The sequence below is a fragment of the Lichenostomus cassidix genome, chromosome 17 (assembly GCF_008360975.1).
Source record: "Lichenostomus cassidix isolate B80296 chromosome 17, HeHo_3.0, whole genome shotgun sequence".
Lineage (NCBI taxonomy): Eukaryota > Metazoa > Chordata > Aves > Passeriformes > Meliphagidae > Lichenostomus > Lichenostomus cassidix.
The window spans coordinates 6,173,228-6,317,406 of NC_139497.1; the positions used below are offsets into that span (position 1 = coordinate 6,173,228).

General features: G+C 43.8%; 1 protein-coding gene across 2 annotated transcripts; it reads left to right on the forward strand.

The window, feature by feature from the left end:
• The first annotated feature begins 2,160 nt into the window (after positions 1-2,160).
• Positions 2,161-70,493, forward strand: CDK5RAP2 (CDK5 regulatory subunit associated protein 2). 2 transcript variants are annotated; one of them, XM_085077202.1, is made up of 39 exons: positions 2,245-2,312; positions 2,446-2,504; positions 3,112-3,179; positions 6,509-6,619; positions 7,432-7,508; positions 8,273-8,393; positions 9,840-9,991; positions 10,874-11,036; positions 12,354-12,407; positions 12,807-12,926; positions 13,519-13,611; positions 14,928-15,146; positions 20,463-20,633; positions 21,360-21,533; positions 26,350-26,447; positions 29,316-29,446; positions 31,017-31,132; positions 32,591-32,719; positions 36,738-36,833; positions 37,439-37,486; positions 38,094-38,281; positions 39,830-40,292; positions 42,992-43,250; positions 43,965-44,081; positions 46,235-46,823; positions 48,764-48,996; positions 51,122-51,170; positions 51,897-52,081; positions 53,218-53,343; positions 57,947-58,063; positions 58,338-58,527; positions 58,735-58,856; positions 60,190-60,423; positions 61,402-61,508; positions 61,591-61,824; positions 64,031-64,177; positions 65,902-66,040; positions 68,984-69,030; positions 69,844-70,493. In XM_085077202.1, exons 1-39 carry the CDS (start codon positions 2,260-2,262, stop codon positions 69,901-69,903), a joined length of 5,859 nt encoding a protein of 1,952 aa, XP_084933328.1. In that variant the 5' UTR covers positions 2,245-2,259; the 3' UTR covers positions 69,904-70,493. The 2 variants fall into 2 exon arrangements, with proteins under 2 accessions (XP_084933327.1, XP_084933328.1); XM_085077201.1 differs by lacking the exon at positions 61,402-61,508 and having other exon boundaries at positions 2,161-2,312; positions 60,190-60,438; positions 61,580-61,824.
• The last annotated feature ends 73,686 nt before the right edge of the window (positions 70,494-144,179 follow it).

Sequence of the window (144,179 nt, forward strand, 5' to 3'; positions counted from 1 at the left end):
ACTCTGTTCAGCTGATGGTGACATCTGCCCTCCTTGTGCCAGCACAGCACAGCACAGCACAGCGAGCTGCTGCCTCCTGTCCTGCTCAGCTCAGCCCTACCCCTGCACTCACCAGAAGTCCTTCTTTCCCTGACCCCCTGGAGGACTCTCTTCCTGAGGTGGGAAGGACCTCAGGCTGCCTTGTGAAGTAGGAAATTTCCAACTTCTGGCTTCCTGGCATGAGGATTTAGTGTAATCACCCCAAATGTGCTACTAATGAACTTAAGGTTAAACAACTTTAAGCAGATTATCTGAAGGCAAGTTGTTAACTGCTGCTAAACAACACATTTCCCAGCCCTTTCTGCCCCTTGCAGCTTCTTGGTGCTACTGCAGGTTTCAAAACATTGGGCAGTGCAGTAAAATTTCCCAGGGGAATTTTCCATCCTGGCTGTGTGTGTATACACAGAATCATAGGATCACAGAATGGTTTGGGTTGGAAAGGACCTTAAAGATCATCTCATTTCACCTCCTACCATGGGCAGGGGCACCTTCCACTAGACCAGGTTGCTCCAAGCCCTGTCCAACCTGGCCTTGGACACTTCTAGGGAAGATAGACATTTATATATATCTATATATCCATATCTTTGGCCATCAGACCAGTTAATCAAGCAATAGACTTCACAAGGAGGGCCCTGCTGATTTCCTTTTGAATACAGTATGTTGGACATGGGCTGTGGCTCTGCAGAGAGGTGCTGTGTGTGCACAGTGATTTACTCTGAACTTGTAAATCCATCTGATTGATGGATGCTGATTTAAAGACCTGCATCACATATGTAACACCTCACTGAAACCTTAAGAGAAAATTGGTGTTATCCTTTCAGTGAGTGGACTGACTCAGTTTATGAAGATCTGCTCTGTAAACGAGGAAAAGCCACATTTCAGCCTGGCTGATCAGATCCCGATGCCATATGGCAGACCTGATTTTGTGAACTTAATTTCAGCTTGGCAGAGGCCACTGCAAAAAGGTTCCAGTCACATAAGGTGACCAGTGTCTCCCGAGGTCTCTCATGGGGAAGCTGAAGGGACTAAACATCCCTTGGGGTCATCAGACCCCCAGTGCAAAGCATGATGCATGTCCAGTTGGACAGGAGATGGGATTAAGAGCTTAGTTGTGCTAAATAGTGCATGGCATCTCCTGTCAGTTTGGGGCTCTGACAGCAGCTCCATCCTGCACTTGTACCCATAAAGCTGATAAATAAAGCAGATAAAATGAAGCAGGGATGAGAAGCCCACCATGACCATACACATACAGGGCTGCAGTGGCTGCTCCCACCAGTCTGGGGCATTTGACAGATGACAGCATCAGTCTGAACAATGATTGGAGTTCACAGAGCTCCAGGACAGCTGGGAATAATACATTCACAGAATTCATAGCCTGCGGTCAGCCCTTATCCATGGCCTAATTCCTGGCCAGGTAAGAGTCCCCTGGAGACAGCCCAGAGGAAAGTAAGTGAAACCTGACCTGGCTTGGTACCGAAGAGGAAACCGAATCCAGAAGAGGAAAGCAAATCTAATGCCCAGGGGGACTCTGGAGCTCCAGCTGTGCCCGGCACTGTCACCCTGGCCGTGCCCCGTGTAGGAGAAGCCACAACAACAGCTTTTAGTGCTGGTCAGCGTTTCCCGCTGTTGATGCCCGTTATCATAAGCAGTGACCACAATGTGCAACTAACGCGTGTTTATTTCCTCCGCCGAGTCCAATGACGGCTTGGCGCTTCGGGGAACATGGTAAATAAACATCAGCTCCGGCGGCTCTGCCAGGCTCGGCAGGAGCCCGGGGGCCTGGCGCATCACGGCAAAAGCCTCTTTCAAAGGGGAATACTTGTGGAGCAGGGCCCGTGGAGCTGCGGGGATCACCCCGTCCCGCTCCACGCCGTCCCCTCAGGCGCCCCGTCCCTCCGGCGCTCCGCCGCGGGCAACTTCCCTCACTCAACATGGCGCCCGCCCGCTCTGTCCCGCTGTGCCCGGCCGGCCCCAGCCCCGCTCTGCCCTCAGCCAACATGGCGCCCAGTCGCCCATCTCAACCAGTTGCCCTCATCAAACATGGCAGCTCCCATTCAGGTTCCATTGTGCCCGCCCTCCGCGCCCGCCCGCGGCGGCTTCAGCGGCTTCAGCTCTCTCTACGCAAAGATGGCGGAAGCGGTTGCGGGCGTTTGAATTCCAGGGAAGCCGCCAAAGCCGCGCACAAAGGCGGCGGGAGCCGCGGCACCGCGGGGCCGAGCCATGGATTCGCTGCCAGGGGAGGACCCGACGCTGCCGCTGGCCTTGGAGGGCAGGTACGGGGCGAGCTGCGGGGCGGGGATGCTCTCGGGCGGAGCGGGGCGTGTGGCGGGGCCGGGCCCGCGGGCGGGGGTCAGCGGGACGATTCCCCCGCGCGTTCGCCTCAGCGCTCTGCTCCTCCTTCCCCAGCCTCCCGCTGCCGGACACCTCCCGCGGGGACTGCCAGCCCGGCCCGCCCGCCGCACCAGGTAAGGCTGTATAACCTGCCGGCTCGGTGCTCCGCGCGGCTCCCAAACCTGCGCGAAAAACCTGCCGGAAAAAGGCAAAAAACGGGCTTTTAAGTGATGGGGGTTTTTTTTCTGTCATTTAAGAGTTTTTAGGAGCACGAAGCGCTGTCCCTGCTGTGCGCTCGCTGCCTGCGGGCATTAGGGCTCTCAGCCTTACATAAGATGATCAGCGGTTTTGTGCAGCGTGTACTTAAAATACTTGGGATATCCAGCGAGGCCGTGCTGTTAGTTCACGTTCTGCTCAGGGCTAGGGAAGTTGCACGCTGTGCATCATCCAGCTCTTGCTCTGAGGATTTATTCTGGACAGTGCACCTTACATAGCCTAATTTCAGTGTACATCGTAATTTAAGTGGATGGTGGAATTTGGGAGCTTCAGTGACAGCCAGCTTACTGTGACCAGAAAAAAACGTAGATATTAACATGTAATATAAACAGGGGGCCGGGCAATGCCTCCCTCGCTTCCCAAAAGGTTCTGTTGTGTTTACACCAATGTAGACCTTTGCCAAATTGAAGCCCTACTTAGGGAGATTCTGCTGTCTGAACTTGTTCTCTCTACTTCAATGTCCAGTGTCACCAGATGTGGCAGAAGACACAGTCTCACCAGCTCGAGCTCGGACCATGAAGGACTATGAAAATGTAAGCAGAATTTTAACATAAGACTCAGTGACAGATTTATGGCCAAGATACTTCCAACATGCTGGCTGTAGTGTTGACCCTGAGTTTGTCTGAGTTGACACACATCTGTTGGAGGTGTGACCAGTGGATGTCCCTGTCCATGCTTTGAACCTCTGTTTCTCTAGTGTTGCTTTCAAAATCCGAGGCAGGAATTTGTTGTTGAGAGCAGCCAACTGCTGTGCTGAAGTTGTGAAACAAAATTGGCACCCTCTGCTCAAAAGTTCCTGCAGCTCACGAGAAACATCAGAACTTGGTTTGCACATCTGCTGCTGATTTATTTCAGGGAAGCATCAAGTTTGTTTTCATTTAGGTTAGAGCAGGGTTTGGCTATCTAATTCATTGACTGCAGTATAATGCCTTTTAACTTTATAATTATGTATGAGTGTGCTTGGAATGCTTGTGTTGTAGAAGTCTAGTATCACTGTGAGAATTCTGTAGATAAAAGTATTTTGGTACTTACTAGAATGTTAAGGAAAACATTAGATTTTAAAAATGTACTAAGCGTATTAGTTTTGTTAATTGAATAAGCCAGTTGTTTTTATCTGCTATGTGATGGTTTGGTTGGGATATAGCTGTGTTGCAGGACAACTTCCCCATTGAGAGCTAGACTGAAAAACTTATTTAAAACATTTCCTGTTGTGTGAAGAAGCTGTAGAGAGAAAAGCAATCTAAAATCTTTGAGATGATTGCTACAGATAAAGACTGTGGCTTCTGCCTTTGGGCTGTGCCAAGTGTCTGCAGTTGCTGCTGTTACCTCTTGTGGCATTGCTGTGTTTGAAATGAGTGTTTCTTATAAACTCTTTCAGTTTCTCATGGCCTTATTCCCCCCTGAGGAGAAAGCTCAGCTCTTTGCTCAGAATTTAAAGCTTGGTTTGGAAAGCCTTGGTGAAGGATGTTTTTTACAGTCTATCTATTTCCCTTTCTCTTTTCTTTCTCTGTGTGTTGGCTGGGGAAGACAGACACTGCCTTGGCATTAGTTTGTGCTTAAAATCTCTTACTGTGATATATGCCAAAAACTTCACTCCAGAATATACATTCTGTAAGTGGTTTATTATCTGCAGGGTTCCTGGGCACAGGAAAAAATGTTGCAGAAGGGAGGAAAAATCTGTTGCTGTTTGTCCCGTGTGATGTATAGCAGGGGCCTCTGACATCCTCACGTTAAACTGAGCTGTAAAACTTCCCATGGGATGAGAGCTTTTATGGATGCCAGCAGAGTAATGAAGCTCAAAGATCCATTGAAGTGAAGGGAGAAGAATATACATAAAACACCACTAACTACAGGGATATTTCTGTAACTCTGTTATTCATACAGGATGTAATGAAAAGAGTGCACTCCTGGCCTGGTAGCACAGAAAGCTCAGGATGGATGTAATGACCCTTGAGTGGACTAAAAGGTGGATCCATGTAGGAAAGGTCCTTTAATGTTTACATCTGGAGAAGGCGCTGAGCTGGATAATGTTGGAGGTGCAGGTTTTTGAATTATTTATGATATGTCCCACTTTGCAATATGGAGGTAACCATCCTATGATAGAAAACATGATTACATGGGCAAAGTGAAAAGCATCTTTAAGGAGGACCTTGTTAGGGGTTATTAGGTGTTCATGAACAGAAAGGGTGATGAGTATCAAGTTAGGGAACTGAGTAATGGTGGGTTTCTTTCTTGTCTCTCCAAACCCACTTAGAGTTTTGCTGTAAATGTGAAACAGACTTTGCTGTTGAAAACTGTTGTGCTGTGAAACCACAGCCACTGCTGGCAGATCCCTTTTGCACAAAACTGGCTCCGTGCAGGCTTGGAAAGGAGGTAATCTGAGCTAGAATTCACTGCCATGCTGTTCATGCTGTGGAATACTCCGTGCAGTGTGCATATCATTGTCTTGGTTTTCATTCCTTTTGTTTAAATACAGAAATCAAAATGCATAAGTTCAGAGGGTTGCCATTAAAATCTTGCTGCAGTGTGAACTTGCTCACATATTACACATTTTCTTTTATTAGGCAATAACTTTTAAATTGTCTGCCTGAATGAACTTCCATCCAAGAAACTGAACATCAAAGACAGCATTTGTTTCACTCCTTGGTTTATGATTGCATCATCTGTTTCATTTACCTTTTGAAAACACTACCCTTAAGCACTTTGGTTTATCTCTGTTGCTACTGAAATACATGTGACAAGAGTTGTGAAATGCTGAGATCTCTTGAAGTTATTTTTTCCTTTGGACTCTGAAATATATTGAATGTGTGGAGACTAATTAGAAATTTAGCTGGTACAACTTCAGAGTATTTTTGCCACTTAAACTTCTTCTGAATGAGCAGAGACTGCTGGGAGAAATGATCTACTGACAGGTTGCTTCAGGGTGTGGGAATGAGCCACAAAGTTTATGTAGGATTTTCAGTTGCTTGGGTGATTTTCACTTGTGTGAATAATGACGAGGCAGCTTGCTGGGCAGAGATTATTAAACTGAAGAATTGTTTGCAGATGCAGGTTCTGAGTGCAGTTACAGAAAGTAATCTTGAGTTTCACAAGCCAAATATTTTAGAAATCGTATCGCTAATAATTTTTACAAATGGCAGTGTACTGTTCTGGAAAAGCCTACATCAATATTTTATTAGTAGCTCTGTAACATATTAGATTTCCATTTGCTGAAAGCATCTGGCAGGGGACACGAGTCTGATTTGAATGAATGTTTTATGCTAAGTCTCTTAAAAAAATTTAGGGGGAGACTCCTTTCTTTAATGAAACCATCAACCATATTACTGCTTCTACAAGGAAGGTTCAAAGTGATAAGCAATTTTTTCCCCAAAGAATTGCCTTATGAATTATGAGATGGGATAAAGATTTTATTGGTGTTCAATTGGGCTCACTTGTGTGCTTGTGGCTTTTCTTCCTATGAATAAAGTTACCTGGGTCTCATTAATGAGGCTGCCTTCCCAGGCTTTTGCTTAGCAAATATTTCTCTTTCAACATGATGTCTTGTATTTTGTTCAAGTTCTGTCTTTTGGAAGAATTTCTTAATATTTGTAGATTTAAAAATCTCTCTCGGATTCTTACTGTGTCAAGTCAGTCAATATTTTGATACTTCAGGAATATTCTAAAGGGCACAAGAGTATGTAATGCATATTTAATTAACACTTTCACAACTGATCATGTATGTGTGTGTTTAACTTTGTCCAGTGGGTGAAATTCCAGTCTTGTACTGTTGAAAGCAAAACCAAAGGAGAGTAGTTTTAACTCTTTATTTCGCTTGATTTGAAACACATGGAGTAATTTTCTCATTTTCTTTCTTCTTTCACAGCAAATCACTGATCTGAAAAAAGAGAACTTCAACCTGAAGCTTCGTATTTATTTTCTGGAGGAGCGAATGCAGCAGAAGTTCGATGGTCCCACTGAAGAAATCTATAAAATTGTAAGCATTTAGAATAATTTCATAGAACTGTGTCTCTTTTTGAAGGGTCTGTTTTGTAGGGAGGTTGCCTATTTACTTAACTTCTAAGTCTGTTTGAATTATTGGAATTTTGGTGTGGTTATTTTATTCTGGCCTAATGATTTTCAGTAATAACTAAATGAAAATGACCATTTTAAGATGCACTTGCCTCAGGACTCTTTTCCATAATGGGATGGAAACTTGAGTCTCTCCTGTTGCATGTTTCAGTAGGTAAGAACATAAATTGATGTTTAGGTAGATCAAGGTTTCAGCTGAATATTGCTGCCTTCTCTCCTCCACTGGTCATTTTTTTGTGATTGCTGACTTGTTGAAATGGTGTTTGTCAGCTTCCAGGCCAAGGAGTTCTTTGAACAATTACATCATGAGAGGTTTCCTCAGGCTATAACAAAATAATTCTGAAATTATTAAAAACCTCAAGAGTTGATAAAATCAGATTTTGAAAAGAAAATAAAATATCTCATAGCTTAGAGATAAAAACATGCTTGGAAGCACTAGAAATTGTCAAGCTGACAATTTAGTACTCCCCATTAGAGCAGTTAAGTGTGTGTGGAGGGGATTTGTATTGCTTGAGTGCAATGGTCCTTAATGCTTTTGATATTTCTGGAAGGCTTGAACCTTGCAAAATATGTCTTTTAACAGCTAAATGTCTATTCTTAGCCCAATAATACTTTATATTTGCTGGTCCAAGCAAAAAGCAATCTACACATTGCCAATAACTTTTGGGTTGGGTGATCTTCCAGTTCTCTCCAGACATTTTCATTCTTTTGTCACAGAACATTGAGCTGAAAGTTGAGTTAGAAAGTCTGAAGCGTGAACTGCAGGAGAGGGAGAAGCTCCTCATCAAGGCCTAGTAAGTACCAGTCTATTCCTTGAGCTCCATTAATTAGGATTTGTTTCTATGTGGTTTTTTTCTAATGCTATAGGAGTAGAAGGTTTTAAAGTATTATTTTAAGGGCATTTATCTAGAAATGTGTGGTTCAAAACTAATCCAGGCTGGCAGCTGTTCATTGCCCCATGGGCCCCAGTTGTGATGGAATTTTCTTTGTTTTCCTCAGGCCCATATGAATTTTGTTTGATTCCTCCAGGTTGCTCGAAGGGTATTGCTGTGCTTTGAAGGAAACCTTGCACAAGATCATACTAGAAAGCAAAATTTAGGTGGCAGTCATGAAAAAGTGGTCATCTGGTGTTTAGTAAGGAAACACTGCCTGTTCTTTTCCCACAAGGTATTAACAAATACTGAAAAGGCAAATGGAGAAATCTCAGCAGCTCCATGTCTTCGGTTTATTCCAGTATTATTCCAGTTTGTTTCCTGTAGAAAACTGCTCTAGTGAAAGCTTGATGGTATATTTGGAAGCTTTAGAAATATAAAGGAAATATTTCAATTTTTCATTATACATGTTAAATGCTTCTTCATCCACTGTGCCAAGGCTGGTATGTGGAGCTCTCAGACAGTGCCCAAATAGCTGGAAATGTTTGTATTTAACCTTGAAGTGACAAACAGGTACAGATAAAGTGGAAGACACTTGATTGAGCATAATCCATCAGCTACTGGTGCCTGGAATGTTTTGTACTTTGATCTGCACTGGGATCTATGTCAGTATTATTCTCTCCCAGTAAGGCAGTTGAAAGCTTGGCCCAGGGTGGTGATGCTGAAGTGCAGCGTGGGAAGGAGGCACAGAAGAAGATGCAGGAGATGGAGGAAATGCTGACTGGCAGAATAAACCTTCTGGAAGAGGTGAGTGACCACAGCTGAAGGAATAAGGAATCACTGTTGCCTTTGTGCTGTTATCTGAGATCTGATACTGTGCTCTGCCTATATTTTCATAATGTCTTTTTTCATATCTTGCTGCCTGTGCTTGAAACAGTTTATTCCTGTATTTATTGCTGAACCATTTCTGGTTACTTTACAGGGGAGTTGTAGTGTAAAGGGAAGGGACCCACAAGGATGATTTAAGTCCATTTAAAGTGAGCTCCTTCAGGGAGAAGGAAGGGGGAATCTCCATGACCTTTTCTTCAGCTGAGTGGAACTGGGATTTCTGAAAGCATTCTTTGTGCTGTTGGATTGGTAGAGAAGTTCTTAAATTGCTTCCTCTGTCCCAAATGAGCCAGTTAGGCTGGTGTTCCCCAGATCTGATAGGCTGAAGAGCAGATGTTCTAATCTTGTGGAGATGAGTGTTTTCTGTAGCCCAAAGATAGTGTTGGCCTCTGACATTAATTTTATTCTGCTTATGAATGCAAACACTGCAGTGTGGTTTCAGTCACAGGTTTACACAGCACTGTGTAATTATATAGATGCAGGGAATGCTAACAAAGATTAATTTCCTTCAAGGTTCTTGACTGACACATGAATGTTGGCAAAACAGCTTTTCAGGAGAGGGGTTGAGTGGGGAAGTTCAATGGTGAAGGAGCTTTTCCTCTCCCTCCCCCGAAGAGATGATTTTTAGTTTGGATGCAAAGGCAAGAGGGGAATGACTTGTTAGGCTACAAGGAGGCTTTTATTTCATAGGAAGCTAAATTGGGTGAGCACAGCAGGGAAGCACACTAGAGAAAAATGAAGATCTGAATTAAATTTGATGTAGTATGAGCCAAGTGTCTTTTTTTTTGTGTACTCCATCTCTATGAGTTGGGTCACCCAGAGGAAGTTGACTGAAATCTCTGCCTGTTATCTCCATTTCCTTTGCTGTTCAAGAGAAAAATGTCTGGTTCATACTTTATCAATCCCTGCACAATATTATAAATGATGTTGGAAAGAGTTCCAATTAGCTACAGTGAGCCTGGGAATATTAATTTTATTGAATAAAAAAGCCCTTCTTTAACCTCTTTCATTTAAGTGTAGCTATTTATTATGATAGTGGGAGGACAGTGGGACAAAACCATATTATAATTGCTAAATCTTAAACCATAGCATAGGGGCACTTTTGTTTCCAGTTCTGCTATCAGTTAGGGTATTTCTTTTATTTCTTTGAAACAAATTTCCCTTCTTTCTGTACCACAGAAAATGGATTAATCTTGAAAATGCAGACACAGAGTTCAGAAGCATTTGCAAAGCTCTTGAAATACTTGGTAAAAGTTCCTAAATTAAACATCCTGACATATGTTGGGTAGAAGAAACTTCAGTATGTGAAAAATTTCATGACCATTTAGCTCTTTTAGGCATCAGGATTGTGTGTTTTAATTACAGAATCTTAAAGCTGCTCAAGGAGAGGTGGAAAAAGCCCTTGCAATGACAGAGAAGGAGAAAGCTCTGAGGATTGCTGCTGAGCAGAAACTTGCTTCAATTATGAATGGCCCTGCCAAGGATGTGGATAAGGTTACAGAAGCTGAGAAAGACAGGTCAGAACTGTTGCCAGTGATGTTTCTAACTGCTGGAATTCTTTGTTGTTCAAATGTGAAGAGTCAGCAGGGGGTTAGGTTTGTTTAGTTTGGTCCTACCCTGGGGTACAGCAGAGTTACTGGCCATGTATGGAATGAATGGCAACACAGCAATCAGTTTAATGCTTTGTGTAGCCAAATCATCTTTAAAAGTCGTCTGAAAGCCTAAAAGGGTCAGGATGTGTGAGACATAAGCTCACAGATCAGGTTGCTAAATTTAATGGGAAGAGAAACACTGTAAGAAATACAGATGGCATCTTGTGCTGCAGTATTTTCATGTGTAGCACTCAGGTTTGTCAAAAAACATCATTTTTGCTGTTGGAATACTGGAAGTGTGAAGATGTGTATTGACAAAAGACAGCAGCATTGACCTGACTTCTTGTTTTTAGTGTGTTGTTTTTTTTGTTTTTGTTTTCTTTTTTGTTTATGTGAAATGAGAATCAGCTTAGATACAAATTTAGATGAAACTAAGCACTTGAGGGACACTTGGTGAAGGCACATGAGGATGTGGTGTGTGGGCTAAGAAAGGAAATAGATTAATAAGGTTTTTGTGTGTGCTGTAAAGGGCAATGTAACTAAACTATTGAAACTTAACTGTTGACATTTGAAGAGGTATTGGAGGAAAAGAAGATTGAGCACTTTGCAGATAGCTCAGCCCTGTTTGCTTGTGTTCAACTTACAGCACTTTTTCAGGTTCTCCAGGGTTATGAAGGTCCTTCCTTAAGTTTTACAAGTATTGTCTTCAGTCTCCACTTAGGAGAGTTGTCTGCAGGATTTACTGCAATGACTGGAGAATTGGTGGTGGATGGTGCAAGATTAATATTTAAATTCTTATCATTTTAGACTTATAGAGCAACTGAATCTGTCACTGAAAAGTAAAGAAGCTCTAATTCAACACCTTGAAAAGGAAAAGTCTCAGAGTGGACCTTGTGATGGGAACTTGCCAGAAGGAAAAATCAGAGAATTTACCATTGCTTTGAGGCGTGAAAAGGATAGTGAGATGGAGGTGAGGAAGCTGCCTGGACTGATTTATGTTATCAATCTCATGGGATGAAGGATTTTAAAGGTTTTGTGCATGACACTATGTAAGTGACTAGAGCCAGTTTTAAAAAAATATTCTCTTCCTTGTTCTCCATTTTCTTACCATTCATGGGTTATACTCTTAATTTGGTGGGCAGTATTCATCCTTGTTATCCATTGATTTGGTGAGAGGTTGTGTTTCCCACTGACTTTATGCCTGTGTAATAGATACTGTGCAATTGCTTTACAGAAGTATATATTAAAGAAATCCTAGATGTTAATAGATCCCTCACTGGATGATGTAACTGCTGTAAAAGTTAAGAACATGACTTGAGAGTTTGTTCTTGGGGAAATGTCTCTGCTCCTATGGTCTGGAAAAAAGCTGTGGTAAGGGGGGTAGGCATTAAAAAACCTCTTTAAATAAAGTGCAAGTTTACCCTTTAGCTTACAAAAGGTGCAAGAGTCACTCTTCTCTTTCAATTGGCTCCTAACAGGAAGACAGAGATCCTGAAAGCTGGAATGTAGAAGGTATAGGTCCTGAGGCTTGTTTTTGTTTTTTTTTTTTTTTTTCCCTATTGGTTATTCAAAGAAGAAATTAAAGCTGGCAGAATTAAGAAGGTTAATTATGGAGGCTGTCAGGGTTCTGAGAATTTTTCTTCCCTTTTGTTTTGAAACTTTAATATTGCTCAGCTCAGTACCTACACACTTTTTTTGTCTGTGTGAAGAACAGACAAGAGAACCTTTTATGATTGGATTGATGAGAGGCATTAAAAGTTCTCAGTTCTGGGTGGTCTTGCAATTAAATTAATCTGTGCCAGGAAAAACCACCCTTGTTTCACAAGAGTGTTTGTGTGTCAAGGTGAAAACTGTGTCATCTTTATTCATTTCACAGGAGGTGGACAGAGGGCATGTGATCATTTGGGGTGCAGTATAGGAGAAAAAAATCTGCTGAATACCTTTGCACAACTCTGGTTTTATGTATGATTGCTTTTTAAAAACAAATAATTCTGTAACCTCCCCAGGGAAAAGTGCTAATTAAAATCTCCCTCGATAAAAGCATCTTGCTGGCAAAGATAAATGTCACATAAAAATGCACCTTTATTAACTCAGCAAGTGCAGTTGTTCTGTCTCATGGAAGAACATGTCGTGTGGATTTTTGTTTTCTATTTTTTCCTTCCTTATTTGGACGGGCTCATATCATGCCCAGGGTTTTTAAGCTCATTTTGCTTCACTTTAATGCTTAATGAATTGTATTTATGTTGAGAATGAATTAAAGTGACCATAACTGTTTTCTTCTTAATAGGCTCTTAAAATGGAGCTTAAAAATGAGAGAAATTCCTTTGAAAAAAAAATTCAGGTAAGTTCCAGTTTTGCTCCTGTTTCCTTGACCCCTTAGAGTGTGTGTTGGGCTCCCTCTGTTATCTTTTCATAGGCACAGGAGGCCTTGACTATTAAATTCTGTTAAATTCTCTATTATATGGGATGACAGGAAAGCCCCTCCTGTTTTTGAGGCATTTCTCAGTAAAGCTGATAAACACACTCATCAAATATTGAGGCTGATGCTCATAGCCAGTCCTCTTCTTATACAATATTCCAGGCACATCTTTAAGATGCTGCCTCTCATTTTGGGGACTGTATTTTATGTTGATAATCTGAGTAATAAGCTCCAAGAACTCTGAGGGAATGTACTTATTAATGTGCAGTTACAGTATCTCTTAGTGGGAAGTTAATGCAACTTTCACATAATCTAATTTAGTCACTCCAAGAAGAGCTGCAAGAGAGAGAAAATGAGCTTGCTGTTGAAAAGAAGAATGGTTTGAAAAGGGATAAAACTATCCAAGGGCTAACTGTTGCCTTAAAAGCAAAGGAAAGAGAGGTAGGGTGATTGTGATCTTGCTGGTTTGTTGGAGTGCCACTGGGAGGGAGGTGTGTGTGGTGTGTGGCAGGGTCTGATCTCACTGGAGCCACCAGGAGGCTTCAAGTGTGTCTCTTGTCACTGCTGTCACCTCTCTAAGCAGTTCTGTTTGTCTGCAGTCTGCACTGGAGGAGAGAGGAAAAAGTATCAGTGAAGTATCTTTCTCCCTAAAGAACTTTAAAGAAAAATGTTTTCAGTCGCACACTGATTTTTATCAGCTCTGAGCACCACTTAGCAGATACAAGGGGTATTTTATGTTGTTGAGTAAGTGGAGCTGTCAAAGGCAGCTAAAATAAGAGAGGTCAAAGTCAGCTGAAATTCAGATTGTGCGGAAGAGTGGGAAATACTTCACTTGAGTGATAGGCAGTCTAGTGAGTGTATAAGAGCAAGAATTTCTTGATACAAGATTTGCTATGATGTATTTGGGGTTTTTGTTCTTGAAAGTGTTTTGTGTAGTTGGATGAATGGATAATGAGATGGGGTAGCAATTACTGCATCGCCATCCCTTGGAAATAACTCTTCCCCCATAGCATTCATTTTACTTTATTTAAAGAATGAGGAACTGGGTTCTGAAATTGAAGAGTTAAATGCTTCACTGGCTAAGGCAAGAGAGGCAACTCACAAGGCACATGTCCAAAAATTCAAGGTAAGAACAAGCAATTTGTTGTGATTTCCCCCATTCTTTCTCCTTTCTCTCTGTGATTCCACACAGTGGGTTGTGCTTTGTATCTTTGAAAGCAGAGGAATGAAAATTAGTCTAAATGATTAAAATGATCAATTTTTCTTACTTTGAAAAATATTTATCAAATCCAAATATTTGAACAATGAAATTTTAAAATGTTGGATAACTTCACTTGTTTCTCCTTTTGTTTTTTTTTTTTTAATCTGAACCAACTGACAATCTTTAAGGGAGAAACGTGTAATATCAAAATAAGTTAAAAATAAAGACACATATTACTGGGGAGCTGAGATGATCTTGAGCTTTTTTTTTTATGGACTGTTGGGTTTTTTTCCTAAAAGTATGGTGCCAGCACAGACTTCCTAGTAGCAGAGCTGAACTGGGTATGAGACACCTGTTTGGATTTATTTATATAATAAATGGGAAACCACCAATTTTAAAATATTGGAATGTTATTTGTGAAAATGTGATTTAGTAATGCTTTTTGTGTGTGTGTGGAGGAGAAAAGGGGCTTTATTATTTTTGAGACCTTGATGGTTTTTTTTAAACTTTTAAGTTTAAAAGTGTACGACTGATCCCTCCTGTCCACAGAATCCACATTGCAGAGCAAGTCCTTCTGCTCCTTAGCTACACCTTGAGTTGAAGGCAGTTTCTCTGTGAGTAGATTGTGCTCACTGCTCCTGTCAGCTCTGCTGGGAGCTCAGGGCTGCTTGTAACAGTGTGAGTGGGGAAGAACACAAATCAGACTTGCTGTTTATTGAAAAATAAGAATCACCATCCCTGGAAGTATTCAAAAACGGTGTGGCTGTGGCACTTGAGGACATGGGTTGGTGGTGAACACGGTGCTGGTGCTGGGTTGGAAGCTGGACTTGATTTTCAAGGTCTTCTCCAACATTAATTTTGTGTTTCTATGAAAGCCTCATAACTTCCTGCCCTAGTCCATACTGAAACTGCCCCAAAGTAGGGCTTTACGTAATTAAAGCTTTGGGAGCCAATAATACTGCCATGCTCTTGTTGCACTGTGGGCTCCTTAGCACATCAACCTTTCATTCTTTGTTGCTTCAGACTTCCTTATCCTGCACTGGATGTATGTGTGACATTAGTGGGGAAGATTTCCTGTGTTACTTTCCTTGTTTTATCATTTCACCGGTGTTTTTTCATGCCAGTTTTGAAGCACTTGGAAGAGGGGCAGGGTGGTGGGTTTGGATGCAAGAGGAGTAAAAAAGTTCAAGAAAAGGAGTGTACAAACCCCCCTTGTGAGCCTGAGCTGCTGTGTGTTTCAGGGTGCTGCAGATTACCAGGCTCTGCTGATGGAAAAGGAGACCCTGCTGGCAGAGCTGCGCTCCGAGAACCTCACCAAGGACGCTGAGAATCGCAGGCTGCAGAGGATAATTAAAGTCACTGGGCAAGAGCTGAGCGATCTGAATTTGGAAAGAGAGAAAATGGAGAAGGAGCTGGATGAAGCACAACTGCAGAAGAGCAGAAGTGACAAAACCATTAATGTTATTATCACTTTTTTTTTGCTTTGTTTCATAAAGTCTAGAAATAATTCAGCGCTTTAACAGGTCTTTTTCTAACAAAATTAGGTTTTTAATTTAAATAACTTCTGGGAAGGTAAATACCTAACACTGCCTAATGCTGTGTTCAGGAGATTGAGGAAAATTCTGGCACATAATCTACATAGGAGAATATTTTAAAATAAATACAATTTTGATAGTTAGGTCCTAAAAAATGAATAATTAACCTTTAGAAGTGATAAATGGTTACTGTTGATTCCAGTTTTTCTAATGAGAGAATCTGAACATGCATGATGAAGTATGTTTATGTTTCTGCCATATTTGTCTCGTTGCATGTCTGTAGATTGTCTTAAATTTCACTACTTAAACTTTCCTGCTTGTGACCTGGAGCCAAACCTCAGCCTGCTCTCTGCCTCCCCAGCAGGGTCACTGTAAAGGCTGGATATTTAATAACATCTGCTTGTGAAAGACCCAAAGCACAGGATTAATTGATCTCAGTTTAACATAAAAAATGAGGTGCTGCTCATTAATTTTGCTGCTTCATATTCAGCTGAGGGTTTTTACCTTGCTGTGGGCATTCAAATAAGCTCTCCTGCTCCCAGCACTCGCAGCTGATGAAACAAAGTGAATGATCAGGTTTCTCCTTTTCTTCCTTTGAAAAAAGGATGCACCTTCTGCTCAGGCTTTGATACAAAACTCTTCTCACCTGCATGTTTTGTAAGGTGGATTTTGCTAAAGTGTTCCCACCATTGCTTCCACCAGGGCAGCATTTGCATAATGAGCAGAGTCCTGCCAGTTAAGGATTAGTCTCCTGCTATATTAAATTACAGGAAAGATTAAATGAGCCTGTCTTTATTCACTGGATGTTTTGGTTCCATTATTAAATAAGGACCTTACTAAAGCAGAGAGATGTGAAAATTGCAGTTGCTGCACTATCCCTTAAAACCAGCAGAGGGGTCTCTTTACCTACAAACAAATTAAGTTCCTCTCCCCCTCCTACCCCCAATTTAACGCATTTTTGTTTGATTGTCAACTGTGGTTTGGCTGCCGTCACAAAATCTCTATCTTTGGTGTGCTTTGAGATTTCTTCGGGGTGTTGAGGTTAAGGAGAGCGAGAACAGATCGCTCCTGTCAGTAAAACAGCCACAAAGAACATCTATTGATTTGAAGTATTTTATATTTAACTGTCTTCTCTATTCAGATTCTTTTTAGCTAGAATATAACTGTACAGGAAGGAGAGGAAAAACAGGACTGAGTAGGGAGTTGCCAGGGGATTCGAAGTTACTTGTATTACAGAAGCCCTATTTGACTCCATTATGTCCAAGTTTTTCATGTAAATGATGAGCTCCTTGGGGAAAAGCATTCCTGCCAAAAGATGAGCAGTCTTATAAAAATTATATCCCTAACCTATTTCCTACTCTTTGCAGAACAGCTGCTTCAATTTCAGAGCTGCAAGTACATTGGATAGAACCACATTGCCTGTGAAGTGTTGCCCATTAAGTAGTAGATATGTGGGAGTTAAAAAATATGCTGTGAGATTTTGCTCTTTGACAAATAGGAAACTGCTTCGGTGATCTGGTGCAAACTTTTTATGAGACAGCCTTAAAAACTCAGTTCTATTTATGCTCTGAGATACCTATTTATCAGTGTTTCTATTTTGTTAGAATAAAGCTAGCGAAAAAGTGTATAAACTGCAGAAAATGTCCTCAATGTCTGTAATGAACTGCTGCCCTAGCTCTTCACTCACTCACAGGGAAATTTGCAGTGACTTTCCATGCACTGTATTTGGGGTAATGCTAATTTTTGCATATATCTATTAAAACAACTCCAAACACTACAACAAACCAACCCCCAAAATGTATTTCTGGCCTGCTCTACACCTAGTTTATCTGGACATGAATTGGGCATTGCTGTCCTGGAGTGGAAGAGGATGAAACAAAATCAAATCAGACTGTTACATATCAGCTGATCATCCAGATCTCAGACTTTGTCCATTATTAGGAGTCTCCTGGATTAATGAGCTTAGATGTTCTGGAATCATGTTCCTGCTTCAGGGTAGGCAGCTTTAAAAGATTTCTGAAAGAGCTTTTAAAAGCTCTTCCAATTCTATGCTTTCCAGAAGCTGCCATTAGACATCACTTGAAGCATCACTGTCAAGGTGCTGTTAAACATCACTTAAAGCTCTTTGAGACAAGAAACTTTGGACACATATTTTTACAGACTGTTGGTGAGAAGCAAACATATCCTTAATGTTGTTCATGGCTACCACATTGCTGTGCCTGTAACAGGGATTGAGTGCTTCTTCCTCAAGAAGTTTGTTCAAATTTACATGATTAAACACTCCACATATCCATTCTCTCTCCAGGCCTAAATGTAGACAATTAGAGTGTATTTACTAGATGTTCATATTTGATCAGTTGGTTGGGGAAATGCAGACTAACTCATTAGGCAGAATTTATTATTTAGTCTTCCTACCTGTAGTTTAGCCTGAGAGGGAGGTTTTGGAGCTTCACAACTTAATTATTCACCAACCTGGTTTTCATCTGACAAGGAGGGGGAGGCATCTGCTCCAGTCTTCTATATTATAGTGTTTCACATTCATTTTTCTTAGTTCAGCTATCATTAATCATAGGAAGGTCTCTTGGGAAAAAGGTTGGCAGAGGGAATTGCAAAGTTTATGCTCTGAGAGCTGTAGGTACTATATTATCCTTGCAAGTCAATGTATAGAAACCAATAGATTTTCTCCCAGACAATTTGAGTGGTCAATGAGTTCAAGCAACCTGCTACAGTGATGGATAGTTTGGTGTGTTACAGAATTCCAGCTCATGCAAAGAAGGTAATTTTCAGTCTCACCTCTAGCTTGCTTTGGGAAGGATTTAGGGAGCTCTGGAAGCAGATGTAGTAGAGGCAAAGTTATGTGCAAATTGCAAATCTCACTCAGGCTTTTTTACTTTTTCCACAATTGCTTCCCTTGTCAGTCCAGCCTTTTCCATAAACTTGGCCATTACAGTTTTGCTGCTTTAAAAGCAGAACCCTGGTTTTTGTACCTGACAAGTGTTGTGCACCAGGAGGACTGAGATTAGGTGAGAGGGGTGGAGTGCTGTTGTTGCAGCAGCATCTTTGTAACTGCATGTCTGTCATCTCCTTCAAGCTGCTTGTGGTTTTCAGTCAGAGAAGTCACAATGTTGGTCACTTGAATTTGCAGGACAGATGAGAAGAGTTCCTCTGAAGTTTAGTAGCAGGTAATGTGTCAGTTAAAGCCTCTCAGTGATCCTGCAGTATAAAAATAACATTTAAAGAAGCCAGGGAGTGACCTTTGCAGTGCAGGGGATGTCACAACACTGCTGTTGATCCTTTGCTTCCACTTGCAGTGCTGTGTGGGAACAACCATGGTGTGACCCACTTGAAGAGCTCCACAACTTGGAGCCAAAAGCCTTTGCAATTACCAGACCTTGCACTGCTTCCCACTGCAGTTTGTATTTATAGGCAGCAGTTAGGGAAAAACAGGAACATATTGGAGAGTTTGGGTATCTAGACAAAACTTGGACCTGATTCTGAGTTCTTCAAGTAGTTCTTTTGCACCAGAAAAAAATTAGCTTGCAGAACTGAAGGTCTGAGCTTAATCATTCTTTGAATAACATTTAAGGGGGTTTGGGAGCTGTTAGGGGTTTCTTAGCTGAATCCTGGGGATGAAGCTAAAATGAAGAAAGCAAACCAAAAGGCATTGTGAATGACAATTTGCATTTAATGTGCAAAATAAACAGAAATAAAACACTGAAGTAATAAAGTGATGTTAAGGATTTGATGTGAACCTGCATGAGGCAAGGTAATTAAGTCAAGAAAAGGACATAAAACAGTTTGTAAAGAGATTGCAATTAAAGTGTCACTAGTGCTGTTTCTTTGAACTTAGAATAAGAAACAACTATTAAATTTTAAATCCCAGTGGAGGTAAAAGTAAATTTTATAGGTGACTGCCATATGTGCAAACTATTTAAAGGGCTTATGCTACTTCACAAATGGGCCCTTTTGGGGAATAAATAGAAAACATTTATTTGAAGACCTAGGCAGTGTTACCTGGTTCTTTGGGTCTGAACAGAAGTTGAGATAGTATAAAGTCTCCTGGAAGTTTTAATTGTTTAATTTTAGGCAATAGCTCCTTTGTTACAAGTTTCTACCTCGATTTTTCCGCACAATCTGTGCAGTAGATGCAGTGGAGAAGTTTATAAAATGAGGCTCTGCCTCCCAGAACCAACAGTGCTGAAACTTCCAACAAACCAGCAGAAATGTTGCAAGTGACACAGACAGTGGTGTTGGGAGGGACGGTGGAAGGACAGAGAAACCACTATTAATTCCAAGCTAATGATCTCATAATTACATAGATGTAGTGATTGTCCCAGTTTGTAGCAAAATGTAAGGAATAGGAATTGTTTGATGTTGTTTCTTTGAACCCAAGGCTTTATCAGGTGATCAGACTCTGAAATGCCATGGAGAGCTGTGTTTGCAGAGGGTGGATTTTCAGATGGAGTGGGACAGAAGGGCTGCAGAGGAGAGAGCTGTGATTGTGGTGTAACCCAGGAGATGCTGCTCTTCCATTGCAGCATCCCAGGTTGGTCCTAACAGAGCTCAGAGTCCTTTGGACTTGCTGCTGCACAGAAGCATTGAAGGAGATTATTTCTGTGGTTTAGGAGCAGAATGGACAAGGAGCACATATTTCTTTGGTGGAGAGCTAAGATGTGGAGGTAATGCAGCTAATCCTGGAGCTGCAGGAAGTAATTAACAGAGCCAGAGTCAAGATCAAGTTCTGTTGATCCCTTCTGATCATGAGGCTGGCCTGATTGGTCATTTGAAGTTTTTGTTCTTGTCACAAGAAAAAAAGTTTTAACATTTCTGACCTTTTGTTTGATGCCAAAGTAACCAGTGATACAGTGTTAGTGCAGCAATTTTCATGGTGTGATGAGAAAAAGAGCAAATGACAAACTGAATCACCCGTAAGCAATTTTCTCCTATTTCTAGCCAGGGAGTAAATTGACTCAGAAGTGAATGTTCATTTTGACAGCATCTATGTGCATAATATTCCCAACAGCCTTGGAGTCCAGCCATTCTGTGTGAAAAGCATTTAAACAACAACCTAGATTTTTAGAAGAAAATACTGACATCTTATCTAAAAGTTGGTCTTTAATTGTATTCATTGATGACAAGAGAAAGTGGCTCCAGTACATTCTCCAGTGATAGTGTGGGTTGTTAGTCTTAAACTTTCTTTAAAGTTGATTTGCTGCATATTCAGTTTCATTTTTTTTGTAGGACCTTAGAAATCAACTAGAGAAATTACACGGTGAAATGACTGAGAAAGAAAAAGCAGTTGAACACCATTACAATATTCTTTTGAGTGAAAGCAATCAGAAGCTGCAGAGCCAAGAACTTGTTATCAGGCAGCTGACAGACAGTGTCAATCACAAGGATCTGCTGCTTGAGGTAGGTAGACTTACTTGGAAATGAAAAATGGAAAGTTATCATTTGATTTTGTATGGGGAATTATTACAAAATCACGTTTGTATTTGGAGTTATTGTTGATTTGGATGATAATCCTTCACTTCTCATAATAGTGTATTTGCAGAACAGACCTATAATTATAGAGTGTGTGGCATTCAACAGGATTTCTTGTTAGGGTTTTGTGAAGCGTGTGGACAGAGAGGGAAGAAAGCTTTACTAATACTTACGTGGGATTGTCATTGTTGCAAAAGCTCTGAAGTGCTCCTGATTTTCAGTTTATTGTGCAGAAAGTAGAATAGATATAGACAGTGAAATATTTTATCTTCTTTTCTGGGAGCCCCAAGTGACCTGTGTGAGAAGATTCCTGAATGGTACCAGACCCCTGCTCAGGTTTTTGACAGAGTTAAAAAAGTACTGATGGTGCTCAGCCAGCAATGCAGAGCCAGAGTTGAGGTTGCTCTGTACCTGGAGACAAAGGTGCATGACTTGACTTTATTTTTTAATAGTGAAAAGATTGGATAACTGGGGAAAGCTTCTGTGTATCTTTTGGTTTTGCTTCTGGTATCTTAAATTGAGCTCTTTCTGAAAGATGTGCAAATAACATGTTCCTGGTCATCCTTGGATATTCTCCTGAATTTTGTTAGGTTTTGTGTTTCGCAGTTTAACATTAGAGTACATTTTGTAAAACAGTCTGTTTTCTTTTGTTAGAGACTTGATGTAACGGTTAAAGAAAAAGATGCAGAGCTGCAGGAGCTCCAGAATAAGTACAAGAACCTTCTAAGAGCTAATGAAGAGCTTGAACTGAAAAATGAGGGCTTAGTAAAGGAGAAATGTGCTGCACAGTCTCAACAGTCAATTATCAAGATAGTCAGAGAGCTGGAGGTGAGTTTTGCCTAACTGATCATTTGCAGATAAGTACCTTGGCTTCAAATTGAAGAGAATTTTGACTTTGGCATCAAAACTGTGGACTCAGATGTTGTAATTCACTGTGTATTGTGCTCTGATGAGTTTATATGGCATCACTACACTCCCTGCTTTCAGAAGCATGTAAGATGTTTTGCCTGCCATAAAGAAGGAGAGTTTTTTGGTTGTTAGGGCAGACATAACTCACTGAGTGGGTGGATATCTGCATTTCTGGAGAGAGGTGCAGAGGAGAGTTTGTGTACTTTGGATGGATAAGGGGAAAGATTGCACAGAGCTGGTGACCACGAGAGATAAATGGAGTGAGAGGACAAATACAGGTAGGAGTGAAAATATGCCCAGGGCAAGAAGAAAACTGCTTTACAGCAAAGAAGAAATTGCACAGAAATATATATGTATACTAAAAAAGAGTGGGCAATATATGCCCATTCTTTTATTTCATGCCATAAATTGAAAAGACTTGCACCTGAAGTCAGAGGTCAAATTTCAGAGTCTTAAAATGTAGAGTTAGTTCCTTGTCCCTTCACCCCCCACTTCTGTTCTAGCAAAAAATAGTCAGGTACTGTTAAATTTTTGAATCACTTACTGACTCCATCAGTGATCCATCAGTGCATCGTGGTGTTCAGATTATTGGACAAATAGGCTGCTTTTGAAGGTACATTTCTTGTCTCATTTTCTGTTGTTTGCAGCCTGGTGTGTGAAGGTTTCTAAAAGCATCAGGCAAAGTAAAAATAATTAGACTGGTACACAGTAATGGTGGAGAAAGCTTTTTCATTTCTTTAATAATATATCTGTCATTAACGAGACTTTCTCAAGGCAGTTCAACATAAAGGGAGCCAATGGCACAGGAAATAGAAGTGCAGTGTCTTGGGTGACATTCTGAGCACTCTGGGGGTGAGATGAGGAGTGGGATGGGCACTGTAATTAACCATGGTGCAGACAAGGACACCTGGAGCCATGGTTGTGTGACAAGCTCAGAGTGAAGGAGCTGCAGCCCTGGGTACCAGTGAGGGAATATCCCACGATATGGGAATGTGCAGGCAGGGAAAACAGTCTGGGAAAGGCTGGGGAGAAATTCCAGCTCTGCACAACAAATGCAGTGCATGCATGTAACTTCTGTCACCTGAGGGATGGAAAATCATGGGGAATTAATGGGAATCAAACAGTGCCTTCCCTGTGCAGCCCTCAGTGGGTTCAGGTGGGTAACCAGGAGCAGTGGCAGTGCATGGCAATCACCCAGAGCCTCCTCCTAATCACAGCCATTCTCTGCTGCTGTGCACTCAGCGCCTGAACAATAGCTAATCACAGCCCATTGTCCCCTCAGCTCAATCTCTGTGTCACGTATCTCCTGTAAGGACCCACTTTGGCATATTAATCACCAGGGTTTGGAGAGGGACTATCCAGAGCTCTGCTCTCATTGGCTGCCTGGCACTCTTGGATGGCTTTGTGGTGCTGCACCAACTCTCAGCAAACCCACAGCTGGGTCCTCTCACCAGAGGGGACAGAAACCAGCCTCTTCAGCCTCACTGGTCTTTAAAGTTGAAGAAATGGATTTGAGAGATGCAGAACTTTTCTCTCTTTCATCATATCTTCGTTCTTATTTTAATGTAATGATAATTTTTAAAGCAACCAACACCCGAAGCTCTGCTGGGTGCCTTGGCCAGGCCAGGGAAGATAAATGACAAGTTCTAATTTTGGAGTTTGGATTCTTTAGCCACTGTTATAGGCTAGAGAGAGTGAATGAGAGCATTGATAATGAGGGGAGTCAGGCAGCTTCTGACTGGTATCTCCAAAGTCTTGGAGTTAAATGTGTTTTACAGCCAAGAAATTCAGAAGTTAGAAGAAGTGACCCAATTCTAGAGATGGGTGAATGGATGGATCAGTGAAGAGATGGAGGTTACATCCTTGTCTCAGTCATTTGTCGTTTAACCTTCAGAGATTTTGAAATGATCCTGAGGTTTGTTGGCAGCACGAGACCATTCAGTGAGGCAACCAGATATTCCTGTGACTTTGCCAATAAGTTATTTATTGGGGAGGTATAAACCTTTTACTTTCATTGCTTACAATCTAAGGAACCTTTAATGAAAATAAGTTATGTTTTCCACCAGTGCTGCTTAGCAATAGTATTTCAGACTTAAATATAGACTTTAATGTATTAGATTGCCTCCTTTCATGGGAATATAAATCTTTCACTGCAATATGGTCCTGGATGTCTTGCAGCTATCTCCTCTAACACATTTTCCCTCACACCATGTGTCAAGAGGTTTAATGTTTCATTAACTCCCACAGCATTACAGTCTATTTAAGTTACAGAGCTGCCTTATGTTTTGTGTACCGTCGGGGAGTTGATTGAAATAATTCACTCCTACGCGTTATTTAGAAATGACAGTAATAATGTACAGGAAAAAAAAAAGGGATGTTCATGCTGCATCTTCTCATCCTTATTATTCATGAAAGATTCTGAAAAAATCAGGAACGCTTCCTCGTGATTTTGCTAACCTTTACCTAGCTAGTTGAATTTAGAGTTTAATAATTTGTGTGTAGTCTGTGGCATTTGGAATTAGGAAACAGCTCATGTCTCCTGTTACGCAGAAAAAGAGTTGGGAGGATTTCATGAGCTTACTGAGATTCTGGTACAAATGGAGAACTCAATTAACACGGGAATGCTGAAAGGAGCAGGGAAGTGGAGAGGGTTGGTGTGTGTGGCACTGCTTTGTTCATGCAGCACCGAGCCATGGGTGACATCCCTTCCCTCATTTGTGCTCTGGAACTGCACAGTGACACTGCTCTGCCAGGGCTTCACAAAGAGCTTTAATTAGGATAGACTTCTGTAGTGTCTGCAGTAATAATTGCAAGGCTTGCATCAGACATATGGAGGAGTTCACTAGAACTTTTAGCAGACTGTGAAACAACTAAATTAAGTCAAAAGATTTATTTTTTCCTGTTGCTTTCTACGTCATTGGTCAGTGTTTGTGATCAAACTTTTCCAACTTAAATTACAGCCCATGCATTTTATGTTTAGTGACTGTTCTTGAAAGGCTGCGATTCCAGCACATTGATAAGACTCCCTAATTTAGGCTGCAAGATGTACTTTTTAACATTTTTTTCCCTGAGATTATTTTATTAATGGCCTCTGGATCACCCACCTCCATCTGTCTGCCTTTGTGTTTCTTTGTGCTCAGTCAGCAGCTTTGCTGGGAGCTCCTCTGCTCATCTACGCTGGATGTGAAGCTCAGGATTTTGCACTTTGATACAGAGCAGTATTTAATGTAGAAATTGCACTAGAACCTGGAAATGTCTCTAGAACACAGCAGCCTTGAGATGGCAGCTCAGGCACATGTCCAAAAGCAAGGTCACTCCTTCAGAGGCACTGGAGCATCAGTGTAGAAGCTGCAGCAGCACCTGCCAGGCAGGTTACCTTAACTGGAGTCATTTGATCACAGCTTGATTACACTTGCAAAATATTATTTAACATATTTGCTGGCATACGGTGAAGTAAGAGTGTAAATAATTAAAAGTAAACACCGGTTGTCCTTGCTTTTGTGCTGTTTACTTTGCAGAACACTGAATTTTTCAAATTAACAGTCTTTGCATCTTTAGTGTGAATTAACGAGATTCTGTTGTAGCTGATTTTTTTTTTTTTTTTTTGGTCGCAATTTCCTCCTTAGGAATTGCAGTTGGAGTAATAACAGCTGCTTAAAACTCCTGGGTGTAGATTTCTTCCTTGTTAATGATCTGTTCACTAATGATTTAGTATCTCTTAAGAGTTCCCTTAGCTGAGATTCCCCCTTAGCTGTGGTACCTTTTTTGTGTCTCCTTTCAGTTTTCAGTCAAAAAAGAAATCTGAGAGAATCAATAATTCTTCAACAGAGGCAGTATTTGTGCTTGATATTAATACATCTAAATTTGCTATAATATTCCAGTTATTTTCTCTTTGGAGATGACTGATATCTTAGATACTTTTGTGTAGTAAGTGCAAGAAAATACTCCTTTAAATAGCTGCATTTTTTGCTTCCTGCTGAAAAAGTGACTGTGTGGTTGTTTTGGAATGAAAAAAGTCTGGGGAAATTAGTGGATCCTTACTGAGAATGCACTATAAGAGTTTGTGTTTATTCTTATAATAATAATAATATCCTTTCTGTGAGCAAGACTGCAGATAAACTATTTTCTTTTCTTCACACAAGCAAAGCAGCAGCTTGTAGTGACCCAGCTGAGTGTGCAGAAAGCTGACTCATGGAGTGTCTGATATGTTTATCCTTTATTTGGGGCTCAACGTGATTCTTTTTGGTCAGAAATGGAACAGAATTTGCTGGAACTCCTCACCCCAAAAAAGCCAATTTTATGCAGAACACAGAGAGGACTTGTTCTAAGATGTGTGCTTGGGGCTTGGGCTTGTCTGCTCTCCCTTCCCTCCCTTCTTCCCCTCTGGAATAACTCCCTGCCAGGTTGTTCCTGGGTTGTTGGAGCTTTGGAAGTGAGGATGATTGGGTTGGGGTTGGGGAAACTTCTGAGAGAAACGCTGAGAAATGAGAAATGCAATGAAATGTTCAGATGTGTGAGCAGCTCATGGTGGATGAAGAGTGAGACAGCCTTTGCCTCCTTCACTAACAGCTGGATTTAAGGATGGTTTTCATGGTTTTCAGATCCATGTTGGGCACTGGTGATCCTGTTCAGAAAATTGGGACTGCAGCCTCTCTTAAATACTGCAATACACACATGGGTGTAGACTTGAAACTTAAAAATTATGCTATAAGCTCATTATGTTCTTTTACTTTAGGAAAATAAAGAAGCTGAATATGAAAAGCTGATTCTTGCTTTAAGGAAAGAACAGAATATTTATTCTACACTAGTGAAGACCTTCAAGGAGTCAGATAGGTAAGTGCTTCTGGTTTGGGGGATAATCTGAACTCAAAGGACAGAAGTCAGAAGTTGTGAAAAAAATGTGCAGCTGTACTGGAGATTAGTTTGTTCTGGCCAGTTGTTTATAAACTCCCTCTGGTAGTCTCTGTAAAGGGAAGTATTTATGTAAGTGAGTTTCTATTATCTAAATTACTTAAATGTTTCTGAAAATATTTCTTTTTAGATTGGAATCTCAAATGAGCCCAATTTCCATTTAGGTACCAAAGGAAGCAGCTGGATTTTCCATACTTAGGTCTTGTGTTTTGGCATATAGGAGTAAAATCAAATTGCAGTGAACTCTTGGGCACTGGACAATTTGCCATGGTTTACTCCTAAAAGACTGATAATGCTTATCTTAAAAGTGGCACTGTGAGAATTTTGATGAGAATATAAACATGCAGGATTTTGGAGAAGGTTAAATAAAACAGAATAATTGAAGTTTGCATAGTACACTCTCAGTGTAAAGCATTGAAAAGGGTGGCAGGAGCAAGTGGTTTTTAACCTTTTAAAATCAAAGAACACACCAATTTAGAAAGAAATCTGCAGCCTACTTTGTATCCTGTTATTGCTTGGCAGTTGAGGAAGAGACGTGATAAAATAAAGAAAATTCTTAGCCTGTAGGCAAATGAAATTTAAATGTTTTATAAAAAATTTACTGTTATAATTGCAAATCTCTTAATTAAGTATTTACGGCATTTGAGAGCCAGCTCCTGAAAGCAATGGCTTATACCTGCCAGTTTGGAGAGAATGTTTATTTCTATTTTGCAGTTGGTTTATAGCCACTATAGTTTGGAAACCATGAAGAGAAGTAGCACTAGAGTAGATGAGATCTGTGTGTGAGTGAAGCACTTAGCAGCAATGCCAGCTCGTGCTTGGCCACAGCTCAGAACCTGCTTTAGGTCCTAGAAAAAATACTCATTAAAAGTAGTGATAGCAGTCAGATTATGGAGATTATTTCTGATTTCATATAAAGAATGTGACCTGCCACTGCCACCTGCTCTGTGGGCAAGGAGAGTGTCACAGCAGTGACAGCACAGCAATGTGGCTCTGAAACTGATTCTTCTTAGAATGCCTTTCAAATCAGGAAACTTAGGACTACAGGGATAATCATTGGGGTTCTGCAGTGAACTTCTGTAGGATCAGGATCAGTCCTGCTTCCCTGGGTGGAATTGTGGACAGCATGGAGCAGTCAGTGCCTGTTGTGCCCCACTGCCCCCAAGCTGGGGCTTGGAGCTGCTCTTATTCCTCCATCTCACACTTTTGGGGGCTGAAATGTGCTGTAAACTTCATCAAGACTTGAATCCCAAACTTCTGGGGAATGACTGGGTAAACAAGCCCTGCAGATACACAGATGAGGAAGCTGGATTTAATTGCCATCAGCAGTGACATGGATTTTGGGCAAACATCTGTTTTCCTGCTGACATATCTTCTTTTAGGCATTATTTATTTTAAGCAACCTGGGTGGTTATTTTTCAAAATGACTTACTGGATGTCAGGACCAAGACATTCTTTGTCTCTCCAAGTGGGGAGTCAGTGCTTGTTCTTAGGAAACCTTTAACTCATGAAAAGGAGAAAATGTGCTTACCTGGCTTCCAGTCATGTGTTGGTTTGGTTTTACTCTTAATTTTTTTTTGCTTAGCATTTAAGAGAGCTCTCTCTTCAAAGAAGCTCCTGTATGAGGGAGAATTGGTTAAAGCAGGAATTTCTTGTGCAGGAACCCCTGACAACAGCACACTTGTCAGGAGACTGACTGAGAGGCTTTTCATACATGCAGCCTTTTAATTAATGTGCATCTGCAATACTCTGTTATTCTCCTGCAAGTATGATGTGTTCCTGTACAGTTCCTGTACAATAAGATGGATTGGAGTTTTTTTAAAGATCCCTGAATTCTCTGGCATTCAGTGCAGTGGATTGGAAATGCTGCAGCAGCTTAATTTATCTTAAAACACTGAGTGAAGTAAATGTGGAAATAAATAATACAAAGAGTTGAGTAACACCCTGGTATTTATTTTTTATTAAATCAAATTTATTTCATTTTATTACAATTTCAGGTTGGTTTATTTTCAGCACTTAAATCTTTTTACAGATTGATCTGAACTGCTTTGGTGATGGAGTTGGAGGGTGTGGGGAAGATGTAGCAAGGGGCAGCTGACACTGGGGCCTGGGGAGTGCTGATGCTGAAGAGCTTCAGTGGCAAAGCTGCTCAAAGAATTAATTCACCTTGACAAATTATAAATTTTCAGTTTGGACACTTATGCCCCATTGTGGTAATTGAGACAATCAAGACAATTTAGAACTCAAAAAGTCTTTTTAGAAACTGTGGAGAAATGAAGAAATAAAACAGTTAGTTGTGTCTGGGCCCTGTTTGCAATGAAACAGGATTTTTGGACATTTTTCCTAAGTGCAGCATTAGATTATGTGGTGTAGCTGTGTGGCAAGGGAACGAAGTTTCCATGGTCACCACATAATGGAATACACAAAGCCATCAGCATTATGTGATAATGGTATTTTTCTGGCATACTTTTTAGAAGTTAGTAATTTCGATTTTCCTTAAAAAGAACTGCCCAGAAGGGAGCTGGTAGAACAGCTCTGTCATGGGGAAGCTGATTTAGGCAGCACAGCCCAAAAGAGCAGGAAAAGGCTGTGTATGTAAACATTTAATCTCCTCTTTCTATGCAGGGATTTGTTTGTGTTGATGCATTCAAATGAGGGAAGTGTGGGATGAAATCAGTGTGGGGAATGGGAAATGGGTCTTGGTGCAAGCCTGGATGGAGAAAACACCAGTGCACACCAAAATGTTTTGAACTGTGTCTCAAAGATTTCTTTTTCCCCTTCTTTTTTCAGTATAAATAGCTTGCAAGTGGAACTGAACAATATTTTCATGTTGAGAAAACAACTGGAGGAAGATGTTTTGGGTAACAGGAATCTCCAGAAGATCTTACAAGATCAGATTAAGGACATGAAAAACCACCAAGGTTTGTATCCATGCCCAGCCCAACCCTCCTCTTGCACTAAAGTGGTTTTATTACAGTCAGTTTGCTGGGATGGAAAAGAAATATTTGAGAGTAAAAAAGGTGTGAAAAGCTTTCTTTTTGGCTTTTTATACAGAAGACGATTTGGAGGATTTGTAACAGAGTGTCTTGGAGCAATCAGGGCACATACAGAGGGACAGCTTCTCTATTTCCATGCAGCAAATGTTAGAAATTCTATGGCAATTCTGCTGCAGGGATCATTTCCTGCTGCCTGCAGCTTTGTACCCACAGAATTTACTGTTTTCCACACAAGTCAGAGATTCCTGGCTTGGAATCAGTCAGTGGCCTTGCGATCACTTGTGACCATGGGATGAAATTATTTCCCAAAGAGCTTGTGGCTCAGGCACTGGTAACCTCCTCCTAACAGAAGTATTTCCAGAGAAAGAAAAAATAGCCACAGGTTTTGTTACTTGGTAATTCAGAAAAAGTAGAGCTGTTAAATATAGCCTTATCTTCAGGCTTTTTTACTGTATGTCTTGGGACATGTTTTTAGTATATTCTTAGATATAGAAAAGAATAATGTAAGTGGGTATCATTAAATAGTTTACTGCATACGTACAAGATGCTTCTGTTTTATTCCATAGGGGATATATAAATAACAGTAAAGCCTGTTCACTTCCCCTTTCAACTTAGACTTTCAATTTTAGCATCACTTGACAGCTCTGATAAGTGGCAAAAGGTAAACTTCAGCTGTTTCAGAGTTTCCAACCTCAAAAGCCCAGAGATGATCAACAACCAGGGAGGGCCAGAGGGTGCTGTGGATACCCCAGGGCTGTCAGGAGCAGTTGTGTTGGGGGTGAGACTGGTAGGGATAAAGACTGAAAAATTAGTAATGATTTATGAGTTTTGGGTCCTCCCAGCAGCCACAGGATCAGTGTCAGAGCTGGGAGTAGGATTTGGATGTCTCTTCTCTGTCCTAATTTAGTTATGCTTTCTCCCTATCTAATGAGATTTATTTCTAGAATTGACTGTCATTTATATTGTAAATAAACAGGTATTTATTGAGACATAAATAATTCCTGCAGTTATAGAGGCAATGAATAAGTAACTATTTTCAATCCAATTACTGCATTCTTTTGACCCAAAAGCAAAATAAATTCATTAACTTTGTCTAACCTGGCTTTTTGCCTTGAGATCTTGGGTTCATGTTCATAAGACTATAGTTAAAATAGAATAACTATTCATGCCCAACTTATCCTCCCCAAAAATTATTTCTAATTGTAATGCTAAATATGCAAATTGTAATTCAGAATTACATTCACAACTCGTGCTGATAACCACAGAAAATACAGCCACAGAAAATGCAGCATGTCTGTGTGTCAGAAGCACAAAGAAATATGAGGACAAATTTTTTTCAATTAAACAGAAAGCTTATTTTGGGAATGAAACATTTTAACTGGCTTCCCACAGACTTACTGGAAGGTTCTTATTCGAAAAGTCCTGTGCATTTTGTGCTGTGTTTTCCTGCAAATGGAGTTTCTGAAATAATGTCTGTCCTTGGCTATTTTGGCAGATGAAACACTATCTTTCTGTGGAGATCAAACATCCTATATGAGTATCTGTTTAGGAGAACAAGACCATTTAAGCCTTCAGGTAGACCATCTGTCTCTGGAAGAACTCAAAAAAAAGGTATTGATCTTTTTTATTATTTACTGCTCCTAATGGCTTAATTCTGCTTTGTTTATAGTTTCTGTATCTCTGACAGGAACATATATTTAGGGTACAGTTGGGTAGTTCTGAAAGGATTTGAAGTTCCCCTCTCTGTGGTTTGTGACCCACCTTTTATGAACTATTTATGAGCTATGTAGTCTTTTTTACACCACTTGGGCTGCAGAATCAGCTGAAAGGTGAGTGATTTGCTGCCAGGGTTTTGTGGTGTTGGACACCTGGACTCCAGTTCTTGACTCAGTGCCATATTTCAGACATCATCGCCATCAGCTCCAGAGAAAGGTTTTTGCATTAATTATGCCCCAATGTGTAACCTTTATTAATCATGGAGGTGGTGGTGTCTATATTTCTGTATAACACACTCCATCCCAGGATTTGCAAAACTTGTGGTAAATAGGGCACATTATAAAATAACTCTGAGGTGAGTTCTCTATTCTACTTAAGGAGAGCTGAAATTCACAGGGATGAAATGTGCAGACCAAACAATAAATCATTCTTGGAGTTCAGAAACTTATCTCTTTCTCCTTATCCTGTGCAGTGACATCTGATCCATGCACCAGTTTATGACAATAATTTTGAATATGGTTGGTTGGGAGTGAACATAAGTGAAGTTTTCTGTTTCTCAGGGCCAGCTGAATGGTAGGCAGGTGCTCACACTCTGGAGGTGGCTAATCTAAAGGAAGGAAGTTTGTCTTGCTCTGAACAGGTGTCCCTAAAAATCCCCAGATTGTGTCCCAGTGCCATTCTGGGGTTTCTCCACTTTTATCTCTGAACATGTTCCCTTCAGTAGGCTTAGGGACACTCATTAGCAAAAGGTATTTATAAATCATTTCTTCCTGGAAAAAGGGTTTGTGTGACTGAAAGCTGACCTGGTTTTCCAAGTAGATTAATTGGTTTGCTAAAAAGATTTGGATTCTTCTCCAAACGTTGCTTTCTTGATGCAATTCATGGCTTTGTGGCTGTGAGAGTTTTGAATCTGACTGTCCATTCAGATGCTGTGTCTGTGAAACTGCTCAGAGTGACAGTGGCTTGTAAAGGGGGTTGGAGTCAGAAGAACAGCTTGTTCTGTTCTATGCTGCTATTTCCCAGTAATGCTGTTTTTTCTTTCATTGAATGTTTCCTCTCAAATCAGCTGTTGGTGTGAGGTGCCCTCAGGTTTGTTCTGCCTCTGAGTTGTGAAGCTTGTTACCTGAACTTAATAACTGTGTGTGAACCACAGTGTTACAAATTAAGGTTCCTTGAACACTAACTCACAAACACAGACCCATGTTTCCATAGCCAGGGAGATAACTCAGGAGCAAATACAATCCCAGGCTTTCTAACTCTGCAGTTTGCATTCAGCTGGAGATTTATCTATCATTTGTTTTCCTCCAGCTTTGGATGTTACCAGTTCTGCTTGTTCTTCCTTTGGTTATTTAGGTTGCTGACCTGCTCCTGATGGTCAAGGAACTGCAGTCAATTAATCAAGAACTCAAGGCAAGGCAGTCTGGATGTTGTACAAAGAATTCTCAAGGGAAGGAAGCACTGAAAATACTAAACCACAGAGAGGTAGGTTTTCTGTTCTAGACTTTCATATCTCATCTGCCTTGTAGAGTCATTTACATCAGTGCAGAACGAGTGTAAAGCCCTCGGGGCTGAGGTTGCTAATTCCTTATAATAACTTTTTAAATTAATGCTGTAAACAACTCTAACGTGTTAGCACGACAACTAACCAACTCAATGCAAGTGTTCAGTGATGTGTCAAGTTGATTTTAAGGAGGCAACATACTCATTTAAATATTAATTGGGTCTCTGATCTATTTGTTTTGTCAGTTGAAAGGGAAGGAAATAGTTAATTTTACAAAGAAAGCAATAGCTTAGAAAACATTTTAGTTATTCCTGAAAGTCTCTTTGCTATTGCAGAGTCATTCTCAGGCTGTGTCTAATTATTTCAGAGTTTAGTTCATATCTCTGACACATCTTCAAAATGCAAACATTCAGTGTAGCCAAAAAAGAGGGAACAGCACTTCAGGTCACCTACACACACAGCTGTTTTTTCATATGAAGTAGGGAAATCCATGAAGAAGGGTTCAGCACTATGGTGGGCTGCTGAGAGCAATCCCTGCTGGGTGTTTCATTCATTTCCCCAAAGCTGGGGCTGTGTACAGCTGTGGGCAAGGAGTGGCCTTGGCAAAATACTTCCACTGAGCAGCATGTTGGGTGTGACTTTGTGTGAGAGGTGAAGGTTGTTCAGGAGGCTCTGGGTGATCCTTCCAGCTTGTAGAAAAGTGTCACTTGGAATGTGGCTGGCAGTGCTTGTCTTTATGTTCCTTTGTGGCTTTTGCTTTCAGTTCCATTGTTGGTGCAGAATGTATTGAATAGGAGGAAAAAAATAGAAAAGGAGTGATGAGGGTGCTGGTATTTTGTGTCTTGAATTCCTGAGTTAAACTCTAAAGAACAAGATTAGGAATAGTTTGAATCAGTTACGTGCAGGACTGTTTGATTCAAGAGCTGGGACTGTGGAGTTGATGATTTTTCTGCAGAACTCAGGAAAAAAGCTCCTGTCTTTTCCTGGATGTGCTGCACAGGTGCACTGGGACAGTCATGAAATATTCCTGCTTTTTCAATTTTAACACAGTATTCATACCACCTCTAATTGAAGTATGTTTTAAATTAAAACCAGACCTTTAGGGTGCCGTGGTTTTATTGAAATGGTGAATTTATGTGTCACTGATTTGGGAGAAGAGCTGGTGGACAATCCCTTTTGGAACGCCTGTGCTCTCCATCGTGAACATTTTCAGCAATTTGTCTCGAGTTCCTGCAGAGGGCTCTGCATCCCCATGGATGCCACAGCGAATTCCAAAGGAATTCCTGTCCTGTGCTGTGATTATCGTGACAGGATGCTCTGTGCTCCCGCTTGCCTCGACATGACAAGTACATACAGGGCTGCTCACTGAAGAAACCACAAAATTAGATGTGAAATGACAAAGAGTGAAGCTTGTAAAATATAAATAAACCTCAACATACTGGGAAAGCAAATAGGGAAGTTAAATATGGATTTTAACCAGTGCCAGAATGACTGTAATACTATGGAGCTCAGAAGTGAAAGGATCTTTAGTTGAAAGTTTTTGCTTTCAAAGGTATCTTTTTATCAGGCTTGGCCAGAAATGGCAACCTGGATTTCGGGTTACAGGTGTGACAGCAGTGTGTTTTGCATATTAATAACCACTGTCCAAAACCCCCTACATTCTCTTTTTCATGTTTTTTGAGTTAGAATTTGTTGGCAGGCAGTGCTGGGATGACACTGACATCTGTGTTAGAAGAGGAATTTGGACAGCCATGGGAAGATGGCTCTTCCTCAGGTTCTTAAAATGCTCCCATCCTGCTTTTCCCTCCCAAAGCCAGAGCACAAATCAGATGAATCTGCCTCTGCAAGGTCTGACAGCCCCTTGTCCTCTGCTCCTTGCCTTCATGTTCGTGCTGGGAGGGAGAAGGAGGAGAGGAAAAGGTTGTTTTTCTGCTGTCCTCTGAACATCTGCTTTCTCAGAGAGAAGCAGCCTCAGTGATTTCAGCCTGCAGGGCTCTGGGGATCTTTGCAAACCAAGCATATCAGTGCTTCATTTAGCAAAAACATTCTCCTGCTTTTCAGTCTCCAAGGAAATACTTTAAAACAGGCAGCTTATTCTTGGTAGACTTATTTTTCTGGCCTTGAGACACTTATTTTCTTTTAATACTTTGCTGCACATTAGGTTATATTCCTTGGAGCACAGGACATTTCAGCCTCTCAAGACACAGGACTTCAGGACCAGGCTCAGCCTGCAGTGATTTGTTGTCACACTGTATTTATAACCTGTTGGTCTTATGGAGTAATTTCATTAGAGAATCCTCACTTATTAAACCAAATAGTAGCCTGGGAAAAGCAGATATTAAAAAATATTGACCCATAAAAGGTAGCTGCATTGGATGGATAAGTTACATGTGCAAATAAGTTTATTTTTATTACACAAATGCTGGGTTTGTCCTGAACCTACACATGGAAGATTCAAGCTAAATAGTTTTTTTAATAATATTTAACTTTATTGGGCTTTTGGCATCCCATGATTACAACAAAAAGATTTTCATATAATGCATGCCCTTGTTATATACCACAATCCCTCTGTGTCTTTCTCCAGTTTCCAGATTGTCTTTAGTCTGTGTTATTCTAGAAAACCAAGTCTGAGTGAAAATATCAGGAGAACCCAAACATGACTTGGAAGTCAGTTTTCCAAATAGAATTCTAATGGTAAAAGGCAAATATATTAATACTCTGCACCATGCAGTTTCTGCCTTTTAAAATTCATACCTAAAACCATTGGAGTTGCTTATACTGCAAGGGGTTGGGAGATAAAAGGGCTTTTCTCATTAATTTCATATATATATATATATGCATACATTCAGTGCATACTCAATTAAAAAATCAAACCCCACACATCCATCTGACTCCCAGTGTTCTGAGGAAGCAGAAATAACTCTGTCCTGTGCAGGTTGGAATCCTCAGTGTCAGGGCTGTATCTGCCTATGGCTTAGGAATATTTAGCCTTTCCAGATGAGGTCATGGAGATGTTCCAAGGGCTGGAGCTGCTCTGGAGCGAGGCTGGGAGAGCTGGGAATGTTCACCTGGAGAAGGGAAGGATCCAGGGAGAGCTCAGAGCTCCTGCCAGGGCCTAAAGGAGCTCCAGGGGAGCTGGAGAGGGACTGGGGACAAGGCATGGAGGGACAGGACACAGGGAATGGCTTCCCAGTGCCAGAGGGCAGGGAGAGATGGGGTATTGGGAGGAAATTGTTCCCTGTGAGGATGGAGAGGCCCTTGCACAGGCTGCCCAGAGAAGCTGTGGCTGCCCCTGGATCCCTGGAAATGCTCAACAACTCCCAGCAAACCAAAGGGATTCTGCTCCTGATGTCAGGGGTTTGGGTGCTGCTCCCCAAAAAGGATGAGTCTTCCTCCTCCTCTTTGCTCAGGCAGTATCAGTGATGAGATGGGTTGGGTTCTGTGGGAAACAGGGAGTAAAAGATGATTTGGCACCGTTTGCTACAAATGGGCAAATTTAGGCACAGGCACAGCAGATTGGAACCTTCAGTGGCACAGTAAATCTTTCCAGGGTACAGCAAGCCACATGTGCTTAGTTTTAAAAGCATCTATTTCTTGAATGCTGGAGAAGAGCCTAAACTGTGTAGCAAATGAAAATAAATTCTGGAAATTGGGAAATAAAACAGGCAGAATGAGGACATGGCTGAGGATACAGAGCTCCTTTGCCACAAGAGGTTAATTGGGTTTTATGTGTTCTATAAATCTTGAGGAGAAAGGGTTAAATAAAAATGAGGGAATGTATAAGATAAATTTTCACTTTATTTGATACGAGTCATTCCTGGGGTTTATATTAATTTTCTTTGATCTTGTTGAAGAAATCTAATTCAGTGTTTGTTACTTTGTATTACAGGCTTTTTTTTATTTTTCTTTTAAGACATGTCACTGACTTATTTATGCACGTTTCATATCACAGTATTTTTTTTTGTGCTACATTTTCACATCATTCCATACTTTGTGTAGTGTCTTGAAACAACAGAGGAGCCTGTGCTGCAGCCTGAAGATGGTGACAATGACAGGAAGATGCAGAACAGTCAGTTTTGTGAGAGGGTCAGTCAGGTAGGATCTGCTCAGGGTAAATTATATTACAGTGCTCTCCTCTCTGCATGTCTGTAAAATCTCTTTTCTTAGAACAGAAAGTCCTTTGCAAAGAAAACATGCTTTTCTTGTTACCTCACTTTGCTTTCAACTCATTGTTAGCCTAAGAGCCTCTGGAAGCTTTTTCCTGTATTTTTCTGCTGGTTTTGCATTCAAGATTGCTTTCATTGTGGACCTTGTTTTCTCTTGTTGGAGTACTTATGGTCACCCTGAATGGGGACGACAAAGAGTCCCTTGAAATTGGGTTTCTTTATATCCACACAGGTTGATCTCCTGCCTCCATTGCAGTCAGGCCTGGAGTACAAATTGTATGAGATTTACCTGCAGTGTGATTGTGGAAGAATTCCTGTAGATCCTTCTTTAGGGTTGAAATGCTGATACTTTGGTAAATTGTAAACTGGGTTTTCATACACACAGGAATCTGCTGTCCTCTTACTCTAATCAATGTGAGATAAAGGGTCATGGAGTCATAAAATAATTCAGGTTGCAAATTGGTTTGTAATGTTGAAGAATGATGATATTAAGCTCTATGAAATCTGTAATTTCTGTGTTTCTCTGTTAACCAGGTATGCCTTCAAGTATCTTTGGATTTTCCTTGTGAGGTGGATAAACAGGTAAGTGATGCATTGTAGAGACTCTCTTGGCTCTCATTGCTAATGGGAATTGTACCCAAATGGGCCCAGAACTGAATTCCCATGTGATTGATGCAGATTTTGATTGTTTTAATGGGAGTTGAATAACTAGAGAGATCCCAGGTACAAATTCCTGAGGACACATCCATGAGGTTTTATACAGAAAGTTGGCAGCTTGTAAATACTTCCAAGTTTCATCCTGTTCCAGCTATCAGGGCTTGAGTCTGGAGATCCCAGGACAGAAGCTGTACTGTAAATACAGATGATTCAAAGCTGAGCTAATAAATATGTTAGCTGCAGTCTGCAGGCAACATTCCAGAAGTTTCATACCTCTTCTTAGATAAAGACCTTCAGGGAAATCTTCTTATTCCTTACTAAACAACTGATGGCTATGAATTAATCATATGAAATAGATGTTAATTAGTTTTTGCTATTAATAAATAGTCAGCGAAATGTCTGTGGATGCTTCTTAGCACAGATAAAGAGCATCAGGAATTACAGAACCTGATTACAGAAAGATTACAGCCCTGAATTTAATAGAACATTACCTACCTGTTGTAATAAGACAATGTTTGCAATTTTTTAACAGATAACTCCATCAGGCTATTCAGAGAGTTTCTGCAAAGACAGACATTATAGGAGTCCAATTAAGCCTCAATTTGAGCACGATACAGCTGACAAACACTTGGGCAGAATAGGAATGAGTGAACATGAAACAGAAGAGAACTTGCTCACATCTCTTCTAGGAGAAAATAGAACATCTGTGTTGGAATCTACGTAAGTATGAGGGATATGCAGTTCTTTTGACAGTATTTCTATCTGAGAAGAGAATAAAGTAATTTTGCTAAAGTGAATTTAGATAATGGCACTGTCTAATTTACCTGAGAGATTGGCAAGGCACCTTCAGAGCCATTTTAGTCTATCATGCAATTAAGTAATTAGGAAACATACTATCAGTAGAAATCCTTAAGAAAAACCTATTGCAAGTGAGAAATTCTCCGAAGTTACTGATCCACTGAGCTTTCATCCAGGGACTGATTGGTTCCAGAATGGGATCTAGCAGAGTTAAAGGGCTCAGTTGATAATAGCTGATATTTTTCATTAAAAAAACCAAAATATCTGAGAACACAGGCCAGTGAAAGGTGGTGTGGTGAAAGGGACAGCTGTAAAAATAGTGTGTGAAAGGATCTAAGGATGTAGGAATTGGAATTACAGAGACTTTTTACAGGGATAATTTTGAGTGGATGGTACTGCACATTGAGTGCCCTTTGCCATTTTAATGTATTCTGTATTTTCACATCACTATTTAAAACTCTCCCAACAGGCATAAATGGCCTTAGTTGTCACAGCAGTAGTTAGTGGTGAATGAGGAGATACTACTCCCTTAGAAAGGAGGAGGGAACATTGTTTATTTGTTATCTTTACTTAAAAGTTGGCTAATGAGTGATTCTAGCACCATCATCTTTACCACTCTAGTGTGTAATATTTCCTGTGTTCAAGTGGAAATGACCAGGCTGATGGGTGATGAGCCTGTGCTTTGCAGAACTGAATTCTCACTAATGCCATTAGATGCCAGAGGAAGCCATAAAAAGCCTAGTTAGCTTCTACCACTTCAAATGCTAAGCTATACAAATGTAGTTGTTTAAAACTCTGGTTTATATGTTTAATGGCACAGACAGCTCTCCATTGGACACATGAAATTGCCTGTAGAGCTTCAGAGCTTGCTTATGCTTTAAATGCCTCTTATTTGGCTTCAGTTTCTCTTAAAACATTGCTTTCCAAGCTGCTGTCCGTGAACCATTAGTTATCCACGGGGCAGTTTGGTGCTCTGTAATGAGCTTTTTTGCCAGGCTTTTTGGCTGATTTCTCAGTTTCCATCTTCCCTGTTCCATTAGAAATACATGGAGGGATTGATTTTCACAAAAACCTCAACATCAGGGCCAGGAGTTGCACTTTGATGGTTCCTGTTGGTCCCTTTCAATTTGGGATAATCTATGATTATATGGTCTAGAGTCTGGTGTGGTTATGGTGTAAATTAATTTTTAAGTTAGAGAGCAAACTTTTTCGAGAATCCATTAGTATTTCTTACATTTCTGGGTTAAATAGGAGAAAAACCGTGGTGAGGTAATTTATGATATAATTCATGTTGTGAAAAGCTTCCAAAAACTCTGTCTGTTAGTGAGCAATTCATTAGTGAGTAAAACAGAACCTCCTGGGAATTTCAAATATGTCACAACACAGCAGAAGGGTTTCTTGGAAGGTATTTTTGTTTGCTTAAACAAAAAACTAAATTCATGCCTTTTCTCTCCTCTTTCCTGAGTGTAGCAGACAAGAACAAATGAAAATTGTAAATGAACTGTTAGATCATCTGAACACGACAGAGGAAGAATGTTCAAGCGAAGATATAGAGAAAAAGGATGAAAAAGATCTTAGGCAAATGATTATTCAACTAAGAGCTGAGCTCAAACATTTCAAGCAGGTCACTAAATTCTTAAAGCAGCGAGTAGAATTGAAATCAGCTTTTGATGGGGAAGAGAAGCTTTATCCAGATGCAGTGCCACAGATTAATAAGGAGATTCAGTTGTTGAAAGTCGAATTGAAAGATGCAGCTACACAAACAATGACTTTAGAGAGTAATGTCATGAGACTCAAACATGAAGGCAAAAAAGGAGCCTCAGAAGACAAGTCAAAATATTCAAGATTAAATGCAGAAGCAGAACATCAGCAAGAAAATGTGTATAAGAAGGGTGAACAGCATGAAAGACTTTCTTTTACTAGAACAAATGAAGTAAGTTTATTCTCTTTTTTGTACTTAGGGGATAGATGTATAAAAGGGAAAAATATGTTTCATTTCTAATATTAAATCTTGCTTTGGTGTGATTTTTAATATTAGGAAAAGAGATGTAGGCCAAATATATTTTAGATAATTGTTCTTAATGTTCAGAGCTTTTCATCTGCTACTTCAGCGTGCTTTAGAACGTTAATTAATTGAATTTCAATCCTCCCTGGGACCATGTACTCGTAAATACTACAGCTTTTGGAAAAAGAGAGTCTGTGTTTCTTGTTCCTAATGTACAGAGCCAGAGCATTTGGAACTGATGGAATCTAAATGGCAAAAGTGTTCTAGGAATAGAACAACAGAAAATCCATCTGGAAAATTCCACATCTGCATCACGTCTGGGAGCAGGCTGGGGAAGGGTCAGTGGGAGACTTCCACGAACCCAAATCTTAATTTTAGGCTTCTATTAACATCTTCTTATAGTGCTTTGCTTCCTGAGCAGTGTGGCCAGGAGTGCCCTGTGAACCTGGGGCAGTTTGTTGGGTCTGTTTGGGATCTGGGTGCACAGGATCTGTTCCAGCAGTGCAGACAGGCTGTGCTCGTGCCAGCTGAGGTTTGAAGCCTTCTGTCTGCAGGCAGCCTGTGATCCCAAACAAAGAGGTGGGAAAACAGTGTCTGCTAAAGAGTTCCTGTGTATTGTTTCAGCAGCAGTGATAGAAGTGAAGTTGAAAACTCTTTGAAGATCTTGGCTCCTGCAGAGCAGACAAAGGGGAGCTCTGCTTTTGATTTTGTGCTCTCTTAATAGGGGATGTTGTAGCACCTTCTGCAAAGTGTGCTTTCCTCAAGTTTGGTGATCAAGAGATTGCTGAGAGGTAGCAATTAGGAACAGTTCATTTTTATTCGGGCTTGTTCCTCGTGGATTCGTTTTGCTGAGGGAAGGGCTTGCAAAGCAAGGGCTGTTGATAAGGCTTTGCTGTGGGCATGAAGTGACAGGGCAAGGGGAATGGCCTGAAGATGGAGGAGGGCAAATTCAGGAGGGATAATAAATAAAAATTCTTCCCTGGCCGGGTGGGGAGGCCTTGGCACAGGGTGCCCAGAGAAGCTGTGGCTGCCCCTGGATCCCTGGCAGTGTCCAAGGCCAGGCCGGACAGGGCTTGGAGCAGCCTGGGACAGTGGAAGGTGTCCCTGCCTATGAACTAATTGAACCTCAAGGTCCCTTCCAACCCACACCATTCTGTGATTCTTTCTGCAATTTTCTTTTGTTTTTCCAAGTTCCTGTTTTCCCTGAGTTCCAGTTCACTCTTCTTATTCACCATTTTCCAGATTCCTCTCTGGTTTAATCAGTGGCAACCTCAATGCAGCCCTTGAATCAGTTGCTTTGAAAGCTTTCTTGTTTGAACTAATGCACTGTATCTTTAGCTTTGGAATGGCTTTTATAAATAATTTGATGTAGCCAGCTGAAGTGGCCTTTGGGTAATCCGGGTGACAAATGTGTCTGTGCCACAGCCCTGAGACAGCTGGAAATGGTTTGATGTTATTAATGCAGTTTAGTTAGCAGGAAGTTCTGGATTTATTTTGCAGCCTGTGAAGGATACTGTACTCCTGTGTGTACAAAAGGAATTGAGGATGGCATTAGGAAAATGGAACTTGCTTTTTATGAGTTTAAATTGGGTAAAGACTGTAATTGCTGAGAAGTGAATGTGGAAAGGTATTTCAGAATACATTGGGTGGTGAAAGAAATTAGGGGACTTAACAGCACTGGTGGAGCAAATGAACAGCAAAATTATAAACTAAATCTATCTGAACATGCCATTATTGGTTTTTATTATTATTACACACAATTCCATAACTCTCATCAACACATGCTTTTATCCTTTTGGAGACAGCACTGTTTTATGCTGTGTGGTTTAAATAAGGAACATTTATTTTATGCAGAGTCTTCCAAAGGTGAGAGGCTAAAATGTAGTGACTTAAGAAATGTAACTTCCCTCAGCTCCATTGAGGAAATGTCCATTACAGCAGGAAATGGGAATCTTCCAGAAGCAATTTATAGAGTTCATGGGTGAAGAAGCTGCTTTTGTTTATAAAGAATTTCTCTGTGGCAGAATAAATGTCCTCTGTGGCTGATGCCAAGTTATGTTGATTTTCTCAAAGCTATGGAAATAGGTCCTGTTGGGTGAAGAGAAAAGGAAGAAAGGAAAATAAGCTTTGGAGTTGTTAAAAATTGAGGAGGATCATCAACTTTAAAAAAAAAATGTTTTAAGGGAAACCATTGCTGGGCTGGCAGACATTTATGATGAAAATGACAGTGGGAAGTAACAGTTAGAGAGGTCAGTATGGGTGAGAAACTCTTTCCCTAAAACATACACAAATCCACAAGTGCAGAGCTAATTAATACACCTGCTGGTTAAAAGCCTTTGGTAGCCAGACAGGATTTGCTGTCCTGCTTCAGGAGCTGCAAGGTTGTGGATCCACGAGCATCTGGGACTTACAGAAAATGGTACCAGTGGAATGGGCTTTTTGCCTCTCTGAATGTTTATTTCTCATGTAGCCAAGGGTATTGCAAATTTTATTTTCAAAACTGAGCTGACAGCTGACTGATTTTGCAGGAAAATTTTAATTTTTCAGGGAATGGTTGTTTATACTTCCTACACTTGACTGTTACACACGAGCCACTAACTCCCCATTTTTTCCCATCCCTTTTTCAGGCTGGCTCTGCTTCCCTGCCCAGGAAGTCACGTCTGCCTGTCCCCTTAAGATCCTGCAGACCATTAGGAAATGTGCCTTTGAACTCCTGGGTGCAGAAATCAGAACCACAGCCTCCTTCCAGGGCACCTTGTGAGGGTCTGAGAGCCTGTCAAGTACAAACCAAACCATTTCAGGCACAACCTAATGGAGAGTTTATGGATGAGTCTGGAGCTGAAAACCTTCCAGAGGAGCCTGCAGAGGGAAGCACAGCAGGGAGAGGTAAATAAAGAGAAATCTGGTGACTGGAGTAGTGACAGCTTCTCTTGCACAGCAGAAAGTAAACCCAGATCATCTTTATATATCTACAGTGCCGCTTAATCTTGCGAGTTGCTTGAGTAGACAAATATGTGTAGATCTTGAAAAAACACCTCTTCTTTTTCTGTTTGCCACTAAAATATAAACCAGCTTTTTGTGGAACAGAAAGTGCTGTGTACACATGGTGTAAAGTCTGTAATAAATGGCAGATCACACATATATATCAATGTTTAGGTAAATGAAAAATTTCCTTAATAAGATGCCAAGTTTAATGAAAACTGTCTGTAATGTAGACAAGAGAATATAAAAATCCTGTTTTTGTTTATGCTGGATAATTAAGCTTTTCCAATATTTCACTGATCAGTCAAGTCATCCGTGTCTGTTTCCACTGTGCCTGGGTTAATTTAAACTCAGTTGTTGATGGAATATTGGGATCAGCAAAGTATGACAAATTGTAAGACAGAGAGCAATGGGTATTAAATAAAGATTTGGGGTGCCAAAAAAATAAAAATGCACTTAGTGGTTAGGTTAAAAACTGAGTAAAGGTGTGAAGGGTAGGTGAGGGAGAGTAAATATAAAACTAAGACTCAATCAATTTGGTTTTTTTTAACTATCCCCACTTATTTTTTTTTCAGTCTCTTACTGACTTCTGTTTTACTTTTCCCCACTGTTCTCCAGTTGACTCATTGCTCAAACTGGATAATGCTAAGACCCAGGTGGAGTTGCAAGGTGTTGATCCAGGTACAGGGGACAGGAATGAACATGTGATGGACAAAAATCAGCAAAACTGTCAAGGTAGAGCATTTATATGGTACAGTATTTGAAAAGAAAGGAAATGTTAAAATTTTAGTTTCTTCTGAGTTGTGCAAAATTGTAAATTGCTGCAGGTAATCATCTCCCTTGCTGTTATTTGTGGGTTTTAAATCTCATTTTCTTAGCTAGTATGGATTAATTGCTCCAAGAATCCAAGTTGGTCTTTCAAGGTTGTGCTTTCAGAAGGGCCACAGGGATTTATGAGTCTGGTTTCCAGTAAAAATAATGAGTTGGATGCCTGACTCTGATCTCTGTTGCTAATGTCCTCACTTCTGAACTCCTCTCTGAATTAAATGTTTCTTACTTACTGCTTGTGCATCTAGTTCTGAACTATTGGAATGAAGCAACTGAATGATAGAATTTTGCTTATCTGAATTATTTGAAGGCATTCAACTAGGCTGAAACCTAATGGAATCCTTTAATGAAAATGTAAATAGGCTTAGTGCTGTGTGTTCCATGTTTCTGCCTCATCCATTAGTCTTTTTTGGGAGGGCTTGAATAACCTGAATAACACTGTGGAGTACAGAAGTTATGGCTAATTCTGTAATCCTTTGGTGTGCAGGGTCCTGCTCCATGTGCCCTTTGGGGGTGTGGACATGTGAGCACAGAGAGCTCATTAGTTCTCCTTTAATTAAAGGGCACTGATTCATTAAAAATTGTAGCCAGTGCTCTGCTCTGAAATATTTCTTCTTCAATATCTGTTTTTATTTTCTGTTTGTTATCTGGAGTGATGCATGGAATCAGGATTTCAGGGTTTGGGAGTTCACCTGGTGTTTGGGATTTTTGCAACGTGTTTCTGCATTCCCTTGGTGTTCCCTCTGGAATTCTTACCTGGGCATTTTCTTGGAAGTATTTCCTTCCCGTGGTTCTGTCACCTTTGGAATGCCACACAACATGAGTGGAGTGCAGTGAACATCCTCTTGATTTCAAATCAGAAAACAGTTTGGGTTTGAAAGGACCTTAAAATTCATCCCTTTCTACCCCTGCCATGGCCAGGGACACCTCCGCTGTCCCAGGCTGCTCCAAGTCCAGCCTGGCCTTGAACATCCCAGGGGTGGAGCAGCCACAGCTTCTCTGGGCAGTGCTGATATCCCAGAATCACAGCTTCATTTTATCCCAGCTTTTAGGTAATATTTATTTTTATTCTCTTGTTCTTAGTCTTGACTTGGCCTTTCATACAGAGCTGCTGCCCCTGAGATTTTGAGCTGATTTACAGCTTGGACCTGGGCATTCAAATTCTCCATGGAAACCAATCTGAAAGTATTGCAACCTCTGAAAGATCAATGAATTGGCTCCCAAAAGGGAAGTTCTAATTCGTAGTGATCTTTTGCAGAACTAATAGAAGGGGAAAATTTAATTTACTGGTAACTAGAAAATAATCATTTTGCTAGCTACTTACACATACAGCCCCCAACACACAGAGAACTATAAACATGGATTATATGTAGGACTATATGGCTTTTATTGGGCTGAATCTGAGGTGATTGCATTACTTAGGGATGGCAAAGTCACCTGAGAGATGTGATGTGCATGTCAAATGAGTGCCAGTAAAACCTTTTACACCAAACACTTTCATGGGGTTTGTTTGGAACACCTTTTAAAAAGAAGTTATTATAGCCTCCTTTTCAAATTTGACTATACTGTTGATAATCTTTTTAAAATTCCACTGGCTTTATGCTCCAATTGGTTTTGTATAGATTTTTTGAAGTGAGGAGGAGAAGAAGAATATTTAATTAGGAGCTTTAGGAAGTACCATGTAAACTCAGAGTCTCCTTTGCCTCATGTTTGAGGTTATCATCTTTGTGGCTGGAAAGGTCTGGGGTTGATCAGTGTCTGATTCAGGACAGCATATGGCAAAAGGAATTTTTAGTCATTTGGGAAGAGAAAGTGGGTGTATTTTGAGTATTGTTTATTTGAAAAGTAATGAAGGGTTTGAAATACTTGATGTGCAAATTGAATTAATGGGTAAATCATAGAAAGAGGTCAAAAGTCCCAAACTAATAATGTATAGCTTGTAATTACCCACAATTTTATTCTGCTATTATAGAATTAAATGAATTCATTCTAGTGCTGTTAAGAACAGAATGTCAGATAAAGAAATATTAATATTCACACACAAGCCTCTTGTTTTTCAGAAATGCAAAATCATCATGGCATTAGCAATGGGAATATCCCGATTTCACTAACAGAGGTGGATGAAGAGCTTTATCCCATGGAACACGAGGACATTGACTCAGCCCCTGCTCATTCAGGCTCCAAGTGCCTGTGTGCTCAGCAAGGGAGTGCAGCAAGGACAGATGCACTTGATGGCTGTGAAGCCACAGAGGATATAGAAGAATTGAGACAGAGAGTGAAGAATATGCAATCTGAGCTTGAAAAGTACAAACTGTTCCTATTGCAGCTGCACAGCTCTGAGTTCAGTGGTGTTTCCAGTGGAGTTGTGAGTGATGCAGCTCTGCCTGTGGAAGGATTTGTCACACAAGTGCAAAATGCAGCCATGGAGGGAGTCCAAACATCCTCTGGTGTCCATCAGCTGGATGATGAGATCCACACCAAAAATTGGGATTCTGAGTCTTTGAAAGCCCCTGAGACATGGGCAGCACAGCACCTTAAGGAACTGCTGTTGGCAAATGAGGCAGAACTCGACAAAGAGCAAGGTGTGAATATGCATCTTGATGAGGTGTATCCCCTTCAGAACAGTCTGAGAGCAACATCACCATCCAAGTGAGTAAAACTGCTGCTGTTTGAGGTTCCCTTTTGTAAACAGAAACACCAAATAGCACCGCAAGGTGATATGAAGATAATTATATTCACAAAGAGAGTGTTGTTACAGTAAAGACTAAATTTCACTAACTGACATAAAGTAACTGAGACATTTTGTTAAAAGACCCTGTAAGTACAGCACTGATAAATTCATGTCATCATCTGGAGCTACCCTGTGCCAGACACCTCTGTCTCTCCCCACACCTCTCTTCTCTGTAGGACATCTTCTCTCAAGCCAAGTCACATCTCAGTCACATCTTACCTGTGGGACAGGATCACCTCTGTCCCCAAAGCACCACATCACTCAGGGTGTTTGCAGGGTGTAGGAAAATGGAACACCCCATTTAAGACAGAAATGTTTCCATGGGCAGTGGGCTGGCAGATTCCTGCTGGCCCTTCTGTCTGTGTGCCCAGACTTGATGGGTAAAATAAGATGTTCACGCTCTAGTTCCGATTTATTTTGCAGTTAAGTGCTGTAATGCCTTCCTGTGAAGGATGTGAGAGGAGATAAATATAGAAATTAATGAATGAAATTTTATAGCATAAGCTCATAAGCTGGAAAATCATTTAGGGGAGGCTGGAAAGTATTAGTCTTGTTTTCTGTACGAGACTTGGGGCAGCATTTTGGCTACATAGACACAAATTGCAAACATAGGGTGAGGGAAAGGGATCATGAGAGTGAACCTTTTTTAACATCCACCCCCATTTCGCTCTTTGTAATACTGTTTTTTTCCTGAGGGCCTGTGGAGCACCAGAAATTGTAGCAAAGCAAGGGATATTCAGCCTTGTGCCTTTCTTCTAAATGCTTGAGTAGAAATATTTGGAGACCCTGAGCAGCCTCAGCATGGACTGTTGTGTATCTCTGTTGTAAAATACAACTGTGTTACAGAGTCCATGTAAATTTACACGCCTTGAAAATACACCTCATCCGCTTTACAAAGGAAGATCTAACTGTAAATTAAGGAATGAGGCTCTGTGGATCACTGTGAGGTTTTTATGGCCACTGTCTAGGACACTGTCATGAGTCACAAGTGACAGACCCCAAAATGAGTTATGCATCTCCTCCTATACAAATGACAGTAAAAATGCTGTAACAACCCACACCACCATAGATTTCTTTTGATTCCCTGCTTCTTTTAACATCCTCTTTCTTTTTCTTCCCACTAATGGATGATTCTGGAAAAGGAGCTCTACCTGTGGTACAGACAGTGGCAGTATAAAGAAGATATCTACATTTGCAAGTGTAAATTCAGTAAATAAATTCAATTGATCCAAGCTGGAATTTATATCCTGGCTTGTGGAACACAGAAGTTTGGGCATTACTGTGGCTGTCATTGTCTCTGGTTATAAATATGCAGAGATGTGCAGAATTTTCAGAGTGGGTGAAACCATCAGTTCAGAAACTCCAATATTGTGGCTTTGGCAGGAAATACATAAAGTTTCAGAGAAGAGACAGCTCTCTGTTTCCATATGGAGTTAACAAAAATCCCCACAAAGCATCAAAAACCCACTCCAAACAAAAGACCACCATAAACCAGTCAGGAAAAATATATGTATTCTTAAAAATTCTTTACATGTATTCACTTTTTAGTTTAATTTGGCACCCTTGCTGCCACCCATGTTCTTTCCAAGTAGACCATCAAGTCATTCCATTAGTTTTGGGCCATTTTATAAATGAAGCAGTTAAGTGAAGGAGAATAACCATAAATACCAAACTCAGCAGTCAGAGACAATACATCTCTCATTGAGGCTGTTAAAAGCATTTAAAAAGCAAATCGAGCCACATAAAACTATAGTTTAGGAATATAAGCCTAATTCCCTTTTTTTTTTTTTTTTTTTTTAAATATTTAAATACCATTTATTGCCAGAAAATCTCTTTACAGCTAATTTCATTTTCTCAGATATGATTCATTAGTTCATTCCCAAGCTCGGGAGCTGTCCTTCCAGTGCCAGCAAATCAAGGAGATCCGCTGTGGCTGTGTCACCTACCAGGAGCACCTCAGCAGCCTGGTGAAAGCCTTTGAGGAGCTGCTGCAGGCCAGTGATGTGGATTATTACATTGCTGAAAGCTTCCGGGAGCAGCTGAACCAAAGTGTGCTGCTGTTTGAGAAGCTGGAGATGAAGTTCCTCTATGGTGAGCAGCAATGTTTTGTGCTTGTTGTCAGAGAGATTCATGCTTTGAAATGGGAAGGGTTTTGTTTGCTCCTTGGTGAAAGGGAAGCTTTACTTGCTGCTGGTTGCTTTGAGATGGTTTGTTGGGAGGACTGTCGTGGAAGGTAAAGCTTTTGTGCTCCAGCAAGATCACAGAATTGGAAGGAACCTCTGGAGATCATCCAGCCCAACCCCCAGCCAAGGCAGGGTCACCTTGACAGGTGACACAGGAATGTGTCCAGGTGGGTGTGGAATGTCTCCACAGCCTCCTGGGCACCTGTCCCACCCTCAATATAAAGAAATTCTTCCTGTGCTGAGGTGGAACTTCTTGTGTTTTAATTTATCGCCATTGCTCCTTGATTGGATTTTACTTTTGTAGCTGCGCTCTTTATTGACACTTGCTATTTGGAGTTACCTCAACACAAGCCTATTTTAACTGTCCAAAACAGTAGTTACATAAAACTTTTGTTACAAGTAGCTTCAGGGTTTCCTGTTTCAGGAAACAGCCCAGCTGACTCTGTTGAGGACACTTTGGGACATGAGCTAGAGCTGGGCTTGGCAGCTGTGGGGTAACACTTGGACTCAATGATTCAAGAGGTCTTTTCCAACCTAAATTATTCTACAGTTTTCTGAAGGGACCTGCATCATGCTGCTTCTGGTGTGGCTGGTGAAGAAATATACACTGACTTTGGTAAAGGAGCTAAAATGCTATCATATTTTGGAAAATGAGCATCACAATTGACATTTGTCACTCAAAGGAAGAGTATAACTTCATACTGCCTTCAGTGTGTAGATTGAAGAAAGTTAGCAGGAAAGCGATGGAAAAGGGAGGCTGTTGTGAGTAACTCAGCAAGAAAGACCTTTTCCTGGCATCACAAGTGTTGCTCTTGCTGAGCCAAACAACCAGCAATCCTTCACAGGGGTCAGCTGCAGGAATAACATCTCCAGCAAAACACTTGACGTGCCTGAAACAGAGCCCTGACCTCCACATCCTCCTGGAACTGCCTCTGGAGCTGCCTTTGTTCAGCCCCATTTGGGACCCAGCCATAGCATGATCTGGGCTCTGCCTTTCATTACAGATCGTGGCAGGATGTTGCAGTTTTGATTGCTCACATAAAGCAGCTGTATATGAGAAAAAGGTATTACAGCCTTGTGTCATAGCAGGGTAATAAAAGATTGAGTGTATTCAACGATTTCGGTGGCTACAGAGATTCCTTGCATTGCAAATGAGAAGACTGGAGTGAATAAACATTAAATGCCTTTAAACCAACAGATGGTATCCTATATACTATGAAAAGTCACTGACAACCCAGACAATTCAATATATCTAACACAATGGTGTTGCACTGAATCACACATTAAAGTAAAATGATGTTTGTGGGGCTGTAAAGAACATCCAGTGTACTAAGAATTGACTGTAAAGAAGAAGCATAAACAGCCGTCTGTCTCTGCATTTCCATCCTGACCTTCAGTTCATTCCCCTGAAATTTCTGCTGTGCAACTCTTCCCTGCCACTTTTGCTTAATTGCACAAAAATTTTAAAATATGGGGAGCCAAGGTGACACCAGGAAACTCTTTATTTCCCTATTCAAATTGGTGTCTGAGTCCAGGTCTCTTGCACTGCATTGTGCCTGTGCTCACACACAGTTCTACAGAGAATGTTGCAGGCAAAATCCTGTGTGTGTCCTTTCATTAAGGATGACTGCTTAGCCTGATTCCAAAACAAGCACAAAAAAAATCCAAGTGCAACGGAATTGTTTTTATATAAATGTTATTGAAGAGCTAACAACATGTGCCCTTAATCCTTTTGCCATATAGCACAATTATTTCAAATTTGTATGCTAATTAAAACACCAAGGCTGTAAAATCTGGCACCTGTGGTCCCTAATAATTTTTTGTGAGTTCCAAAGCAAGCTATTGCTTTGTTGCTGGGCTATAAATAGTTCTGCTCCTGTACAGCATTCGACACTAATACACAGTGTGTTAGTATCTGTTGACTTCTCTAATTTCTCACTAATTTACCATTCTGTATTTAAGCAGAGTAAGATAGAGGGGAAAAAATTGTAATTCTCAGTATGTGCTTGTAATCAGCTCTTTCTGCTTTGCAGGAGAATCAATAGGTACAGAAGTCACCATACTTTATGAATTAGCTCAAAGGTAAGAGTGCAACTGAATGTTTAGCAGAAATATGGTTGTTTCTTAAGTTGATAAGGATACTCCATGTTTTTTAGCATGTTTTGCTGCTTGGCAGGCCTTTGCTTATTAATATCCATTTCATTAATAAAAGACCCACTGGAAGCAAAGCAGACTAAGGCTTTTTTCCCCAATTCTCACCAAGCAGCTGAGATACTGAAAGAGAAACACTGTGCTACCAGGATTGTTCTTTTCATGAACAAGCACAGCATGTCCACAATCCACTGTGGTGCATGGTCGCTATGATCCTGGTGCAGCTGCCAGGGGGACAGTCCCTCCCTGTGTGTCCCCATACCCCTGGGGTTGCCTCAGGGTCACTGAAGTGCAACTCTGCTGAAGGTCATTCTCAGAGCAGCCTGATGCTGAAGGTGAAGAGAGCAGGTGGTGTTGTGCTGCATGTGTTGGTTTTATGCCAGCCTGGGACTCTTCAGTGCTACAGAAATCCTCAGCTGCCCCTGAACACAAAGGTGACTGGAAAATACAAAGTAGGGTGGAGGTCGATTGATTATTCCTGCTGACTTCAGTGGGCTCAGAATTCCAGTCTTGATACAGCCTCTGGTGTGTAGTGGTTTGCCATGCTCTGTCACAGAAATTTACCTGTAAATTGGTGTGAATTGGGCACCCTCTGCTTGTGCTTTCCAAAGTCATAAAATAACTTTCCTATTCAAACCATTTTGTTTGGCACAAAAGGGACAATGAGAAGAATGCCACCTTGTACCAGCATCTGCAGGAGGAATCTCCTGTGCCATCTGCTCTTCATAGCTTGTCTGACTTTGATTTGTCAGAGAAATCTCCTCTTGGCTCACCTGAGCACAGACGTGACCTGCAAGGCCAGCACAGCACACAGCCACTGCTGCCAAGCAAGTTTCCTCCAGGTAAGTTTTTTCCCACTGAAGATTCACTGGATATTGGGAAAAGCTGATAAATAACACACAGGGGAACTAATTAAGAAATAATGAAGAATGTTTGTCTGCCTCAGCTTTCCAACTCCTTGCATAATCATTGCAATTTCAGTGGTAAGGCACACAGAGATGGCAGTGATCTGAACTGCCCCTGTTTGAGGCAATATTAAGTGTGATAGTTTGTTCCTTGTTGTTTTAGGCTCCCAGCTTTTACAGTGCTCCAGACACTCTTTAAATAGACAAGTTAGAAGGGGAAAATAGACAATTGTCAAGAGATTATTATGTGGAAAAGGAGAGATTTTTCCAATTTTATAGAAGCCGGTGTTGTGTTTCCTTGAGAATTGTTAAGTGCTGCATAATTAATAAGTGGTGTCATGTTTGACCTGGATAGTTCCACTAAACACAAGTGATGCTTGCAGTACTTTATCGGCAGCAATGAAAATTTAATAGCTGAGCTGGCACATCCTGTTCAGGGAGAAATATTGCAGAGTAAACCAGGAGTGTGTGACATGGATAAACTGACACATCACACAGTGACAGGTAGAACAGATCAGCTCCTGAGTAGAGATGAAACTTGCAGCCAATGGAAGAAAAATTGTAGAATGGCAAAGCAAGAAGGAAAAGGTACAGTAATGAAACTTGATACAACAGATTTATTTATTGTGGAGTGCGCTGTGTAAGTCAAAGTCAAATTTCTCTCTGAGTTACTCTGGGAGCTTCCTATTGTTGTAAGGAAAAATGAGTGCTGGTGGTGTGTGGAGCTGGAATGTGGAGCTGCATTGCAGAGCTTTGGATTCATTCCTCAGTACAGGGAATGTTTAAGGAGATAAAATTGTTATCTATTCCACTTTTGTAGGAAGGAGAAATTTGAAGAGCCTTAAGACTCTGGACCATTGTTTCAGTTAGAATGTAAGGAGTTGCCACTGAATGCTTGGTTTGAGCACTGTACAGGAAAAGAGTGTTGTGGAGCCAGATATTAAATAGCTGCCATTTTTAACAGCTCTGTGTCATCTTTTAGGATTAACACCCATTAGATTTGACAGCAGTACAGAGTGTAAAAGAATACAATCATCTGCTCTAAATAAGAAGTGGTCTCTTGCTTTATTTAGAGTTATTAATGGAGCATCTGCAAGAAATTAGAATCCTGAGACAACGCTTAGAATACTCCATAAAAACTAATGAGAGACTGAGGAAGCAGCTTGAGAGACAAGTAACAGACAAGGAACTAGATCAAGGTAAGAATTCATTTAATGAGAAACTGAATCCATCTTGCCTGCTGTGAGCCTGAGGGATCAAACGCCACTGGAAAGGTTTTGTGTGCTTTCTTGAATTACCTCACCCCTTCCAGTTGGGGAGTGATGTGCCTTTCTCTGAGTCCTGCTGCATCTTGAGCTCTGCCAGCAGAACCAGCTTTCCCACAGGGCTGTGGAGTGGCATAAGTGCAGATCTGATGTGCCTTTTCCTCGAGTGCATTGCTGGAAGTGTACCCAGTGCTGAGCACAAATCTTTCATGGGATACTGTGAACCACAGAGCCTCAAAGCTGCACTTGCTGCACAGTGTTCAGAGAGCAGTTGTATGGCATTTGATGGTGCTGGGGTTGAATATTGAAATTTCTAATTATTGAAAGACCCTTCTAGTTCTCTTACCAGCAAACAGCCTGGGGTTTTGTCCTATTTTTTTTTTTCTTGTGCCTTTGGGGTATCATCATTATTGCAATGTTGTTGTATTTTAGGATGTCACCCTTTTTGAATTCTCTGCCATGTCCAAGCAGGTGCAGTTGCAGGAGAGGAAATCTATTTTATCAACATAATTTCAGTAGGGCCCAGTATGACTAGAGGAGGAGGTGCTTTGCTCTAAATGGTGCTGCTGTTGATCCAAAGCAGGAATTGGGTGGGATTAGCTTCCCTGCACATGCCCTGCTTATCCCTGGGCTGGTCAGCACAGCAGCACTGCTAACAGGGCTGCTGGAGGTTCCTTCTCTGGAATTCTGTGACTCCTTTAAAGCCAGGGACAAAATACCTGTGAGGCAGAGCTGAGGCCATGGTGTCCAACCTGCCTTTGGGATTGATTTCTGGAATAAATGTGTCCCAGACAAAATGTCTTTGTGAGGTTATAAGGAGAAATACCCAACAGCAACTGATGGGAATGTTAACTTAGAGTTGATTTTCATTCCAAACTCTGATAAAGCAGAGGATGAAAACCACTACAGACAGTTCTGCAGATTTGGAGTCACTGCTCTCTTTTGCTGGTGTTCAGCATCTCTGAAATCAGTCTTTGAGGTGTGTTTAGAACTTTTCACCAGTAGCCAGCTTTCAACTAAGGATGCTTTTGGAGCACCTTTTGAAGCCATCCCATCCCATCCCATCCCATCCCATCCCATCCCATCCCATCCCATCCCATCCCATCCCATCCCATCCCATCCCATCCCTGTATTTTCCTACCCTTTGCTTCACTCTCTTTCCCACCTTTTCCCCCACAGGACAATTGATTAATATGCAATATTACTCAGCCTAGAAGCAGGTAATAAATACAGACATACTTTCCTTTTCCTCAGTTTCACTGGTATTGACATTAGATTCATTATGTTTTACATCATCCCCATGATCCATTTCTGTTGTTGTATAAATGGAGGCAACCTGCACATGGCAGTTTGCTTTCAGGGATAATTTACAGTGATGGAAAGGTGGATAAAAAGCATCCATTTCATTCATGAAGTATTTACTCTGCTGGAAAGGCATTCTGTGCTCGTGAAATAACCACACTGAAACACTTCCAACTCTTTTACAGCTTCATAAAGATTCTGGCAAGGGCATCCATTAATGCAGTGAAAGTATATTTTCTTTATAAACTGTCTTATGCCTTCCATCTGTCTTCTTGTTGCCTTAGCACATCTACCAATGCGTGGAGGAGAAATTTGGAAAAGTAAAGGAAAAAAAGCAACTACCTGTTAGAACAGCTTCTGTTTGACACTGTGTTCTTTCAGTTCTTGTTTCTCTCTGTGTCAAAGATCTCTTTCATGCTATCAGATGTGCACATGCTCTTCTGCTGATGGTGCTCCTTTTTCCTGATAGAGGAGCTTTCTTTGACTTTCAGTGTAAAAGGGAGTTCCTAAGTGAGCTGAGGGGATTCACAAGGGCTTGTGGGAATGGTCTTCAGCTGAAGGAGGGCAGGTGAAGAGTGGATGTTGGGGAGAAATCCTTCCCTGGGAGGGTGAGGTGCCCAGAGAAGCTGTGGCTGTCCCTGGCTCCCTGGCAGTGCCCAAGGCCAGGCTGGACAGGGCTTGGAGCAGCCTGGGATGGTGGAAGGTGTCCCTGTCATGGCAGGGGGTTGGAGCTAACTGAACCTTAAAGTCCCTTCCAACCCAAACCATTCTGTGACTTGAATTCAAATTTTTGCATTTAACTGAACGTCCTTAGTTTGTTTTGCTTTAAAACGCAAGGCCAAGTTGTAACATAGTTAATTGTTGGTGGCAGCCTGCTAAATTCATGATGTTGAATTGTTTGTTCAACAGAAGTTATTGCACAGATTTGTTCTTGTCTGATAAATATTGTATGGATGTATATACACACATCTGCCCACTGTTTTTGCTGTGTTATTTTTAATATTTAGATTCTTTAAGTATTTAAATGCCTCTGGGCTTCCAGTATCCTATAAATGACTCAAGTGCTGGTAATGACTACATCATTCCTGTAGAGCTGAGGCTTGCAGTGCAAGTAGAACTAAAATAATTGCTTCAATCATTTCAAATGGTAGGCTTCAAAATAAAATCAAAGGTTTAATTTTGAGTGTCTTAGGTTTCAAATGTTATTAACAGCAGTTAACATTAAAAGGGGTTTTGTTTTAACCCATAAGCAGCTGATGTTTCTGCTCAGACTTCTCTTCAGCTTTTGAATGCCTTTATTTTGCTTTACCTGGGAGTGAATATTTCCTTCCTCTTTGCTGTGATTTTCAATAGTGCCTTTCTTTCAGCCATTGTTTCCTTTGAAACCTTCAAGGTACTCTTCCTTAGCACTCACTTTTTCAGCACAAAACAGAATGAAAACTCAAGTGTATTGCAATTGTGGGCCCTGATGCTCCACTTTCCTCTGGTTAGGTGGACCTTTGCCTCTGTGGAGAGAGTAATTGATGTCAGCAGGGCTCTGCACAGAAGTAGTAGTCTGAATAGTGGGTCAAATTGCAGGATTGTGGCCCTATTAGCACTGGCTCCACATTATCCCTTATTATGTAAGATAACTAATAGTTATATTCTAAAGCCTTTCAGTAGAACTGCGATAGCACAACTTTTCAAATGGGATAAAGCTGGGTGATGGGCAATAAATTAAATTAGAATCAAGATGAGACCATCGAGCCTTGCCACTTCAACTTGGATTGCTTTGTTGCAGTCTGAAAGGAAAAAGCCTTTTGAGTTCACATAGCTGCCTCAACTCTTTAACATATAGATAGTAAAATGCCATTAGTGCCAGGCTTCCAGAGCCTTTGAGTCTTTCAGCAGTGACAAGAGGTTCGTATCATGGCACACTACATCCCAGTTAGGTAGTGGGTAAAAGCTTCAATTGGGATTACAATAAAATGAGATTACTCAGAGGAAGTGCAGCACATCAAATTGAATTGAACTGCCAGAGCTGAAAGGCATCCTCCTCATACATTCAGCTAATTTTTTTGCCAGCTGGTTATTTCTCTATTAGCCAAATAGTTGACACTCATGTACTTATCTCAGGCTTTAAAGTGGGGGAGATACTGGGATAACCAATCAACTGAAAAATACGTTTAATTCCGGTGGGTCCTGAAGTGTTTTACTGACTATGAGAAGGTTACAAAGGGCAATAACAATTACTTGACTTGCATTTCAGAGGCAGCACCTTGAGAGTGGGATGTGCAGGCTGTGCTGTACCAGTGCACATCACTGGGGGATGAGCAGCACGAGTGCAGCGCATTGAGGATTTCCTGGGCTGGGATTTGTCTGGCTGGGTACAGGATTTAACACTTAGATTCACTTGACTAGAGCAGGAAGCTCCTCAGAGCAGCATTCATCACCCTTGTGTTTGTCACAGGCAGACATTTAATCCGTGCCAGTTGCCCAGAGCTTCTCGAGGAGGCACTGGAGGGAATTTCAGCTCTTGGAGTGCAGGGAATCTCATCCTCAGAGGTGTGAGGAGAGGAGACACAGGGTGAGCTGAGCTCTGCAGGGCCTCTTCCTCCCCATGGCTGTTGATGGCGGATCAAGACTGGCTCAGTTAGCTAAATTTTAGAAGCACGGATTTAAGAGGGATAAATCTTCATCCCTGTGATCATAAATGGGCTCTCAGGTTGTCATCAGAGGCAAAGGCAGTGACTCCAGCCTTCTGCTCTTGCCTGTGTGGTACCAAATCTATCCCCAGACTGTTTACAGTACTCCCTGCATTAACCCCTGTGGATTAGCTGGTGGAATCTTGTTGTTCTCTCACTAAATACAATGGGCTGTGAGCAGAGAAAGACTAAAATACATTGTAAACCCTCCTACAATTTTCTTTTCAAATCATGGCAATGTCACAAAATACTCCTGCATTTTGTCTTGTTGGGGTTTTAGCTGATAGGTAAAGACTGCCAGGGATAATTCTGCAATTTTAGTAATGGGTGCCCAGCAATGAGAGGTACTTGTGCTGCACAGGGTTTTGGATTACTTGGCATTAACCTGAGCTGCCTTTTAGCCTGTAGTGATAACCTTCAAAATATATAGGGGAGAAATAGCTTTCATAACCTGTTTTTCTGCAATTTTTTAAATTGTTCTTGTCTGGAAAGTTTAATCTTTAATGACCTAGAGATGACTCATAAATCATCTTTTATGTATATATTTATAGGTTCTGCAAACATTTTTATCCATGGCTCAGAGCAGCATAATTCCCTGACTTCTGAAATACATTTCCTGAGGAAGCAAAATCAAGTTCTGAATGCAATGCTAGCAAAAGGATCTAGAGGTAAAAATGCAAACTGTTCTTTACAGGAATAGCCTGCAACTCATCCCAGCTCAGAAAACAATAAAATATTCACAGTCCACTCATTAAATTAACTTAACCATTCTTCCCACCCCTGAAATTCCATGCTCAACCATAAGCATTCAAGCTGGGATTAACAGTAATAGAATAGCAGCTGTTATTTTCTGGTAGTCTCTGAAAAAGCTGGTTTGGTTAAAAATCAGAGCTTTAGTGGGTTGTGGGCATTGCAGATACCTCATGTTTCTTCTTGTTTCAGATAAACAAAAGGAAAACGAAAAGTTAAGAGAATCTCTTTCTAAGAAGAATGCAATCATTGAGCATCTTCATGAGGATCATGAATGCATCAAGAAAGAAAACGAAAAGTTGCAAAAACAAATTGGCCAAAAGGAAGATGAAATCAGATACCTGACATGTCAAATTTACAGCAGTCGTAATGAATTAAACAGGTATTGATTCTGTCCCCATTTAAACAGCCATTTAGAGGAGGAGATTGTCAGTGTGACAGGCACGTGTTCAGCCATAGCCATTAACATTAATGAGGGCCATGGATATATTCAAAAGGCAAGGGAAGAGTTATGGAGGGGAAGAGGAATGGATTTCAGATTTTGAAAAGAAATCAGAATTTAACTCAGCTGTTTATTGGGACGTAACAGGTTGCAGACAGAAATTAATGTAAAGCAACATCAGATCTCCGAGAACGAGAAGCTGCTGCAGTCGCTGCGCACTGAGATCAAGGTTTATGAGAAGCTGGAGGAAGCCAGAAGGAAGGGCACAGGTACAAATACCCAGCTGGCTCTGCACCCTTGGCCCTACACCTCCTCCCTCTGAATGCTCCTGTCAAAGGCCACTAGGGCTGGGTCACTGCCTGACTTCTGCTCTGCAAAGAGAGCTGTAACTCCCTGCTGCTCCAGTGCTGCTTTTTGCATGGGGTAACTGCAAGTCTGAGATGTGTCAGATGTTGACTAGACACCCCCAAGTTTCTTTTATCTTTTTAGCTAAGCTAAAAGCCAGAATTGGAGACTTAGAGGCTCAGGCTGGGTAAGTTTCCTGGGGATCTTAGATATTTACTTGTCATCTAAAACCCTGCTGCTGCATCCTCCCAGGTGCTGCTTACTCAGGTAGCTTGTGCTTTCTCTTGGCTGAAGGTGAGGGGAGAGGCTTCTCCCTGGGGCTGGCAGAAGTGCTGGCACTGCTTTCTCAATGAGGTGTTTAATAATTTCCTGTCCACTTTGCTGTCAGTAAAGGTGAGAGGAGGATGGAGCTCACCTGAATTCTTCCTACCCCTTGGTGTGCTGAGGTGAAAGAGTGCAATGCTGTTCATTGCTGCATATCCATCACCACATCCAGCAAATTTCCCACTGGAAGTTCTTAGAAAGTTGATTTTTTTTTTCCTCCCTGCTGCCCCTGGATTTCCTGCTTGGCTGCAGCAGAAGAGCCCTGTTGGCACAAGGCTTTAAGGCAGAGTTGGCTCAGTGGTGGAAGGGATTCTCCTTGCAGAGCTCCTGTTGTTGTTAGGGAGTAGCAACACCCTCCTCATGCTGCTGAGCCACTTCCCACTGTCTGGAGAACAGCCTGAGCAGTTGGATTTCAGCAGGGAAGAATATATGGAATTGTTTGTGTACTGATATTTTCTGTGAGAAGGCAAACACAGCCCTTGCTTTTCTCAGGTTCAGATTTGTTTCTCTGGTTGCCAGGTGATCACTGTTTTCTTTTTTTCTTCAGTGAATAAAATTAAACTCCCAGTTCTACTCCATCCCTCCTCTGCACTCCAACGTTCACCATTCCTTTTCCTTTCCCCAGACTGTGCATTACTCCACTTCATTTTGTAAATCCTCTTCATTCTCTTTTTATCACGCTTTTTAGCTTTTGGCATGAGACATAGTAGCTTTTATGGACAAAATAAAAAACAATTTTCAGCTCTTTAAATCTTTCAAGGGTAGAAGCAATTAAGACATGCTTTTTTGTCAAACCACTATCTTAATGCTGTTTGTAGTTAATTCTTAATATTGAGGATAACACTGGCTATAACTTATTTTCTGAGCATCCTAGCAGCTAATATTATTTTAATTGTTAAAGATGTTTGAGTGTTTCTTTTGAAATTGTCTCAGATCCCAGATGTGATGCCTCGGAAGAATTCCAGAAAGATCAGAATAATCCACTCGATTTACATGAACTGTTGACTGAAATCCAGAGCCTGCGAGTGCAGCTGGAGAGGAGCATCGACACCAACAAGTCTTTGCATGAAAAATTAGAGGAGCAGCTTTCCAAAGGGAAGAGAGAGGAAGTGGGAGCAGTGTCAGCTGTGAATATCAACTGTCTCTTGAAGGCAGGCTCTCAGCACCGTGCAGGAGTGGATGGTACTGTGCTCTGGGTGCCCCTGGGGTACTGGAGAAGCTGGGCCTTGTTCTTTAAAGATGCTCTTACAGCCTAAAACAGCAGCAAATCCTCAAATCCCTCTGCTGTTAGAGCTGGGGTGTGAAGTGCACACTGCCTTTGCATCCAAGGAAAGATTGCAGGGTCTCTGGGATGGGAGGATACCTGCAATAAATAGCCATCAATTTTGCTTACCTGGGGGGTTCTTTTTTCACTGCTGAGCTCTACAGTGTTTGCTAAGGGTGAGTGTGTATTACTCAAGAATGATCAATAAGTGCACTAAATGGGCTCTGGATAAATCAGTTGTCCCCTCTTTGCCCTTGAGGAATATTTTACCTTTATTTCAATCACTGTTAAGTGAGGCTGTTCTAGCAAATGAAGGAAAGTGTAATGTTTACACCCGGGGTTAGGTTATTGTTCCAATATTGATGTACATGGGGTGCAGAGGGCATGAAAATCTTCTTCCTTCCTGCTTAAAGTGCCCTGCACAGTAACAGCTTTCAGATAAAGCCACATGGACCAGAAAGACTCCTTGGAATGTCAACAGCTGAATTTTTCAGATGTGCTTTCCTCATAGGTGTTTAGGGAATTTGGAAGGTCTGAAGAGGAGGAATGTAGAGACAGTCTTCATTCTGGTGTCATACTTCTTGTGGCATTAGTTAAAGCTTACATTTGTTAATTAAAATATGTTTATCAGGATGTATTTTAGATTTTTTAACTATGGCTTGATTTTGGGAGACACCTAGAAGTTGGGATAGATTTTAAAGTATAAAAGCAGGTAAATACTGGAAGATCCATGGCATGGTACTAAACATTAGCTGGTTTTCTCTGCTTCCCGAGTCCACGTGTAGCATCAGCAACAAAAGGAACAGGAGAGCTGGGAGGGTTTTTATTAATGCATGTAAATATCTAATAATACAGCTTTCCTTCTCCCTTTTTATATGTAGAAAATCTCTACAGCTGCCCTGCTGCCAGCAGGAACATGTGTGAGCTGCAGAAGCAGCAGAATGGATGCTGCATGTCATTGGGGAAACCAGGCACACCCAGACCTGCTGTATAACACAAGTCATGTGTAAATAAATTCTCTGTGTGAGGATGAAAAAATGACCCAATTTTCTGTCCCAGGTGCTCAGGAGGAGGTGGACAGGGCCTCCCTGTGCAGCAGCTCAGGCTCCAGCAGGACGTGCACCCCTCGGCTGGTGCCCGGCCATCGGATGTGGGCAGACAGGAACGGCCGGCACGTCCTGGGGCTCATCGAGGACTATGATGCCCTGAGGAAGCAGATCTCAGAGGGGCAGCAGGTGCTGGCAGGCATGGAGCTTTCTCTCAGGGAGCTCGCTGGGACCAAGCTGCAGGAGCCTGGAGTGAAGGTGAGCACTGAAATCCTCGATGCATAAAACCTTGGTGGGTTTTATGCAGAGGCGCGAAATATTGCAAAGGGAAGAACTGAAGGAATAACTTAAGACACCTCATGGTTATCATCTAGATGCTCTCAGTGTGGTTCTGAGTTAGTTAATTCCTTCACTTTCAACCTGAAATGAGCTAAACCTGCTTGCTTTTGCTATGGAAATTTGTGTTTGTTGCACTGGAAATGATAAAAAAAGCCAAACAAAAGCAGCAGCGGAAAACCCTGAGTGAAAATCTAGAATGCTTTAGAGAGGGCTTGAACTGAGGGTATATAACCTAAGGATAAAAATAATTGAGATTTTCATGTAATGAAGGCTTGAGATAAACCCAGGAAATATGAGACAATTAAAAGAAATGAGATACAGAGCTGATAAAGTTCTTCACTTAGTCAAATTCAGCCTTTTAGTATCACCAGGTTATAACTACAGTAAAGATTGATGTATGCTAATGAGGCTTGTTTCATATTACATTCATATATCAGGGAAGATTTTTAATATTTTTCGACTTCCTGGTATTAGTTGAACATTTTAGCAATATCACAAGCTAGTCCAGAAACTTGAATATCTCATTAATGATCAAATAGTGTCTTCTAGGACACAGTGTGTCATCTTTTCCTCATTCTCTGATAGTGTTAGCAAGTCATGGTGCTCTTGCTGCAGTCTTACAGGTGCTTAAACCAATAAAACATTTATTTTATCTTGAATAATGTCAGTCCTTTTTGTGTAGAATAAGGAGAACTAGTTAGTGTTTACTTCTGCTCATTTTCTCTTATGTAATATTAATTTTTGGACACATTAATGATGGCATATTTGGGCTGGTTTGAAAAGACAAATTTGCCTACAAGCTTCAATTAAAGGGAAGTTACAATCTGTGGCACCTAATAAGGAACTAAGAAACCTAAACCCCAACAGGAAGGGCTTGGCTCAGGCATGGAAAATAACAGGCAGTGGTAAAAATAATGAACCACTGGCATGGAGGGTGCTCAGAGACACTGACTGGAGGCAATTTTAAGAACAGATGATGCCAGTGTTTGAAAAATTCCATGTAATACTTTCCTGCCTTGGAGAGGGAAAGGAAACTAAGTGTCTAATGAAGGTCCTTTTCACCCTTATGATTTTATGATAATATAAATGTTGTAAAAACCTTGCTTGCTGCTCTTCAGAAAACAGAAGGTCTTCACTGCAGGGATAAATTTGTGCTACTTATTTTTGCAGTTATAATTAGTGAAGCTGTTGAAGGTGCAGTCTGCAACAATTCTGAAATTCTTTTTGTGCTATCACATGTGTGCTCACACAGTCAAATGATGCCTGAATGACACTTAAGACTCTCTGAAGTATCATATATTTCCCAATGACCTAGTTAACATACTGATAATGACTGAAAAAGTAATCTCTCTAAGTTTTTAACTTGTTTTGTTGGTGTAAAGATAAAAGCAGTAAGTTTCACAATTTGCCGTTTCCTATCAAGCTTTACATCACTGAAGTTTCAGACTACTTAGCAAATGGGATATTTTATGTGACAGGAGGATTCTGCTTAGATAACAATGCTAAATAAATATTCAAATTGTATCCTGCATGGGGCAGGAACTGCAAATGCTTTTCTTTCATTACCCTTCCCCCTTCTGGTGCACCATTGCTTTGGTAATTCATTTGCTCCCCTCACATTCTTTCTCTCCTTTATTTCGCATTTATGCAATTCCCTCAATTTGGTTTTCTCATCTGTCAGCAGAGGAAAACATTTTATGTGTGTCCTGATAGTTATTTTAGCATTAAATGGAACAGTTTAAAGGGTCTGCTAAGGAAGAAACATCTATATTGCTTAAATTGATGTCTGTAATCATTGACTTTCAAATAACATGACACGAAATGCAAATGAAGAAAGAAGAGAGTTGCCAACTGTTACCATGTGGCATAGCGAATCTAGTAAATATAATCTATTGTTAATCATGGTTATTGATTAGGATAAATCCCCTCCCTCCCTGAAATTCTCAGATAATACATAATTCAGCAGCCTTTGTTAACTAACAAATTAGTTTTTATGGCACACAATGGCTGTGTACATTATCTTCAATATGAAATCACACCAGCTGGATTAAACCCATTAATTAAGATTACATTTTCATAATGGTTGGAGTATAAAATATAAAATATCTCTAATCCTGTGATACAGGTACCAGACCAGGCATCCCTGCATGGCTTTTCCACCAACACCCACACAGTACAGCAGATTTTAGAGGAGGCTGCACGTTCCCTGAAGCTGCTCTGGAGAGTTTCTCTTCCCCTGAAAGCTGCTCATGGTACTGCTCAGGGCACTCAGGTACTGCTGGGCTTCAGCTGGGCTTTGGTTGGGCTTTGGGGTGGTTTTTTGGACTCTGGGAATGTCTCAAGGAGGGTGCACAACTTACAGATCTTTGGAAAATCATGACTCCACTCTTTGGACATGCACCTCAACAAGGAAAGATTTGGGCTCCCTGTTATTTGAACCATATGCAGTTTGATTATGTGTGTATTGGTAAGAAAAGAAACATCAGCAGCTTTGATGTAATCTCAGCTACATTTTCTTTTACGTTGTTGATGCCAAAGGTGTAAAAGAGGAGGCTTTTGTGAAAGTGTGACAAAACCCCAAGACAAGTTTTATAACACTTTAACTAAAAAGGATTGCACTATGCAAATGAATGAGAGTAAACTAAATGAGGAATGAATTATCTCTGCTGTCGGAATACCAACACTCAGCAATGAAACTGTTTCAAACTCTGGCTTTAAAATAAATCTTAAGTGTTTTCACGGAGGTTTTTGTATGTGTTCATTAAAGGAAGCAGGATATTCCTGAAAAAAACCCTCAAACTTTAGGAAAACAAACATTTTATATATAATTTCATAATATTTTTGGTGATATTTTTTAGCATCTTCGAATAGATAAAGTCACAAAAGCAGTAGGAGTGAAGTTTGCTGTCTGATACATTCAGTGATGTTTCAGCTTCAGATTTGGGATGTCTTGACAAGAGTGTGTAGTTCCATTTTTACCCTCATGTGTGTAATCCATGCAGACAGCTCCATGCTGGCCTGGATTGCAGTGACTGAACATATCTCACACTCTCAGGGAATGCATCTCCTGCTTTCCTGTCACTGCTCTGAGCCTTGATTTGGATCAGTCACTTCTGAAAGTCTGATCTCAGTGTGTGTGGGGAGCTGAGTTCCCAGGATGCTCCTAATTAGAGCCTAATGGAATCTTTTCTAGAGTTTCTTATCCAACATCCCCAGATCTTAAGGACATTAGATTGCTTCTGATGTCTTAAATGCAGAATATGAAAGAATGTCTCTCTCTCTTGAAGTTTGATTCTAAATGATTCTGAGCTTTCAGTGCCTTCTCAGCAGCCCCACAGGAGCTGTGAGTAATCAGTTCTGCAGAGATGAATTCTGGGGGCAAATTGCAGAAGATTTAGTACTTAACAAGTGGCACAACAAGGCAAAAGTGTCCAAGCTGAGGTCTGCACAAAGACCCAAATCAGTGACACTGGCAGGTGTGCCAGGGCTGCTCAGTCCTGTTTCACAAGTCACTGACCAGAACTTGGTTGGAACTGCTAGTGAAAAGTGAGCATTAATAATGATGCTGTTAAATAACTTTGCAATTAAACTGTCCCAGTGCCTCTTAGGGCTTTGGTAAAGGCAGCATCAACCATGACCAGAACACAAGGAGAAAGCTGGAAATCTGAGCTAGGCAGGCAGGACACTGATCCCATGGCACTGGCCTTGTCTTCTCTAGTTTAGAAACAAAAATGGGCTCCAGTCTAATAGACTTTACTCAGTCTAATAGAAAAAATACTTGAATTAAACTCCAGTTAAGAATTGTAGTTGTGTCATAAATCTCCCATCACGGGGGATGTCAATGTGGAAGGACAGGACTTGGTGGTCATTCACCCCTTTAAGTTGTTGGTACTCCAAGGAAGCTTGAGGGTACTTGTGCAGAAACAATGAGTAATTCCCAATGTGGAAAGTACATTTAGCTAATAGTTTAATATCATATTTTTTCTCTCAATTTAGGAGGAAGGCATGAAAGCAGAAATATTTCGGTTACGTAAGAAACTGTCTGAGCAAGAGAAGAAGTTGCACAGCACTGTGAAATGCCTGCACTCCACAAACCAGCTGAAGGAAAACATGGAGAAAGTCATCATTGACCAGTGTGAGTTTGTGCTTTAATGATGATTCTGATTTTGGTTTTGTAGGCAGTGGCTACCTTTAAAATTGGTGTTCCCTTGTGTGCTCCCAGCTGTGACAAACAGCTTGTGAGGCTCAGGCTGTCCTGGTCTGATGGAGCCTCATTCCAGTGGAAAGAAGTTGCCCAAAGTACAAAAGGCTGCAGGGAATATCAAGGAATATCATGGGAATACTCCTGGTTCTACACAAAACACTGATATTTTATCAGTTCATGCAGCTGCCACTAATTCCTACTTGGGTTATTCCATTTTGGACACTATTTTTTCTCTCTTACAACAGTTCTGGACAGAGGCAAAGTTACTGTTGCCACAGCCCTTTTCAGTCAGAGTTTTTGACATTGTCTTTGTCAAAATTGTGATTTTTCCCTCAGTCCTAATAAAAGTGGAGTTAGGCTTTTACATTTTCTGAGGTGCCCTGTGAGGAGCTCTGCCAGTGCTCTGCACCAGACTGGGAAGTGCAGGAGCACAAGGCTCAGAATAAGGGAAACAAAGGCTTGCTATGAGTAATTTTTTTAAAGAAAAACTAGAGCATGCTGTGAAATTAAATTTTACCCTTAGCAGCCCATGTCTAGAAAATGATCTGGAAACATGAGAACAAATGGGCTGTGGGCAATACTGTGTCTATGTTAAGCCAGGTGTGTGTTTGAAGAGATCCATCTCTGCTGCTTTAATCACTCAGCAGGAGAGATCTGAATGGATCTCTCTACTTTCATGCTGCAGCAATATGTGTATTGTAAGAGGAGCAGTTAATTCTTCTCTTTAAAAAAAATAAAATTCAAAATATCCATTCTTACCTTCTCTGAAGTGGTGGGACTGAATGGCTCATTAGTCTGTGCTGGAGTGGCACTTGTGTTATCAGTAATTAATCTAGACTGGAAAATTTTCCACACCATACAAAGTTATAAAAATATCCATAATATTATATGTTGCTCAAGTAATTTAAATGCAGTGTAGAGTGATAAGTGTTATTTTGCTCCATGGCCTGTAATTTTTATATCTAAGGCCCATATATTTTCTGCCTGGAGATTTTTGTTGTTTCCAGCATTTATAAGCTGGTGTTTGGTCACTTCTTTCAGAATTACTATATGAAATGTGTACAAATTAACATGTATTAAATCATAAATTATGCTTTGTTCACGTTTTTAAGCCAAATAGCTCAGTTTGGGGTTGTCATGTAAAAATCAAAGCTATTCTGTCTTTCCAAATAATATCCCTGGGGTAGATCCACTGGTCTAGTTTGTCCAGTTCCAGTGTAATCTCAGACACACTGGGTAATTTCAGAGCTGTCAGGGTATAAATCAACAGAGCTTTTGTCCTTAGAGCCAAAATGTTATCCCTGAGCCACCCACACTTCCCAAAACCAAGCAGTGCCTGCTCCCCTAAATCTGCTCACTCTTTCCAGGGCATTCAGCCTCCTCTGAATGCTGAGAAACTGAAACCTGCATTTTCTGAAATCTCTGTAATGCAAATCTCTGCCTGGAGAGCAGCAGCTGTGCCAGCAGTGGCACAGCTTCCAAATTCTCTTCATGGGCTGAATTTAATATTTTTGATTTAGAAAAATCTAGTTTGCCAGGTGAAATGAATTTACTAGCAGAGCTCTTATGAGCAGAGAGCACTCTGCCACACAAAAAGACCTGGAGATGATTTCCTCTAAGTTGCATTGATTATGGGAATTATGGATGTCGAGTTGCCTTTGCCTGAAAAGAGCAATTTCAGGAATGTTTCTAATTTGCATCTCTACACAAATTCCTGAGCAAGCATACAGCAAAACTGGGGATCACCTGAAGCTGCTGGATTTTATCAGGATGCTTTCACTGGGTTTGGAGATTTCTTCCCTTCTCCTTTTGCTAGCAGGAAGGGAAAAGCACTGCAGTGGGTGACCTTGCCTGCCTTCATTCTGCACACATCCTGCTACCTGCCTGCTCCACTGAGGATATTCAGCTTCTCTCTGTTATTTAGCTGAACACTCCTAAATATATTTAGAGGCAGAGATTGGAACATTCTTGTGGCTCAGAGTCTTCTGTGTGCTTTCTCTGGCAAAAGACCTCATTGCTTATAAACCTCATCTGAACCTCTGAACGTGGAACAATGCAGTGCCAAATTGCAGTAATCTGCCAGGGGTGTAATTATCTCGTGACAGCTCTTCCCTTGGAGTTGTTGGCTTCTTATTGTCGTAATGAAAAATCTTTATTATGGCTAAATTGTTTATTTTTGAGCCCGGAATATCAAATTGGTGCTGGTGAGTGGTGCATTTCAGCAGTCAGGGAGCTGACAGAGATTAGAGACTCACATATTGAACCTGACATTTCTAAATACCACTTTTGTTTGGGAACACCCCCTCCTCCATTCACAGCTCTCCTGCTGGCCCCACACAGGCAGACTGGGCTGGATGAATGGAGAAAACCTGCAACTCTTGAGGTTTTTGATTCCCCCACAGCACAGAGAGGTTGCTTTGTGCTCAGATTGCTGGGGGATCTGGCTGACTTCTTTGGCCATCTGTCCTCTTCCTCCTCTCCTATCTGCCCTCCCCAGCCCAAGCAAGATACAGGATCAAGCTGGAGTTAGACCATGCACCTTCTCCCCTTAAAATGAACAGAAAATCCTCCTGGATGGCTTGGGGGGAGGGAAGCAGCACTGAGGGCTGTGCATAGCCAAGGTGGTACATGCAGTGCTGAGCTTTGCCTGTTGCACGTGGCAGAAAAGCTTTAAAAACACTTCCAGGATGTTTAGGTTTGAAAAGCAGATTGTGGAACACAGGCCAGGAGCAGGACATGCCATTCCAGAGGTGCCACATCTGCAGTCCTGAGGGAATCCTCCTGCTCAGACATTATTTCATATTTGCTCATAAGAGAAATACAGGAATGTCAAAACACTTGGGTTATTCTTTTTAATCTCCTCTTCCTTTCCAGTGGTTTTAACTCATGATGTTTTGAAGAAGGCTAGAGGAAACCTGGAAGTAAGTAAAATTTTTGCTTGTATTGAATTCCTTGTCTATGCCAGTCAGAACCACACGGTGCTGTGTCAGGAGGATTTTGCAGAATTAGTCTGATTTGCTTTAGCTTTGCTACCTAATCAGGTCTGGGTGACAGCAGTTTAGTGTGATAAATAGCCTGCTGGGTTTGATGGCTGAATTAAGAGTTTTATGACTGACCACATAAACAGCTAAACCCTCTCCTTCCTGATGCTTTCCCTAGATTAATATTCATGTCTGTCATCATCTTGCAGCAGTTCATTTCCAGGGGATCACAGCCTGCCTGCTGCTCAGACACCCTCAGCTAAAGCCTGTGTTAGTCACTGGTGTGCTTTTATTTTTTAACCTTAGCCCCAGAGGGGAAGCTTTGGGAGCCAACTGTGTGCTGGGGCAGTGTTCAGTCCCTGGGAGTGCTGAGGTGATCACTGCTCAGATTTGATTGCTCCCAGAAAGTTCACACTTTACTCCAGAAGGATGCAATGCCTTCCTCGACTCCTAAATCCCATCCTCCACTCAGAATAACTAATAATAATTCCCAGCCCCTCCTGAAATTTCCCTCTAACCTTTTCCATGCATCCTTTCTCCCTCATCCCCCTCAGCACCAACACTTCCCTCTGCAGCTGCTGTGTGTTCTCAGCCCTACCTGAGCTGCACAGTGATGACATAAAACAACCTTCCTGCTTACAGGAGCCTTGGCACTTTTATTTGAAGATCCTATTTGCAGATCCTGGTGCAGTAGGACAAACTGTGGGCATTGAAGGACTGTGCAGTATTAATAATTACTGCTTTTCAAACCAGGTTCCACCAGCTGAGAATCAAAAATCACCTTCCTACACCAGCAAAAAGAGGATTCTCTGAAGGAGAAAGTTCTGCTAACAGAGACTGGTCCTGTGAGTGTTGTTTGCTTCGTGCTGCCTTACTATTTATTGATGTAAAAAATGTTTGTTCAGCTCTTTTAATGGAATCAGCCTTTGACCAAAAAAAAAAAAAGGACAAAAAAAGACACCTTTTGGTAAATAACTTATTTAACATTTTCTGTAATGTAAAGATGGTTTTTAATATTTATTACAGAAGCAAGGTACTGCAGGAATTGAAAAAATCCAGATTTTTTTAAAGTTGGCACATTAGAAATTTTATATTTGTACCTGTCATGTTATAAAACTATTTGTTGTTGTAGTCAAACAGGTCCTGAAAGAATCAAGAATGTGATCCACCTTCCACTGTTTCTCTCCTGCTAAAAGAATGTAGGTTAAAAAAAAAATACTGCCAGTTGTCATTGTTTTGTAGCAATGTGAAAAATGTTCAATATTTTAAAGCATTTTAACCATCTTCTGGAAGGTTCTTCTGGAAGCTGCCTGATGCTGGGCTCTGTGTTAGGTACTTAGATTGATGCTGTGTCTGAAAATGTTACTTAGAATCAGACAATTAAAATGAAAAATATTCACAAATGTGTTTGTGTTATTTTGTTTAAAACCTCAGACTGACCAAAGCAGCTACATCAGATCATTTGTTTCCTGAGTGACACAAAGTGAACTGGGAAAATAGTTCAGTTTAACACTAACAAGACCATCATTTGAAGTGATTTTTGGTTACAAAAGCAGAGTTGGTGGTGCAAGCATGGCTTTATTGAACTGATTTCATACACAACGTGATGTTCTGTCCTCCTCAAGCTGATGATGTCCCTGTTGTACAAGAAAATTTGGCTTTTGGCATCCAAGGACCAGGGCTGGGAGATCTTCACACAGGATTGGGGTTATGTTGGTCCTTGGATTGTGCCCTTTTGGGGCTTCCACAAAAATTGGAGTTTTGCACTGAGGTGGGGCTGTGGGGAGAGCTGGAAATCCCACTGCACTGGCGCTGCAGGTGACCTTAAACCAAACTCATCCCATCCCATCATCCCAGGCTGCTCCAAGCCCTGTCCAGCCTGGCCTTGAACACTCCAGGGATCCAGGGGCAGCCACAGCTTCTCTGGGCACCCTGTGCCAGGGCCTCACTGCCCTCAGAGGGAAAAAAAAAAAAATCCAAATATCCCACGTAAACCTCCTCCCTCTGAGTTTAAAGCCATTCCTCCTTGTCCTGTCACTCCAGTCTCTCTCCATCTTTCCTGTAGCTCCCTTCAGGTTCTCAAAGGTTCTCAGGGTGACAGTGAGGTCACCCTGGAGCCTTCCTGGCCTTTCCTCATAGGAGATATCTCAGGTTATCTGGTCCTCAGCACTGGGGATTGTCTCTGCCATTCCTTACTTCCACCCAGCCTCAGTGCATGTGGGTTTTTATTGGAAAAAGCCAACCTAAAGCCCTTCCAGGGTGTCCTTCCCATGGTGTGTCCTGCCTTTGGATTCCCCAACACGGAGCTTGTCTGAAGCGCACAGATGGATTTTCGGGGATCCCGCAGCCCCGCTGGCGATGCCGCGCTGTAGGAAATGTTCTGTGCCTCGGAAATCCCAACCTGCAGCTCATCCCGGAATTTTCCTGCAATTCCCGAAATTCAGCCCGGAGCGGCGCTGCCCTCGGCTGCCAGCAGGGGGAGCCAGACCCTTTCCTCTGGATTGGGAAAAACGGGAAAAGTTAAAAATAAACTTGGCGGATTGGAGAAAAGGGGGAAGGTAAGGGAAGAGCGTGCAGTCAAACTTGTTCCTCAGTCTCTTCACACGTTATTGTCCTCACAGCTCACTAAAAACGTCAAGTTAATTTTACTAAGTAGCTAAATTATAGACACTCAGATGTAATCAGAATCCGCTATACATTTCAACTTTCAGAATTAATCATCCTACGTTGCTGAGCTATAACACCTGAAGGAAACAGCTGTACAGCTATATATAGCATTCCCATGCCTCTTGGTCTTCTTGCAGCCTTTTTCTTTCCCCCCCCTACCATCTGCACTTAAAAATAAATAAATAACCAGGTTAAATGTTTCCCTTTCCTGAGATGATTTGCCACTTACTTCTTAATGGTCCCTGCTGTGCCCTCTCCAAAATCTCCTCCTGACCCCTTTTTTTGATTCTGATGGGCTCTGATTGCTGCACCCAGTTCACACCTGGGCAGGTCTCACCACTGAGATTGGGTTAACCGGGAGAGAAAAAATGTAGGATATCATTACCTCTTAAAAACCAGATGATCCTATGAGATCAAAGTATTTCATCTTAATGAGAAGTGCCTCTTAACCACACACAATTTACTGGGCTGGTTTAAAAATAATTAGGGAAAAAAAAAAATCCAGGAAAAAAAAGCTCACCAGATGGAGGCTGCGGAAGACAAAGCTTACGGAGTGTTAAACTTTGTTCCCATTAAGCAAAATTAAATTTTCCTTTAAAAATAATTATGCAGGAGAAAAATAAGCAGCATAAGCAAATGGAATTAAAGGAGGGGCTCATTTGCTTAGTGAGTTGCTGCCTGTACCTTCATTATGTGGGCAAGGTGAGTGGAAACATTGCTGAGAGAGTGGTTCAGGGAGGAGCTCTCGGGGGGAGAGGGGACACTGCTGTCATCACTTGTGACCTTGAACCTCCTGCTCATTCCCCAGGCACTGCACAGGCTGAGGTCTCTCTCAGAGAGGATGCTGAAGGCCAGGAAAAAGAAAACCAAAACAACAAAAGGGAAAAAGAAAAAAAAAGAAAATATAGAAAAAAAAATACAAGGCTTTTCCCAGCTCTTCATGCCCCCTGCAATATGTTCAGCAGCACAGGAGACTCAGGAAAGGCAATATTTACTGCCCTGGGGGCAGAGCCCACCACTGAAAACCCTCCTCTGTCAAAGGGAACAAACAGAAATAATACCCAAAGCTCACAGGTGGCTGCTTGTATTGAAAATAAATCAATGCTAATGCATTCAGGCGTTTTTAAAAACAAAAACGCAGCAGATCTTGTGGTATTTTAATCCCCACAAAAGCTGCCAGTTCTGTTTTTGGGAGGCTTTGCAGGGTGCTGTCTGCTGGGGTGGGAGGGATTGGCTGTGGGATAACAGGGAGGTTTGGGGAGGGGCAGAGCCATCCCCACCATCCATAGGGAATCAGCAATTTGGGTTCATTTCTCCCATTCCAGCCTGGCCCGGAGAGCTGAGCAGAGGGGAGCATGCCCTCTTCACATTTTGGGTTTATTTTAGACACTCCTGAACTAAACAGAAAGCAAATCCTGTCATCACTCCTGAATTCCACAGAAATGACAATGTGGGGAGAGAAATATAAAAAGGAAGTGGCAACACTCTGCAGTTCTATGGGAACTAAATTCCCGAGGTGCAAACAGCCCCAACCTGACCCCTGGGCTCTTGGGGACACTGAGAGCTTTCCCAGCACAGGCAGGATGGGGACTGGGGGAGTAAAACCTGGAGGGACTTTGCTGTGGGTGACATCAAACCACACCAGTGCCACCGAGCCTGAGCTGCTGTGAAACCCCAGCAGTGCCCTTAGGGTGGCTGTGCAGGGGATTTGCACCTCCAGCCCTGAGTGCTGCTGCTGGCAGAGGGCGTTTGGCACAGCCAGGTCACACTGGGGATGTCACCAGCAGTCTGAGCCCTGTGGCTCCAACCCCACTGAGCAGAGCATCCTCATGGCTCTGACAGCTGGGAGAAAAGCTGCTTGAGTAGCACAAACCCTCACCCTTTCCTTCCTGACCTCATCCTGAGCTCCCCAGCCCAGTTCTGAGCCCTCCAGGGGTGGTTTTGCTGCTCGATGGCAAGAGCAGGTTGTGCTGGCAGGGCAGAGTGGCCTTTGGGCTCCTGCCCAGCTCCAGCCTGCAGGGAGCTGAAAAAACCCAAACCCAAACCCAAACACTCCCTGCCTGGGCTCATTAGTGGGAATGACATGAATAAGTTGCATTTTGAAGCCTGAGTTATTACTCAAGTGAGAAAAATAAAGCAAATTCCCCAACCAATGCTAGTCTCCAAATATGCCCTGCGTGGATCAGAGTGATCCAGGAGCTGTGGGCATTATTGGCAGGTGAAATGATCAGCAAGTTTAGTCCTTAACAGAGTTTTAGGGCTGCCTCTCTACAGCACTGGAGGCAAATTCCCTTCTCTGGCCCTTCTCAACAGGTTTGGCTTCCAGACTCAGCAGGTTTGGGTTCCAGAGGAGCAGAGTCACAAGGAGCCCCATGCACCAAACCCTCTGTGCTGCCTGCACAGCCCTGGGCAGGAGCCTCTCGCTGTCCAGCATGAAGGGAAAGCAAACCAAACCCCATCTGCTCCTCAAATGCCATTTTTCTCCATCACAGGGTTTGCCCCTGAGCCCACAGCTCAGCTCTGGAGGGAATGCTCTGGGAAGGGGCAGTGGCTGCTGCCTGTCCTGCAGGGAATGACCCAGGCTCAGCAGAGGCTCAGGGCAGGAATGTGGACACTTACTTGGGCACCTGGTAGCAGAAAATTCTCCTTGCAGGGAGCAGAGGCTTCATCTTGGCTTCTCCAGGCCACAAAGCAGCATCTGGCCCCAGTGGGGGAAGCCAGGGTGCTCCAGGGCTGGTGACACCAGAGAAACAAGAAAGGTTTAGTGACCCATTCCCACCTCTCTGTCCCCCTCCTTGCCATCCTCCACCCAAAAATGACCTCCCACACGTGAAATCTGTATTTTCATGGCTTCTGTTTCCAGAAAAATGGCACAAAATCCAGTGTCACACAGCAGCACAGAGCTGTAACACATCCCTGCAAAGCCAGCACACCGAAAGCGATAAATAAACCAAATAATCCCTTTTCCTGCCTCTCTCCATGGGAAGTCACTCCTCTAAATAAGTTCCCAACACCAAATCAAGCCCTGGGACACCTCCACAGGCAGCTGCTGTGATCCAGGAGCTCCAGGAGCTGCAGCTGCCCCTGCCCCATCCCCAGCCTGCTGCTCCACACTCTCCAGCCACATCATCCTTATCTTTAATTTCTGAATTGACCCCCCGGAGAAAATCTCTGCACGCCTATTTTTTATGTGTTTATCTTGTCATTTCTTTAGAAAGATACTTGTTACAATATATTTTTTTTTCCCCCCTCCTTCCCCCCCCAGCCCTGTCGGAGGAATCTACTTGGGTAATTTGTTGAGCAGGTTGCTGGGCCATGCATTATGCATGAGATGCAATCTTGATTTTTGCACTCCACTGTGTGCATTCTGAAACAGGAGCGGCGTTGTGCCCGCACGCAAAATGAACATTAACAGCTCAAAAAAAAAAAAAAAAACCAACCCAAAAAACCAACAACCCAATCCAGAAAACAGAAAATGCCCATTTATTTTGAGGAAAACAAAAAAACAGCCTCCACTTGTTCAAGCTGTTCTCGCTGGGATTGCTCAGAGCAGTCAAGTTGTTGCCGCGTTGGCTCTGCTGGGGAGTAACCAGGCTTGGAGCTGCTCGGTGGGACACTGAAATGAGGTTGTTGCAGTGTCCAGGGCCAGGCTGGGTGGGGTTTGGGGCAGCCTGGGATAGTGGAAGGTGTCCCTGCCATGGCAGGGGGTGGAATGAGATGGGATTTAAGGTCATTTCCAGCCCACATGGTTCTGTGGGAGCCCAAAGGCAGCATCACCAAGCCCTGCAGCAGTGGAGCTCAGGTGGAACAGCTCTGCTCTGAGGAGGATCAATCACTCTGTGCTCCCTCCTGGTGTCCTCACAGACACACCAACATGGACACTTCTGCTCCTAGAGACAGACAAAACCACTCCTGTCCCTGTGCCCTGTGCTGTGACAGCTTTCAGAACACATCACAGGGCCAAACCTTTTGGGCCAAACCCCAAAGGCACAAAGCTTTGAGCTTTTTTGCCGGATCTGCCCTATAAATCCACCTCTGCCCCACAACACCCCACCCTTTACCTTCTCCTGGAAGGGCTGGGTGCCCAAATCCTTGGCTGGAAGGAGATGATTTGCTGCTCAGTGGGGATGTGGAGGGAGGTGGTGACGCTTCCAGGTGACATGAGTAAGGGTGGTGACACCAGCAGGTGACATGAGTAAGGGTACACACTGCTGACTGTGGTGTCAAACCCTTCAGCTTAAAGACATAAAAGAGAAACACACACACACAAAAATAAAAAAAAAATCCAGAAGATTCACAGCCCATCAAGCCCTCCCAGCCCCCTGCCCTGCTGTATTTCATGCTTGGAGGCCATCGGGTGTTTCAGAGCAATGGGATGTGTGGCTCATTTTAAAGTCCATTTAAAATCCAGCTGTGGCAGTGATGTCCTTACCCACCTCTGCTGGGACATCTCTGTCCCCTCCTGGGCAGGGGGTTCTCCTGCAGCCCCCCAGGTGGGACACAACTCCTGTGGCAGCAGTTTGGAACATCTGGAGGAGAAAACAGGACAAGAAACGATGTCTGATAATCTCAGGAAGAGCATGAGGAGTGGAAAAGAATCAGCAAGTGGACCCTGAGAAGGAATTAAGAAGGGAAAAAAAAAAAATGTCAGAGAATGAGTAAGAGGGAGAGAGAGGACAGGTGGAAAGGAAAAAGGGACAGGATAAAACGGGGACCAAGATGTAAAGCCAATTATTTTTGATTCTTTGGCTTAGGGGCTAATTTATTACAGCAGTAAATCATGCTTAGGACAGGTAATACAGCAGCCAGAGCATGGACATTATTTAGACAGTGTGATCACGGTATTAGCGCTCAGAAAAGTGGAAAATTTCACATTTTAACTGCCTCCAGGCCACGTGTCACCCTTTACAGTCTCCCCTTTGCTCAGCACGGAGAAATACGGTGCTTTCCCAGCGCCAGGAGCTCCACGTGGGGACAGAAGATTTTGGTGGGAAAGCTCAGGGTCAGTTTTCCTCCTGTCCCATCCCTAGGACATCCTCCTGTCCCACCCCTGTGTGCTGCTGATGTGCTCACCCACCCTTGGGCACCCAGCAGGGCACAGAGAAAGATGTGAAAAACCCCAAAAGAGCTCTCTGGGAGCTGGTGTGTGTCCCACTCAGCCGGCGGAGGGGAAGGCAGAATCCCAGAGCTCCAGCCGTGATTCCAGGGGAGATCTCTGTAGGAACCTGCGCGGTGAGCCTGAGCCTCTCACCACACCCACAGCGAGCCTTGGCTGGGGAAAAACCTTTATGGTGCTTTTGTAAACTTCCCAGGGGTTGGGAGGGCGAGGAGGTTCCTCACAGAGCCCGGGAATCGCGGAGAGGCTGCAGCCCTGCACTCCCTCCTGTCCGGCGGGGCTGGGGCAAACAGCAGAAAAACCTCCCCCGGAGCAGCTCTCGGACGCTTTGTCCCCACGGCTGGCGGTGGCAGCACTCGGGGATGTCGCCCTGAGCCCTGCCTGGCTCCGCGCCCTCTCTGGGATGCTCACCCCGTCCCGCCTGCATCCCGACCTGCCCGGAGCATCCTCCGCTCCCGCAGCACCCCAGCGCTCAGCGCCGGACCCTGCTGGCCTCCAGGGATGCTGGCAGCCCTGAAAAATGATGTCAAGGACGCGAAAAACCCCAACCCGCTCCGCCTCAAGCCGCCAGAGCAAACCGCGCACTCTCAGCAGAGTTAACGCGAAATTCACGCCAAATTCAATAACTCCATTGTGCGCCCAGCTCGCCGCCAGGGCGAGGGGAAAGCTCCAGTCCGAGCCCATCTGCTCGTGGTTTCCCTCCTGTGTCACCTGCTGGGAAAGCCACATTTTGGAGCTCAGTTTGGGCAGTGTGGTGCCGAGGTGCTGAGCAGACACAGCCCCAGCCCTGGAGATGCTCCCGGAGCTTTTCCCTGCATCCTTCTGCCCTGGAGGAATGGAACAAATGGAGACAGAGATTACATCCCTCAGTCCTGCCTGGAGCTCTCCCAGTCCCCACTGATACCCTGCTTGCCTAAAGCCACGGCAGGATATTCTCATTTTTTTGTAGATGGGAATATATTTAAGAAATGTGTTTACTTATATCCCGTAAAATCACAATAAACTTATCTCCAGACATCGAATTAAAGAAACGTCGTGGTTTTAAAAGTTACTTTGTTCAAAAAGTCCTCCAGGCAGGAGAGATAAAAACCAGCAAGGCACAGGTGGTTAAGGGAAAAACAGAACCATGCTGCTGTAATTTCTCTGTCCCTAACAGAGCAACACACACAGTGCACGTGTGGGATAATAAGTTAAAATAACTTGGAGAAAGCTATTAATTCATAACAATGGCAGCCACGGGCAGCAGAGGTGTGTTAAAGCTCTGTTGAGTTACTGAGCCCAGCAGATGCCAAAGTTGGCCCTTTGAAGCCTCAGGTGGTTGGAAATGCAGCACAGATTGTCTGGTGTTTGATCTCCACCCCTGTCTGGATCCATCCCCATCCAGGATAACTGGGGACAGCACTTGATGGGGCCCTGATTGCTTGGTGGGGGTGTAAAGGCACAGATCCACACAATCCCCAAACCTGACATTTCTACCTCTTCTGCTGGAAAAATTTGAGCAGAACCAGAGCTCTGGTTCTTTGAGCAGAACCAGAGCTAACTTCCACCCCACAGCCAACCTGTCTGATGGAATTCAGGCTGCAGAGCAGGAAGGATATTTGTGTTTCTCTCTGCCTGAGCACAGGCTGCACCCACCTGCTCCTCAATTGTTTTTAGCTGATGATAATGCAGAGAGAAAGATCAATACCAAGTGTGTTGGCCTGGTAACCTCCACAAAGTGCAGCACTTGCACTGAGAGGTGACACAGGGAAACTGAGAACAGCATGAAAATTTTATGCAGCCAGAGCAGCTCAGTGATGATCTGCTCCCTGTGGGGCTCTGAGGGCTCTGTGCTGGGCTGGTTTTCCCTGCAGCCTCCACTTCTCAGGAGGGATTTAGCAGCTGCTGCTGGAGTTTGTCAGCAGTGACAAACTGCTGGGAGAGCCAGCAAGAACCTCAGTGAGGCCCAGAGCAGGGTCTGACCATGATCTCCTGCATGGATGGGAGCACCCTGGAGCTTCCCTGGCTACAGGGTGGGGAGGCACAGAGTGCCCAGAGAAACCCCTGGATCCCTGGAAGTGTCCAAGGCCAGGTTGGACAGGGCTTGGAGCAGCCTGGGATAGTGGGAGGTGTCCCTGCCACGGCAGGGGTGGGATGAGATGAGCTTTAATGTCCCTTCCAACACAAACCATTCAATTATTTTATGATCTAAATGCACCCTCTGCCCTTCAGAGGGCTGGGCCACCCTGGGGATTGTGTGGCAATCAGCCTTGCTGCAGCTCCTCCACCAAAGACACAACCTTCAAGCCCACCTGCCTTGATATTTGTAGAAAATAGAATATTTCCAGCAACCAGGCTTTTCCCCTCAATGCAAAGAGTAAAGAACTCCCACCTTGTGAAGAGAGCAAGAGCAAAAACGAAACAGTCCAACCCCAAATGTTTCCAGCTGCACTGACTATGGGGTTGGACCTGCTGATCCCAAAGCCCTGAGCTCTGCATGGCACAGGGCTGGGGAGCCTCTCAGAGCCCTGCCTTGGCTCCATCCCCAGGGATCACTGGGCTGAGGGCAGCAGGGTTTGGCTCAGGAGCCCAGCATGGTGTGTATCCATTCAATGTTTTATCTGCACAGCCTCGTGTGGTGACAGCATTGCTCCCAGGTGCCAATAAACCCCTCATACCACACCATTGACTGCTCTGTAGATGCCACATCACTCTTGTGGAAAATACTTTATAAAGTGGTTTAAATTTTTCTGCTGTCTTTTTCCCCCTTGTGCCTCCTGGCTATAAAGCCATGCTGGTTTAACAGCCCAGAGCAGAGCTGGCTGGGAGGGAGAATCCATCCTCACCTTTTCACTTGTTCCACGGCCTTAAAAAAAAATATTTCTTAGCTGGGAAAGCATGAAATGGAGTAAAATGATGCCATGTGTAAAATATGGCATTCAAAGTGATCCTGTAATTCCTCCTGAGCTCCTCAGAGGACATCGAGGCTCAGGGTTTGGTATTTTGGAAAGTTTTCAACTTTGTTGGCTTCACAGAACAAGGCAGAGGGTGCTCTGGCAGACCTGCATTTTTAATCTATTTTCACTGAAGACTCCAAAAGACAGATTTGAGCACAAGGAGATGTAGAAAGAGGACAACACATTTCTAGCAGTGATAGGAACTGTTTTCAAAACAGGGAAAAACATGAAAACAACCCCCAAAACCCAGCCCAGTGCTGAGAGCACACAATCCAGCTGACTGCTCCCCAGCACTCCTCAGAGGTCACTCAATTTTTGGGGAATCAGGGAATGAAGAACCCAAACCCCAGCCTAAGGTCAGTCAGAGCAAAGCTGGCTTGCTCCTGATGCTGAGGAATTAATGAACATCAGGACAAAATGTGTTCACTGTAGCACAAACCTCAGCCAGGATGGTTTTCTGTTGATTTGGGAAAAGATTAACATTTGATGACTCCTAAATCTCTAGGAAAGGCAAAACTGCACAGGGCTGGCAGTGAAAGTGTTTTAAAACTGGATCTTTGGAAAAGATACACTTTCTCTCGCTAACCAAGCACCACCACTCCTAGCACGTTGCTTTAACTCTTTTTTTTTTTTTTTCCTTTTCCTTTCATTTTTTCCTTTGTCCCTTCAGGAATTGACACAGTTGAGAGAGCAGAGAAATTAAACTGTGCAGGATTGCTTCCTGCATTGATAGACTCTGATTCTCATTCATGCCAAGACTTATAAAAAGTTTAAAAAAAATGTTTAAAAAAAAATCCCTGGGATCTGTCTTTGCTCAGAAATCTGTATTCCATTAACTCTGACATAAGGCACAAAGCAAACCAAGAGAAAGAGAAACTCACCCCAGAGGGTGGCTGGAAAACAGAGGCAGAGCCCATTAGCATTCTGTGTGTGCAGAACAGAGGGTTTGGGCTCAACAGAGTGATCCAGGTGGAGAAAACAGCCAATCCCTCCTTGGAGCAGCAGGAAAAACCCATGGCCAACATGGATTTGGGAACAGAGAGAAGAGGGAGCCAAGCTGGGAGAGTGGAAGATGTCCCTGCCATGGCAGGGGATGGAATGAAATGATCTTTAAGGTCTCTTCCAACCCAAACCAGCCTCTAATTAAAGAAAATACATTTGGGACATCTCTGTCACATTGGGCTGAACTCTGGAAAAGCCTTTAAGATGTGTCCATACATGTGGGGACTGATCACACCAGCTTCCTAACAACATCTGGCTGCAAAAGATCCTTCAAAAAAAAGGATATTCCCCCAGAGCTCACCTTCCCTGCTAACAAATTCCCTTCCTGCTCAGCATGTGAGACCTTGGAGGGAATTCTGCAGGGGGTGAATTGCACCAGGAGAGAAAGGAGAGAGAAATAAATCCTCCCAACCCCAGAAAGGCTCCCTGAGCCCCAGCAGCCCTTGAGGGAACCCTGTCAGAGCCCAGCCAGAAAGCAAAACCCTCCCAGAAGCCAAATGGCACCGTTTGCTGTGGTCCAGCCAGGCAGAGGTGATTATGTGATGCAGGCAAGGATCCTTCCAGCTGGAGGTATTTGAAACATCCAGGAAATAATGTCGGAATCATAGGACTGCAATCTTTAAATTATATTCAAAAAAGATGCTCAAAGCATATATCATTGAATTATGAACAGCTTTGGCAGCTTTATTGATGATGTTGAATCTGGTTGACAGATGCATTTACACTGCATAAGCATTCGAGATGCAAGAGTAATTGCTTATTAGTCTTGTTGTGAGGCAAAACACCAGATTGAAATAAATAGGAGCTCATGAACACAGAATTTTGCTGCCTCTTTGATTATTTTTTCAAGCTAACCATCTGCTAAGCATCTGGGATTCTTAGAATCCAAGATCCATACCCCACACAGGTGGGAATTAAAAAATACAAATAGAGGGAGCTTAAGAACCCAAACAAACTATAATATGAAATTGTCCAAAATGACTGGGGAGGTTCCTTCCCAGCTTGAATACAAATGTGGGGAGTTTGGTTCTTACAGGACTCAGGGAGCAGATGCACAACCAAGGGACTGAGTCCACTTTGTGCACTGGGGACCCTCAAGGTGGCCACAGCCAAAAAATGCTCTGTGGTATCCCCAAGGAGTGGTGTAGGGACCCCAGAGACACTCAGCACAGGGGTCTGCTCCACAAATGAGACACAGCCAGAGAATCCCAGTTCCCTTGAGGTCTCCAGAAGGACTTCCAGCACTCTCTGGGGCTTTCCTTGTAAGATTTTTGGTGCCATTGTAAGGTTTGGGGTTATTTCTCTGTCCCTTGCTAAGAGGTTTTTAAACTTTCATCAAATTATGAAGAGAATAGAAACACAGAAAGAGAGGAAACACAAACATGGGAAGAGTTAAAAACCAAACACAGGAATGGGTTGAAGAAACAACCACAGGAAAGAGGAAAAAAAATAACCACTGGAAAGAACAAAAAAAAAAATAAAACCAAAGAGAAATGCTGCCAGTGAGGGAGAGGCTGCTGTGTCTCCTCAGCACCTTGCTCCAGTGGTTCCTTCCCTCTGCCCAGGAGCTCTGGGTGCCCACAGCCCATCCATGGGGACAGAACCTTTATCCCCAGCCCATACCTGATCCCCACCAACTCCCCATCCATGTCCCACAGGGTCTGTGCCAGCTCTGCCACCAGCAGACCACAAGGACAAATCTCCAGGAGGACAAACCCAGGAGCCAGACTGAGGTTTGCTGCAGGGTTTATTGCAGCCTGTGGGATGGCAGCTTTGATAAGGACATAAAATTGATATTTGAATTTTCCCCAGCTGCCATTGCAGTTGGTGCTGAGAACACGAGTTAATAAAAACAGCCAGTTAAATAACTGTCAAACTCAGGCAAATACCCATAAAGCAAATGTTCTTTAAAAAAAGCAAATTAGACATGCATTTTTCTCCATGAAAAAGGGCAATTAGAGAAGCTTTATAACTAATATTTGTTTTTGGTTCTAAAATATTAAGGATCTTTCCTAAACACAGCACAGTGAAGGGTTTCAATTAATCTCCTTTGAACACACACATTCAGGTGGTTAAAAAGGAAAAAAAATGAAGAAAGAATGATTTGTGTATCAAGATCTGTCATCTCCAAAAAGCTGTAAACACTATCTTAGAGAGCAGAGTTTGTGTGACAAATTTGAGATTAGGCGGATTCTGATCTAAAAATTAACTTGCTTATCAGAGAAATAATATTAGAGTAAAATAAATTAGAATCTCTACTGAAGACTCTAAAAGTAATTTTTAAAATTAATTAGAATCAAAAAGATGGATCTCAAAGGATGGGACAACTCTAATTTAGACAGACGGTAATTAATTCCTTATTTCAGAAATTCATTAACAGGCTGTAAGAGCAAATCATTCCTTTGCTGGAGCTAAGCTCCAGAGGGAAAAATTCATCTGGAAAGGGGATATGGGAACTCCCCTGCTGCTGGAGGGCAGGGGAGCCTCTCTGGCAGCAGCTCTGGCTGAGGGGGGTCAGGGGATGGATTTGGGGTGGGAAGGTTTGGAGCACAGCTGCTCACACTGCCAGCACAGAGGCTCAGCTGAGCCACAGCTCTGACAAGGGTTTGTGGATGGGAAGGCAAATAAAGCACAGAATATTCTCTTGTTTGCTGTTGGAGGGGATGTGATGTGCTCTCCTTGCCCTGTCCTGGGTTGGGCAGCAGCTTCCCCACCTTCCCCAGGCTCCTGGCAGAGCAGCACAGCCTCACCACGGCTGCTCAGGCTCTGGTTTGGGGTTCAAACCCTCAAGATTTGGGGGATTTCACCTTAAAACCATCATGCAGCAGCAGGGAGCCAAGCTCAGAGCAGACACATCCCCCTTTACTCTGCTCCCACCTCCAGCCCAGGAACACCTTCCACATCCCTGCAAACCCCAGGAGTTCCCAGGGCAATACCCAGGAGGAAAACAACTCCTGCACCTCACCAGCTGCAGTGTGAGCTCCCCTGGCTCTGTGGGAATGCCTGGTGTGCTGCCAGCCCCAGAGCATCCCCACTGTGCCACCCCACATCCCTTAGAGGGGCTGGAGCTCAGCCTCTCCTGCCAGCCCTGCCTGGATCCCACAGATAGCTTGGATCAGCCTGCAGCTTATCCTCAGAGCTGGAGGGCTCAGCAAGGCAGGAATGTGCTGCCTGCTCCCAGCTGGAGAGGAGCCCAACCCCAAATCCTTATCAGAACGGAGCTGAGCTCTGGGTCTGGATGAGAGGAGTGTCCTGCTGGCCTTCCCATCTGCAGCCCCAGCGAGGGAGAGCCATGGATTTGGACTTATTCCTCAAAATGAGGGCTGCCACATGCCTCGTGGCTGTGCTGCTGCTGGGCTGGCTGGGCTTTGGCTCTGCTGCAGCAGGAGGATGGAGGAGACATTTCTCCAGGGAGGAATCCTGTCACCCAGCATGGACACAAAGCTCTCCATCCAGCAGCAAGGAGGCAGTAATACAGCAGGATTAGCTGCAAACCAGCCTCAGCCTGTGCTCCTGAGGGCAGGAACAGCTTCCAGAGGGGCAGACAGGTCACCTGCACCATCTGGGACTGGGAAGGAGCCTCAGAGCCAAAACCACAGAGCAAAACCAGCTTAGTGAGATCCCCCATTGTGCTCACACTGCTCTGCTCCAGGGCACGTTTGCTCCCCATCACTACAGTTCTGTTAAACCCAGTTTTGTTTCACACAAATGCAGAGATGAGGGTGTTCTCCTCCTGGCTATTGCCCTGGGAAGTGCTGGGGTTGTTGGGTTTTTAAGGCTGTGGAAGGTGTTCCTGGGATCGAGGTGGGAGCAGAGCAAAAAGGGGACATGTCTGCTCTCACCACGGCTCTGCTAATCCCACTTTTATTTCACATAAACTGCAGAGATAAGTGCCTGCAATTTCTCTCTGCCCAAGTCACAAGTCAGCCTAAAGATAATTTGCTGGAGAAGGAAGTTGCTCAGGGTTGCAGAGCACTCAGCTCTGAGCACTGAGCCCCAGGGGCTCCAGAAAACAAAGACAATTAGTTGCTACCTCTGAAAAATTAATTTAAGTGACAGACTGTGAAGCTGCCAAAAACTAACAAGCATGTGAAAACTGACTTAAAAAAATAAATTGTAACAGTCTGTCTATTTTTCTTTTTTTTCCCCTTTCAGAGAGAGCCATTGCTACCTTGAAAGTCATTGCTCACACTAAAAAAAAAAACCCCAAACTGCTGATTAAAAAAAGGGAAGTCAAGAAAAGATCTCTTTTCTCCCACAGATTTTCTCTGACGTTTCCTGGGATATTTTATCTGGAAGCAGTCACACTGCAGAGACTGGTGAGGGTGTAAAATTGATACAAAGCATGAAAATGAGGAAGTTTTGGGGACAGGTGGCACCAGCCCACCTACACAGCATTGTGTGTTTGGAACAAGGCCTGTGTGCTGGATAACTTCTTTTCCTTTCCCACCCGTGGCATTATTGGGTTAAAAAATGGGATAAAGTCGTGTTCTCTTCCTCACAAGCCTTGCATTTGCGTCCTTAGGGAGCCAGAGCTGCAGGAATTGCACTCTGCATGGCCAAATCCCTCTGCAGGGCAGGCAGGAGCTGGCTTGGGGTCACATTTGGGATCCCAAAAACCCCACTGCTGCTTCCACGGCTCCCAGGGGGACAGGAGAGCCACAGAAGCCACCCAGCTGGCAGGGGTGGGTGGAACAGCAGCTGTGCCTCCTCAGGGGAGATTTCCAAGAGAGCTGAGAGAAGAATTGGGTTGTGGTTCAGGTGAGCTGCTGCCAGGGACACTCAGGGCATGGCGTGCCACTGTCACAGGCAGGGAGGTCACCTCCCACCCCAGCAGCTGCAGCAGAGACATTTCTGTCAGAGCACACCTCCAGCTGTCAGACAAGTGTGTTTCCAACAAGATCTGAGCCACAGGTTGAGTGTTTCAACACGTTTGACTGTGAACCTCTCCTGGTGCCACCCAGCCCCTGATGCACTGAGCAGTGCTGGGGCTGCCATGGCATTTCCTCCTCTTCCTCCTCCTCCCACCAGCTCATTCACTCTGTTTGCTCCCAGAGAAGCCCTTGAGGTGCTGTTTTGGGCAGCTGCCTTCACAGCCCAGCAAACCCAAGGCTCTGCCCAGCGCCACCTTGTCTCCTTCACTGCCTGAGTGACAAATGCCTGGCACTGGGTTGGTTTCTGTCATTGTAACCCAGGGATATTAAATTTACATCAGAGAGCAGGGCTGAGGACATGAAACACTGCCTCCAGAGAGAGGAGGGACAGGCATCCCTCAGAAGGCACAATGCAGGTGTGAGGTTCTGCTTTTCCCCACAAGCACCTCCCAGGCTGGGCTCAAACAGCTCAGTTCTCCTTGGGGAGCAGAGCTGGAGGTGAGGGCAGAGGTGGCAGAAGGAGTTGGATTCTCTGGTGCTGGGAATGTCTCTCTCTCTCTCTCAAGTCCCTTTCCAGCCTGCTGCCCTGAGCTCCAAGGCACATCCCCTGGCCAGCTCCATGCCACATCCCCAGTGACCAAAGGCACATCTGCCCCTCATTTCCCTTCCTGTCACCCTGGGATTCACTGTCCCCATCTGGGGGAAGCCTCTGGCCAAGCAGGAGGAGCTGCAGGTGCTCAGTCCCTCTCCCCCATGGCCACACCCAGAGCTCCCCTGCTCCCCTCACCAACCTCCAGCTCCCTCCCAATCCTCAGGAGGCCTCTGGATGTCTGCATTGATACCAAAATCATTCCCACTGGAGTGTAAGCTCCTTATCTCACCAAAGAGTGTGCTCAGTGCCTCTTATCCCATTACCAAACAGGAAGAACTTCCATTCTTTTCACCTACCAGAAAGAAAATTTTTTTTTTGGTGTGTTTACATCTTTGTCACCCAAATACCTCCCTCCCACCTACCTTTCCCCGATTGTTGATAAACACAAAAATCCATTCCCCTCCTAGCAAGGGGAACAGGGACTCTTTTATCCTGCCCTGATAAACAGTAATAAGCTTCTTATCCTCTTACCAAAAACCCAGAGCGTTGCAAATCCTGTATCAGACACACTAGGGTTAGGGTTTGTTTGCATTACGTGGAGGGATTTTGTAAAGTGGCAAATAAAAGGCATATCATTTTGTTCTTTTATCTGAAGCTTCCTTCTAGGAGGGAAGGCAGAGCTGTTTAGAAGTACGTTTAATTGGGTATTATTCAGTATCAGGTTGAAGCAAGTTCTCCTGTCTCCCACAAAGAACTTCTGCACTAATTTGTTCCTACTCGTGGATGAAAGGTCATTGTGCTGACTAGGAAGTTAAGTAAACAAAATTAGCATCTGATTTAAGAGACTTCTTATTCCCTCTGGTGTAAATTAGTGTAAAAATTAGCAAGACTTTCCGTTGCTTCTGTTTTCTGCATTTGAAATGCATCAGTTGCCTGAATTTAATGGTGTGGAGGCTTATTATTTCTTCATCTCTGGAAGTGCATACAGATGGGTGTGGAGATGGAAGGGCCAGCAGCTTCAGCATCAAAGTCATTCAAGGTCAGCAAAAGCAGGACAGAAGAGCTCCCAGCAGCTCTGACACCTGGACACTGGAAGAGCCACAAGTACTCACAGATGGGGAAGGAAACATTTTAGAAAGGCAATGTGGGCTTTAGCTGTGAAATTCAGCACCAAAGAGCAGCTACCACAGAGGATACAGGGAGCTTCAGGCAAAGGTTTGATTTTTTTTTTTAATTGAAATAAAAAGTAGCCTCTCAAGTGTTCTTATTGCATTCAAATTACTCTGAGAACTTTCCAGAGATGAGAAAAAACCCCAAATGCAGCTTGGGATTATGGTAGAAAATCCCAACAAATGTGTTCCAGAAGCTGGTTCCTGATAAGTTGCTCATTAAAATCCTTTAAACTTCTTCCAGGACATCTATTATTGATTATTGCTGCCCATTCTAATAGGTAACCTGATGCTGCCACAGCTTTCCCTGATGAGCTTAACTTTGTACTGCACTCCTGGAAACCCACAGGGACAAAAGGATGACAAAGGTAAAAACACATTGGAAAATAACCTCAGAGAAGGAAAGCAAAGGAGGAAGAGTTTTCTCTCCTGCTGGGCAGAGCAGTCCTTCAAAAGAGGAGCTGAACTGGCAGAAAGGAGCACCTGAACTTTGGTATCTCCCACCATAAATGTGGGGGAGATTTTCTCTAATCACTGCTTCTGTGGTTTATAGACTATTCCCAGCGTGCCACAGATTGCACTGCAGCTGCACATGGGAGGGATGAAGGCACCCATCAAACTGGAAGGCCAGAAAGAAAGCCCTGGAGTGGATTTTTTGGGAGTATCTTTGGCAGAAATCTTCAGCTACCCTGCAACTGGGTGAGGAGCTGGAACTTTGTGTTCCCAGAGAGACTGAGCATCTCTCTCAAGACACTCTTGCTTGGGAAAAAAAAAAAAAGAAAAAAGAGAATATCAACCAACCTCCCCAAAACAGGATTGGCTGCAGATACTGGCAAGGGATGCTTGGGGTGTTTTTGTCCACCTGCTCCTGCTGCTCTGCAGAGACCCTCTGTGCTCCCATTGCAGTGACCCAGAGAAGGTTCCTGGCTGCAGCCCAGCCCAGGGATGATGCTCTGGCCCCATAAGCCTCCCCAAGGACAAACATTATGCAAAAGACACCAACCCAGCTCCCCCAAAAAGCCAGCTCCCCCAAAGAGCCTCTTGAGCTGAGGGCTGCACTGCTCTCTGGTGAGGCCCCATCACAGCATTTTTAATCCTACCCACTGCTAATTTGGCTGTTGATTTTTCCACTGCGCAGTTCAAACATATTTCCACTTTAATTGGTAAAACTCACGTCCCCAGACCCCAAAGAGAGGTGCAGCATTCGCAACCAAGCTCATCATTCTGAGCCTGCAACTGCTTGTTAAACCAAAAAGATGTGGATCTGAGAGCGATATGTTAAACTTAATAACATGAATATTAATTCCCTGAAGAGTTATGGAATATTTCTATTCCACCAGCTCAGGAAAGGTAACATTCCTGCAGCCCCATAAGAGAAAGGCAGCAGTTAGCATTTCTCACTAATTCAGTTCAAACCATAGGCAGGAACATTGGTTTTATGGTGAAAGAGAGAGCAGATCTTGCACAGATCATGGAGGGGTTGCTCCAGGAGAGGTCTGGGGAGAGCCACTGATCCCACATTGATTCCAGTGCAGGAATTCCCAATATCAGAGCTGTCAGAAATCACACACCCACATATCTGAGTGCTCAGCTCTGCCTTGGGTGCCACCAGGTCCTTTTCTCTCTTTGCACAAGGAATCCTGGATTCCTTCCCTGCACAAGGACATCAGTTCTTCCAGGAGAGCCCCACTGTGAACTTCCCCTCTCATTACAGAGACAACATTTGGTGGAAATAGCAATTTTTCCCAGTCTTGTTATCCATGGAATAAAAAGTCCAGCTTCCTCAAAGACTTAAATAAATCAGCTTCCCCTGACCATGGGGTTCAGACACCTCTAGATGCAGCTGAGAGATGAGCAAGGATTTAGGAAATAACCTTGAGGAAATGGTTCCTGCAGTCCTCCCACACCACCCTTGAAGGATGTGATCCTTCATGGGGCTCTCCATCCACAGGCATCATACAAATAATTTCAAGTACTAAAATATTTTAAAAACCCCTAAAATTTGTCTTCTCCATACTTTAGGGAGAAAGTAACCTACCAGCTGGAATATTTTCTCCTGTTGCCCAGATCATGCTTGGATCCATCAACCCCCTCTCATGGGCCTTGATCCCACCCCAAGCCAGGACTTTGTGCCATAACCCTTTTCTCTCTGTTTTATTGCCCTTTGCAGCTCTTCAGCCCAGAGCAGTGCTGGAGAGGAGGACAAAAGTTCACAGCCTGCCACCCTCTTGCCAAGAGGTCAGCAACCCTTGCTGGGCACAGACACTTTGTGACTGCTGTGGCCACAATGCCTTCCAAAAACCAGCCAGGAAAACCACAGTGACAGAGATGAGCAGCAGAGCCATTAAACATATGCTGGGCTCAAGCTCATAAACACATAAACAACAACAATTGCTGGTTAACCACAGGCGAGAACTTCCGCCGAGCCGCAGGTAGCAGGCACAAATTGACAATAATCAGCTTTAATGGGCTTGGTTTACAGCCTCGCTGGTTTGCATGGGTTATTATTTTCTGCAAAATTAGCCAGTGAAAGAGAGTCTCTCTGCGCCTGCAGATCTGTTGGGGTGGGGAAGTCCCAGATGTTGGAGGAGTCACAGTCAATACAGATCCCCAGGGACCGAGGGGATGTTTTATTCTGTTTTTTCTGTTATAGCATTGAGGCCTCAGGCTGAGTGTGAAAAGCGCAATAACAAGGAGGAAATTTGGCTCCAACCCAGCTAACAAAAGTTCTCAAGTCCAAGGAAGTGAAGCCAAACTTTAGTTTCCATTTGGATGGAAAGCCCTTTGCACTGGAAAAACACAAGAGGTTCCATGCAGAGGCATGTGTGAAACACAGTGGTTGCATTTTCAGCACAAAAGTGTGAGCTCTGCTTTGATTGCATTAGAAATGGAAACAAACAGAGCTCATTTGGAGAAAAACACAGCAAAAAACCTCCAGCTCAGGGGCCCTGCAGAGGCACCACTCTGCCTGTGGCACAGGGAGCTGGGAATTCCTTGGGATCAAAGCTTAGGGAACACAGTAAGGACAGGAGTCAATGCCACAGATAATTGTCACTGGTATAAGGCATTTGTGCAGCACCAGGGGTTTGGTTTGTGTTCCTCAAACCACATCAGGGACTCTGGTCAACACAGGGCAGAGCACACAAAAACCCCAAAACACTGTAAGAGCAGGAGGGAGAAGTCAGAAGGAAGAGCAGAGGGAGGAGCAGGTAATCAGCAGAACCTCAGCAGGAGATTTCCAGCTCTGGAGCTGTTTTATCAGCACCTGTGGCACAGCTGTGCTACCTGAGTGTCCCTGGAAACAGAGAGAAATGATGTCACACCTTACCTGATCCAGGTAGCTCCTTGTTCCAGCCAACCCCAAGAGCCATGAAGCACCAAGGAGCTCCTCTGCCACAGCAAAGCAACTTTTCCCCACCTTCCCCCTCCAGCTGCTCTGCCCTTTGCTGCCTGATTGCCCCCAGGAACCTCACACAGCACCGTGTGGGGAATTAATTACATCCTCCTTAAAGACTGCTGATTAACATTTCCATCACATGCTAACGAGACACTTCCTGGCTTCAATCTGCTTTCCTTCATTATGGCTTTCTGGAGACAAACTTTACACGTTTATGGGAAGCATTAAATGCACAATGGTCTGACTGCAATTTATAGCTGTCCTGGCTCAGGGGTGTTTGTGTAAAGACTCAGTTTATGACAGTGTGGGATCTGGAATGGGATCTTTAGAGCACACAGCTGTTCCTTAGGTCACTTTGGAGTTTGCCATCACTGAAAAAAACAGCAATTAAGCCCAGAGTTGTGGATTGATGCATCTGGATAAATGGAGGGTAATGCCCACCTCAAAAAATAGCAGGGAAGAAATACCTCCAGGTCATCCAACTACTGATTGTACCTCCAACAGAAAGAGATTATTGAGGGGGAAAAAAATTAGAATTGTCATTTTGGGCAACAGATAAAAATGAGAGAGAAAAATAATAAGCAAAGATGATGGAGTCAAACTCCTAAAGATCACAATGAAGGTGGACACCTGGAATATTTCTTGCATTTCATGCAAGAGAAAGGTTCCAAAGTTTGAATAAAATGACTCACCCTTCATAAATGGCTTTGCAGTCACTGCAATGCTTATGAGCCCTCACATTGAGCAGCCTGAGCCTCACTCCAATACATAATACAATAAATACACAAGAAGCTTATTGTAATAAATACACCACCACCACAAATGAAACTGTAATTAGAAGCATAATTCAGACAGATTTTAGTTAATGCCTGTTTACTAGGAGGTGCTAATCTCCCAAATAAATGGCCTAAGTATACAAAATGTGCCTCCATGCTCCCAACTTCCCTCTGTCAAAACCTGTTCGCCCGCTAATTGGAATTTTAAAAATTGCCCCATTTTTTGGAGGATGTTGGCAGCTTTTGGAAACTAAATGTGGCCAAGCTGAACCATTCAGTGCCTCACTCGTGAGAGGTGGTGTGAGCAAAGCAATCCATCCTCCCTGCCCTGCTCCAGCCGGGTTGGGATTCATCACATTCCTGCTAAAGGGTAAAAAATGCTGACAATTCTTTATCAGCTCTTCCTGCCTGATTCCTGCCCTCTCCCTGCCCTGTCCTGGCTGGGGATGAGCCCAGGGGGTGCTGAGGGGACCAGAGGAAGGCTGTGCTGGCATCCTGCATCCTTCCCAGTGGGAAGGGAAAAGGAGACCCTGCAGAAACTCCTGGGCAATGCAGATCCCATGGAGAAATTCATCAGTCCAATCTTCCTCTCTCAAGACCTGGAAGTCCCCCAAGTGCCTCAGGAAGTCTCCAGACCCACAGGCAGGTGAGCAGCAGCCATTCCCACCACGCTGGAGCTGCAGCCAGGAGCACCTGGCAGCTCTTGATGAAACCAAAGCACAAACCACCACCAGCAGTGACAGCCAGGGATGGATGTGACCCTGAGGAGACACAAGGGGGGAAAAGTGGAGACAGTTTCCTGCATGGACCATAATTCTGCAGCCCCAGGCAGTGCATTTGCTGTGCATTCATTTCTCCCTCCATCACTGGGGTCGTGTGCAGTAAGGAATTTTATCCTGCAGGGCTGCCAGCCTGTTAATCCAAGCCGTTCATTTCCTCCTTGGAATCCATCTTCTGGGCCAGCACACACTGACTGTGAGCCTGCATTGGGGATAAAGACCACGAGACATAAATATTTTACACTGGTAATGAGATATTTAGCATTGATATAGAGCTCAAAGCCCAGTGCAATTCCAGCTTTGTTAATTATAATGAACTATTGTAGGGCTCGATTTCATCTGCCCCTAGTAAATCTTGCCATGTGCTGGTGGCTCCTTTCCAGGGGAGGTTGGAGCTCAGCCTGGGGAGTGTTTAATCTGAGGTTTGGGACCACCAGGAGAGCAGTTAATGGTGGGAATGGGGTGTGGGTTGTGCGGTGCTGCTGATGCCTTAAGAATTTTTAGCTTCTGTTCTTCATGTATGTAGCTTTGGTGTAGTTCTAGACTTCATATAAAGTGTTAAAAACCCTCTGTTCCCAGCATTTTAGACAAAACGTTGCTCTCAGTTGGAAAATCCAAGGACACTTCACTGCCTCAGAGCCCCAGAATTCATAAACAACAGTGAATTGAGGGGAGCAAGGTTGGGGTGACTGACATCATCAGCTGAAGGTGTAACTGGAGAATTGAGGCTCAATATGTTAATAGACAGAACTAATAAAATGTGAAGAACTTGTGACTTGGTGTCCATTTTGGGTGAAGCCTGATGAGTGGGCTGTGTTTGCGCTGAATGTACCCAAAAGCCTTTAATAAATTTGTCTGCTTTTTATACTCCTAACCCTCTCTGGCCTCTGTTTCAGGTAAGCTCTGCTCAGGCTGCTTACCTGCTCCCTTCTGGAGATCAGGAGTTGGTTCTGTGCGCAGAGGCTGATGGAAAATCCTCTGCTCTGCTCCTCGTGTTCTCAAGCAGGGATGGAAGCTGCCATGATTAGTAGGAGAGGAAACCAGCTTTTCCATAATTCCACCTCTGGAGGAGGAGATTGACCTCAGCCATGGATGTTTTAACTCCTTTGGACACCTCCTGTCCTCTGCTTGCTCTTCAGGGGATGCTGAAGTGTGAGAGTCTTGTCACTCCCCAGAGCCTGTGCTGTCCCCACTGTCCCCATCCCCTGCCTCTGCTGGAGCTGGGAGATACCAATGACAAAGAACAACACCAAGGTAAAAATGGGATGAAGTGTGCAGCTGGAATTGGGAACTGCCGTGGGGGCATGGCATAGTTCTGCCTTTATTTAGAATTAGGGGATACTTGAAAAAGTAGCTTCACGTTTTGTCAGATGCTGAGCATAAATCTGGATAATAATTCACGCTACACTAGGCTCTTTATAACGGTAGTTTGCTAAAACAAATTGAATTCAAACCTATATTCATTTACTAACTTAATGCTTGACATATCTGTGAATAATTTTTCATAGCCTAAAAGAAGGAAAAATTCTAGGCACAGGCTTAGTTGGAAAAGGGCCAGGAGATCTAAAATTAATGTACATTAAAGCATAACTGGTACTCTAAGAGCATTTGTTATATGCAACAATAACTTCTTTAAGCTTTTTTCCTTTTCTTTTTTTTTTTTTTTTGAGGGAGATGATTGTGTAAGGGCTGAAAGAAGTTAAGATCTGAAAATCCTGGGGTAGAATGAAAAATCAGAGCTTCTTGTATTTCAGACCAAAATGGTGTGAATTTGGGAGGAGGGAAAGACCCAAGCAATTTGGCACTTGGGAGATGCAGCGTTATTAATGGAAAAACTTAAAGAGAAAGTTTGCCTTTTTCTTCTTAAATTGTTGCTGGGAGTGGAGGGAATGAAACTTCTTTGCTTTTGAAGATGTGTTGAAACACCTCCACTCTCTCCCCATCTCTCCCTCAGTCAAAAACATGTGAGTTAAAAAAAAAAAAAATCACTTTTACATATTACACAATTCCAGTTCCATTTTATTTTGAGGGCAATGGGGATAAAGCTGCCAAGTTCTGTGACAGTGGGGCTCATTTCTGCACCAACCCCGTTGAGGAGCAGCAATCCCAGGGAAGGTGTGACAGCCATCCGCTTGCTCAGCCAGCAGAACTGCTGCCCAGGCTGACCTGCTGTGCTGACAGCACCGTTTGGACAGAGCAGGGCAATCCATCAGAGCCCCCCGGAGCATGAAGGATGGAGGACACCCAGCAGCTCCTCCTTTTCTGCTCCTGCCTCCTACGAGGATTCATATTTCAGCAAGCAAGAGCTCTCCTTGCACACCATCCAAAGGCTGCCTTACATTTCACCTCTGTGTCATCCCCTCCAATGCACATTAATATTAATTTCTTTTCCTCCCCCATCCCAATAATTATTTACTTACAGAGGATTTACTGTGGCACTTCAGCTGAAGGCAATGCATATAAGCCCCACTCCTGCTGTACGAGAATTAATTTTTAGCATTCTTAATTTATTACCAATTAATTTATTCTAAATTATAGGAGAGACAACCCGCTGTAGATAACTGTTTCTTTCTAATGCCTTCCTAGAAAATCTCTCATTAATGAGCCCATTAATTTGATGGTGGCAGGGGCAAATCATCCAGAGAGAACCCTTCAGTTGCAATCTGTGTGTCCCGCCTCGTATTCTTGAGAACATGGCAAGAAGAAAGCTGGGTTTGTTTGCAATAAATGCTGGTATAAAATATGCCTGGATATGTATGTATGCAAATAGCCTGATCTAGCATCATTAAACCTCTTAAGGAAATATGAAGTTTTGAAGCCATTTCCCACTTTAGAGCTCAGGCAATGACTGGAGCATCTGCATTAAATGTTTAATGTTCAGCGGAAGTGCAAATCACCATTTAATTAACTCCTTCCATAAAATATGATAGTTTAGTGAAGTGAACACAGATGAATTATCATTATTCAGGAGGATGCTGAATGTGTTGGTGAATACCAGACTTTGCAGAGCTGACAACAGTGGATCAGGAGGTTCCTGGTATCTAAAACAGAGTGGAGGTTTTTTTTCCAAGGGAACGTTTATTATTCATGAAACTGCATTTTTCCACAGCAGCCACTGTTATCAGACCCAGGCATGTGAATGCACAATTAAAAGCAAAATAACTGCTGCCAACAGCTGGCAAAAATAGCTTCCTTGAGCAACCATTCATTAGCTTCTGGGCTGGAGCCTCTGCAAAGTCACTGCTTGATGCTAAAAATGAGTGTCACTAATGCTGTCATGAGGGGGAGATCATTGGGGATTTGCCACTGTGCAGTGATGAGGGACAAATCCTCCTCCAGAGGGCATTGAACTTCCAGGAGGATCCCATGGACAAGGCCACCACACGTTGGGTTCCTGCATCAGGCAGAGCAGGAGCTGCAGGTTTGGGCTCTGTGTGGAATCCAGGGATGAACCCTTGGAGGGTCAGGATGTACAAATGGGAACCAGGAGCTTTGCTGCTGGGTTTCCTGGTGCTGCCCGTGTTTGCTGTGTGCTGTGAGCTGTGCCAGGGGGTCACACATGTCTGCTGTCCCCTGAGCTCTGCAAAGGCCACCTTGCTCTGCTGGAAGGTCCCCTGTCCCCCTGTGATCTCTGAAGCTAAAGGCTCCTCCACAGTCTCACTGATTTCTCACCCAGACTCCAATGCTGTGGAATTCTATTCATCCCCCAAGCCATCTGGAAGGGATTAGCCACTTTGAATGGATTAATTTTATCTGACTACTGCCATCCACCACCATGCCACTCATCCCTGCCCCTCCATAGCCCCTGAGATGAGGACAAGTCCATTGAGCAGCCTCATCTCACACACATCTCCTGGTGAATCACCCCCTTGAAACACCTCTCCCTCTCTCTGTTGATTACAGATGAAGACCAGCTGCTCATTTTATTTGGAGCAGCTATTTATTTTTTTTTTTAAATGCCTCTGCTGTACTACACACTGACAAACATCCAGACAGGGCTGTTTCTGGTTCCTGGGGACCACAGAACCTTTCCCACAATATGTCAGTTTAAAAGGCAGCACAAACGTGAGCTAGTTCAGAGAATGTCCCTGTGGAATAATGTTCAAAACAGGGAAAAAAAAACAACCCTGTGTGAAGATGACCTGAGGCAGCTCTGATTGTTTGAGGAGTAATGAAGAGTAATGAAGCCAAATGTTTCCAAGTTGAAGTTCTCCTATTTTATTTCCACTCTTCCACGAGCAGTGATCCTGCACTTCATCTCTCAGGCTCTGATCTAACAGTGCCTCTGCTTGCTGAAATCTTGTTTTCCCTTCTGATAGATGCTTCCTTGAAACAACCCTTCTCCATAGAAAAGCACATTCCATTTGAGCAGCCACTAAAACTGTCTCCACGTCTCCACTCTTGGCTTGAAGACAAACTCCAGCCCCAGCGAGGTGATTCTCAGCTTACAGAGGGGTAAATACATCTGTGTCAAAACCAGCTGAATTTAGCGTCACTTCAGCAATCATTTAGCTCTGGGTGGCTGTCAGAAACCATCATCTGCTTTGCTTTGAGTGCTTGTGATTAACTTCTATCGATAACTCCCTAATCTGTGACAATCCTGTGCTTTCCCCCTGTGCTTTGGCCCTGCTCAGGCTCTCAGTGCTGCCCACCAAAGAGGGCTGACAGGCTGAGAGCTCACACTGAGCTTTGGAACATTTTTGGACATTATTTTAATCCCCTGTCTCTTGCTGGAGGAGATGTCACTGAGCTGCCCTTTGCCCTCTCAAGCTGGGTTGTTTAATTTGAAGGTAGAAATGGTTCCTGCTGGGAAAAGAGAGGCAATTGGCACACCTGGGGGTACAAAATTGTTGGGTTTTTTTTCAGTTTGTAAACAGGAACAGATGGAAACAGAGTTCTATGCCCAGAAAATCAAGTGTAACAACACATGTGTGTTCCAGTGCTTAGACAGGAGTGTCCAAGGGAACCCTGGGTGGAGTTCTGAGAGGCACTCAGGGCACGGGGACAATCAGCTGTGGTGACAAGCTCACCACACCAAACCAGCTTCAAACTGCCCAGCCCAGCCAGGTGAAAACACCAAAATTCAACCAAGTGTGACTCAGGGATACCCTGGCACAGCAATTCCACCACTGACCATGACCAGCAGGATGAAGGGTGTGAATTTCTACCCAAACACAACAGAACAGTTTTCAGTAGCCCCCAGCTTTGGAGAAGCTCTGGAGATGCCAGGAATGCAATCCCATGGAAAGAACATGGGAGTGTTTATGCAGGTGGCAGTTTATCAATCAATCATCACTTTCATCGACAGCTTTTCATTCCTTGTTCCCATCAATAGGGACATCTCTGCAGCTCCCTTCCGATCAGGGCAGACTAATTGCTACTAGAAAGTTCAGTGTTTGAAGATCGTATGATTAGGGAAATGTATAAATTCAATTTCTTTCAACCAGATTCAATTCTAATCTAATCAGAGAGATAGAAAACTCCAGTGTAATAATGACAAAGAAAATGACTTTGTTTCAGGCCATTTAAATGTCCCTTACTGCAAACATTCCAGCAGAAAGGGCTGAGTTTAGAGTCAGAGATGGGGTATTTGCTTTGAATTCCACAGCAAATGGGCCATTTTCTGTGTCTAAATTAAGATTCTCCCTTTTTGAGAGAGAGAGACAGACACCATCTAAGTCAAATGAACATTTGTGACATTTAATAAAGCAATTATATCTAAAGACCAGGGGCTTGAGATACAATAGACTGGCTAATGTTGTCTGGGAAAAGTCTCTCAGTGTAGGAGTGATGCTTCTCTGCAGCCTCCTGGTGACCTTGAACACTCAAACTGCTGCTGGGGAGCAGCAGTGCTACTGAAGCCAAAACCTGGACAAAACCAGGTTATTCTGTGTTCCCAGGTAGATATTTCCAAACAGCCTGAAGGATTGAGGAGCTTTGTGAGCTCCCAGGCTCTGAAATGCTTCCCAGCATGGTCAGAGAGCCAACCCAGAGTGCTGCAGCAGCTCTGCCCTGCTGGTTGGTGCTGCCTGAGTCAGAAGTGACTTTTCCCCTTTGGGCTGAGACCAAAGCTGTGCTGCCAGGCTGCTGCAGACCCTGGGAGGGTTTAAAGTGAGCTCAGCTCTGACTAGAGAAGCTTCACTTGCTCCTCTGGCTTTCTGGCTAACTCAGTTCTGGCTTTGAGCAGCTCAAGGAGTTTGGAGATGGACATTCAAAGCACTCTGAGGTTCTTGGTTGGCCATTCTGGAGACTGAAATCCTCAAATGGCTACAGTATGAGCTTTAGTTTAGTTCTAGTGCTTTGCTGGACCTCAGATTCAGGCTGGATGGAGCAGCTCTAAGCATGAGGAAGATTTTCCTTTTCTTCCTGGCCTATCCATGTGCCTAAAGTCTGGCTAACAGGAAACTTCTGGCTTTATGGGTGACACTGAAGTTTGATTTCAGCCCAGGTGTTCCACAGCTGAGGCTTTAGGTTCCTCCTGTTGGACCATGAGGTCCATGCAGGGCTGTGGCACCACAAGCACAGCCCAACCCTGCCTGCTGGTGTTGTGCAAACACAAGGAAATGATTCACTGGTCATTTTAATTCCAAACCTTGGCAAAAAAAAGCTTTTCCTGGGAGCTCTTTTTGCCTGTTTGATGGCCTGGGGCTCAGTGCTGCAAATCCCACCAGCCAGAGGGTTCCATGCTCCCCACCAGAGACTCTGAGGATCCTTCCTAATGCTGAACTCATCCAGTGAGTCTCCAGCTGTGGGAGGATTTAGGAGCTGCAGTTGCTGATTGAGGAGTCAATGCTGTTTCCACACTGAAATTTTCTTCCCAGATATCCTGACTCAGTGCCATGAAAAAGCCCCTTCCAGTCAGAGGGCAATTTAAATCAATAAATATCACCATCATTTAATGAGACTAAAAATCATTTCAGAAGGGAAGGTGAGCCAACACCAGCAGTCTTTTAAATTTAATGACCTATGAATAAAACCAGATAATCCCTGCATTTGACATAATCATTTCTGTTTGATTCCATTCAATTATTTGTTAATAAACATAGACCTCACTATTGTAATTTAACACTCTGAAATTATAGGTTAAAGTAGGGGTTACCTGTCTTTTAAGGCATTAAATGATTGGCGTTTTGCTTGTAGAGGATTTTATTGCCCCAATAATACCATTTTCAGGAGAGGTTTTCATAAGCTCCATTTGCATGTTGATTTTTTATAGTAATTATCAGTAAAAGGTCAAATATTTGCTTTATCTATATAATTCAATTTTAGAAATGCCTTTGGGATTCAAATTAACTCCCTTGTAATATCTTCATTGAAAAAGAAGATTAATTATGCTTACAAGAAACCTAATTTGGCTTATCAGACCTTTAATGTTACAGGGATCGTTAATGCATTTAAATTTAGGATTAGTAGAGTGATCTGGTTCCATTCTTTTGGTGACTTTAATATTTGTCATTATTTTTATGCATACAGTTTCCTTTCCCTAAAGTGAAATTATAATGTCTTTTATAAAGGAAATAAACATTATATATTGACCTTAGTAATTATGCTTCTGGTTTTTAAGAGTGCATAAAAAGATGTATTTGTGACTCACATATAAATTGAGATTGCTGTGTGAAGTGGAGTCAGGGTGTGAGCACTGCCAGATCCATCAGTGGAGTGTGGAGCAGGATTTGGGAGTGCTGGCAGGAGGATTCATGGCACTGCTGCCAGAGGGACATCCAGGAGGAATTTCTGAGCTCCAGCCCCATCCCTTCTGCAGGAGCTGCTGCCCACCAGGCTCTGGGGCCTCTGCAGGATGCTCTTCATGGAATCACAGACTGCTTTGGGTTGGGAGGGATCTTAAAAATCATCTCAGCCCACCCCTGCCATGGCAGGGACACCTTCCTCTATCCCAGGGTGATCCAAACCCCATCCAACCTGGCCTTGGACACTGCCAGGGATCCAGGGGCAGCCACAGCTTCTCTGTGCCAGGGCCTACTTACCCCCACAGGGGAGAATTTTTCCCAATATCCAATCTAAACCTCCTCTCTGTCAGTTTGAAGCCATTCCCCTTGTCCTGTCACTGCACTGACTTCACTGGGAGCAGAATCAGAGAACCAGTGAGGGTTTTGCATAATGCTTTCTCCAGGCCTAGATTCATCCCAACTCCTTAAAAATACCCCAAACCCACCTCATTTCCTCCACAGGTTTTTCCTCCCTGCAGAACTCTGTGCACAACCCAAACCCTTGATTTTGGAGCTCACTCTGCTCCCCATATGGGCGCAAACCAGGAGTGCTCCAAAGCAGGCACTGTTGTGTAAATCCACTCAGCAATAACCACATCTCAATGCTCTTCTCCTCATCTCCTCTCTGCCTGTGCTGTGCTGTGGTTGCTGGTGTGAGATGCAATTTCCATGCCATGCTGCTTGCCGGGATTTGGGGTTATTTACGCCGGGCTAATTGCTGTGGTATCACAGTGCTCACGCTAAGCTAATCACCATGGCATTGGATTATTTATCCTGAGCTCTCTGCTGTGGTGTTGGGCTGTTGCTGTTGAGCTCATTGCTGGCTATTGTGTTATTCATGCCGTGCTCGTAGCTGTGCTATCAGGTTATTTATCTTGTGCTTATCCCTGTGATATCTGATTAAAGTGATTAAACCAGTTGCTCCTTTTGGTAGGCGATTCTGCTGTCTGATGTGGTATCAGAGAGGATGATCAGCCCCTTCTCTGCCTCCAGATCAGGTTCACATTGATGTTTGGTTTTGGCTGACCTTCCAGGAAGCCTCCTGGCTGTGTTCTCCACCAGAGAACTTCGATGTGAGGTCTGCACAGGCAGGGAAATCATGTCAGAGCTCTCAGGGCTCTCCTGAAGCAGCTCCATCTCTGCTCTTCAGACACTCCCTGAGTGAGGACTGCGTTACAAACCCGTTCTATAAAGGATGACCCTTTGGAGGCCTCTCTGAGTCACCAAATTGTTACATCCTGGAGTAAATAGAGGCATTTATAGTGGTCATTTTTCTCCTCCAGCTCTGCAGACACAGCGGTTGGAGGAAATTTGTAGTTTGGGGAATGCAAAGGATGCTCTCTTGCAAGAAGGACTTTGCCTGCAGGACTATGACTGCCTGGGACCTGCCTGATGCCTCGAGATACCTGCACAGGTGACACCGGCCCAAGTCACTGTGGCCACCACAAGCCACTGAGTCCCTCCTGGCAGGCACTGATCCTGCAGCCCTGCCCTCCCCATGGCTCTCTGAGCAGCCCCAGCTCAATGCCTGCCTTCAGGACGAGATGGATATCCTCCCTGATCGATGTGTCCAAGGTCACACTGCAGGGTTCAACCCCTGCTCTGCTCAGTCTCCCCTCAGCCCTCCACATTCCTGTCCTTTGCTTTGTGCCTCTGCTCATCTCTGCCACTTAAACACGAAAATGCTCAGCTTAGTGGCACCTGCTTTGCTTTAAGTTATTTCCAGGGCTTATTTTGTGACTCAGGACTATCTATGTTTCAATACTGCAGACTTTAAAGGTGCTTAATACATCACAAAAAAATAAATCACTGCAAGAAGCAAGCGCTGATGTTAGCTTAGGAGAAAAATCTTTTAAAGTGTTTTTTGTTTTGCTACCGGAATGCTGCCATGTATTATTCATTACACCCTCTGAGATTTAATTATTATTAGTGCTACTGATGATTGCTAGAAAAATAAACTGTAGCAGAAGGTGTCCGTCATTGTGTGAAGGGCATCTATATGTTGTGTAACTCACTGTACCCATTTGCATTAATCTCATTAGCTGCTCACAAGGCAGCTCCTGAGCTGCCTCTTGCTGGGGAATCGAAAAGAGGGGACACACAGAGCCCTGCCTGCTCTGCCCCCTGTGCCCCGCTGGGCTCTGGAGCACACACTGAGTTGATCAGCTCCATCTCTGGATTTCTGTATCCTGGGTTCACTCTGTGGGGCTGCTTGACCGTTTTCAGCCCCCACCCTGGGCTGCCCTGCCCACCCTCCTGGTCTCACCTGCAGGCTCTGGTGACAGAGAGGATGAAGATGTTGTGTTAGGAGTGACTCTGAGGTCTGCCTGGAGCCTCGAGGCAAATGCAGGAGAGATGCTGGAGCAAGTTCAAGAGGAAATCTTGATTCAGCAGCAAGCAGTGCCTTTCAGCCTCCCCTAAACAAGGCACACAGAGCATTCCAAGGCTCTGCCATCCCCTGCTCCCTGCCACCCCAGTCAGTGAGATTCAGAGGTGATCAGTGTTTTGCTCTCTTTAGTCACTGTGACTCAGTCCAGCCCTGCACAGCACATCACCCCAGCCACACCAGCAGCATCCTGCAGCCTTTCCTGGGATCACACAGATGCCAGGAGCTGAGGGGCTGAGGGAGGGGGTGGCACACCTTTGGTGTGGCAGTTCTGCACCCTCCCCTCTCGCTCACCCCAAGCCCTGTAAGAAGCTGAATTCTTCTCTGTGGCACCTCATTTAGCCACTGCCTTGGAAGTGTCATTAATTGCCTGCTAGATGTCACCTGGCCTCTCTCAGAGCTGAGTGATCTCAGTGCAGGGTTCTGACAGAACGCTGCCCACACTGCCCCTTTCCATGCTGTACCTCTGACATCCCTGGCTCCACGCTTGGGGCTCTCATTAGAGACCAGAGAGAGGAGGAGAACGTGAGTGTTTTAGGCTTCAATTCAATCTCTGCCCCTTCTGTCTTTCGTGACCTTGCTAAATCACTGGGTCTTTTGAAGATTCAGTGTCTCCAGCTGCTCTGTAGGACAGAGGGAGCCAGGCTGAGCACACCAGAGATGTGAGATGTGCTGTCTCCTCTTTAATCCCCATTTCTTCTCCCTTCTTAAAAGTCTCCCCACTAAAGGAACGAAGCAAAGGCTGGAAGGCCAGGAGGCTCTCCTGGGTCAGGAAACAGGTTGTGAAACATCCCCCAGGATGGACATGTAGGTGTTAAGGTGTCCAGGAAAGTTCAGTCTCTGCTCACAGAGGCTGAACAATGGCCAGTGAAATCCAGGAGCCTACAGGGCTCTGAAGAAGGGAAATGTGTTCAAGTGACTTCCTTTGCCACTCCTGCTCCTGCTGTCAGAGGAATGCTTTACCTGCACAGGAACACATCAAAAGAGAAGGAGCAGGAGCTGAATGTTTCAGGAGAAAACAACACCACAGATCACAGGAGAGCAGGGCTGAGTGGAGCCAGGGATCCACCAGGGAGCTGGGATACAGGAGAGGTTTGATGTCTTTCATTGTGAGAGATAACTTGAAGGCAAAGATATGGATTGAAATCTTGGCCAGCTTGGTGTCTCTCATACAAAGCAGACACAAAGTTTGGTAGTATTTAGTTTGGGTGATTATAGCTACAAAGTCCCTAAATATCCTGTCTCCTATGTGGGGGTGTGGAGGACATTGATTATCCTTCTCCTGCACTGGCCCAAATATTTGCATCCAGTTTTCTCCTGTTTTATGGAGGTTGCTGCCCTGGCCGCTCTCTCTAGCCACTCCAGTGGCAACATAAAATCTTCTCTGGGTCTTACATTACCCTTACATGTGCAAACCAGCTGCTGTCTTCAGCAAAGATTGAATGCAGATCTCAGGATTTAACCCAGTAGGTTTCTACCCTGATTTTGGGGCTCTGCAGTGAGAGGCAGCAGAAGAATTTGGGGTGTTTTTCCAAGGGGAGCACAGAAGGATGGCTCTCAGTGCTTCCCTGTCCTCAGAGCCACAACGCCTCAGATCCTGTCTGGGATTTGTGTGTTTAAAAGCTGGAGCTAATCTCATAAATGGATGTGTAAAGTGCTGGACATTTACACTTGGATTGTTGAAACCATATGGTCATGGGGCCACGGAGGGGTTTTCTCTGATTGCAATGCAGAAATATGCATTACATCTAAATTGACACTGGAAACTGACTGGAGCCTGGTATTAGAGAAGATTAAATTAACCCCCAGCAATAGCACCATATTACAAAAATGGTTAGATCTTAATAAATTGAAAATGATAACAGTGGCAAAAGCTGTACATTTCCCCTCATGCTCCTTTATTGCTGTAACACTTCTTTCCAGTTTGTTGCTTCCGTGGGTTTTATTAGCACATTTCGGTGGAGTAGATTTGCTCCGAAGTGATAAAAGCCGACTGTAATCAGGAAGCTTTATGTTATCTGCAGCAAACAATGGCAAATGCCACCTGAGAAGGGCTGAGCTCAATGCCTTCATTACTGTGATTAGGTTGAGATAGCCACAAACCTCACACCTGCTGATAACAGGCTTTGTGAGGAGCACAGGAAACACTGAACACCTGAACTCCAACCTGGTAAAGAGACTCCAACCCCATAAAGAGACTCCAATCCCATAAAGAGATTCCAACCCCATAAAGAGATTCCAACCCCATAGACTCCAACCCCATAAAGAGACTCCAGCCCCATAGACTCCAACCCCATAAAGAGACTCCAACCCCACTCCCAGCTCCCCCAGGACTGTGGGATGTTCAGACCAGGTGTCCTCACCTGTGGATCCATCCAAAGCAGGGACAGTGATCCCTGGGGGTGTTTTCCAGCTGGATATGATCTGTGATCTTCCCACCTGGGTGGGAATCAAAGTCTGGTTCAGCAAATCGCTTGAATGGGGTTTAAGAACATCTGTGCACATGATTTGTGAGAAGTAATCTGGGTTGTTTTGGTAGCTGGTGGTGTCCAGTTTCCTGGAGTAAGAGAAAGTGGACAGGAATTTCCTCACTCAACTACAGAGTTGCTAGCTTGGCATAAATTATCAGCAAATACTGGTATTACTGTGGGGATAAAAGCCCAACAGGTCTCTTTCAAACTGGTCTTCTAAACTCAGTGTTTCCAAGTCTCAGTCAAAATCTGAAATTTCCAGTGACAAAAGCTGCTGAGACTCCCCAGGATTCTACAAAAGTTACCATTTTTTTTCATATTTATTTGACTATTTTGACTGCAAGTCTGTGGATAAAGAGTCCTGTCCTTTGCTCACCCTGGACACAAGGGAGGACAGGATTTGGCTGCTGCACGAACCTTGCTCTGATCCTCTGCAAGAGGGAAAATTTTGCTCCTGCAGATTAGGTTTGAAATGAAACAAGGTGTGCAAGTATATCATCTTAATAAATGTTGTTTCTCCTTTTGTAAAACTTTTTTTTTTTTTAATTACATCCATGTCAACATGGTAAGATTTATTTTGATGTGGGTTTTTGTTTTTTTTGTTGGTTGTTTCTTTTTGGCTGAAAGCCACAATCATTCCAGGTGAAAGCACTGCTGTCTTGGTTCATAGCAAGCTCTGGAGGAAAATAGCAATCACCAACAGAAAAACTTCCTGAAAGGACACTCAGTTCAGTGTGGAATCCAAGGCTTGGCTGGGTAGCCCTGTGACCACAGGGAGAGGGAACAGAAGCCAGCTGGGCTATCCTTCTCCTTGGCACTGCAGCAATCGTCCAGAATAAAAATACTCCAACTTCCAGCGAGAAAAATTCATTTCTTGCCTAATTTCCAAACACAGAGTTAATATTTCCGCAGAGCAGATAAATCTCATTGAAACACCCCTTAGAAAATCAGCAGCCAAAGCCTTTTGGAAGAAAAATCAGACAGAAATATTGTGCTCAGGCTTAGCTCTGAGCTGCTGGGAAGTGTTTTCCCTGAGTTCTGCAGGCAGGGTGGGTTTTGCACCCTTGCTGCAGGTGGTCAGGGCTGTGCCTACGTGTCCAGCATGGCACATCAACCCCAAAAGTCACTCCCTGCCCAGCCCTGGTGACAAATGCAAGAGGCAGAAATCTTGTATAGATCCAGGAACGGCAATCCTGCTGCCAAAAGGTTAGTTTTGAAGTGTTTGACATTTTCTACCCGAGCTGAGCAAATCATTTATCTGATTAATTTAGTTTCCTCCCCGTTCACGAGTTGTCCAGGAGCTGTTGGTGAGATTTGCTCAAATTCATTTGTTATCTCAAGTTCCTGCCTGGCTCTGCAGCTTGTTTATGGGCAGTTTGTTACAAACAGCCACGAAATCCAGAGCTGTGCTGATTGCTCTTGATGGGGAATTCGTGGCAGGATATTGTTTCAGCTCACTGATGGGGTGATCCAATCCTTAGAATTCGATTGCTGATGTGACTGTGAGTGAAATTTGACTCCTAGAAATAATCTTTGCTGTTTGCCCAAAGGTCACTGCAGCTGGGGACACTTCTGCCAGCTCACTGAACTGCTCAGTGAGGTAACAAAGGACTGTCCTGAGAGTCCAGGCTGACCACATCACTGTGGGAACAGCATTCCCCAGCTCTGCATCAACACGGAAACCTCAGCAGCAGATCCCTTTAAAAAAGTCCTCCCTTGGATCTGAGGACCAGGAAAGGTGGAGAACACAGGACTTCTACTCCCCTATGTGGTATTGATAAGTGGGGCCTTGGGAATGAACAGAGTGGGGTTTAAAGTAGTAAATCAGATGAAAAAATATTTAAATTAAAAAAAAAAAATCACGTGGCTTTTGCAAGGGGGAAAATATTTCTCTAATTGACTCTTCCCCCATATTTTCACAGCAACTCGTTGATGGGTCAAATCTCTACCCCAAAAATATTTTTTCCACAACAAACTAAGGGGCAATGCCACCTGCTAGGAGGAATCACAGCACTGTTCTTGTGTGCAGTGCAGCATCAAAATGGGAATAAGCAATCTGGGGTTTGTATAATTGAGATGTTTTACACTTGGGCTGGAGGGTTCACCTCATTGTTCAACACTCAGCAAACAATTTTATAACATTACATCTGTATTTTTCTGCTTTCTAACGATAATTTCAGTTCCTGTGTTTATGCTTTCAGTAGCACTTGACATCTCTTGCTGATCTGTGCAGGGCTCAGGGCAGGGGGGTCTTGGCTAAGGGAATTTGCAAGAGAGAGAGAAAGGAAAGAGAACTTCTGATCTGTGGGAAATTCTGACATTTGGAAACAAATAACTATTGCAGAGCATGATGAATGGTCACACTCGTGAAGTTCTCTGCCAACAGATTTGTCAGGAGTCTTGGTTCAGTGCCATCAAGACATGTTTTTCCAATAATGTCCAATCGCTTTAGTTTGGTGCTACTAAACCAAAATGAACAAAGTCCAAGGGAAAGCTGCAGACCTTTTAATTAAGATATGATAGATTATATAAACCCACTGCACTCGCTGCATTACAATGAGAGTGCAAGGAGAGGCTGCAGTGGATTAAAACCAGGAATGTTTTCCCTTCTGAGGAGTGAGGGGGAGTTGAGGTGATGCCTTTGGGTTGAGCTCTCTGGTGTCCATGTGGAGCTTCAGAAAATCATCATTAGAAGGCAAATTAGTTCTTTTTCTTCTCCTTTTTTTTTTTCTGTCCTTATTTTTTCAAGCTCCTATTTCTTTGCCTCACTAAGTGACATTTTTCATGCATTCCCAAGGAATTAACACACCACAGGCTTTAAAATTTGGCAACTTCCAAGGACATTGAGGAGCATCTCCCTCTCAGAGCATTCAATAGGACTTCACCCAGCCATGGGGCCTTTCCAGTGCAGCTGGGTTTATTCCCAGAGGGAAAGAGAAGGTGTTTCAGGCTGCTCTGGCCATGTGGTGAGGATTTCTGTGAAAAGTCACAGCTGGACTGATCCTATTGCAACAACAAAACCTTCCTGCTGAACAAAAAATCCCAGTGAGCACCCAGGGTGTTACATGCACAGTGTCCCTCCACCTGCTGGGTGTTACTCTCTTGCTCTGTGTTCTCATTAATATCAGGAAATCTCATCTGAAATTTTCTATTGCTTGTGAGGGGGAGAAAAAAATACCCAATATCTGTTGGAGGTGGATCAAAATGTTTGACAAAACCGAAGTCACTATGCATTTAAATAGTTTGGCATATATCTTAAATCATATTCACAGTCAATTATACAGAGGGATGGCATTTGTGCTTATTGAAATCACCAGACACCTCTCCCTAGAAAAACACTGTTGGCAGTCGATTATAATTTTGCCAAACTTTGGGCTGGAATTCTCTGTGCCATCAGTTTTCCTGAGGCAGATTTCCACCTGCTCCTTTTGCTGTAAAATACCGAAAAATGCACTTCTGAAATTTCATCCAAGCAAACACACCTCCACTCCTGCCACTCCAGCAAGGAAATATTGGCTTTTCCTGGTGTGTCTGGACTTGTGTGGTGACATCTGTGAACATCCTGAGTGCCAGTGGCACAACAGGGACCAAGAGCTCAAGGCAAGGAGAATGATTCCACCATCCCAGGCAGCACAAGGAACACAAGGTGTTTGCTGCAGATGAGTTATAGCCCAAGCAGGGCATGGAAATGAGTGGGATTTTTAAAAATTTCTGCCTCCTGTGCCTGCTGCTTGTTGTCACACCCAGGGGATGAAGGAGGGTGGAGAGTAAACATAACGAAGGATTTGGGAGGCTCTTTAGGAAATCAAACCTTTCCACTTGTCTGACTGCAATTTGAATTTAAAGTTTGGCCTGAGTTTTGAAGGATGGTTGGAATGAAGGGCTTGGAAAGTGGTTAAAGAATGTTTAAAAATGCAAAGCCAAAGTGTTTTGTTTCACTTCATCTGGCTATTTTGGATGGAAATACTTTAATCTTGCCTTCAAAACCAAAATAACACCCTCCCCTCAAAAAAACCCCAAAATACCTAAATAAAACCCCCCCAACCCCAGAGCACTGTCTCAATTTCTCCTGTTTTCCTGCTCTTCCCAGCTCCCCCTGCCTGTCTGGCTCCCCCCTGCTTGTTTCTGGAGTGTCTCTATCAATCCTTAGCCTGTTCCCTTTGAAGTCCTCAGCGCCTCCTTGTTGAGCACACTTTGAACAATACTTCCCTAATTGCTCTTCAGAGTAAAAACTCTGAACAAGTTGGAAGAGCCCTCCAGCTGTTCCAGGAGCAAGGGGCTGTTTCCAGCCAAGGTTGTTTTCCTGGGAGCTATTTGTGTCTCACTGTCAGCCTTTTCCTTCCAACACCTCCTAAAACGTGGAGCCACCACGGCTGGGGATTGCCAGAGAGAAAAGATGCCACATTTTCCTTCAGCTGACCTTGGGATGGTGGAGTGAAGGCTCTCTGGAGAATATCTCAGGCAGGGGATGTGCTCCTTTGATCAGGACATGAAAGGACACGATGTGTCTCTAATATCTGATGGGGAGATCAATCATCCCCACACCGATGGAGAAGTGCCACTCTGGTGTTTGATCACCTCTGCCTGACCTTGGAGAACTCCTAAATGCTGGGAGGAAATGTCATGGACTCTGCTGTCATTAGAGTTCTGTGATTAGGTGACCAAATCAAAAGGAAAAAGATTTTTCAGATGGGGAGAACTGAAATGAAGCGTCTTTAACAATCCTCTGCAGCGGAAAAGGGGAGTTAAAATTCCTCCTCAATCAATTAAAAACCCCTCAGGCTGATTGATTTTGGAAAGCTCTATTTAATACCTGCATATTTAAGTTTAAATTTGATGAGGCTAGACTTAGACTGGAAACCTTATTCCAAACAAATCCCCTTACAGTATTTTAACGTATTTATCCTAAGTATACAGTAATCTGTAATAAATTCCCTGATCCCTGTATGAATTCAGTGCCTCCATAAAGCTCGAAACAAGGCAAGTTTTGGCTTCAGAGGGCTGGCAAAAAGCCTCTGCCACTGGAATATTTCTTCCAATTCCACTGGAGGTCAGTGCAGCCCTACAGTTCTGCCATCAAAAATGTCCTTTTCACTCTCATCTAGTGCCACAGCTGAGCTCAAACCCCTGTAGAGCTGTTTTTAAACTAGATTTGTGTAGTAATAAATACGGGCTTAAGAACCGTGTTTGGTGGTTATATTTGGAGCATCCTAGCAGGGATGTGAGAATCAGAACTCGTTTGGGTGTTATTTTGCTTTTTTTCCCCTTTTCTTTTCTGTTATTGTGACAGTTGTTTTTCGAGAGCTCGGGGTGCTTTTTTTTCTCGCAAAAGTAAAATCACTTGGAATACAAAAGTAGCAGCTTTTGTGAGATGCTTCCATAGCTCCAGAGAAAAACAGACCTTCGAGTTCCCAGCCTGTCAGAGGAGTGAGATAAGTGCAGCCCAGGGTGTGTCCTGTGCACTCAGGGGCTCTGGATCACATTTTTTATAGGGATTTGGGTGTGAACTTGCTCAAATCGATGCTTTCCTCTCCTTGCCTTCCTGATCTCCCTCCTCATTTTGGTGTAGGGCATTTACACATCACACCCACCTCTCCTAACTGTGCAGAAACACCTGAGAGAGCTCCAAACCATCCCCTGTGGGAGAAAGGAATGAAACAACCCCAAAAGCTACTAATAAAACCTGAGCCAAGTGGTTTGAGGTAATTTCAGATGAGTTTTTGGGGTTGTGGGTGAGACCCCAGGGCTTGCTGCATGCCATGGGGAACATACTGCTCCTCTGCCATCAGCACAGGATTGCAGACACTCTGTGTATCTGAACACAGCAAACCCTAATCCTACAGCCCTGCAGGACAGCACATCACAGGCAGAGCCTGGAAAACACAAAAGCAAAGAGCAAAGCAGGGAAATCTGAGTGCTGGGCACCACCAGAGATGTTTTGTTGAAATGCTCGATGCACTGGGCTGTGTCACAGGAGGGAGGTGACAACACTGAGCACACATCACTGAGAAGAGAACTCTCAGTGAAAGGCTACAGGGTCCCAAACCACAGCCTGTTCCACCCAGGGATTGCCATGGCCCAGTTCAGCCAGCTGGGCCAGTCCTGCTTCAGAAGATCCCAGTCCTCTGAGGCAGGTGACAGGGACAGGGCTCCCTGAGCCTGCTGTGACAGCAATGGCTTGGCCAGGCGTGGCAGTGATCTGCCCTGGGGCTGTCTGCCTGCTGGCCTGGCACGGAGGAGGAGGAAGGCAGAGGATTTATCCCGTTTTTCCTGTCTGGAAGCAGGCTGGGCACAGCCTGTGGGTTTGCTGCAAGAGCAGAGTGCAAAGAGCAGGATGGCTCTGCCCTTGGGGTCTCCAGTCCAAAGTGTTATTTTTCTCTTCCAGGTACTTTGTTCCTGCTCACTGATTCACTTTTCAGCTGCGCTGGCCAGAGAGCTCATTAGGAGAAGGGGCTGCAAACCTCAGTTCTTCCCCCCCAGGCAAAGGGATGATCCAAATCTCTGGGTTTGCATCCTTCCTTCCCTCCTGGAGGGACAGCGAGGTGGAATCACTCTGGCTGAGCTGCCCACAGAGGACACAGTGTCCAGGGTGTTCAGGTCTCACTTTAATTCAGTGTACATTTAGCTGAGTCAAAGCAATGCTGGCAGAGCACGAGATTATCAGCCTCTGCCTCCTTTCTACACTCAAACACAGACATTTCCAAACACGCTGCCTGCACCGTGGAGGATTTCTTGTGTTGGAGCAATCTCATAAAGGAAATGCTGACAGCTGTATCCACTGGTTAATTTAAAACTCAGCTGGAACAAGACCTGGGCAAAATATTATTGTGAAGTGACTCTCATTCGCTGTTGTTCCATTACTGAAGCAACAAGTTGTACCACAGGCTGCCCTCCCCGTGTCCTTGTTCCCTGACTTAATTTCCCTCTTGGCTCCTGCAGTAATTTCCTTCTGCTCCAGAACATCACAGCACTGTCCCCCCTCCTGCTCTGAGCCTGCTTGGATTGTGTATTTTGCATAGCCAGACCCTTTCCTTCAGGAGGGATGCTTTGGGAAGGATTTTTATTCCTGATTTGGCAGTTCCCCTCCATTCCCTCACCCCTTCAGCATCTCCCTGGAACCATCCCAGCCACCAGTGTCGTATTTTCCCCAAATAAAGGAACCTCTGCTGAGTGAAAGAGATCCCCTCTCCCACTCTTCCAGGTCTCTGCAGCAGCTGATTAACAAAACAGTATTTTCTGTTCTAAATCCTATGCTTCCCATGTCTTTCTCATGCATTCAGCACAAAAAAAAAAAAAAATCTCCTTCTAAGCCAGAACTAGGAAAGCTGGAAACTTTTTTTCAGAATTACAAAGTCTTTCTTCCAAGTGATTTTCTACAATGTATGCTTTATATTTCTCTACCCCTCTCCATTACTTATTTTATGCTTATAATTCCCTAAGTATTATTAATTAGATTTTTTTTTTAAGAGAAAGTTCTTGAAAGTTAATTAAAAGTTGCACGCAGTAATTGTGCAAAAGTAGCTTTTCTGTTCTAAAAATTAAACCTCCATAATTAAAATCCGATATTCATTTAAAGATTCAAATGGGGTGTTTATGACTCATTTATTATTATTTATTTTTTGCCACTTCGCGAGTGTAATTGCTCCAGCAGAGGGAAATCAATTCCAGCCCTGGTGCTTCCATGTCCCTCCTGTCCCCTCTCTGGGAAATAGGACACTTCCATCACCCCGACTGTGTCACCAGGGAGTGACTGAGGCAGGCATGGAGGGACAGGGACATGTGCTTGCACATATCTCCATCTCTTCCCCTAACAGCCTGTCACTTTTTTTTCCTTTTCCCTGGGATGTAAAAAATTTGTTGTCTTGTTATCTCGAGGCTGGAATATAGATTTCAGACGCTTATCACCAGCTCATATTTGCCAGCAAGAGGATACTTGCTGCACATTCAAATAAGAGCCAGGCTGGAAATGCAACCAGAGCCACCTGGCAGATCCACAGGAGCACTGGGAGGAGGGTTTGGGTGCTCTGTAAATCCTGAGGGTGCTGTGTAAATCCCAAGGGTGCTGTGTGAATCCCAAGGGTGCTGTGTAAATCCCAAGGGTGCTGTGTAAATCCCAAGGGACTCTGTTCACCAGGTGGTCTGGCAGTGGTTTGGATCTTCCCTTTGCCCTGGTGGATGCAGAGGGAGAGAACTTGGATGGCCAAGGCTGTGCTCTCGTGTTGTTTGCACCACTGAAATGCTCAAAGGGGTGTGGAAGAAGGAGGGTCAAGCTTGTCAGAGGTGAATTCTGTGTGATTATCCAACCTCAGACACCAGGGAAGGGATGTGATTTTCCTGCTTTGCATTTCTTGCACTGCTCAAGGGAGCCCTGGGATGTCTTCAGAGGCACTCAAAAACCCAAGTGGAACATCACACTGCAAAAATGCCAGAGGTCCATGCCTGGACAACATCCTCTAATTATCTAATTATCTGACTAATTATCACCTCCCTCTTTTGGCTCTAGACATGTCCCAGCCCTAGTGACAAAGTCACCCCTTGATGTACCTAGCAAGGTGTGAATGAGCTTAGGTAGGACTTTCTTGTGAGCTCCAGAGCTCAGTGCTAAGTAGATATACATCATTACCATAAAGTTATTAATTATTGTGCCGAGCTGATGTCACCCATTCCTCTTGGAATGGCTTTTGCCTCTCTGAAATGCACAGCCTGTCAATAGAACAGGAGAGTGGTGTAATAACCGGCAGACAATTAATAATTATCAATAACGAATGCATAATCAACTGAGAACACCTCGTGCTGGGTTTAGGATATGGTTGGGCTCCTCCTGCACCTCTCTGGGCCTCGAGGTTATTAAGAGCTATTTTTACTGAACAACTATTTTGGGAGCACCAGAGACATGAGAAGAAGAAGGGAATTTTGCTTAAAACCTAAAAGGAGTCAATGGGTATTAATTGCAACCTTTTAAATCCTGGAAACATTTGGGTCAACCACAAAAACAAAGGCTTTAGCAGCAGAGAGAGAGCTGTGAGCAAACAGCAAACTCCAGTAATATGAGCATCACCAACAGAAACAATCAAAAATAAACAGAATTCTTGTTGAATTGGCACAGAGGGAGATCTCATTTGTCCTTGGGCTGGATGATAGGAGGAACTTTCCCAAGGATACTAGTGGCACAAAGCAGCAGAGCAGCACACTGAGCCCCTCAGCAAGATCAGGGGTGGCAGCTCTCTGGGATGGGATGTGTGAGTGCTCAGAGAGTAAAGGGTGAGGAGCTCAGTCAGAGCAGGCAGGGATCAGAGCAGGGAGCTGATCTCAGCTCAGGTGACAGTGACACTCAGCTCCTGACCCCAGTAAATATCAGCCTCACCTCCTCCTGCTCCCAGGGATGTGCACAGCATCCCCAGCCCCATCCAGGCTGGCACAGGAGCACCCTGGTGAGGGGCTGGGTGTCCCCTCTGCCCTGGGAACTGCCCTCCTGCCACCTCAGCTCTGCTGGTGACCAGGAATGGCCTGAGACAGGGCAAGGGCAGAGGAATCCAGCCCAAATCAGGTGCTGAGGCTTCAGCCCTGCAGCAGAGCCCAGGGATGTTCCCTGGGAAATATCACACCCAACTTTAGCACCTTCAGGGCTGCATTTAGCCTCACAGCTGACTCCAGAAATACCTCCAGAGAGTGGCAGTTGACCCCAGGAAGAGTCTGCAGAAGTGCTTCAGGACTAGACACAGACTTGTGAGCATCACATTCAGGTCTGTTGAATCTCAGCCTGAAAATCCTTCCCATGGTGATTTTGGAGAAGTCACTTCCTAGCCCCCAGACCTCAGTCTGTCTCACTGAGGCTGATATTTCTAAATTTTGAAAGAGATAATAACCATTCCTGAATATTAACCACAGTGCAGCAAGGACTCTGATAAAGACGATTACAGAAATAAACCACCAGTTGATAACCAAATGCAAGGGGAAAAAAAAAAGAAGTTATTATTCCCCCAGCATTATCTCTGGGCTCTGCACTAGTACATTTTAAGGCAATCTCAGCTGAAAAGATGAAGACATAGCCATCCTTATAAACAAGGATATTTCATTCAATAGATAGAAAGCTCTAAAGGGTTCCAGCTTTGCTGGAGCACTGAGACACTGAGGATTGAAAGAGGTAGGGAGAATTAATTAGACTTCTAATATTATCCTGGTAAATAAAAGTAATAAGCGAAGCTCTGGAAAGGAAGACCTGATTCATATTCAAACATTTACAGAATAAACAGCTGCTGATTCTCCTATCTAGCCCAGTCCTTATCCTTTAAGGCTGCAATAAGTGACCTCTTAATCCCAGGCAAAAGACTGCATGAGCATCTGGAATTGAAAAAGAAAGCATATTTCCTTCACTGTTCCAATTTCCACTCAATTTCAGTATAAAGTTGTTTGTGTCTTTTTTAAAATTTTTTTTTCATTCCTCCAGCGATGTGTATTTTATGATGTGATTTTGTGTATCTGAACACTTTTGCAGCTTTTTTTCCCCCTCCCTTTCTCTAAATAGGAGCACTGCAGTCCTTCAGCTGGGTTATATCTCCATTGTACTGGCCATGCTCTTAAAGCACTTATAGCAATAATTTCTGGGCATGATGGACAGACTCAGCAATAACCTGATCCTGCAATGCACTGAATAAACACTTTAGCATTTAGTACATGGACACTAATGTGCTGGGAAGTAATTGCTTAGAGGTTCCCAGCTTCAATATAATAATGCAGGGATTGCATTTATACAGCGGGCAGCAGAGGGAAAAGAATTATTATTGGCCAAACTTCCTCTCTCCCATTTTGATTAGCCCAGGAGGAGAGAGGAGAAGGTAAAGTCGAGGTGATCCCAGATTCCCACATCCCCTGAGCACCAGGGGCTGTGCTTGGATGCTTAACAAGTGGGGAAATTCCACTGCCTTCAGCCCATTTCCTCTGCTCTTACACCAGCATTCCTGAGAGAAGGGCCTGGCCATTAATATCCTCCTTCACAGCAGCAATGCTGAAACGAGTGGAAGATTAAAAAGCCAATGCTGGCTTGGCAAAAAAAAAAAAAAAAAAAGAAAAAAGAGTATCTTTACAGTAAATACATAAACATGCAGGCAGCAATTCCCTGGGTGAGCTCAGCTTAAAGAAAGCTCAGTGGAGTTAGCAGGAGAACGAAGTGTAAAAAAGCACCAAAGTTTGGTATTTCCACTTATGCGAATAATTACTCCAGCCCTCATCAACATGTCTCTGCTCAAATAGCATTTATAAATTAAAGATGCCTAAACTTTAAATGAAAACTAATTTAGGTATTTTCTTTATTATTAAAAACTTTTTTCCCCTGGACACTTTGGGCTCACAAATGATTATTAAAGAGTTTTGTTACATTTTTTCCCATCAATTTTCCCCTTTCGTAAGCACTGCAAATGACTCCTTCACAGCACAGCAAGTGGGGACCTAGAGGTCTAGGATAGAGAAATGCTGCTTGAAGACATTTTCTTTTTAAAATACTTGATTTTAGAGCTACCGAAGGAAAAAAAAAAAGATTATTCAGAGGGCCAAAATAAAATAAAAAGAACAGCTTTCCCAATCTATTATTAATACCAATAAATGGGAGCTGGCGGATTTAAAAGCCAAGATGTAATGCATTTTCCTGGAGCAGTGAGCCTTTAAACAAGTTCGACTTACTGAGATTGTGCAGTAAAAACTGGTAAAATGAAATATCTTCTCAGATAGGATAATAAAGAGGGGGTACATTAACATAGCCTGCCTGGGAAGCATGGCACAGAGGTGCTGTTGGCTGCTGTGCTTTATGGCCTCGGCTGGGGAGGCTGGCAGGTGACTGCACAACTTCATCCCTAAAAAACCTGGTGCAGCCTGGGAATCTCCTGATAAATGAGGGAAGCTGCTGCTGGAAGGTCACTCTGGGGAGGGATTTTCTCTGGATGGGGTGGATATTTCCCAGGATGTTTCCTCTGCCTGGAGAGTGAGCTCAGAGTGGTGCAGGGTGGGGTCAGCCTGTCCCTGCTGCTCAGGGAGCAATGGGAGCAGCACCTTGTAGGATCTGAGGGAATGGAGCACCCAGGGGTGCCTGAGCCAGGGATCCTCCCTGCATCCATCCATCCATCCATCCATCCATCCATCCAGCCCAGAGCCATGGCACTGCTCCGGTGCTAAGGCAGAGCTCAGCCTGGCACTGTCCCTCCAGGGAAACTGAGGCACAGGATCAGGGAAACTGAGGCACAGGATCAGGGCACTGGGGCACACCAAAGGCTTCCATTTAAACTCTCAATCCAAAAGCTGTCAGAAGCAAAAATGCAGCTGAAGGCTGGGGAAAGCTCTGCCAAAGTGCCTGAGGAATGGCTGAAGGAGGGAGAGGAGGGTGTGGGATGAGGGCAGAAGTGTGAGTGGTGGGGTGGGAAGGGGCAGAGGGGAGCCCAGCTGTCAGTGACAGCATGGCTGTTTGTCACTCAATGTCCCTGCCCTGTCACACGCTGAAATGCTAACTCTCCCTTTGCCAGTGTCCCCAGGTACCCTGGCAATTTGTCACTCTCAACTTTGTTAGTTCAAACATCATTTATCTCTAAGAACATCTTTTATTTTAACTCCTGCAAGCCCCATACCCTTGTGACTCCTATTCCAGTGAGAACTGCTGCACTCCACATTCCTGCTGGCCTCACCAGGGAGCCTAATTCAGATTTGCTGTTGCAGGAGAGGACAAACAACCTCTCCTAGCTGAGGAGTCCACCTGAGAATGACTCTCCCCCTCCATTGGCAGTGCATGAACCTGAGCTCACCAGCGAAAGGGAGGCACCAGCCTTTAGCAGCTGAATTTTGGCAAGAAGTGCCCACCAATATCCCTGTGGAAGTGAGACTCCTGGCTCTGGAATGTGACTGCTTGGAGCATTTGTGAAAATCTCACTTGTGATTGCACAGGGAGCCTTCCCATCGGTGCTGAGAAAACATAATCGGTGCTTTTGACTTTAAAAAGTTAAAGAAAAAAAAGAAAAAAAAAAGTAGAAAAGAGAGAAAAAAGAGAAAAAAAGAGAAAAAAAGAAAGAAAAAGAAGAAAAGAAAAAAGAAAAATGGAAAAAAAGGAAAAAAATTACATTATTATTATAATTATTATAATGATCATTATCATTATATTATTAACAACAACAAAAACAATAATAACAGCAACAACAACAACAATAATAACAATAATGATATTTATTTATTTAATTACTTATTTTAAGATCCTTCCCAAAAAAGTGGTGCCCTGCCCCAAGCTCCTGCCCGAATTCCACCTCCCCCTCGAGGCAGAGGGTGAGCTGGGCTGCAGACAATCCCTCAGCTGCATCCAGGATGTGCTCTTTGCCACAAGCATCCTCCCTCTGCCTCCCGAGCTGCTCAGCTGCATGCTGAGAGCACACGGGCACTGATACATCTGGGACTGCTCGGGGAAAGAGCGTTTTAAAGGTAAAGAAAGAGATTTAAGGGAGGGAAAAAAAATGAGCAGAGATAAGGCTGAGACAGTGCCAAAGAGATGGAATATACATCTCAGAGAAAATCTAAAAGCAGATCATTACCCAAAAAATACTAGCTGTAAGCAACAGTTTGTAGTGCAGAAGGAATGTTTATCAGGCAAGGTTTTGATAGTGTTTCTGTTTCGTTCTGTTTGCTCTCACCGAGGAGGAATTTTATTCTGAGGAGGGAGGTGGGGGTTTGGTGCTGGTGGGGTTTGGTGACTGATCCCAATCCTGCACTGCCATGTGCTGCTCCCTGGCTCATTAACCCTGGGTTTGTGAGCACATGGGAATTAATTTGGGTAACCAAAGCCCAAGTGTTTGGGGTCAGGCTCAAGGTCTCCGAGTGCCTCCTCCCTAACAGTGGGTGCATTGAGCAGGGTGTTCACACAGCTCCCTCCCCTGCCTCAGCCCTCCAGCTTCCACTGCTCAGGGGCCTCTTTGACCCAGAAAAGGTATTTTGTGTTCAAAAGCAAGAGCTAGGCTGTGAATTTCAATTCGGTGGCATCTTTTCCTTTGCAGTTGGCATGCCTTATTCCTGTTCAGTTTAGCTCACTTTCGAGCAGATTAAACTAAACTGGTACACAGCACTCTTATTATAGAATAAGTGCTCGCAGAGAGAGCTATTCAGGAATAATTATTCTGATTTAAACATTTCTGAATAATTCCATGCGAAAGGCAAGTCCTGAGCAGAGAGACAGCGGGTGGATGTGACGTGCAGATGGGGGAGCACAAGGAGCTGCAACCAGTGCACATTTGGAGTTCCTCTTCCAAATGTTAGCACATCCAGGCAGGAGCAGAAACCCTCCAGGTGATCCATATATCCAGTGAAAACTGAGGTGATCATGGGGAATTCTGACCATTCAATATGCCCAGCTAACTCCTCCTGAATGAGGCACAGAGCAAATTCTCCCCTAAAATAATTTAGCAAATAGGTTTGAATAATAAAGGCAATCCAGAGAAATCACCATCTGCTTATGGACAATTTGCAAACAGAAAGAAGGAGCAGCATTCTTTTAATGAACGATCTACTATGAATTATTCACACAGCTCTAATTAACATTAGGATTCCTAATTTTTCCAGGCAGCCTTAATGTAAGGATACTTTATGATTCCTCTGCATTTTCCACCTCCTCCGAGCCCTTCCAGACATTCAGGAAGAAAACCCCACCAGGCTCCTTTGGAGGTGTCTTCATTTGGCAGGGGATGAAATGAAGACACAGCACATAATGTGGTGTTTTTCACCTTCCACTCCTTCATAGCAATGTGCACATCAGCCTCTGCCATTGTCCTCTGGGGTAATTTGGGCTCTGTTTTCACAAATGATGCAAAACATCTCTGCAGGTGAGTGGAAGTGGTGATTTAGAGCACGCTTGAGTGTCACAGGGACATGAGATTTGTCCTTCATCTCCTGTTTGGTGGTGGATTTCTTTAGCTGTAATAGCAAAATGACCACTGCAGTGTGTAAGGTCCAGATTTTCAAAGGTGTCTTGGTAGTGGAGAACACAAAAGAGGTGCCCAAATGGCCATGTGAACGTAACACATTAATAGAGTTGGAAATAAATTCGAGGGAAAATAGAATTTTCCCAATTTTTATGTGCAGGAAACAAGTGTATCCACCTATGTTCTTTTTACCACTGCTTTAGTGCAAACATAGAAGTCTCGGTTGGTAACAAATCCTCTCTTTTTGCAAATATTTAACTAAAGCAGCGATACCTTTTTAGTGACAGTATTCCCAACAATGGAAGCTGCACATTTTTGGTCTGGAATTGCACAGTGTGAGTTATGAGTCAGCATTACCCTCTTATTATGGTGGGGGGGATGTCTCCTATATTGCTATTTGAGCAGAGAGATTTACACCCCAGCCAAAATCAAATATATTTAGAGAACATTGAGGTTAAAGACAGCCTTAATTCTGGCTTTATGGAAATGAAATGTTAGGGGTTTTCATTACAGACGAGCTGGGCTAAAAATGAATCCTCATTAACAGAATGCTGTGATGTACGGTTACATCCTCCTTGTTGGCCAGAATGTACCGTCTCTGAATTTAGCTTAACAATTTCATATGGCATTTTCCTGCTTCCCTCCTCCTCCTTCACAGCTCGAGAATAGGAATAGCTCTTGCAGAAGGACAGAAGTTGTTTTTCATTAAAGTATCATAGTTTAGGGAACAAACCAACCCGATTCATCTCGTCTCCCCGCATGTCATTAAACACACTCAGCGTGCAGCAGCTCTGGTGTCTCACAGGTGACATCCTCAGCCATCTTCAGGATCAAGCTTGCTGCTTCCCCCATCTCCCAGACTCCTGGCTCACCAGCACTTCCATCCTGCATTCTCATTTCCAGATCAAACACATCTTTATTAACCTCTGACTTCCCAGAGTAAAGCCAAAGGTTTCCCCGGGGAAATAAAACCCAAAGCCATAGCATTATTGAAGAGATAACTGCGGCTGGTTAAAAGGGAGGCACAGTCTTGGAGAAAACCAAGGAGAAAAGGTCAGAAAACTTTATAACCTGGGTGTGCCCAGGGCCACAGTGTACCTGAGGTAACAGCCTTATTACACCCAGCTGCCTGACAGGGGAGATGATAAATTCTGTGAGATAGGATGGAGCCTGAAGGTTATGATTTGTGACTATCAAACACCTGTCCAAGTAATACTTTATTTGGAAACAATATTTTTTATCTCTTGGCAAATCTGGGGCTCTATCCTTGCTGGGGACCTTCAGCACAGTTGTGAGGCAGCTGTGCGAATGGTACCAATTAAATAACAAAAGACTTCCCAGAAGAGACAGTGTTTAAAAACCCAAAACAATTCAGGCATAAGCCTTTTCCCCTGGGCTACCGAGGCAGAGTCACCAGGAGATTGCATTCCAGCCTTACCTGGAAATTGAAATGATATAGAACCACTGTCCTTTCCCCCAGACTTAGAAGAAGTACAAGGGCAGAATGCAGAATTGCATCCTGTCAAGGATGGAAACTATTTCATATCGTCATCGTCCTCATGGGTATTTGGTATCATGTCTGAAATTTGGGCAAGGTGCTGGCTGTGTGGCTACTGCTGCCTTTGCATCACGCTGGGGTTTTTGGGTGGATGAAGGAGCCTCCACCCTTCACCTGCAGCTCTGCAGTTACACAGCGATTGTCACAGCTGAGCCAAAGAGTGAATTCGACTTAAGTATCTTAACTTCAGTATCCACCAGCATTTCCAGCTGGGCAAGCCTTCCCTGCTCAGTGTGGGAGCACAGCCCACAGGGCTCAGGGCAGTGCAAAACTGCCTTTCACAGCTCTGCAGTTGTTTCCCTTCCTGTTCTGCTGGGAAGTTCCTCAGCCAGTGCTGGGGGATTCTGGTCCATACCTGCTGCCATATCTCCTCTTCCTGCCGTTCTGCAAGGAGGGACAGCTGAGAGAAGTGGGGCTGTGAAGGGCTGTCACCCAGGGCATCCCCAGCATGGCACCTGGACTGATGTGGAGGAATGGCCTGTCCCAAACTGCCTGGTGGGGACAGACTGCTCCAGGACAGTGTCCCTCCTGTCCTGCGCTCAGATGCCACCATGACCCCATCTCCCCCTGCCCAGACACTGCATGGAGCGATGCAGGAACACAGCCCCAGTGTCCCCACACCCTTGTGCCTGTGCTGGGCTCTGACTCGCCAGTGAAGGAGAAGAAATCTCCCCTGGCTGCCCCTCTGCAGCACCTCTGCCAGGTGAGAGCCAGCAGGTCCCAGCACTGCCTGCCTGAGCCCTGCCTGAGCCTCTCCTCCTGCCTGAACTGCCATGCTAAATCAGGATTAAACTCCAGTCTCTGCTGCATCATAAAACCTTGAGCTCTTTAGCACCGGTGGAGAGGCAATACCACTCTCAGCCTCATCAGGAATGGTTTCCTCTTACAGATGTTCACTGACCGTAACTCCCCAGCGCCTCTTCCCTCCCCGCTCGCCGCAGAGAGCTGGCGCTGCACTCCCAGGACAAGTGATGCTAGAAGGAAGAGCTTTGGGTTGGTTTTTTTCCTCTCCCTTTTTAAATAAAACAGACAACAGTCCATAAATCTCGTCCTCCTGCCCGATCATCGCTCCCCTCCGTTTCCCTCTGGCGTTGTCAGAAAGTGGCTCTTGGAACAACCTCTTAAAAATGGATCGGCGAGAAGAAGGGAAATTGTTCTCGGTGACAACAAAGCCGTACACATATTTGTATATTTATTCTGAAGATCCAATTGATAACAACAGGTCCCTTCATGGCTGCTGATTTATCTGCTGAGCAGGTATCTGTGCCGTATGCAGCGCATGGCCATAACTGTCATGGCTGATACAGGGATAAGATGAATAACCTCTACAGATTTCAGGTACAAGTAGGAAAATGTAATCATAACTCACTTTAGAACCAAGTGATACATATTTATACTTTGCCTATCACAGGCTAGCAAGCCTTTCCCTTTTATTTTGCATTCATGGACCTGTGATGCACATCAATCTTTTTTTCAGTTTGTTAATATTGTTGTCACTCAACTGAAATTTATCGTCACATGACTTATGATTGGGAGACAGTTTCATCTGAGGAACATTCTCTTAATTTACCATATTCAAATTTCCTCTCCTGGCTTGACTCTGCAACACAAAGACGGAGACTTTGCTGGGTTCTAACCTATTCTACTTTTTTTCCTCCCAAACTAGCAACAGTAAATGTCATAACTATTTATAAACTGAACAAGAGCAGAAGTCAAAGTAGCAAAATAACACGGATATAAACTCCTAATCAGCCCCAGAGGCTTTAATGGATTGGCTCAAATGCCTGTGGGCTGATTTCTCTTGGGAGACCTGGCCTTGAAGGACCCTGCTTGGGTCATGATTTGCTTCCTTCCGTGGCAAAAATAAACGATGAAGTGCAGCAGCCCTGTGCAAAGGCCATCAGAAAAGCAGCTTTGCCTACTTTGGGCAATTTTTTAGGGCTTTAAATGCCTCCTGCACTTTCAGCCCCATCAGGCTTCCTCTGGATTTGATGCCATGAGTGGGACTGGGCATGGGGACACTCCTTGTCACCTGGGCTGGGCTCTCTGCACCCTCCTGCTTTTGGGGACAAGGGTGACCCTGGACAAGGTGAGGCCACTTCTCCTGGGCCAGCAGAAGGGCAGACCTGGCTGTTGCTGAGAAGTCTCCACAGCCAAACTTCACCGAGGGAAGAATTCAACTTTTCTTCCTTTCAATCTTTTTTTAGAGGTCATAAATATTTATGAAGAGCCTGTCAGTCATTTTTAGGGTTTCTGACTGAGTGTGTCACAAGAGAAGGGCTTTTATGAGGATTTATAGTAAATTGCAGTAAATTGCATTCCTGTCAGGGAGCACAGAGGAGCTGCACTCTGTCAGGGGATGCAGGCAGAGTCCCCAGGATGGCAGTGATGCTCTGGGGTGAACAGGTCCCTGCCTGGGGGACATGGTGAAGCCTGGGCACTGCTCAAGTGTCACTTCAGTCCTCAAACTCCAGCCAGGCATGGCTGGGAGAAACTCCCTCTTCTTGGGTAGAAATCACAGCAAATCATGCTAATCTGGCAGGGCAATCACTCTCCTGGATTTCTCGGTAGCTAAACAGTCCCTGAACACAGAACTGCAACAGCAGGGGTTGTTCCAGCTCCAGGTATCAGTACAGCTCCTTTGACTGCAACCAACAGGAAAACAGCCCTGGATTCTCACAGCAGCAGGATTTTGGACCTTAAGGGATGTAGAAGTGGGCCTGAGATATCTATGAGACAGCAAATTTTAAGGAGACATTTTTTCTACAAAAAATCAAATCTAAACAAAGCCAGAAGTGGATTATTGCAGCTGTTTGAAGGAGACAGAGGCTGCTGTAGAAGCACAGAATAATAGAATGGACCTTAAAAATCATCTCATTCCAACCCTTTGTAGTACCCAAAGAGCCACAAAGCTACATCCCAGCTGTCCCAAAGCACAACCTGCTCTTTCTCCCTCTCTCTCTGACTCAGTCCAGGCAACTTCAAAACAAATAAAACAGTGAAGTACACTATTTTTTAAACGTGCCACAATTTCATCTGATTTTGCTGCTCATCATTAGGACTACAGAAGATTAAGGGAATAACTGATGGCACCCCCAGGCTGGAGGAAATCCTCCATGGATCCCAGCACATTAACCTGGAGCACTCCATTATATCACCCTCCCCACTCCAAAGCCACACTATTATGCTTTGGCTGATTCCATCACTTTATATTTTACTCATTAAAGTGGAGGAAGAATGTCAAGATCCCATTTTGCCCAACAAGTAAGAAGTGTGAAGATGGGAAGTGCTTTTGCATTAATTGAATCAAGGATGACAGTGCAAGCAGCTTTAAGCCCCATAAATCTAGACAGGCTCCTGTCAGATAAAGTATCAATGTGCTTTATCAAACTTTGTCCATGGATTTATAGAGTGCTCAGGCCACAGATCTGTAGTTCCTCAATGTAATCACTTCAGCATTTTCTAGCTATGCTACCAAGCTCCATGTGAAATAATGGAATTTATTGACAGAGAAGCAGGCACTGCAATTTTGCTGTTGTTTAGAAAAATTGCCCATCAATGAGGTGTCGGTGGAGAAAGACAAAAGATATTACAGTAGGATGACTATCTCCTGACTCCTGCTGAATTGGTAGATGAGCCATTAGCTTCCATGGAGGGAAAGGAGTGGCCACTCTTCCAGAGAGCTGCTCTGGCTTGCACTCAAAAATTGTACTGCTCCAAGATGATAAAAAACCCCTAAATAAAATCAAACCCCAAAACCTAGAGTTGTTCCAGTCTGCTGAATTGCTTCAGTCATGGGTTGCAAGTCAGAAGCCTGGGTTTTGTCAGGTTGTTTTGGCTTAGCTATCACAATATTTAACCTCCTAATTATGTAGGTTTGTCTTTGCACAATTCCTGTTCACATTTCACTGTCTATTAAAATGTGTAACTACCATTGATCACATTAGGCAAATGTGTCTCATCTTCCTCTCAGCATCAGAGGATCCAGAGCGTGTGAATTTGGGAAAGCTGTTGGAATGAGGCTGAATATAATCCCTTTTTTTGCACTGTTTCAAGTCCCCTGACTTCTCATTTTGGTTTCAGGAAGGAAACAGAGGAGTCTTGCCAGGAATTCTTAACAGCACAGGGTTTACAGTTACCTCAGGTGGTGGGAATGCATGTTCACGTAGACATCAATTTATAATGCACTGTGCTCTTGAAGCATCCTTCCCGGGGATGGCTGCAGGAGCTGGCACATGGTCCAGGGCTCTGGGAGCAGGATTTTGGGATCTTGCTGTGCTGAAGGTGACTGCAGGATGGGACTGCCAATGTTTCTCCAGATCACCTTGATTTCAGCAATTAGCACGACCTCCCTCTGTACTGACTGTCCTTGCTCAAACTGTCTTGAAACCTTTCCTTAAAGAATCCCTGTTTCCCACCTGTCAACACCTGAGAGTGTTTTAAGATTGAATGATGATTAGAGCTGAAGCCAGAGGATGAGGCCCCCCAAGAACACCCCAATGCTGCTGTTGAAAAGCCCTGATCATGTCATCAGCTCATAATGATGCCGCTGATCTCCCATTGGGTTCTATTAATCCTGCTTCCCCAGCATCCTTGGATGTCTATTCCTGCTCCAATCATTAGTGCAAGCTGCTCAGACAGGCCCACAGGCTGAGGGCTGTGCTGCTGGATGGACACCTTGGGATTCCAGACAAGGCTCTTCCTCCTTTATTTCCAAAATTACAGCCTGGATACACAGGAACTGGAAGGATGAGACACAGCTCATCCCCATCTTCCCATCACATTCACTGCAAGGCAGTGCCACTTGCTCATTAACTTCATCCTGCTACCAAAGCACTTGGTGGGACACAGAGGTGGGAATGAGCTCTTTCTTCTGTGCTGCAGCAGCTCAGACCCCAGTGAAATCAGGGCTCTGTCGCTCCAGGCAAGAGAAACTTGCTTGGAAACACTCCTGGCCTGGAGCACACAGCGTTCAGCCAAAGGAAGGGAAGGTGGAAGGGGAAGCAGAGATCCTGAAGGATGAAGTGACTCACCTCAGGCTGCAGAGGAGGTCAGTGGCAGAGGCAGGGCTCAAGGAGCTTTCTGGTTGCTATTCCTGCTGGCAGGGACCTTGACCTAAGATAAAGCCACGAATGAGGTTTAAGCAATCTCAAACCTGTCTCTCTCTGGATGGAGATGATTCTTTCCTTTGATGTGACATTTTAAATTGCACGAAACTCCCGTGCCTTGGTGACCCCTGGGGAGCAGAGTGGGGTGTGCAGCAAAGGGCAGCCCACGTGGAGGAGGCAGGCTGAGGGATAAAATGCCAGAACAAAGCACGGGGGCTTCGTGTCATCAGCAAAACCCCAAATTCCAGCCCAGCTGCACGTGAGACGCTCAGCCACAGACAATAAACAGCAGAGAGGAGCATTGTGTAGCCATGTGGTGGAGTGGGATGGGGGAATCACACAGACAGGATGATTTCAGGCAGATAGCTCCTGTTGGAGGAGAATGCCTGGCTTGTAACAAACCCCTGCTACATGGACATTTCCCAGCTGGGAGGCCACTTGGAAGCACACTTGTCCTGGCACTGGAGGATGTCATGCTTAAAAAGCCATCGTGCAGCCAGGGGTGGGAGATCTGCTGCACAGCTCACAAGGAAAGCCTGTTCTCACAAGAATTCCAGTCAGACTGAATCCTCCCACGGTTCAGGGGATGTGCACACAATCCAGCTCCACGGGTGTGAGGATGAGGCACGAGTGTCCTCTTGTGACCCTGCTGGGCTGCTGTGCCTGGGTTCTGCCCCGAGGAGATGGACACAGCTTCACCAGCAGGTAAATGAGAGTAATTAAAAACCAGTTATGGACCTTCTCAGGTGACTGAAGGAGCACTCTTGGTCTTTGTGCTCCTGGAAAAGTCCCACAGATTTTTGGTGATAGAGTTGATAACACAGACAATGCCCTGTGATAGTCTGGCTGCATCACAATTTCCTTTAAAGCAACATATTTATCTCCACCTACCACTAGTTCAGCTTGTTGTCCTGCTTCAGCAGCAGCTGTAAACTCCAAACTCCTCCCTGCCCGAGCAGGGCAGCCCCAGTGCCCCATCCTGGGAGGGCTCAGCACAGCCCTGCAGGCACCACAGCAGCCCCAGGCAGTGTCACAGCTCAGCTCTGAGTGACAGACAGAGTGCTCAACAGCTCAGAAGGTATTTGCCATTTGGACACACTTGCTGTGCTTCCCCTGATTGTTCCTGGTGCCTGACCCAGCAGCAAGGTGAGCAAAGTGTGTGGTGCTCAGGCTGGGAACAAAATTAGCAGCAAGTGCCTGAAGTTGAGTCATTGTGCATCACTATTCCTGCTCAGTGTGCTGGACCACTGGGAAAAGATCCTGATGGACCCTTGACAAGGAAATCCACCCATTCTGGTTTTCTTCTGGTCAAAATGCATTTACTTCACCTCTCCTCCACCTGGTGATAGAGAACCAAAGATATCTTTCTACTTCTCCACCTCCCATGGCCTTGCTGAGTGGCACAGTGTAACTCCAGTGGGGTTTTGCCTCTGGTTTTCCCATCTGCAATGCTGGAGATGTTGGCATGTGCAACCCACCCTGTGGGGTTCAGGTGATGATGGTGATGTTTATCCAGTGATACAAGGAGAGGAGATGCATCTGGGGGGAGAGAAACACAACAGAACAAATGAACAAAGGTCTGACAAAGGCACTGAGGTGTGGAAAGTTCCTTGCCAGACAAGAGATTGCAGTGTGGTTCCAGATGTTCATGCTGCTCTCTTGGTTCCCATGGTCTGTATTATCCTTGTCAAAGAAAGCTTGGCCATAGCTGCTTCCCCAATAAAGAACCCAAATCCCAAGGAAAAGTGGAGCAACTTTTTTCTGAAACAGTGCTGGTCCAGGACAGCCCAAACCCATAAGTGAGGATCAAAAGAGAAACTGTGCCACATTTCTTTATGTGATTAAAGCTCCTTAAAATAAGGAATGGCCAAGTCATGTCCATTCATTAGCCCAACACTCACTAAGAACATAAATTAATGTGAGGAAGTTGTTCAGCAGGAGTTAATTTCTCGATTTAGCTACAGTGTATAACTGCTCCTCACACTTAATGGGTTTAAAATGCAGTGTCCAAAATACATATTGCAAAGAGCTATTGCAGAGCACGAGCAGAGCTGCCAGGCTCATGCACAAACCCACTCAGACGTGCAGCAGCTCCCTTCTGCTTCGTCATGACCCTGAATTAATTCCTACATTAACCACTCGCTCCTTCCTGACTAGTCCAGCCTCTTAAAAGATTTGCTCCTGGCTGATGGGGGTTTATTATGTGCTTCCTAACCCTTCTCCATGCTTGGAATTACCATCTGGGTCTGTCCATCAGCGTGCCCAGAGAATTGCAAATATCCATGACGCCTCCTGCCTGGCTCTGTTTCAGCACAAATTGGGGTTAAACACATTCCAAACAAAACAAGGAGGGTGCAGAGGTCACTGCTTGTGACAGTGCAGGGAGGTTTGAGTTGGAAGACAGCTGATGCTGGAACAATATTTGAAAGCTAAGGTCCCTTTCAACTTAATTTGTAGGTTTGCAACAGTGGAGATGAGTTGTTAATTCACCCCTTGACAGCTTGATTCAATGATCAATGTATAGTCCTTGGAAATTAAATAATGAGGAGCAGAGATGTCTCATATTTGTCTGCAAGGCTATGAAGGGATGTCAGCCATCATTCAGCAGGAAACAGAGTGATTTCTATAATCAGAGAGTAGAAACAAACTGATCCCTTCAAGGGGTAGGAAAAGCCCAGAGTTCAACTGGGATATCCCTCATCTGACAGGGAAAGCTGGCAGATGGAAAACAGGGCTAATGCCTCAGAAATCACTACAGGGATCATAAAAACATAACATTAACACCTTGGCCAGTGGAAAACCCTGGTCCTCCTCCCATGGAGGTTCTGCATGGATATGGTATTGGCAGAGCACTGTGGAGATTGGTGTCCATGACAGGAAAATCAGGCACAGTGCTCTGAGCCTCCATAGGATCTGATGGAATAATCCCTGAGCCCAACACAGCTCCTCCAACCCCCTGGACTCTCAGTCAGAAGAATATGAGAGGAACTTCCCACAAGACAATTCCCCTCTCCTATATAACATAGTTCTGGGATAAATTTTATTTCATCACCAATTAACCATTCAAACCTGGAGAATAAAAATAGAGTGAATTTTTATTTCTGTCTGGGAGGCTCTGCTCTGCCACTGTGTGCAATAGATATCTCTGATATTCTCCAGAGAAATAACAGGCTCGTGATATTTGTTTTAATGTCCTTGACATCATGGCATTGTCCATGGAATATCCACATATGCCAGTGAAAAAGCTCAGCAGAAAGAAGAGTTGTGAGGTGGGAAAGCAAGGCTGATAATCCTGACTGAACTGAGGTGTGATTCAGAAGGGCGAGTTGCAAATTAACTAATATTAAGAAAGGAAGGTTAATTAGTGAGAGATAGACTGACCCTTTCATACTAAGTCACAGGATATTCTTAATGTCACACTGTCTTCCACAGAGCACATCAGGCAGGCTTGGTCTCCTGAACAATAGAGACACGTGGATTAAAGCAGAGAGTTTTCCATTAAAAATTAAAAAAAAAAAAAGTAGAAAAAGAAAGGGGAAAAAAGGACATGACTGTCAAGGGGATTGGATGGCTCAGGGGTCTGTTAATAGGAGAGAATGTTGTTCACCTTTCAAGGTCTCTGGTCTGATTGCAGACCAGGTCAATAGGGAGAATGAAAGCCATTGCCTTTAATGGCTGGGTAGTGATGGATGTGAAAAGAATTGATGCTCTCAATCCAGTTCAGAGCAGACTTCACAAAAATACCTTAACCCATCTTGCTTTTCTTTTCTTTTTTTTCTTTAATAGAAATGTAGAATTATGAGGAAGGAAAAAACAAAGATATTTAAAATGCCCAACTGGGGCATCTCTTAGTCTGTTCCTCCCTCTGCTCTGCAATTTCTCTCATCTCTGGCAAATCACCTGGTCCCTCACACTCTCAGCTCTCTCTATATAAATCAGAGGTGACATTTGAGTGCCTCTAATTAAAGCTAAACACCTCCACATTGTGACCAGGACATGGCAGGTTTGGGTACCCCTGGCATCCCAAGGGGATCCATGTCTCCTGTGCCCCTCTGGATCACCCCTGTGCTGGGAGCTCAGGCAGCAGAACAACGTTCTGGGTGCAGCTTCAGAAAGCCTCAGTCCTCCAGGCCATCAATCAATCACCTTTCTCTAGCACTAAATTAGTTTAAGGGAGGGAAAAATAAAAAGTAGAGCAAAGAAAGAACTAGATTTCATCATATGGGAAGATTGTGAGGGGGAGTTTGCCTTTGAAGTGCCTACAAGGGAATCTAATCAAGGCATTTACTATAAACAGAGAAAATCGATCACAGAACATTTTTAACATTTAAAACATGTCTCTGTTTGGACAGCTGAGACATCCCATTACTGTGAATGACACGGCTGGATCAAGGGTCTACACCGTTTGAGAGAGCTGTAAATCATCCCCAGACCTCTGGGCACACAAACATTTACAGAATTGCTTTAAATGATTTGTAAATAAAGGGCAAAATTCAGCCCTGGGCAGAGCATGCTTTACCTCAGAGCTGGGCTGGGCAGGTGGGAGCAGGCAGGGGTGTGACACAGGGGCTTTGGGGATGACACCTGCCCCTGACCCCTCAGCAGAGCAGGACTTGTGGGGTTTGTACCAAATTGAAGCCCCAGGTGGGTTTGAAACCAGCACAGGATGTAATCCTTGATGCATTAATGAACCTCTCTAATGAGGATTCCCAGTCACCCTTTCCCCCAAAAGCCATTGGGGAGATGCCAGGAGGGACAGGGAACGTTTCTGTGTGTTTTCACACCCTGGTGGGACATTTGTCCAAATCTTTCATGAAGCAAATGCAAAGATAAGAGAGCAGGGAATAATTTACAGGCTGATAGATGAGAGTGAGAGTGAGGGTGAGGTCACAGAAAACTGGATTTCACTGACATGGCTGGACTCTTCCTCCACCAAATGCCAACCTACAGAAGTGCTGAAGGCAGCTGGTGCCTCCCTTGCTCCCTGTGTCTGGTGGACAGTGAAGTGTCCTTGGATCTCAAGTTTTAGAGGAATTATTTTGTCTAACAAATGCTGGGAACAGAAGTTTTAGCACTTCATATGCAGTCCAGAGTCATGCACTAAAACTACAGATATATGAAAATACAGAAGCTCAAATCCTGAGGCATCAAGGTCAGTGCCATGAACTGCATTTCACAAGTGGGGCCTGAGCAGATGATGTGCCTTGAGCAACACCATCCAGCAGGGTGATGGAGCAGAGCCAGGCTTTCTGAGTGCTCTGCTGCTCAGGCCACACTCCCTGCTGCTCTTCTGGAATAAAAACATTCATTAGGGGCTCAAATAACTCCTTTTTCTTGTGAAAGGGTCAGCATCTCAGGGGTTCTCTGCTCTTCCCACTGCCTCTCCTGTCCGGGTGTGTTAATCCCGACAGGAGCTGTGCTAAGGGAAGCCCCATTAAAGAGGATTTTAATGAAGGGCTGGTTTGTAAACACAGGTGACCCAGGTCTCCTTTGTGATGGGAGGAATATGTGCTCTCAGTGTGGCTACTGAACTTTGAAAAGGCCATTTCCTGTGATGCATTACCCTTGGAAATCTCAGTGGGTTTTCCTAGAACATTTCCTACTGACTTTCTATTGAAACTAAGCGGAACTATCCGTGTTGGATTTTTTATACAATCTCCCCAGAATTTTCAAAAAGCAAAAAGAAGAATAAAGGACCCTGTTCCCCCTCTGCTTCCCCATGGGTGCTGCCAAAGGTGGAGGCAGTTTTCCCTCTGTGGGGAGCCAGTGGAGTTTCTCTGACTCAGAGACATCTCAGCACATCTGTAAAGAGCATTTATTGATCTGTATTTGCACATTTAGAAAAGCAAACTGCAGAATGGATATTAAATAATGAAAGGGTTGTGGTTTTTTTCCCCCTTTTTAAATTTTGTACAAATATTAAAGGGCCCCATCCAGCCTGAGTGACATTCCCAGCAATCCTGTTGGACCTCCAGGAGGTTGCATTGAGGAGATATAAACCAGCAGAGAGTCTGCCCAGCTGTATTTACCTTCTGGTTGAAATCAATACAAAATATCAACTCTCTTTTCTTTTTTCAAGTGCTGAGGTGAAACCCCACGTGATAAACTAAGCACATGCATTTGGCACTGAAAAATCCAGAATTTGCGAGGTTGATAAGTAGACACATTCCAGCCTTCAAAAGCCCTTTCCCACACTAAAAATATAGGATGATAGCTTAAGTTGAAAAGCCCAGAATCACACAAACCAAAGGAAAAAAAAGGGCCTTGGAAGCAGTGACTTCTGTGACAGCAAGCAGAGGGACAACCTGCACTGGGAATTTATGGACAGCTCCTTATGGATTTTCCTAGAACATTTCCTACTGACTTTCTATTGAAACTAAGTGGAACCATCCATGTTAGATTATTTTATACAATCTCCCTAGAATTTTCTGCCAATGCTTGCAAGCAAAAAGAAGAAGAAAGGACCCTGTTCCCTTGGGCAGGTGCAGAGCTCTGGGTGGCTCAGCTCTTGATCCAGAGAAATTCTTGTGAGCATTTAAAATTAGCATTATATTCATTTGGGTGCTTATAAGTAAAGTGGAAAGGACATTCTCTTCCCATGGTTCCTAAAGGGAAATACAGCACCATCACTGCATGGATGAAGCTTTGGGGGGCTGCAGCACTGCTGGTTTTTTCTGCATTTATTAGAGTCAATCATGGCCAAACCCCTGAAAGCCAGGGATCCATGTTTCACATGCCCTTGGAAATCTCAATGGATTTGCCTAGAACATTTCCTACTGACTTGCTGTTGAAATTAATGGAATTATCCATGTTGGAAAATCCACTGAGATTCCAAGATGTTCCACAGGTGGGAGATGCTCCCAATGGCACCTGTGGGGCTCACAGGGTGGACAAACCCTCTGCTGATCACAGAGCTGTGGGACATCCCGAGTTGGAAGGGATCCACCAGGACCATCGAGTCCATCTCCTGGAATGCAGGATGAAATTCCTGACTCATCTTTGCAGGCCTTTCCCCCCAAACCCTTTTGCTCTCACTGAACCCACCATTAGCACAAATGTGGTGATGGAGGGCAAAGACAGCCACCTGCCAGGACAGTGCCTGCAAATTGCTGGATGTACATGTGAGAGCACAGTTAATATGCTCTGCATGCTCAGTTAATCTACATCTCCCTGGGAGAGCTGGGCAGGCAGCACAGATGTGGTTTTCAGGGAGAAATTGCCCTTTTCTGAGTTGTTGGGAAGCCACTGGCTCACCCTGCAACAGAGGCTGGGCTCCTCTGATTTATGCTAAAGACCCATCTTAGCTGTAAAGCTCTGGCTCAGAGTCCTCCCAGCAATCAGAAAATACTGCAGCTATTTTTAATTTGTGCCTTGGGAAATGTTTTGTGGGGGGGAAATATAGAAAATAAACACTTTTTAAAGAAAACCTCCTGTTGCAGCAGTGGTGAAAAACAAACCCAGCTCAGCTCTGTCCAGGAAAACTGTGCCATGTGTTTGCTGCCTCAGGGGATGGGATTGTCAGTGCTCAGCTTGAGAAGTTTGTCAGTATTAGTGCTGTACACATTTCTGCTGATGGTGGAATCTCCATCCCTGGAGGTGCCCAAGGAACTCCTGGATGTGGCACTCTGGGCTGGGTGACAAAGTGGGGATTGGTCACAGCGTTGGACTCAATGAACTCAGGGGTCTTTCCCAACCTGAATGGCTCTGTGATTCCACAGCTCTGTGATTCACAGACTCTGAGCAGATGGCTGGCAATAGGGTAGGGAGCGAGTCAGAGTGTTCACAAAGGGAAGTGGGATCATGTGGCGAAGCTGTCATCGTTATTAATTAGCTATTTCCAGATCAGAGGCACATTAGTGACCTGCACCACTTACCCAGCGCACTAAACCACGCAAAGGTTCTCAGAACATAATAAGGTTAAACCAATAATGAGGCAGTGCAGGGACATGACACCCCCAGCATGGGGTCTGTGGGGCTCCAGGGTCAGCAGGGTGACACCAGCCCTCGTGGGGCCAGGTGACATTGTGGAGGTGGGAAGGGAAGTGGGTATTGTGTGAATAATTGCTCACAAACACACCTAGCATTTTCCTTCGCTGATACTCGGGGTTATGTGAATAAAACTGCAGCTAATCAAGCTCCTCGGAATGCTCCTGTTAATTTGTGTGGCTGAACTGAACCTGCAGCTCTTGCTGAAGCAGGAGGTCATTAAAACAGACTGTGAGCTTGGATAAAACAACAGGGACTGTCCCTGGACTGAACCTTGCTCACCTCAGCGCTGGAAGGAGGTTGTTGTCTCTCTGAGTCCCTCAGTAAAGATTTGCTGGAAAGGTGCTGGAGAACAGCAGCAATCTGAGCATTTGGGATGCCAGCCTGGCCACCAGCCTTTTTCACCAGGAAATGCCACCTTGCCCTGCCTGCACAGCCCTTGGAAGGAAACTTTCAAACAACTGCTCAAGAGTTCTGTTGGCACTGCTGGAGTCCTGCCCAGAGCTCCATGGCCTCCCCCAGGAAAGTGTTTGGTGATGTGCTACACACAGAAAAAGTCACTGCTTCCTCCCAGGAGCTGATGGTCAGTGGAGCATCTCCACAGGGGATACTGAGCTGCCTCCCTGGAGCTGTCCTTCCTCAGAGGAGGAGGAGGAGGAGGAGGAGGAGGATGGACTGGAAAGCCTCAGGTGAGTTTGAAACCAGACAGGCTGCAGTCCCTGATGCATTAATGAACCTCACTAACCCAGGTAAATTCTCAGGTACCCAAAGAACCCTCACCCTGCCTCCCCTCTCCTCCTGACACGTGTGATGTACACAGCCATTGGTGGCCAGGGGACAAAGCCTTTCCAAAAAGAGCATTTCTAACCCCAGACAGTTGGCACCAGCTGCTCATCAAAAGGCGGTTTAGACTTAGTCAAAGATTATGATGACATCTGAGGAAAAAGACTTTGTTTTTTCAGAGTCTTAACCTTGTCTCAAGCCAAAATTAACATGAAAAAAAAAAAAGAGAGAGGGAGTAAAAAAGAAAATCAATAAATCTAAAATTGTATTCAGCTGGGACAGATGGCAATGATATTAAATATTTGGGCTTTTAGCCAAGTGCACTTTTAATGCAAAAATTGATGTCAGCGAAATAACCTTTTCTCCTTTTAAAAGCCCTCTCCAAGTTGATTATTATCCACTAAGGAAAAAAAAAAGAAAGAAAAGAGAAAAGAAAAAAGAAGAGGAAGAAAGGAAATAAAGGATATGTAGCTCTGAGATGCATTAACAGATCACTCTGAGTAACAACCCAGCAGAGTTTATGGCACAAAATATGAACCTTATTTAGAAAGCATTTGGTTGGGGTTGATAATGCACAGCATCACCAGAGAGGCTGCACTGCCTGTGCCTGAGCTGTCTCCCATCTCCTCCTGATTTAGTGTACAATTAAGACAATGTCTGTGAGATCTAAAGCAAGTACCTGCTCCAGGGGGATACTCCTAGATCTAGTTATTATCATGCCACCTATGATATCTCTCTCCAAATGAGCACCCAGGCCCTGCTGAGTCTCCTGACAAAAGGCACAATCCTGCCAAGTGCAGAGGACCTTCAGACCCCACGGAATTCACTGGAGGATGAAGGTGCTTCTTGCATTCAGAACTCAGCATCCCTCAGGATCTGCTCCAAACCACATTTCCATTCAGAATTAACAGCAGGTGATTTTTTTTTTTTTTTATTATGAGTGAATCAAATAAATGGACTGAGAGTTATTTCTCTCCTGAATATTCCTCATGCTTTTGAAAGATTCAGCTGGCAGACTGATTGCTCTGGAATATTTATTTAATTTACTTATTTTTTAAATTTATTCTTCGTGTTCCTTCCCTATTCTCTAGGTACCCAGACGAGGAAAATATATACATATCTTTTTTGAAATATACCATGGCACCAAAGAATAATGATGGGAAGGTGGAGAGGATGCAGAAAGGAAAGGCTGAGATATAAACAGCAATGTTAGGATCCTTTCATGGCTTGGCAAATGGGGTCAATATAGAAACCCTGCCTTTCCCTATGGAGAAATGGAGGCACAGAGCAAGGTTACAACATTCCCAACATCTCTGAGCATCTGCAGCAGCACTAGGAGTGCAGTCAAGAGGTCTCTACCCCAAAGTGATGTCCTAATGCCCAAACTTGTTTTCCCCATTCATTAGCGGCTGAGATCAGGTCCTCTGAAAATTCCCTGTGGCCAGCCTGGGGATTACCAACATTTTCCAGGACTCTACTGCCAAACTGCATTGGAAAACTGAGCTATGTTCTAATTTTGCATCTGTTATAAGAGGTATAAATCATACAGTTGTAAAATTTTTGTCTCTGTAGCACAATTAGGTCCGTAGATGTTTAAAATCCATGCTTGTGGCAATCACTGATTGTTAAAAAAGACAAAGCAGGCTGGTTTGGATATCTAAATTCTCCTCATAAAAAAACCAAAAAACCCGACAAAACAAAAACCAACAACAAAAAACCCTAACAACCAAAAAAACCCTTAAAAACCAGCTTTCAAAACCTACTCCATTTAATTCTCTAGTAAATTTTCCTTTTTCTCCTGGATAAAATTAGCAACGCGCTTATCGATTTTTGTGCAGCTGGAAATGCATAGGTAGAGCTAAAAGAAGGGTAAATAAAACATGATGGACTCAGAGGGTTAGATAAAAGAAAGTGCTTATAAATGCAGAAGTCCACGAGCAGAACAGGACCCGTGCAGGGTTTGGGCAGCAGGCCAGGGAGGCGATGGCTTGCCGTGAGATGTTATTTGTGTCCAAAATCTCCAGGAACTGACTGAGTCTGGGCTTTCTTTAGTCATCCCACATCATTTCTATCCCAGGAATTTCCCTAAATAGCATCCTGGTCCTGCAGACAGAAGGATTGGGGCAGTTTGAGCAAATGGGGTGACACGATGTAGTGCTGTTGGTTTAAGTGATCTGTGATCAATGGCAGAGCTGGCTTTGTTTGTCCTCAATGCCAGCAGGTGTTTTACCACTCCAGTGGTTTGAAAATTAAGGGGGCTGAGTCCAAGGAAATCAATAAGGACAGGAAACTCTTCCAAGTTCCTCATGGAATTTACAAAAGACAGAAGGCAAAATGGTCCAAATCTCAGCAAAAGCTGAGGCTCCTTGGATCCACTGTTGATCACCTCTTAATTCTCCATGTGAGAGGGGACAGGTCACCTCTTTCCTCTTACCCTCAGTTTTGCCCCTTTCAAGGCTGATTTTAGAAATTAGATAATATTTCTGATCATGTATAGGGTGACATTCAATACCTGAAACAGTTAGACCCAAACATGAAGGGGTTTGAAGACCCAAATCATCAAAATCAACAGCTACAGTGTGTAACAAAGCCTCAAAACCATATAGATATTTAAATATGCATATGTATGTATACATAACAATGTAAAGTATGTTCATCCAAGCTGTCAGAAGGAGAGAGCTGACTGTAGCAGAGAGCTCTCATGGATCAATGTTGCCTTGACCTTCTCGTGTCATGTTTTTGATGCTGATATATTTTTTGCAGAATCAGACAAGCTCCCTCTCCTGCAGAGGAATTTCCTGTATCTCGGTGATGCAGCCTGCATGGTGTTTAACCTTCAGCTCTGGTGGAAATGGGGTGTGCAAAAATGTGTGGGTTTTTTTTTCTTTTATTATTTTATATAATTTGTTTTAAATGTTACATTATCTCAAGAAAAATACTTTTTAGAATCATAGAATTTCATTTTTTTTTAACCAGAACATGAAAGTCTTTTGGAAGAGCTCTAAACTTGGTAGTTTTTCTCCACAGCCAGGGGAAGGGTCACCCAGCCTGATCCAAGTGCCCAACCCTGGCCCCCTCCTGCTGCCCAGTGCACCCCCAGAAATGAGGGAATGGGGCTGGAATAGGAACCCCTTGGAGCCTGGAATGAAGGAGTCATAAAAATACTTCAATTAGCCATTAACTTTCCCAATGGCGATCATTTCACTAAACAAAGTAACTTAGCCACCACAGTGGTGTAACTTCAAGTACTAATTTCATGATATAATTTTAAACAATTAATTCTTTGATATAATGTTCCTATAGTCAGAAAAAATACACCAGATTTGTGACTGATTTAGTGTAAACAAAACCCATATTTTTGGATATGTACTGGGCTGCTGGGCCAGGGCTAATTCCCACCTCTCCAAGGAGGCAGAAAGGAAAAGATCTGCAGAGTGACTGCACAAAGGACAGCACCAGCTGGAATGAGGAGAAATTTGGGAAGGGAAGGGTTGAAAACGTGATGTCAGGGTCACAGAATGGAATAAATCCCCTGTTTTCACATTAAACAAGAACACCAGGAGCTGGAATTAGTTAGGGTATAAGAACCCAGGGCCATACCCAGCTCTCAGCACTGAGTGCATCCCTTCTCTGCTCCTCCTTGCCCACTTTTCCTGGCCCATCAGGAGCCTCTGGGGACACAAATAGGACCACGTGAAGGACACATATAGATGGATCCTTTTTTGGGACTCTGTTGACCACTGCCATGCAAATAGTGGTTCACACCATGAATAAAGCAAACTACACCAGGAAACTGAAGTGGGAAGGGGTTTGCTCCTGCATTTGTGTCCTTCCTGTGCTGCAGGCTCACAGGGTGATGCTGCACACGCCTGTCCAGATGCCTGAGCTGTCACATCTGCAGTGAGGAGATAACCACACCAACCAGCCTGCCCTAAATACTTTGAGATGTAAGTATTAGGCACGTCAAGATGTAAAATTTGTACAGTAGGCTGCAGTATTATTCACCACCTAGACATAATCAGCAAGAAGGATGACTCAGATATGGCTCTCATTGCTCCAGAGCAACAAAAAATATCTCCCTCCATAAATTTTAAAAATTAGTTTGTGTCGTTTCTGAGTTACTGGAAAAGTAACTTTGCTTGTTCTGTTCTTATAAATAAAATGTCATCGCATTATCACAAACAGCATGAAACATGATGTTCAGCAGAGACAATCCATAGCAAAAGATCTTTTTTGTGCCCCCAGATTTGACTGTGAGGTACCACAACTCACCTGTGGATTGCACCACCTGCAATTAACTTCATCCTGCTATAACCAATTGCTATTAAATTCACCCCTCCAAAGCATTTCCTTATGCAGAGCATCAAGTGTTTAATCTCAGACCCGAACAACAGCACCAGAAGGTTTTATTTATCAAATCAAGTCACACTGTGTAAGTGTCAAAAGAAAGATTTAAAAAGAAGGTTTTAAGACTATCAGGAGAAATTGGAGCGTTCCAGGTACAAATGGAGAAACACAGGCTGTCTGTCACATGGCTAGCAGCACAGAGAAATGCAATCTACAGGAACAGCACTGCTTTCTCTTTATTTTCACTTTGCTCAAAGGGCACTTTTCATCTGCAGTTCCCAGCCTGGTGGGTGGCAGCTGTGGCACAGGCTCAGAAGTCACACCCAAAACTAATCCCTGACATCCCAGTTTGACCCTGCAGGAGCCAAGCTCACTTGGGAGCTGGCAGGTGACTCCGCCTGGCCTGAAGCAATTTATATCAATTTCAGGACGATTATTACTATTACTATTACTACTACTATTACTATTACTATTATTTACCATCATTTATTAGTAATATATTTCATATATATTTAATATATTATTTACTATTTATTATAAACATTATATTTATTATATTCAATATTTAATCTTTAAATAATAATAATAACAACAACAATAATAATAATGCTGCATCTCTGCAGGGAAATCTGCACAAACCCAGGCTGGGGTGCCACATCCCAGGCTGTCTCACGTGTGACCTCAGGCAAGTTGTGGTCACACAGGAGGGATTGTCCCCTGAGTGCAGTGGCCTCAGGTGCTGCCCCAAAGGCAGAGCAGTTGTGGTCCTGGGCCATTTAAATATATTCATTTATTCCCTCTATTTTATTTATTCATTCTTGCCACAAGAGGAAAGACAGAGTTATGTCCACGAATGTTTACCCTCAGCTGCTGGGTCTGATTTTCCTACCAGGTCAGAATTTAAATAAACCATTCCCTACCATGCTGTGCTCTCCTACCAATATTTTGTCTAAAAAATGGTGTGAGGGGGAATTGGCTGCCCTGCAGTTTTGGGGCTCAGCCCAGCTCTCCCCTCTGCTTTACAGCAGAAGTTGCTGCAGGTTCAGCTCACTCCAAAGGCCAGAACAGAACATTTTGTCCTCAAAGTTGAGCGTGACTTTCAAGCTGCAGCTACTGTTTGGTTTGTAAGGACAGAAATAGGGCTGTGGATATTAACTGCTAACAAATAATTGTCTGATACAATAAAGCAGATCATCACCTGCTCCCTCTGCAAACCTTTCTTTTTGCCTGGTGCCATTGAAAGGAGGCTTTTCCCCCTCCTATTTCTGACAATAAAGCAGAGAAGACTAAAGATTTGCTGTCCTAGGGTGGATACCAGAATCCATTTACACCTTCTGTGGGGAGCAGGGTGCTGGAGGCTGCAGATCAATTTGAATTAGCAGCTCCTTTAATTCTGAATTTCCAATTTATTTGCTGTGCAATCAGGGCAAGAACATAAGTGGAACGAAATAAAAATGGAGTTCTCAACTCAACAGTGTTCGGTAGTAGATTACCTATGGTAATGTGCATAATTTTCAATTCCTTATCTGTCTTCCCCAGACAGGTGACCCAGAGTTATTAGCACTGTTTATATCATTAAGTACTGGGCTGGGATTATGGTCCGAGTGACTGCACAACACTGGATGTGAAATTCAGGTCTCCTGAGCACCTGCTAATCAAGTTCATTTGGGCTGATCTTCCATCCCTGGGCCTGGATAATCTAGGATTTGATTTAAAGAAGAAAAAAAAAAAAGGGCAGGCAGCCTTCCCCTCCAACTCCTTCACATCTTAATTTGTGTGTGCAAAGATCATCCAAAGTGAGGTGACAGGGTGAGGGAAGGGGGAACATCACCCTGAGGCACCCAGAGCAGGGCAGGCAGTGAGGCAGCACAGATCCTCCTCACCACCATGGTTTGGGATGGTTCCAGTGGCATGGAACTCAACCAGGGCAGCAAAAACATGCAAACACACCAGGGTGGAGGGAAAATATTCTCTCCAAGCAAAGCAGAGCAGCAAGGCATGTCAGCATGGCCGTTCTGTGTGTCTGGTTTATCAGCTGCAGGCCAGGCTGAGCAGGTAAACAGTGCTCAGCAGCACAGGCTCATTCATGCCTTTTCCCTGCTGCCACGGAGGCTCCCAGGGCTGGGCATTGTCTCCATGTCACACAGGAGGCAAATATTTGCCATGTGGGCTGAGATGAGGCTGGTTGGCTCTCAGCAGGCTGTGCTGGACAGTGGTGCTGCTGCCAGATGTGTCCCTGGGGACAGGGAACGGGAAGAGCCTTCTGCCCCTGAGGGACCTCCCAGTGTCCCTGCACTGGGTCTGGGGTCAGGAGAGTGAGAACACAACAGGACACTCTTGGCTCCACATTTACACACATAAATATCATTATTTTTCTGCTTTTAGCACAAAGCACATCACCTTTGGACAACAAACCCCTGAATTTCTCACAGTCCCCTGGAGCTGTAGTGTGGCACGTGGGTAATTCTGGTTTAGTGACCACAAAAAGCACCTTAGACAGCTCCAGGCATGACATCCCTGATCCCTCAGTGCTGGACCAGACCAGCCTGTCTTATATCACTGCTTTCCTTGCAAAGGATACCCAGCTCTGTTTTTGTGAAGAATAAATCCCCCAACTAGCATGTATCTTCCTCTATTTCATGCATAGATTAATTTAAAATAGAATAAACACAATACTACTGTTACTATAGTAATATACCAACAGAAAAAAATACAACAACAGAGCAGTGATATGGTTATTTGAGGGCAAAAAAAAAAAAATCTGTATTTACTAACCAATGAAATGTCAGCTAACAGGAGGCAAGAGGGGATTGAGGGGGCAGATGAGCCAAGCCCAGATGTGCAGAGGGGATGGAGGTTGGCCAAATAAAGAGATGTGCAGTGCTCAGCTGAAGATGGACACCCGCGGGAGAAATTCCCTCCTCCCTCCTGGTGTGTGAAGTTAAATAAATAAACCCCTGCTCTTGCCTGAGGCATGTTCCTGCTGGATGTGCAGCTGAAACCTTCTCAGTGATTCACTTAACAGTTGTGAGTATGATAATAGCAATAACAAAAACACCCAAACAAACAGCCTAGCAGAGAACCACAGGGTTTTGCAAGACCTCAGAGCTGAGTGCTCCAAATATCTGAAATGCCATCACACTTTTTTGCTTTGGTTTATAGGGACGGGTGAGATGGGAAGAAGTGGCTTATTTCATTCCTATTCTCTTACTTATTTGACATTGTTTTGATTAGAAAAGAGAAGCTATTGGCACCAGGTGTAATAGGTTTTATACCTCTCCTCAGTGTCAATATTAGATGCAGAATTCTCTCACCTACCAGCACAAATTGCTCTAACTCACTGAAAAGAAAAAAAAAATAGCCATTTTGGTAGAAATATTGCTCACTTGAAAGTTATTTTTTATGGATATTGAAAAAGTCTTCATCTATGCAGCAAACTCCCAGCCTGCAAAGAGTTCCTGTTTGAAACACTAGAAAACAGCCAGTGTGGTGTGTCTGGCTTCTCCCTGAAGAATCCAGAAGTTCTAAGGAAGAATCCAGATGTTCACATTTCTTAAAAAAGGAGTTCTATCGTTCCAAAAGAAGTCACCAAAATGCAAGAGGGGAGTGTGCAGAGAGCCCCAGAAGGCTGGCTACAGGCTGTGAGACCTGTTGTGTTCATTTTGGTGATGATGGTGAATGTCAAAGCTCCTGTTCTGTCCCCTTCCCAGTCCAACAGCTCCTGTTTGCTGAGCCATGTGTGTCCCAGGAGCTGGCAGGGGACTGGAAGGATGAGGGGCAATTGCTCTATGGATGTGGCTGTGGCAGAGTGAGGAACCATATGATTCACCAGCTGGGAAAGCCCAGGATGCTGACCTGGATGCTGCCTTTCCCTTTCCCATGAAGCAGGAGCTGAGCTCAGGATGAGCTCTGGCTAAACACTCAGCAGTGTGGTTCCCTGATCCCTGCTCTGAGCAGAGCAAATTTGACATCACAGTGGACAGAGTTCTGGAGTTTGTGGTGCTGTGGTTGTTCCCAACACCATATCTGTGCCAAAACCAGCCCAGGACAGGCCACACATCAGAGCTGATCCATTTCAGCACTGTCCTGGCAGACAGATCCTCACTCACCACGGCACACACTGCTATTTATCACAGCACACCCGCACCCCTTGCCCTGTGCTCACTGATCCCAATGGGCTGTGTTTCTCCCACCAGGTGACACTCACTTTGAGCCTGCCAGGCTGACGTTCTGCTAGCTGCACTGGCAGCACCAGATCTGGCAGGATTTGTTTCATTCCCCACAGAATATAAGTGCTGACACCTTCCCGGGGTGGTTTTGGAGTGAGGCAGATGAAGGAATCCTGCAGCTCCCCCGAGGTGAGTGCTCATCTCCCAGCACATGCTCTGTCCCTTGGTGTCACCTAACCTCTCACTCAGGCAGGTGCTCAACCACAGGTGACAAAAGGGAGTCCCTTTGTGAGCTGTGAGAGCAGAT

Bases quoted from the DNA above. Each gene is read 5' to 3' on its own strand.
- CDK5RAP2 (XM_085077202.1), top strand. From the start codon at position 2,260: ATGGATTCGCTGCCAGGGGAGGACCCGACGCTGCCGCTGGCCTTGGAG. The intron at 3,180-6,508 runs GTAAGCAGAATT...CTTCTTTCACAG, and splicing joins CCATGAAGGACTATGAAAAT to CAAATCACTGATCTGAAAAA. The intron at 64,178-65,901 runs GTACTGCTGGGC...CTCTCAATTTAG, and splicing joins GTACTGCTCAGGGCACTCAG to GAGGAAGGCATGAAAGCAGA.